General features: G+C 41.7%; 2 protein-coding genes across 3 annotated transcripts; one reads left to right on the top strand and one right to left on the bottom strand.

Annotated features, from left to right (window-relative positions):
- The first annotated feature begins 38,492 nt into the window (after positions 1–38,492).
- Positions 38,493–94,664, top strand: MYH15 (myosin heavy chain 15). Of its 2 annotated transcripts, none has more exons than XM_067546212.1 (42): positions 38,493–38,610; positions 40,618–40,721; positions 41,613–41,756; positions 42,987–43,143; positions 45,918–45,945; positions 46,922–47,015; positions 48,582–48,602; positions 49,154–49,246; positions 50,802–50,865; positions 50,968–51,066; positions 53,302–53,405; positions 53,888–54,026; positions 54,160–54,278; positions 56,041–56,190; positions 57,488–57,658; positions 58,200–58,379; positions 59,771–59,903; positions 61,494–61,561; positions 66,644–66,731; positions 66,954–67,071; positions 67,373–67,496; positions 68,645–68,781; positions 69,152–69,407; positions 69,972–70,214; positions 70,910–71,086; positions 71,575–71,720; positions 72,474–72,564; positions 74,088–74,477; positions 75,604–75,730; positions 76,962–77,080; positions 77,757–77,953; positions 78,234–78,583; positions 79,877–80,001; positions 82,487–82,602; positions 84,933–85,125; positions 85,955–86,158; positions 87,379–87,504; positions 89,412–89,582; positions 90,176–90,280; positions 91,050–91,145; positions 91,818–91,955; positions 94,517–94,664. In XM_067546212.1, the coding sequence occupies exons 1-42, from the start codon at positions 38,520–38,522 to the stop codon at positions 94,532–94,534; spliced, it is 5,814 nt and encodes a 1,937-aa protein (XP_067402313.1). In that variant the 5' UTR covers positions 38,493–38,519; the 3' UTR covers positions 94,535–94,664. The 2 variants fall into 2 exon arrangements, with proteins under 2 accessions (XP_067402313.1, XP_067402314.1); XM_067546213.1 differs by having other exon boundaries at positions 87,379–87,508; positions 89,416–89,582.
- Positions 94,665–101,358: 6,694 nt separating this feature from the next.
- HHLA2 (HHLA2 member of B7 family) lies at positions 101,359–119,188 on the bottom strand. The gene is made up of 9 exons (XM_067546429.1): positions 118,158–119,188; positions 117,600–117,687; positions 115,290–115,601; positions 114,544–114,804; positions 110,486–110,794; positions 109,688–109,690; positions 103,732–103,800; positions 103,057–103,199; positions 101,359–101,634 (listed from the first exon to the last, which is right to left on the bottom strand). Exons 2-9 carry the CDS (start codon positions 117,652–117,654, stop codon positions 101,359–101,361), a joined length of 1,428 nt encoding a protein of 475 aa, XP_067402530.1. The 5' UTR covers positions 117,655–117,687; positions 118,158–119,188.
- Positions 119,189–132,690: the final 13,502 nt, after the last annotated feature.

The following is a 132,690-nucleotide window of genomic DNA, read 5'->3' as shown; positions in this document are numbered from 1 at the left end:
CCAGATCATTTTGAATTTTAATCCTATCCTCCAGAGCACTTGCAGCCCTTCCCAGTTGGTATTGTCCACAAACTTCATAAGTGTACTTTCTATGCCGTTATCTAAATCACTGATGAAGATATTGAACAGAACTGGACCCAGAATTGACCCACTTGATATGCCCTTCCAATCTGACTGTGAACCACTGATGACTACTCTCTGGGAACAGTTTTCCGGCCAATTACACCCTCACCTTACACTAGCTCCATCTAGGTTGTATTTCCCTAGTTTGTTTATGACCATATCAAAAGCCTTACTAAAGTCAAGATATACCACATCTACTGCTGCTTTGGTTCCATTCCAGGTTCTGTAGGGGAGGGTGCTTTAAATGGGCAAAGGCCCTTCTTGTTCTCACGTTTACTCCCCCTGTCCCTTCCAACCTGTCTGACAGGTTCTCTCTTCCTCATGGTGGTTCTTCACTCCCATCTCCACTTCCTATCCCAGTCTTGTCTAAAAAGTCCTAGTCTTTCTCTTTGACTATACCAATCCCTTACTGGCTGTTCATCTGATCTGTCTCCCTTCTCTCCCCACTTTGGCCTCTATAGCTACTACCCCCAGTCCCAATGTCCTGGCCAGGGATTTCAGTGACCCCACTCCTTGACTCATTTGTCCCAATTTTCTGCTTCCTCAACTTCTCTCTTCCTTTTCAGCTCACCCGGTGGTTCCCAGTCTCCTACCCAACCAGTTCCAGTCTTCCCAGTTCCTCATCTAATCTCTCTGACCCTGTCAATCTCCCTTTTCCCGGTTCCCATTTGTGTGTGTGCTTCTCCCCTCCCCCCAGTTGATTGTCCCACTCTACTCTTCCCACAGCTTCAGGTCATCTTTGCTTAGCATTTGAACTGGGTAGCTTTCTCCTTCACAATGCCTGAGGCCTGGCAGAAAGGTTATTGAGAGCACAAACACAGGATAGAGAACTGGCTAGAGCATAGGGCTCAACGAGTAGTGATCAATGGCTCCATGTCTAGCTGGCAGCCAGTCACAAGTGGAGTGCCCCAGGGGTAGGTCCTGGGGCCAGTTTTGTTCAACATCTTCATTAATGATCTGGAAGATGGGGTAGATTGCACCCTCAGCAAGTTTGCGGATGACACTAAGCTGGGGGGAGTGGTAGATACGCTGGAAGGTAGGGATAGGATACAGAAGGACCTAAACAAACTGGAGGATTGGGCCAAAAGAAATCTCATGAGGTTCAACAAAGAAAAGTGCAGAGTCCTCCACTTAGGAAGGAAGAATCCCATGCACAGCTATAGACTGGGGACCGACGAGTTAGGCAGCAGTTCTGCAGAAAAGGACCTGGGGGTAACAGTGGATAAAAAGCTGGATATGAGTCAGCAGTGTGCCCTGCCTGTCAAGAAGGCTAATAGCATATTGGGCTGCATTAGGAGGAGCATTGCCAGCAGGTCACGGGAAGTGATTATTCCCCTCTATTCGGCATTGGTGAGGCCGCATTTAGAATATTGTGTCCAGTTTTGGGCCCCCCACTACAAAAAGGATGTGGACAAGTTGAAGAGAGTACAGTGGAGGGCAACAAAAATGATTAGGGGGCTGGAGCACAGGACTTCTGAGGAGAGGCTAAGGAAACTGGGCTTGTTTAGTCTACAGAAGAGAAGAATGAGGGGGGGATTTCATAGCAGCCTTTAACTACCTGAAAGGGGGTTCCAGGGAGGATGGGGCTAGGCTATTCTTGGTGGTGGCAGATGACAGAACTAGGAGCAATGGTCTCAAGTTGCAGTTGGGGAGGTCTAGGTTGGACATTAGGAAAAAGTTTTTCACTAGGAGGGTGGTGAAGCCCTGGAATGGGTTACCTAGGGAGGTGGTGGAATCTCCATCTTTAGAGGTTTTTAAGCTGAGGTTTGACAAAGCCCTGGCTGGGATTATTTAGCTGAGGTTAGTCCTGCTTTGAGCAGGGGGTTGGACTAAATGACCTCCTGAGGTCCCTTCCAACCCTAATATTCTATGATTCTACTCTCAGTTCATGGTCTGGGACCCAAATCCACTATGACCTAGAATCGAATTGCTGGGAAAGACATGCTCAGTCCTGGCTGCAGCAAGCCCAGAATCTTTTTGGGGATTTTTTTAGCTGAAATCTTAGAACTGAGCATATGCAAACTAATTTTTTCCAAAGGCTTTATAATTTAAGCAGATTTTACAGGGATGGCAAAAGTTACATCTCTCAACACAATGGCCAACCCTGCTAAATTTCAAGCCCTAGCTTCAAAGCATGGGGGAGCACAAATGCTTCCCAAAGAAAAGGTCACTAGAATCTTTTAACATGGGTCAAACTAAGTGTTTTTTCCTACCCTCGTTCTCAGAAACAGCGTAACTATTTTGGCTGAAATTTTTTCAAAAAAGAACTTGGCCTGAGGCGTGCACCCCAGCGTGGAAAACTCCAGCCCAAATGGTTAAGTTTAGTAAAACTGTAAGCAACTGAAACCAGGGTTTTTATAATGAGCAGTATTGGACAACTTTGTCGTGTGGTGGGATTGCTGGGATTTATGTTTGTAACAGATGTTAAACTCAGTGTGCTGGCTAATGATCTAGAGTTGTGGATAAGCAGATTGATTTGGGAAATGTCAAGAAAGGAAGATCTCAAGTTCTGTCAGATCAAAGAAGAGAATTGCAAAAGTTCACCTATAGCTTTCAGTAGTGCACAACCTTCGCCGTGCCATGCACTGGGTTAATGATGTGCCAGAAGCCTTAGGGCTGCATGTATTTTTTCATTTAAATTTTACCTGGGTTTTTAAGCTGAGATAAAACCATGTAGCTCTTAGAGAATGCTGGAACCGTGCATAGCACTCTACAAAACACTGGACAAAATAAAACTGTAAGTACTGTGGAATCACTGGAAACACTGCTTTCCAACTCTTTGGATGTACCAGACTAACATAGCTCTGGATGGGACCTAGAGTTTAATAGGTTAACGCCACTGAACGTGGTTGGTATCAATTTTAGCACCCTAAGTCAAGTCGTTGTAGTGAATCTTGAGCCTCTTGGTTCAGCTGCAATTGGGACTGCAAACAAATTGAACACCGATCAACGCTATAGACCAGTGTTTCTCAATTAAATTTGGCCACGGAACCCTTTTGAACTCCATAAATAATTGCGGAACCCCCCAAACTCTTAACAGTCTTCAAATGTCGAAATAAGCAAAGGTCAGCATTTCACAGAGAGCAGCTGCTCTCGGCAGCGCGGAACCCCAATTGAGAAACACTGCTATAGACTTTAGAAAGGGGACAAATTAATCTAGACGTGCTTTAGTACATCCAGCAGAATGTTCTGCTCTGTAGAAGACACAAATTTGGCTCTCACTTATGTCCTGAATGTGTGCTAAGTTAAAAATTGGGGAAGTCCATTCCACTGATCTTGTTCATGCAAAACTTTGCATTGTAAACAAATGAGTGGTGTTCTCTGTTCCCAGGCCAGTAGCAAAGAGAAGCCCCCTACTCCTTTGTTCCTTTGGAAGCTAAAACAGTGTCTTGCTGCCACCTAGAGAGAGAGTGAGTATTTTTAGGTACTTAAATATTTCACTGTTGAATCACGAAATGCGTATAGCTTTTCAGAGTTACTTACAGAATGACTTTTCCACACACTTCTGTGTCTCTCTCTTTCTGAAATCTTTAGGTTTGCTCAGCTTAACTTAACACAGAGGTGTTCCTCCCTGTCGACTTCCTCTCACCAGTATTTTCGTGTTACACAACATGCAGTTTCAGTAACACTGTGCATCACAGATAAGATTTCCTGGGGTTCTGAAATCCCATCTGGTGTATGCTGGATGACTTTCTTCAAAATCTGATGTTGATCTTACATGCATGTAATGCACACTTATTCATGCTCAAAATTAATATTCATTGAAATGTAACAGGATATTTACATCTCTCTGCAGCTTTCAAAGTACTCACCTAATAGGCAGGGGAAGGGACATGGCTATGCCTCAGAGTCTGAGGCCTGTGGTCTACACTGCCATCAACAGGAAATACACAAGCTAGCTTAGACGCAAGATAACCAAGCTATGTATGTACTTACATTCACATAGTGCAGTGTTTTCACAGTGCTGCATCAATGGGAGACGTCCTCCAGTCGACGTAGCCTTACTCCTTACAGAGGTGTGGATTACCAGTGTCAACGGGTGAGCCCATCTGGATTGGTCGCTGTGGAGCCGGCAGTGTAGATGTATCCTGAGTGGTGGGTCTGGAGTGCTCTGGTAAGTATGGGAAGAATGCTGCAAGTCACTAAGGAAGATGCCAATGTCAGAGAAGAAATATGGTCCAGGAACATGTTTTCCATTTTTTATCTCCAACTTCTGTTATATTCAGCTACAGTGGAGATAAGTACCCTCTTTTGCTTACTGATTGTGCATCACAGCATCCATACGTTAAGTCAATTGTTTTTATACTCCCATTCTGTGTAATCCTTCCAAAGAGAGATCCTCTACTCGGGACTGACTTCCCGCCTAATTCTCTGCTACTTGCTTCTTAATGTGGAATTCATGAATTCATGGTTTCAGTTAAATTGCTGTTAGGTTGAAAGTAGCTTTTCATTGTAAACTACTTTTATGAAGTTGATTTGTGATGGAATCATTAGGCTGTATAGAAGCTTTGTGTTAGAATTAGTATTTGACCTAGGTTTCTGTTAGTATGTATTAGAAGGATTGTATTAGAATGATTAGACTTCAGCCTTCACTAAAAAGGTAAATTGTGACCGGATACTTCACAATATTAACAACAAGGGGGGAAAGAATGCAAGCCAAAATAGGGAAAGCCTATTAAAGGTTAAAGACTATTTTAGATAGTCAGCAGAGCCTGATGGGATGCACCCTAGGATGCTTAAAGGAACCAGCTGAAACAGTCTCAGAACCATTTGAGTTTTCAAAGATAATCGCATAAAGGACAAATGAGGTCTCAGAGGATTGGAGAAGGCAAACATAGTGTCTATCTTTAAAAAGGGGAACAGAGAATCCATGGAATTGGAGGGCAATTGGCCTAACTGCAGTAGTTGAAACAAATGTATTAAACAATTTGTAAGCATCTAGAGGATAATGAGATAAGTAACAGCCAGCATCAATTTGTCAAGAACAAATCATGTCAAGCCAACCTAATTTCTTTCTTTAACAGGGTTACTGGCCTCCTTAGATAGTGAGGAAGCTGTAGACTGGATGCATCTTGATTTAAATAAAGCTTTGTGACAGTCCCACATGACATTCTCCTAAGCAAATTAGGGAAATGCAGTCTAGATGAAATTACTGTAAGGTGGGTGCACAACTGGTTAAAAGACAGCACTCAGAGTACTTATCAATGGTTCACTGTCAAACCGGAAAGGTGTAACTAATGGGCTCCCACAGGGATCTGACCTGGGTCTGGTACTATTCAGTAGCTTCATTTAATGACTTGGATAATAGAGTGGAGAGTATGCTTAGAAAATTTGCAGATGACACCAACCTGGGAGGGGTTGCAAGCTCTTGGGAGAATAAGATTAAAATTCAAAATGACTTTGACAAATGAAGAGAATTGGTCTGATATCAACCAGATGAAATTCTGTGAGGACAAGTGCAAAGTACTACATGTAGAAAGGAAAACTTGAATGCACAACAACAAAATGGGGAATAAGCAGCTAGGTGATGGTGGTACTAAAAAGATCAGGGGGTTATAATGGATCACAAACTGAATATGAATCAACAATGTGATGCAGTTGCGAAAAAGGCTAATATCATTCTGGGTTGTTTTAACAGGAGTGTCATATGTAAGACAGGTGGGTTAACTGGCCTGGTCTACCCAGCACTGGAGAGGTCTCTGCTGCAGTATGTCCAATTGTGAGTGCCACACTTTAAAAAAGATATGGACAAATTGGAGACATTTTAGAGGAGAGCAGCAAAAATGATACATATAAAATAAACCTGGCCTATGAGGAAAGGTTTTTAAAAAACGGGGCATGTTTAGTCTTGAGAGAAGAAGTCCCGGCTTGTGCGTGCAGCGCTGCCTGCCAGCAGCAGTGGAGAAGTAATCTTCTGCCTTCAGAGTTGTCCTCTGGGCAGCTGCCCCTGCCATGTGCCCATATAACTGTGCCCATGGAAACCCCTGTGATGGCAGAATAGAGGAGCCCAAGGTCTGTGGCAGCCACCTTTATTCAGTACAGAAAGATGGAATCAGAGACAGCACTGATACTCAGGGCTGAAAGTTGCTGTGAAAGCTTTTATTTCATCATCTCCTCCTTCCCCGCCCCAATACATATCCTTGCCCTGAAGCCAATAGTTTGAGTTATTGGACTTCAGAACTGTCCCTGGTCCTCTTCAGTTCTTGAGATTTAGCCAGCTGCAAGACAGAGTGGAGAAGTAAAGGTGGCAATACCACCATGCTACCCTTCTGTGCTGCTGCTGGTGGGGGCGCTTTCCTCAGAGCTAGGCACCCTAGCAAGCAGTGAATGCTCTCCATGCCCAGCTGTGAAGCTAATGCAGCCACTGCCAATCATCACATGGTGTTGCCAGGTGAGGCTTTTCTTCCTTTTGTGTTGGTGGGGCTTGTGCATAGTGTCCATAGAAGAAACAGTAGTTTGTGTGTGGTCATTTTTTGCTATAAAAGTCTCGGAAACGTCTGTGTAATTTTAACGAAGACCTCCAAAAACAGTTCTAGATTGGGGTTTTTTTTTGTTTTGTTTTGTTTTTTTAAAAAAGACTTCAACATTGGACAACAGCCAAGTTGTATGCGAGACATGGGGAGCACATTTCTCCACGCCCACAGTGGCCATAATGACGTTACCCGGCTCCTTCAAAGCAAGAAACACATATAATAAGTAAGAGTATATAATATAAGTAAGAGTTTCAGGATTTTTTCTGAGGCAAGACACAAAAGCTTAAAACCCTTTTGCCAGCGAAGGAGTGTTTGCTTACCACGCAGCATGGCACAGACACAGTTTCTGGTCTAAGTGACGGTACATCACAATTAATTAGGAAACTGTACCAACCTCAGGTTTTCATCTGCTCACACAAAATCTGAGGCAACCGCTTGCAATATCTTAGCCCCTCTATCCATTGAAGTGGTGCAGTTTGAGTTGGACAGTTTGGCTGACCCTGCCACTCAACTGTGGCTTCTCTTTGCCAGGAAACACAGTGCCACGTTCCAAAACATAACACAGATGATAGAGGAAAAAGGATTTGTCGGTGACAGAAGTTGTGCTGCAAATACTTTTGCTGTATGTTAACTTATCGGAGAGGCTTGGAAAAAGATTGGTCACAACCAAAGTGAAGAACCTACTGCAAACTCTTGTTGAGTGTGGGCAAATGGTGTGCCTGTCCTGCTTAAAGCACTGGAAACCTGCCTTTGAGTGCACTGAAAAGTTTGTATGGGCTCTGCAGGGTAATATGCCACAATGGGAGCAAATGCAAGACAGCCTCACTGCATGTCGCACCAGAATTCCCACCTTAAATATGTTGGATGATAAGTCTTTTTGACAAGTGGTCTAGTGCAAAATCAGTTGTCTCCCAGTGTCTTTTAGACTGGAACCATCAGAGAACAGCCATCACCGAAAGGTGGCAGAAGATTTTTCAAGAGAAGGACCATAATGCAGTACAATACATAAGGCTGTAGAATTTCTGCGATGACTGCCTGGTACTACAATGCCTGTTGAATGTGTCTCTTCGATTATGAATGATGTGTGGTCTCCTAAAAAATCACATTTGAATGTCTCCACCATTAAGGCTGTCTTGTGTATGCGAGTTAACTCATCTCTAGACTGTACTGCATTCTACAAGAAGTTGCTGAAAGATAAGCAAACCCTCAGAAAAATAGCATTAGCAGAGAAATACAACCGGTATCAAGCTGCTTCGCGCTCTAAAAACAGCAAGACAATGAACAATGCCAGTAACTACTGAATTTTGTAAAATCTATGGAATATATTAACATATATATGAAACGGCCTCATCTTTTTTGTGTCTGTAAGTAAACTGCTCTGAGCAATGACTCTTACTTCCTGGTGTCCCGTTTTCAGTTTAGGGAAATATGGTCACCCTACTGAGGGGGGGACCTGATAAGTCAAAGGGCCCTTATAAAAAGGATGGTGATCAATTGTTCTCTGTCCACTGATGGTAGGACAAGAAGTAATAGTCTTAGTCTGCAGCATGGGAGAATTAGTTAGATATTAGGAAACTCTAACTATATGGATAGATAAGGTAGGCGTTCAAGGGAGGTTGTGGAATCCCCGTCCTTTGATGTTTCTAAGAACAGGTTATGCAAACATCTGTCAGGGATGGTCTAGGTATACTTGGTCCTGCCTTATCAGAGGGGGCTGAACTAGATGACCTCTCAGGGTCCCTTTCAGCCTTGCATTTGTCTGATTCTGTGATTGGCTGACTAGATCTCAATAGAGGCTTAAATAGCCCAATATAGCACAAGGTAACCTTATATGCTCTTAAGAAGTTGGAAATAAGAAGTTGTAGGGTGTCTCCTCTTCCTCATCTCCTATGCCCCTTTTAACTGAAGTGTTAATATAAATACATTTAAGGCTTCAGAAACAAAAAGTCTCTAGTTAATTAAAAACTGGCCACTGGCTTCTACCAAATTATCCCCTTTTAGAATGATGGAGGAGGGAAAGTGATCCATGTCAAGGAAACTAGGGTTTTGGGAATACAGAGGTCATGTTATGGAATATATTGCTGTTCACAGTAATATAAGAACTAAATAATTGATATACTGGAATTCTGAGCTCTTCCCTAATCCAGACTCTTCAGGACTGTGCCAATTTGGAGCAAATACTGAACATAAGAACAGCCATACTGGGTCAGACAAATGGTCCAGGATCATTATCCTATCTTGCAACAGTGGCCAATGACAAATGCTTCAAAGGCAATGAACATAACAGAGCAATCCTCAAGTGATCTGTCCCCCTGTCGTCCCGTCCCAACATCTGGCAGTCAGAGGCTTAGGGACACCCAGAGCATGGGGCTGCATTCCTGACTATCTTAGCTAATAGCCATGGATGGACTTATTCTTCATGAACTTATCTAATTCTTTTTTTGAACCCTATTATAGTTTTGGCCTTCAATACATGCCCTGGCGGTGAGTTCCACATGTTGATTGTGCATTGTGAGAAAAAAGTATTTCCTTTTGTTTTAAACCTTGTGACCCCCTGGTTCTTGTGTAATGTGAAGGTGTAAATAACACTTCTTTATTAACTCCCTCCGCACCATTCATGATTTTGTAGAACTCTGTAATATCCTCCTTAGTCATCTCTCTTCAAAGCTGACTTGTCCCAGTCTTTTTAATCTCTTATCATATGGAAGCTGTTCCATACCCCTAATCATTTGTTGCCCTTCTCTGTAACTTTTCCATTTCTAATGTATCTTTGGATACATTAATGGAGTGACAAGAACTGCAAGAGGTATTCAAGGTATGGATGTGCCATGGATTTATATATATTTTTATATATATTTATAATTTCTGTTTTAGCTATTCCTTTCCTAATGGTTCCTAAGATCCTGTTAACTTTTTTGACTGCCACTAAACACTGAGCAGATGTTCTCAGAGAACTATCCACGACGACGTCACGATCTTTTTGAATGGTAACAGTTAATTTAGACCCCATCATTTTGTATGTATAATTGGCATTATGTTTTCCAATGTGCATTACTTTGCATTTATCAATATTGAATGTCATCTACCATTTTATTTCCCAATCACCTAGTTTTGTGAAATCCCTCTGTAACTCCTCACAGTCTGCTTTGGACTGAACTCTCTTGAGCAATTTTGCATCATCTGCAAACTTTGCCACCTCTCTGTTTACCCCTTTTTCCAGATCATTTATGAATATGTTGAACAGCATTGGTCCCAGTACAGATCCCTGGGGGACACCACTATTTATCTGTCTCCATTCTGAAAACACCATTTATTCCTAACTATCTTTCCTGTCTTTTCACCAGTTACTGATCCATGAGAGGATCTTTCTTCTTATTCCATGACTGCTTACTTTGCTTAAGAGCATTTGATGAGGGACTTTGTCAAAGGCTTTCTCAAAGTTCAAGTACGCTATATCCGCTGGCTCACCCTGGTTCACATGTTTATTGATTCCCTCAAAGAATTCTAGTAGATTAGTGGGGCATGGTTTCCCTTTACAAATGGTGTGTTGACTCTTCCTCAAAAAATCATGTTCATCTGTATGTCTCTGCACCAGCACTACTTAGCTTCACCTTTGAGGAGACTGACTGAGTGCTGCAAAACTTCTCTTGCGGTATGTGAATCTTCATGCTTACTAACAATGGGGTTTGTGAGTTGGGAAGAAAAAGGATGTTTGTATGGTTAGGGCCCTGGAATGGGACTGAGGAAATCTAGGTTCATATTCCAGCTCTGCTACCACAGACTACCTCTGTGATCTTGGGCAAGTCACTTTCATTTCTTGGCTCAGTTCCTTATTTGTAAAATGACAGTGCTGTGTGGACAAGCTCATTGCTATTACATGTGCTAAGAATTGTGATGGGAACCATATATGTATCCAGTTAGGTGAGAAGTGGGATGAGTTAATGTCTGAATCTTCACTCACCTGCAAAGAGGGAAGGTAAGGCAGATTTTTCACTTTTAGCATGGGGTGGGGTGATAGGCAATACTCTTTTTTTTTTTTTTTTTTTTTTTTTAAAGAGCATCCAGAAAAGTGCTAGGTTTTTCACAAAACCAGTAAAGCTCCAGCCCCAAAGAGTAAAACCAAAACCCAGGTGAGCGCCTTAACCACCAGGTTACTGGCTATTCTGGAGTGGGGCTGGGACACTCATTTTCTGAACAGAAATCCCATCTGGAACAGTGAATGAATGAATCTGCATTTTCTAAAGCAAAAATGTTTCATCATAAAGTTCCCAACGAGATCTTGGTAGCAGCACTTCTGTGACAATGGAGGGATTCAAAGTGGGGGAAGAAAAACTAAATGGGGAGAAAAGAGTCCTAGATTTCCTTGGATAAGGCTACATTAAATTAAACTAGCTATAGTATAATAACTGATAGCTGTGGATTTCTCTTAATGTGATTGTCTCCTAATCCCAATATGTGTAGCTGCCTTTCTTCTGACTCCATCCTATGGGTTGTCATTGAATACATGCAGATTACATTCTGCAGCTCCTTTCCCTCAAGCCGAAGCATATCGCTGGAAAAAGTTACCCAAACATGGAACACAGCATTGCTATAGGGCTTGGATCTCCCACATAGCAGAAATAGCGAGTCAGGAATTGTAATCCTCTTTCTTGATTTCTGCAAACATAAAATGAGTCTTTATACGAGAGGACAAATACCTCATGAAGGGCTAAAGTTCTTCTTCAAAGTAACTGTGAGTTTACAATGTGTTTTGGGGTCTCTCACTGTATTATGTTATTAAAAACTAATTTTGCTAGTAAGCAGCTGTTGTCGTGACTGGGTTTTACTTTACAATATTGTATCTGTGCGTACTGTTTGTTTATGTTGGTGTTCAAGTGTTGTGTTTCAACGGAGTTTTGCTGGACAGCCAAAAAGTCCTATGACCTTTGAAGAAAGTATAAAGCTGCTGTAATTTAAAAACCCAGAGGCTTATGATAAGCCCTGGAAAAATACAACACTTCTCAGTTACAATATATTTTTGTTTTATCTTAGAAAAAAGGTCAAGAGCCATTGCTGCTTGCTAATTTGCGTCACATCAAGTGCCTTAATTGTTTCTCTTTTTATCTCCTGAGGGTATAGCTTAGACACATCGTTGGTTTATTTTTATGCCATATCAATCTGAAATCTAGGTTACAAGGAAATATCTATGAATGTTCTTGCTTGTGTGGATTTGTCCTTTTTCTGAATATACATCTTTTGTTCTTGTGGCCTTGTAAGATAATAGGAACTCTCAATGAGAGATTGTATTCTTCACAGCTTTTCAGAAGCAAGACTGTATCGGTATGTAAAGAACAGTTTGCCTTTGACAGTGTTGGAGAAGTTACTTGGCCTAAGCTTCAGGTTAGCATACACGGGCTTCCTGGCATTCTAGGGAGGTTGTGGAAGCTCCTGCACTGGAGGTTTTCAAAAGGAGGCTGGGTAGCCACCTGTCTTGAATGGTTTAGACACAACAAATCCTGCATTTTGGCAGGGGTTAGATTAGATGCCCCTTACGTCCTCTTCTAACCCCCTGGCTCATTCTGTCAAGTTGATATAGCCCCTCACTATGTGTTGGGGAGACTAGAAAGCTGTTTACTTTTGAATGAAACCCTAGAGACTGAGGTGCTGTCAGCATGATTGGAAATCCAGTCTCTTTTCTCTTGTCCAATGTCTTTGGCTAAAGTGTCCAAGATGTGCTGTTTGGATTGGTTGCTGCACTCCATCTCACAGGTGACTGCTTTGTAGTGGAGCTATACTGTATATTACAGAGAGAAAGCTACATTTAAGAGAGAGACAGGCTGCAAAGTCAAACCCTTGGCAGTTAAGAAATGCCAGAAATAAGGTAGCTCTAGTCCCTTTATGCAGATGGATAATGAGTCAGGCTTTAATTACATGATCACGTACTATTTGTTCCACAGAACCCCAGCCGCCTCCAGTTCACAGGATGGATGGCGCTCAGTTAATGAGCGGCTATTCAGTACTTTGTTATCCATGTTCAGTGTGTGGTCCCAGCCCTGATCTACTGTACACTAGAGAAACACTGCTCTGAAGACGGAATTACTGGTTTCCTTGTGGGCTTTTCTATGGTGCTCATCATTATAGTATATGAGTACTTCTCAAACATTTAATTTATCTTCACCACAGCCTTGCAGGTGAGGGGCAGGGATGATATCCCCATTGTACAGATGGGAAGCTGAGGCACAGAAAACGAAGGGCAAAAGCGTCCACAAATTTTGGGTGCTCAGTTGAGATATCTAGAACCGGATTTTTTTGTTGAGTACTAATCATTATATAATGCTTGATACGTTCAAAGCACCCTTGACTTCAGTTGCAGCTGTGAGTGCTCAGCATCTCTGCAAGTCCAGCCTCAGGATATCAAGCTAGGCATCCAGAAAAAGAGGAGAACCCACAAAGTGACCACTTGTGAAAAGCTTGGTTTAAGTGACATGGGAACTCTGGCAGAAGGAGAGAGAGAATCCAGTTCTCCAGGGCAGCAGTCAGCTGCCTTAAATCCATAAGACAGTCCCTTCTTTTCCTACAGTGCTTTGCCTTGTTCATTATATACCTTCAACTTCTGCAACAAATGAAGCAAGAGTCTTACAGCCAAGAGCAACCTTCACCACACAACTCTGATTTATCCCTGGAGCAAGTCCATACTGTGCACTAAATGAGACGGGGCTCCTGGGGAAACAACAGGGATGCGATCATGTAATTAAAGACTATATCAATGCACATGCACAAGTGGGTGAATTAAGGTTGCACAGGCACCCTTAATTCTGGCATTTCCTTACTTTTGGGTGCTTGCCTTTTCAACCTTCATCTTCTTTTAATGCTGTTTTGTGTATAATTTCTTAGGTTTCTAAAAAGGCACAACTAAAAAAACAGAACTTACATTGTGGCATTATATTGATGCATACAATGGTCATCAGCGGGGTTGAAAACTTTACATCCACTGCACAGATCTCTGCCACTTGAGTTCATGGAGTAACTGCTAGCTGTATTGGGTTATCACTACCTGTATGCGGACCAGCAGTAGAGGAGGATGAGAGACACCCTTTGTCAGAGGGTTTCACAAATATTTGCTTAAAGTAGAGGAATGGTGAGACTCATGAATCTTGGGTTTCGTTCCCAGTTTTTGGGGGGAAGAGATTTCAGAATGGTCTCAGACCCTCCTGCCTGTTATGCCCTCCCTAGTTTGACCGCTTCTGCCCTGTCCCAATCCTATCTGTTCCCCATCATTCCTCCTCATCACAATCTCATTCTCCTTGCCTACCCAGTCGCAATCTCCACTCTTCAGGCTTCTCATTTGTCTCCTTGCTCAGCCAGTACTAGTTTCCCTCTCCAAGTTCCACATCCAAGCCCCAGTCTCTCCCCACTCCCATTCTCTGTGACCAGCCAATCCTAGTTCTCCCCCACATCTCAGATCCTTCTCAGATCTGTCTCCTCTCTCCTCTGCTCCACATCTGATCTCAGAGTTCTCCCACTCCATGAGCCAGGAGCAGCAATTACAGGAAGCATCCAGTTTTGCACATGTAGCTCTGGGCTTGAAGCATGCTCAGTCTGGTCAGCACTAGGAGCTCTGAGTCATTGGAACCTTTGGAGAATTTATCTGCTAAAACCTCTATCGTCTACTAAGCATGTGTGAAGTGGGATATCTCAAGTTGGCCAAAATTGGGTGGATAGTCACAGGAACAGCAAAAGACACATCAATAGCACAAAGGCCATCTCCTTCCAAATTTATGTCACGATCCAAAGCACAGAGGTGCTGTTGCTTCTCAAAGAAAAGGTGTCCAGAATTTTTTTCATATAGCGAAATAAAATGCTTTTCCTTATTCTAATTTTTGGAAAAGGCTAAACCATTTTGTCTGGAACTTTCCACACACAGAAAAAATTCTGCCTGAGGCAGTCACCCAGCATGGATAACTGCTGGTGCTAAAATTTAAGTTGGGCAAAATTATAAGCAACTGAAAGCAGAGTCTTACAATAGGAAGCAGTAGGCAACTTTAATAAGCGGTGCTACCTGCCCCACCTATAATAAATTTTTAAGTGTTTTGTTGTATTTCAGGATGGAAAAAATGCTGTGGAAATGTAAGATGCTAATTCTGAGCTCAACACAAAGAATGCTCCCCGAAACATTTTACCTTGACATCTGGTGGTGGTGCCATTATACCAACAGTAAAACGTTCAGAAACAAGTCACCTTAAATAGAACTAATAGTTCACAATAGCATTGGTTACTAAGTATTGGAGGTTTAAATAGGAATTACTTTTTTTAGACAAGTTGCTATGGAAATTACTATCCTGGTAGACTGAGAGGTGGCAAACTTCCACTCTCCACATTCATGGGTGTTTTTCTTTGCATTGGCAATAATATAGTTTTACCATTTAATAAAAGTGGAAGACAATGGACCTATTTGATACTGTGAATGATACTTGGATATTTCAGTGTATATCTGATTAGTAATAAACATGCTTTTCTTTGTGGGTCATACCACTTGCCACAGGATATAGGTATGGCCAGTGGCATAATGCCAACCCTGTACCGTTTATCAGCCCCTACAGTCACAAGACATTAAAGCACCACACCCGCCTGGAACTCCATCTACACTCTAGCATCAAAGTAGTTCTTCTTCTACCACATGCACTAAAATTCCAGTTCTGTCCCCCTACTTCATCATACTCCTTGCATGCTGCCTGGCTCGGGAGCTCCTGCAGCTTTTGCACTAGAGGTGGCTGATGAGAAAGAAGCCCGGGTTCTGAGGTGTGCTATAAAACCCACCTACTACAGCAGGGCCATGAAGAACCTGAATCAGTCCATAAAAGCAGAGCAATCGTCCATCCCAAGGGGGCTGCTTTTTAATAGTGCTGTATGGATACAGCTTAAATTACACTAGGATCTTCGAATAGAAGGCCTTTTGGGCTAAGATCAATTTTGGTACATAATATCTTCTCAGGAAAACTGTATCCTGCATTTGTAGGAAGTTGGATTCTCAATAGGTCTCTTGTCTCTTACTAATATGATCCTATGTAGACAAAATATTGTCATTCTACATAATAAATCAGACCCAGAGTACTGGGGGAAAGGAGATTTTTAAATGTAAATCTTCTGAATTCCTATAGAAACTTCTAATGTCTTTCAGACTGAAAATATATCTATAGCATGGCTAATGTGGACGTATAGTAGAACTGAATATCTCTTCTCTTACAGACTATCAAATGTCAGATCTCTTGCACAGTAAAATTATGGATTATTCCTACAATCTTCTGCTTCAAAAAATCTATGGTACAAACCCGTTTAACTGGTAAGACTGCAAGGAGTGGTGTTAATCTTTGGTAAGTATTTTCCATTCATTGTAGTGTTGAGAAGTGAGATAAAGTTTTAAATAAGGTAACTCAAGTGTCTGGTATTCATCTCTTACTGTTAAGTGGTAACATTTTCTTGGGTTTAACCCAGCCTCATGAAACACAAACAATGGCAGTCAACCTAATGCCCATAAATATGTTATGAAAATAGTCTTATTGAATTGAAATGTTAAATTAGTGGGCACTTAAACTAGAAACACTGAAATACAGAACTGATCTTTTGGGCTATATTATGTCCCAAGGATACTGCTCATATTAAGGGACAATATGTAGTTGTGCTACGCCAGAAACATCCTAGCAAAGGAATTGTGACTTCTAGGGGTATGTACACACTGACGCTGCCTTCAGATCGATCTATTCAGATCGATTGAGCGGTCAGTGAAGACACGCTCAATCAATCCGGAAGTAGATACAATTAAACCACCGCCTTAAAAGGTGCAGCATAATGGAGATGACACGCAGAAGAGGATTTAGCATGTCAACGCGAGTTGCGCAAGCTACTCTACATAGCTTGCGTAACTCCTGTCGACTGCCGCCGAATTTCCCGGTAAGTGTGTACTAAGCCTAGGTGTACTTACTGTTGGCCTAGCCTAGTAATTGCTACAGCTCCATTCTTCTGTGCTCACTCATCTGCACTGGCCATTCCGCTCACTCTTTTAGCCCCCACCTTGCTCTAGCCTACCCACACCAAGGTCTAGTAGTCCACACAGGGTTGTAGGGAAGGGAGGGTTTTCTTTCTCCTGCCCCTTATCTCCTAGCACGGGTATGTAGCCCAAATAACACGCTAGCTCTTTACATTTGTTTATAAACCCAACCTTTTAATATGCAGACAGCTCACCAAAGCAACTGCAAATCCTTTTGTGATAACCCTTGCTCTCCCCATTTGTGGTATTTTCATTATTCATGAGTCGGTACTAAGAAATTATGAGTGTTTGTGAGTATTAGGGTGTGTTTGTTGTTTTATTACACTTTGGAAATTATATAAATTAATAAAGCTTAAGGTTAGGCAGGAAGAGAGGTTCAGCTCCTAGACTTTCTATACAATTCCTGTATTTACTTGGATAAATCTTTCTGCTTCAATTTCCCTGTCTGAAATCGGCATAGTTCTCATAACTCACTCCTTAAACATTAGAAGCTTAAAAGCCTTTGGATGTGAGGTCCTATAGAAATGAGTATTGTTATATATAAATATTCATTCTAGAACTATTGTTTTCAGATGAAATGTCATTTGTGAAGTTTTTGATCTAAGGTTATAATATTTCTACAGTATATAGATTAGGAATTTTGTTTAGAGATTGATATTGCATTGTTAATAACCATATGTAGCAAGGAGAATATTGGCTGGTTTATATAGGTTCAAGTGTGTTGATAAGTGGATAATAGAGGCATGTGACATTCTGGAAAAACTACTTAGAGAGCAATAGACAAGGTCACTTCATGTCATTTAGGCAGAGTGTTGCAGGACTGTAAACCCAGTTCTCTCTCATGCTTACACTTCCAGTTGGGAAACTGAAGCTGCAATTCAGTCAGCTGTTTTCCACAAATTCTTAGTGTAAGTACGCGGACTTCTAAAGAGAGGTAAAACACAATGGCAGGAGGTTATTTCCTGTGGCTATCTACATTGTTCATACTCAACTGATAAATGCAGCTAATAAATCATTGTATACATTACATATATTTTGATATGATAAACCCATTGAAAGCTAGTTCAAGAAGTTCTGTCATGGGTAAAAATGTGATTTTTTTTTTTTTTTTTTTTTATCACAACAGGCAATATTTTCATAGAGTTAGTTCCTTTAAAACAGTTGGACTATTTTAACTAGCTTTTGTAGCTATATATGTAAAAAAAGAGGGGAAATCAAATCTGCTTCAGGATGCAAAATTGATTGCTGCCGGGGATAGAGAACTGGGAAACTTCAGATTTATTTTTAGGGAAGAATACATGTTACTCCATTTTCCCTCCACCCCACATTGTAGTTACCCACCAGGAAGAAGGGGTTAGTTTCTTTCTCTTCTTATAGTCACTTTTCTTTTCCAATGGGGAGATGTGACAGATGTGAGACCTCGGAAGCATAGAGACTTCAGACTATTTATATTGAGCTATGCCAGAAGCTACGGGCAAATGGAATGTTTATAGACTTCTGTATCAATAAGTGCTATACATATTTGTACTTCTGGTTCCTGTATGAAAAATCAAGAGTACATCCCCAAATTTACAGCACTTACTCTTTGACTATAGATTAAATTATCTGAGAATTTACAATTCCATTAATTAGTCTGTGTTCAAATTTATTCAAAAATGGGTCCTTTAAGAAATTTAGAATCTGTCGCTATTTTCTTTGTTCTGAATGGTAGTGGAATAACACAGACAATTCACACTTTCCATGGAGCTAAAACTAATTGCAATCTTGTGCATAGGGTATATTTGAAGAAATTAGTTTGTAATAAAGTTAAGTTATAAACGACTGTTGTATCTAATTGTTGCGATTATGTGGGCTACAGAAAGGCTCAAATAACTCTTAAGTGGGTCAACTATGATATCAGATGTAACTCAGTTAATCACCCCCTTCCTCTACATAAAACGTGCATGCTAGAATGCTATTGGCTGTAATGACTCAGTGGTGTGCGGGACACAGAGCCCAGGTGTCAAGAAGAGTTTTCACTGGTGGATTGACTGTCTCAACTGTCCCTACTCTTTGAAGGTTCTGTGGCCACATGCTGGCCATCAAAGCTGCCCATGGCATGGATGCACTGGCTGCATTGTCCATTGAGTGAGCTCTACTGGGGGAACTGAGGCAGGAGCCTATGGACACTCATAAAACTCAGAGCCACTGGAACTCAAGGACTGGGCGCTCTCTGCCCTCCCTTCATATAGCGTTGGCCTCACAAACACAGCCTTCCAAACCAATGTCAATTGCAAATAGAAGGACAGATTCACCTGCGCGCTTTGGCTGCTGTGCTCTACTCTAGGAACTCAAGGCAGCGATCAACTCAATTTAATGGGCCAGTAAGCTTGGGCTACTCTGTAGCTCCTGTGGTCTCCTGGTGAATCTGCCCTTAAAAGTCAATCAATAAATAAACACATTTTACAACATGCTCTCAGGTTGATTCTACATACCTTCAAGCCATTAGAAATATCACACCTCAGCATTCTCTGCATTTCTTGTTTAGTCTTTGTGTATGAATTTCTTTTAGTTTTAAAAAACTAGGGAACTACTAGTTTTTACTTCAAGTCAAAGTTGCAGGAACTATCTGAAGCCTGCATCTCAAGGAAAGGGGAAAAAATTCACAGGCAAGAGTTGTAGACCAAGTTGGATGAGTAAGCATTTCAGACAGGTGATTAAGAGAAAACAGAAAGGGATCAGCAAGGAAAGCTACCTCTTGGAGGTCAGAACATGTAGAGATAAAGTGAGAGAGGCCAAAAGCCAAGTAGAGCTGGACCTTGAAAAAGGAATTAAAACCAATAGTAAAAGGTTCTAAAGCCATATAAATAGCAAGAAAGAAAAAAAAGTGGGACCGCTAAGCACTGAGGATGGGGGGTGGAGGGTAAGGATAATCTAGGCATGGCCCAATATCTAAACAAATATTTTGCCTCTGTTTTTAATAAGGCTAATGATGAGCTTGGGGATATTTGTAGGGTGACTAATGGGAATGAGGATATGGAGGTAGAAATTACCACATCCGAGGTAGAAGCCAAACTCAAACAACTTAATGGGTCTATCCAGCCCTTCCAATTTAATCTCCATCCAAGAATATTAAAGGAACTAGCACATGAAATTACAAGCCCATTAGCAAGGATTTATATGAATCTGTGAACTCAGGGGTTGTACCATATGACTGGAGAATTGCTAACGTAGTTCACTTTTTCCCCCCTTTCTTCAAAATAGTATTTGTGTAACTACAGGCTTGTTAGTTTGACCTCAGTAGTATGCAAGGTCTTGGAAAAAAAATTGAAAGACAAAGTGGTTAAGGACATCGAGATTAACGGTAATTTGGGATAAAATACAACATGGCTTTACAAAAGGTAGATTGTGCCAGACCAACCTGATCTCCTTTTTGAGAAGATAACTGATTTTTTTTTTTTGTAGACAAAGGGAATGCAGTGGATCTAATTTACCTAGATTTCAGTAAGGCATTTGATACGGTTCCATATGGGGGGGAATTAGTTAAATTGGAAAAGATGGGGATTAATATGAAAATTGAAAGGTGGATGAGGAACTGGTTAAAGGAGAGACTACAATGGGTCATACTGAAAGGTGAACTGTCAGGCTGGAGGGAGGTTACTAGTGGAGTTGCTCAGGGATCGGTCTTGGGACCAATCCTATTTAAGCTTTTTATTACTGATCTTGGCACAAAAAGTGGGAATTTGCTAATAAAGTTTGCAGATGACACAAAGTTGGGAGATATTGTCTATACAGAGAAGGATCGGGATATTATACAGGAAGATCTGGATGACCTTGTGAACTGGAGTAATAGAAATAGGATGAAATTTAATAGTGGAAAGTGCAAGGTCATGCATTTAGGGACTAATAAGAATTTTTGTTATAAGCTGGGGGCGCATCAATTGGAAGTGACAGAGGAGGAGAAAGACCTGGGCGTAGTGATTGATGACAGGATGACTATGAGCCACCAATGTGATGTGGCCATGAAAAAAGCTAATGCAGTCCTAGGAGGCATCAGATGAAGAATTTCCAGTACAGAGAAGGAGGTGTTAATACCGTTTATACAAGGTGCTGTTGAGACCTCATCTGGAATACTGTGGGCAGTTCCCCCATGTTTAAGAAAGATTAATTCAAACTGGAACAGGTGCAGAGAAGGGTTAGTAGAATGATCGGAGGAATGGAAAGCCTGTCTTATGAGAGGAGACACAAAGAGCTTGGCTTGTTTAGCCTAACCAAAAGAAGGCTGAGGGGAGATACGATTGCTCTGTATAAATACATCGGAGGGATAAATACCAGGGAGGGAGAGGAGTTATTTAAGTTCAGCATCAATGTGGACACAAGAACGAATGGCTATAATCTGGCCACCTGGAAGTTTAGACTTGAAATTAGAAGGTTTCTAACCTTCAAAGGAGTGAAGTTCTGGAACAGCCTTCCAAGGGGAGCAGTGGGGGCAAGAAACCTCGCTGGTTTCAAGACTGAGCTTGATAAGTTTATGGAGGGGATGGTGTGATGGGACAGCCTAATTTGGCAATTGACTGATCTTTGACTTCTAGCGGTAAATCTGCCCAATGGCCTGTGATAGGATGTTAGGTGGGGTGGGTTCTGACTTACTGCAGAGAATTCTTTCTGGGTGTCAGCTGGTGAATCTTGCCCACATGTTCAGGGTTTAACTGATCGCCATATTTGGGGTTGGGAAGGAATTTCCCCCCAAGGGCAGATTGGCAAAGGCTCTGAGGGTTTTTCGCCTTCCTCTGTAGCATGGGGCATGGCTCACTTGCTGGTGGATGCTCTGTATCTTGAAGCCTTTAAACCATAATTTGAGGACTTTAATAACCCAGTCATAGAGTAGAGATTTATTACAGGAGTGGGTGGGTGAGGTTCTGTGGCCTGCATTGTGCAGGACGTCAGACTAGATGATCACATTGGTCCCTTCTGATCTTAGAGTCTATGAGTCTAAGTATAACATTATTTCTGAATTTTCTGGGTTTGTGATACTTAGCTTTAGGATAATTACAACATCCTTGTAATTTTTCCACTCTTAAGTTATGGATACATACTCTCAAATGTAACCCCTTCTTAATGTAGTTTTCCCTTATTAATATATATCTATATATTGTAGCACCACTCTGGAGTTACTTGGATCTATTTAGCAGAGACAATTTCGTGTAAATGGGGATGGTGGTTTAGCACTCTCTAGCCTGCACATTTCAATTTAACATGAGCACTGTTCTCCAATCTGTTTCTGCAGAATTTTAAGATTCGGATTCTACTTGAGAGGTGAGGTTCTTCATGGTTCTGAAGATAACTTACCATAATGATCAGATGCTGGCCTATTTTCTCACATCTGCACACAATCTGAAAAGTAGCTCTGGGAGGTGTGGACAAGTGTTAGTTCTGAAACCAAATGTTGACAAGTAAAACCTCAACTTATAAAGCTTTTTATTGAAATGATCAGCAGTGAAAACATCCAAGGTGATAAGTTCATTGTTTTCAAAAGCAGTGATTGGAAAAAAGGGAAGCAGTGTGAGGATGGAATCAGCTAATTTTTCTGCCATGTCTCTCTCTTTCCCTATATGTGTGGCTGTGTCTGTGGGTGTATATATGCATTACTATAAGCAGTGAATTCATGTTGTGCTCTCCTTTTGCTCTGCTAAGCAACCTCTGGGTTTCCCTGCCCCTTAAGGAAAGAAATGAGTTGCCACTTGGATAAATGAAATGATCTTGCTACTGAGAAACAGTTGCTACTGTGCGTCTCCATCTATTTCCTGAAGAAGAAGAAGCAGCAGCAGCGGAGCGAAGAGAAAAGTTTCCTCCCTGCACGTCAAATGGCTCTGAGGGTTGCTAAGCAGCAGCTGCATCTCTCTTACTGTACACCACTCTGAGCCATACCTGAGCTTATTCCTGCACTGTTGAAAAAGAAGAGTAGCAGAAGTCTTGTTTAAATTAGGGAAGTTACGCAAAAATGTCCTACCCTTGCTAACATCTTTTCAGTTCCAGCTGCAGGTAGCAATGCTGGATGTTCTAACATAGATGGGCAACTGGATTTTTCCCACAGTCTTTCTTTTTAAGAAATCCAAAAGGAAGTGTTGGGCGGAGTAGCCCATCCCCTTTGTTACCTCGTTCACCAATAGAGTTCATTTCCAACACATCAGTTTTGGTTCATTGATTTTTGGTCTCACGATGTTCTTGTTTACCAGGCATGATCTTAACACAATCCTTGAGTTATATCAGCAGGCCTTTTGTTTTGTACTAATTCAGTCTTTCTGTCTCCCTTTTGCAACTCTTCCTATCAATATTTAGTATTGTAGGTTGTTGTGACACTTTATGAATTTTCACTCTTTTTACTGTTGAGCTCACAATTAGAGTAAATTTGTAGGCCTATTTATCACAGCAGTTAGTGTCTATTTTTTTAGAGCAGCTGGAACAAGACAGTTTACAGTGCCCCAGGGTTTGAAAGGTTTTCAAAGTGGCGACTTTACAGATGGAAATAAGTGCAAGTTGCCACAATTTGCCAAAGGGCAAATCAAGTACATAAAGGAGATGTAAATGTTTTAGCTGAAAAGAAAAAGAATGGGGGAAAAAATGTTTGTTGTGAATTGTTGTCTGAAAAATGTACTGAGGCAATTCTAATGAAACAGTCTCTCTCAAACTAAGCAGAATGGATTATTGTTAAAGCAATGTGATAATCTGAACAAAATACATTAGCAGTAATATCAGAGTCACGGATCTCAACCTGCTGAAAACCCGGTGTGACACTCTGGCCATAACTATGTGTGACAAATGGACTTTAAAGTGTGGCCTATGACATGAAATAATAGGGTAGAGAGCTGGAGATATTATTTCCTCTACCCATGTGGAGCTCTTCTGAATCCTCACTTTCCAAATTTTTCCATATCGGGGAGTATGGACTAGTAGTTAGAGCAAGAGCCCATGTGTTGGATGCTTTGGCTTATGAACAGACAAATAACTCAGCAGAAGGAAGAAAGCATGTACTTGTAAGGTATTTTAAAAGGCATCAGAAAGCTTAAAGTCAGAATTTGAAACACTGCATCATTTCTGTCTGGAAGATTGGTTTGATAAAATGTTTTGTTTCACAGGCCATGCTCCCTTTCGCTCTTCGTTCTTCTCTAGTACCATGCCAGATCCTGAATCTGCTTCACATAATTGTCAAAGAGAGTTGTATGCATGAAATAACTACAGAATAGGGTCTTTTCCAGGTGCTAGAGGCTTTGTTAAACAGGTTTTCTGTGCTGATTATTTTCAGAGATTAAATCCACGCAGCTCCCTGCTGATCCTTCGCTGTTGCTTTTCAAGGTTGCAATAAGTTATAAAATGCTGTTTTGTAGCTCAATTCATTTTCTCTTTTCCTTCCCTCCCTTAGGGCATCCATACTTCCTGTAACATTGCTGCAGCTCCCATAAACAGTAATGGGATTTCCACGTGTATATAAATAAGAGAAGATGAAACCTTTTAAAAACCTAAGTGCCGGCTGGGGATATTTTTGATTACTTGTCCGCAGGCAGCTAAATCTTCAAATTTGGTTATCTGACGAAAAGTGACCCACATTTTCTGACTACATCTCATTCTTTCATGTACTTTGAGCTGAAACATAGTGGCTGCTACCATTATGGAAAGGCATGTCTCTGCATTTTTCTTGTTCTGCTTTTGGACTATATAGTGCCAAGTTTTTTAATTGTCTGACTCCCCTGATCTGACATGTTTTGTTTTATCCTTGCTTCAATGTGAATTAAAATAACATTGCAACCGCTAGTTTGAGAATCAGACATGAGACTACATAATAACCTTTTTGTTTCAAATTCAAGTAAAAATTGCAATAAATAATGGGTAATGTCCACCTGGCTAGAAATATAATGGTGATCTTGCAGACTTGTTTTCCTCTAAAGCTGCCTGCTGTTGAGTACTTGATGTGACTGTGTCCATTTTTGTTTGTTGTTCATGGTCCACCTACCTGATCTTGGGCAAGTCATGTAGGGTACATCTACACAGCCCATGGCACCGAACTTCCAAGCCAGGGTCGACAAACTCAGATTCATGCTATCACACTAAAAGTAGCTCTGTAGATGTTGTGGTTTGGGTTAGAGCTCAAGTTTTGAAGCCTACAGAGGAGTGTGTCTACACTGCTATTTTTAGCATGGTCATGTGAGCCTGAGTCTGTTGGCCCAGGCTAGGAGGCTCGCTGCTGTGGGCTGCCACTGACTGCAGAGGGGACGTGTGGGCGGTGTCACAGTCATGTGCCCCCTCCCCAATTTCTGCCAGGGTGAGCTGGACTAAGCGCAGCTGAAGGGAGATGTGACTGGGAAAGGCACCAGCACCTAGCGCTCCCACTGAGCCACACTGGAAAACACCCGGAGCAGAGAAGAGAGAGTGGACTGGCAGCATGGGGAAGCCTGCTGACTCCTGTTCCTTCCTCTCCCGTGGCCACAGTTACCACTGCTCAGCAGTAGGTGTGTGTTGGGCCCACTCTGGCGTCCCTGCAGCAGTAGCAGTGGAAGAAATAAGTGGGGAAGGAACTGTGCGTGGAGTGAGGGCAAAGGAGTGCAGGCTTGTAGCAGGTGTGAGAGGCATGGGGGAGCGGGAAAGGGCTCACATGTGACACGTGAGGTGGTCACGTGCCCCCCCAAAACCTTTACATTGTGCCCCCCTACACTACATGTTACATGTTGCCTCTGACGGATGGTGTAGTTGTATCCTGAGACATAGGCCTCAGTTGCCCATCTGTAAAACGAGGATAATAGCACTTCCCTACCTCACAGCAGTAGGCGCATTAAAAGATTGTGAGACCCTGACGTGCTACATTAATGGAGGCCATATAGTTACCTCAGATGGATAATGTTCTGGTGGGCTGGAAATCATTTCTGCTTGGGCTATGAACTCATATCCGAGGTTCTGATGTATGCGTGGCAGCATATGTGCAGGGAGGCTTGTTTTTTAATTTCATTATGGAAAAGACATAGTGTCCAACGGCAAAGCTAGAAGCAATAAGTGTTTCCATCAAGAGCAAAAGTTCCCGAAAGGCAGGTGGCTAGAGCTGGTTGGAAAATGTTTGGGTTTTGTCCAGGGAAATTTTTGACTAAAACAGTTTTCATCAAAGTTTTCATGGAATATTTTGTTTTTCAGCAGAAATCCTGATGCTGCCTCGTGGAAGATGGAGTTTACCCACCTCATGCTTTCCTTCTCTTGGAGAGGGGAGATGTAGTCCAGCTGGGGAGTGTGGCCCATAGAAGAGCATGAGGACATGAAGCACCCAAACTACAAGTGAACCACTGAGATAGCATTTCCAAATCAAAATATATTCATGTGGGGGCTGAAATATTTCAGGTTTTCCATGAAAAGGTTCAGCTTTCTACACAAAGCAGACACTTTTCCTGAACAAAATTGGTCTGTCAGAAACCCAGTTTTTCATCAAAAGAGTTTTAATGAAAAAGCTTTCAACCACCTCTCAGGTGCCCTTAGATTAAAGGCTTTGTTCTACATACTTGTGTGTATTGTTGGTTTGGGATGGGGTGGTATTTAAATGCAATTTTAGAGGCAATCACTGAATCAGACACTCTGTTTTCCATCCTCACTCAATGTGTGCCAAGTGGTCTAGCAGATGGCCACTGTATGTTACCACACAAGGACAAATTGTTTTTTGTAACCAGACCATTGTATGGAATCAAAGTACCTGACGCCCTCAGAATGTGATCTCTTTTCTCTGCGTATTTTTTTTCTCTCTAAAGATCCTTTTAATTTTTCAGTGATAAGAATACATTTAAAATCAAATCAAACTGTTCTGCTGCAGCAGCAGCTGCATGTGGAAAGTTTGTAAGGCTTTACAAGTTGCTGCACATCCTACTCTAGTGTGGTTGGAAAACTGAATTGTGCTTCCTTTTCTGCCAAAAGTAACTTGACTTTGAACTACCTGACTGTAGCTGTAATGTCCAATCACAGCAGATCTCTGATCCGAGCATTAACAGAAAAACCTTCAAAGTGGAACTCAGTCTCAGGCATGCACAGTACAACATGGGATTGCTTGTGTGTCTGCTGCCAGCTTAAACCCATTTCCAATACCCCGCAGTTTAGTTCTGTTGCTCTGCTCAGCCCCTGAACTTATGGTGTACTCCCTCAAGCAGTTTAGTTCTTTGCTCTGTTCTGCAGCCAAATTATGCTAGATCGGTGGACTTGTCGAGCAGTTTAATATGCTGGAGTTCAATTTATATGGCTTTCCTTTCTGAACCTTACCTTACCTAGCTTACCTCTCTTTTCTCCCTGGCTTTCAATACAAGAACCAACCTAGTCCCTGACTTGGCATATCCATGCGAGATTGAAAGGAAAGAAGGAAAATATAGACGCTCCATTCAGAAGAAGCTGATTCTGGAGATTCAGGACGGAATATTCTCTTTCAGTTTAGGACCTTTGTTGGTTATTGTGTTAACTAATATTTAGAGGTGCAACTTTTCACCTTTATTACTCATTGTATGGAAACAAGTGACGAGCATATTTGAGTGTGGCAGAAGTGGAGTTGAGCACTCCACTGAAGGTCAGCATACGGATTGACCTTCAGATCAGCTCAAACTCCTTACTCTTAGCTAGCAATTCTCAAATGTAAAAGGCCCATTGGCGCATAGATTATGGATCAGCGAATTCATGGTGTCTAGTCTTAATCTATAAACATTATATTTTGGGAGGGAATGTGCTTCATTGGTCAGAGCATTACATTCCCTGCTTTCCTTCCTGTTCATACCACTTGCTTTATTTATGATCGTTTTGATCTGTAAAAAGACCATAATGCCTCCCTCATGAAGTTTGTTGAGGTAATATGAGTAGAAACCCTTGTGAGATCTTGAGAATATCCTAGAAGTGCAGAGTTGTTCAAGCTCACAGTGAAAAGCAAAGTTTCTGGTAATTATAGACTGATTTGCTTTTGAGGAACTTTAATATCTGAGTTTCCTGACAAGGTGGACAGCTCTCTGCAGCTGTAGTTAAATAAAAATATATCTTCCCTTTACATCCATTTTCTATGTAAAGGGAAAATCATGTTTCTCTCTGCTTCCTGCCATTACTTCTTCTTGATGTCTAATGTCAACATAAGTAATGTAAGCCTTGTAATCTAAGTAATGGAAGCTTTGTTTTTCTGGCACTTGCAAAGGTATTCAGAATACCCAGATAGAGACATTATTTCACAGATAAAACTGTCACTGCTATTTTTTTTTCTAAACGTGTGGTACAATCTGATATTGGCTTCAGCCAGACACAGCTATCAACTCGTATGTAAAGTTGGCTGCTGGCAAGGTTGTTCTTTGACATGGCGTGGCTGAAGGGAATAAACCTGACAATGTTATGCTCAAAAGAACGAGGGGACCAGCGTGGACTATTCTTATTTCTGTCCCTATCTGAAGGGGATGACCTGATGTAAAAAACAAAGCCAAGTGGAATATGCCAAGGCAGATATTGGCACTGAGAGGAATGCAGCTGAACTATCTCTCATTTTTGAAGGCATAAGTGTATTTTAGGATGGTGCTCCTTATCACTGTATGTGTGAACCATTTCAGCAGAAAGAATGTCACAAGCAAGGGGATAGGTGGAGGTAGGGTAATGAGATGGTCTGTGTTCTGAAGTAGATCATAAAATGAAAACCTTCAAGTGTGTGGATGACATCACGTTATTGGCTAGCCAAGGCTAGAGAAGATGTTCAGGCTATGAGGAACTTTAGCAAGGCCTACAAATGCTGGTGAATGGGCCAGGTGCTAGCATTTGTCTCCATAAAATCTCATTTGCCAAATAATGAATAATGAAAAGAACAACCTGAACTACTTACACTCATGGATAGGTCTTTTCCATAGGTAGTCATAGTCAATTTAGAAACTATGCAGCGCAGTCGACAACTCAAGAAAAACACCCACTCATTATACAAAGGTGTTTTTTTTTAAAAAAAAAGATTGGATTAAGAAAAGTTTAAAGAATAATTCTAAAAATGTCCTATAAATTAATGTCTGGTCTCATGTGAGTAAAATTAACCTTCAGAGTAGGGTAATGAAAAGTATTGGAGCATGGAAAAGCTTTAATCTGAGGAGAGATTTAAAGGAGGAGGACAACTTTTGCTTTGAGAGAAGATGAAAAAGAGGGAATGTGATTAAGTCCTTTCTTTTGGGAAAGTGTGCAGAATTTAAAAAGCTGAGAACCATTTGTTTGGCTGGCGCCAGTTTTTGCTGCTTTCTCCTTTTTTTTCTCTAGTGGGTATAGAAGTCCATCACTGGAATCTCAGATGGATTCATCTATGTCAGTAATCACTATTAAGAGGCTTATGAACTCTGTCAGCCTCACTTCCTGAAACTGATTTATCCCGTTAAAGGCATGACCTATTTAGAAGTTCTTAAGATACTGTAATAATCAAATGTCAACAAGGGGGGAAGCACAATGACAGCTTTGAAATGTATATTAGCTTAGCCTGGGATGGAAAAGTGGCATATAGGGGACTTCAGTATGAAACGTAGCGCATTATTATGTGCCAGATACTGTGTCCTTCAGACTTGATGTTTGTGGCATGAAGTTGATATATTGTTAGATTATTTTACTTTGAGGTTTTATATTTTCATTTCATATTGTATTCTCTTAGGCCACGGTTGATTTTTGTAAGCTTGTTAAGATGGGAAAACACATTTTTGTTTGCAAATGCTATGCAAACTAACAACATTATAACTTCTTCTTTTTTAATGAAAAGTAACTATTTTAAAAACTGTCTCTTGTTTTTATATGGAAAAATCCTTTCTTAGACAGAATGTGTTCTTATGCAACTTACTGAAAGTTCACCCCATACAAAGACATAGCTTTCAGCTGCATCCATTAGAGATAGGGAAAAACTGAGATGGAGAGTCCCTGTAATGCCTTGAAAGTCAACTGTTTTGCAATTATAAATGGCTCTTGTGAGCTGTTTGGGAGTAACCAAGTGCAGGTGGTGGTTCTTGACAGTGATAGCTGTACGTAAACATTTTAGCAGGGCTGCTGTAATCTGCCTTAGCTGCACATGGTCATTCAGTGAAGGGAGCTGGTGCAGGTGAGCCTCGCTGACCAATCTGGCAACCACACCTGAGCACTGCTTCATATCTGCTTAGCGTTTGGAATCTAGCCTTTTCGTGTCTTGATTAACAGGAGCAGATGGGGAAGGTAATATTATCCCCAAGAAAGGATCTGGCTGTCCAGTATTGAGAACTGGGGGACTGTTTACCCAGTGGGTAGGCAAGAGCAGATATATTTCTTAGAGGTAGTTAGCTTGCTGTGCATCCAAGAACCGATCTAGCTAGCAGCAATATCGTACATGTTGGACATAATTTAAACTGATGACATTTTAAGTCTTCAGAAATAAGTATTGTGAAACTCATTTCTCTATAGTGGGCAGAAAGAACTGGTGCTTCTTGTCATTGCAACCATTTGACTCTGTGTTCTCCTAGAAAGCTGCCTGGAATGCCTGCTTCTTTCGGAGAAATACGGGGGGTGTGCAAAAAAAATCCCTTAGTGCTAATGATATGATCTAACAACCTTACACATTCCTAATATAACAATCATGTTTTGTAATTTAATTTTGTGTAATAATAATGTCAGCTTTGTTGTGCTTATTTTTACTAATGTAGCAGAGCTTCTGGACCCACTTAAAAAAAATACTTGCTGATTTTCTGCCCCTCTTCCCCCCCAGTGTTTAGCTCTTATTCTCCTTTTTGCATCAGTCTTAGCTCTAACCCCTCTTACTGTCCTTCCAAAAACTATCTTAAAGAGCACAAATCCTTAAAGAATTAAACCAAGATTCTTCACAACAGAAACAAGGCCCGGTCATACGTAATACCCAGGAATTTCCATCTCTATGTGGCTTAAACATTTTTCTCACCATGGAATGACTTCTATGCTGATAAGCTTTATATCTGAAGAAGCACACCAGACTGCTCTACTTTTATTTATTTCTTATTTGTCCCCTGTTGTAATAATTGAGTCTACAAATTTACCCCACTTGTGAGCCTAACTGTGGGAAAGTGGATAAAAGTTTATAAAGTGTCACAATAACCCGTGTTGATCGGGAAAGGTGCAAACAGGGAACAGACTGAATTAGTCCAAACAAGAAAGCCCTATTGATATAACTGAGGGACTGTGTTAGGACCATGTCTGGTAAGTAAGAGAAGAATGGGACTGGAAATCAATGAACCAAAACTCACTACCTCAATGGTGACTGACTGAAAAGGGGAAAAAAATGAGTTGTTTCATGAGGACTGTCGGCCCCATCTTCTCCAGGGACCCCAGCTGGGATCTATTGTAATGCTATTGGGCCTTCATTGTCCTGATCCTCAGAGATGTCATGACTAGGCTGGCCAAGAGAGGACCCAGATGACATCACCCTTCTCCACCGGCTCTGGCTAACTCCCAAACACCCCCTGGGATGTGAGACTTTATCATTCTCCTTACACCCCCCGTGTGTTTTTTACTTCCCCACTTTGTTTTGTTTCTTTCCTATCCCTCTCCTTTTGCCCTCTGTTTAAGAAGAGTCTGGCTTAGCCAGTTAAGACTTCATATTTTGCAGCATTACTGTGAACCTCGGGCCAGCAAGGCAGCTAAATGCAATGTCCTCAACAGCTTGGTGCTGGTACAAGTTTGCCACATTTCAGAATGGCTGATAAGATTGTGTGCTGTGTCTGTGTTTCTCCAGCATTGAGGTTGCAATTGAAAGTCAACAACAGAGACAGAAGCTGCATTTTCTGTATCTGATGTTCTTTTCTTTCCCCTCTTGTGTGTTTGTCTTTTCTTGTCTTCCAGGAAACGGGATCAGAGTTTAACAACAACAGCTCCAGCCCATCTCAACTAACTTCTTCTCTTCTGCCCAAAAGACAGTATTGCCATATTTAATACCATCTAAAAGACTGTCAGACTAAGGGATGTGGGGGTTTCTTCTAAAAATTCACTCCGGTGAAAGGGAATGAGGGATCTTAAAATGAAAGCTTTACTTAACACTTTACATTTCAAAGTCTTCACCTGTCTTCTCTCCTTTTTTCTGTATCTTTAATAAAAGGGTTAAAAGGATTTATAATGTGTTTGCCATGGTACTAAGGAGCTTGAGGTCTCTGTATACCAAACCTTGTTTATAACTGTTCCATGTTGGACTGTGACATGGTCATATAAGCATCTTTGACTCTTGGAGCTCGTATATTCCATCTAAATTAATGCAACACCCTTCACTTGTGAATGCACCAGCAGCAATGAGCAGTGACCTAGCTAGACCCTTGGGTAAATGATGGGCTCTAAATCTCCTCAGATACAGCTATGGTAGGTGCACCTCACTGAGGAATACCCTTTTTCAGCTTATTTTATGGCGTGATCCAAGGAGTCATTAATCAAAAGACAAATTCTCCAAATACCAATTTATTAGCAATAGCATCCCTCTAACATGCAGAGCTCTCTTGGGTAGTACAAGCTGTTTGATTTCCAAGGCATGCTATTAAAGAACAGACTGTATTATGCATGTCATGAGTTAAGGGATAGCCAGCCTTTGACAAGGTGCATTTTGTGTTTTCAAAAACAGTAAGGTGTCATAAATGGGCTATTACACAAACCAGATGACAACTTCTCTGAGTAAGACCATGGCATCCATGTTGACACTATCTGTGTCTAGAGAAGATAAATGTTATTGCATTCTTCTCCAGTGTGTAATGTTATTAAAAATAGGTTAGTCACAAGTGCACTTTATCAAAGTTCCTCCTTTTCCAAACCTAACCATCTACTAAAAAATAGTGAGCAGTATGAACCTTTCTAAATGTAGATTTGCAGGGGCTCATGCCCTTGTTTGTCATTGTTACCAAACTTAATCAAGCTGTCCATTCTAGGGGGTAGCGACACAAAAGAGAGAGAAGCCCAACAAGGCAAGAAGAACAAATGTGCAGTGACCCATCCTCTCAGCATTTGCAAAGAAAAGAGACTGATCACGCTGGGCCCAGTGCTCCCTACGCCACTTTCAAGTGACACACAACATGAAATGGCATCGGCATCAGCTGCTGAAATAGCCTTTTGTCTGTTCTGCATATGAACGCAGTTGTAAAGATGATGAATATATGCAGAACGGAAGATGTAAAAATAATAGCCTCTGTACAAGGCAGGTTTTTAATTTAAGAACCTGTTAGTGTTTAATTTTGTGTTTGGAAATATATTTACAGAGTATGAAAGAAGATGTGGGAAGAGAACGTGTGTATTGCGCCCCCAGCCATAAGTGATGTGTAATGCTATAGCATTCCCGGTCTTCAGTAGCATATTAAGAGTATCCCCATAAACATTAATGTGGGTGATGCATGCAATCTATCACGTTCTGCACTGCCCTATCAGGAGCATCCAATCAAGTTTTACAAGGTCATTCATTCATTCTTCATTTAAATAGTCTCAATCCAACTAAGCAAAACTGTTTGTTCTGAGCCAGATATTTAAAAAAAAAAAATCACAAAGTGCAGGGCCTTAGAACAAATCTTTGAGGGCTGAGCACAGGATAGCTGGAGTATAGGGTTGATCAGGGAAAAAAAAACTGTGTTAAACAATTGTACAGTGTCCTAGCTACAAGAGTGGGAGCCAGGAACAGCAGAGTTGTTCTTTCCGCTCTGCCACTGACTTCTTCTGTGGTGCTAGGCAAGTCTTTTATTCCCCCTAGCGTTGTGTGGATTATCATGTATCAGTGTTTTCATGTTGAAAAGGACTAAGTAGTTCTAGAGCAGTGGAGGGAGAGAGGGATTGAAATTAAACTGGTTTAATGGAAATGTGAAAAACGTCTGCCACAGCAGCTTGGACAATAGGGGACTTGGAGCACATCACTAGCTTTGTGTTCAAATCATGTTGCTTGTATGGGTGCATCCAAATTGAACAACATATTGAAAGTTTTGCCTTTACTCTTTTTAAATGACCATCTCTAGCTCCTTAACTCCTTTTAACCCAATTTCTAGCTAAGGAGTATTGCTTTTCTATCACTTGGTAACTTTTCCTGTGAGGGTTGATGTCCCTCCCTTCTTGGAACACTAAGCATATCCTGTCATTAAAGCACCCACACTCTCAAAACATAGCACATCAACATCTCCTCTATTAGCTTATCTATTCTGTGAACCTATCTCTTTTCACGAGCGCCCCTTGTCTTTGTAACCTGTCCTTGCCCATTCCATCAGGACAGCAGCTTAAAAAAAGCAGATTCAATTTGTAAGTTTTTTTTATTCCAGTCTGATGGCAAGCAAAAATAAGTGCCTGAGTGTAAATCTAGGAATATAACACTGGATGTTTGTTTAACTTTTTTAACTTTTGGAATTCAGTTTTCCAATTAACACTTATCGGAGCCCTATTATACTACTTGCCTTGCAATCAACCAGCATTGTCTGCAACTTCACATTCCACTACTACTGTACATTCAAATTACACTAGAACCCAAAGACACCCAAATAACTGGCTATCCTGGTGAACCGAATAAACCTTGATATCTCTATAGTTGTAGGGATTTTGGTTCATTTCTCTATTTTATGGGCTGAAACAAAGTGAGATGTGGACTTAGGGTATTTGCACTATCCAGGCATTGAGTTTACCACAAGAGGGCCGGATCCTGGACTATTTCCATTCCATATATGAATTTCTTGAAGCATTCACATTTAATTTCTATACTACCAAGGATGAGGCTGTTTAACCTTTCAGATAGGAACATTATAGTCTTCACCATCTTTGCTCTCTAGCCATTGCATACAATTGAGAGGCCCAAAATCCTGGGACTCGGTTTTGATGCTTCGGTGCCATGAAAGTAAGAGGAAGGATTGTTTTGGTGCTTACGGCACTGGAGATCGCAGGAGACCTGGAATCAGTTCCTACCTTTATTTGCGGACAGTGTTTATTTGGTCCATAGTCCCTAGAGGCACATAGAACCAAAAACACCTTTTGATCACTTATCTTTTGGGTAAGAAACCTGGGCAATTTATTTTCCAAAGTAATTACCTCTGAATGTTCTTATGTCTCTTTTTAGCCAACTGCAATGAGGTTCTCAGAAAAAAGGAACGCTTGCCATTGTTAAAATACAGGCAGTTTGGCAATGATGGGAGTTATTCCATGAAGTCATGTAGCAAGAATGGAGTGGATAGGGAAAGCAACTCAATAGCATGCCACTCCTCCCAGCATACCCTCACATGTACACTGCTGTAGCATTGCCTCCTCTTCCAGGACCCAGTAGACAAATATAGAAACAAAGGAAAAGTACTGATGATGCCTTTAAATCGTTATCACCATTGACCTTGAGGAAGGGGTATAAAAAGTCTGCATCGAGCAGAATCCTGATACTTTTCTTCTTTGCTTTACAGGGTAGGTACCTATCTCTTTTACTTCTAAACAGACTTACTTGTAGTCCACTGTGCTCATTTTATGCTGCTACCAGATTAAGGCTTTAGTAGTGCTGTCAGTAAATATACAGCACTCTACTAGTAACCTTGGGATACTGTCTTAATGGTAAAGTAGCCAACATGTCTTGCTCTTGAAATGTTCTCTACCTAATGTTTGCTTATTCATGTAGCCAACTGGAAGAGCCAAAACTGCAGAGTCCTCATTATTATGCAGCTGGACGACTGATCAGCTATTATACGCAAGTCATGTTTTCCATGTTCCCTAACAGCTGAGGGAGATTATGAATTATGCAGTTCAAACTTTCAAGCAGCTCAGCTACCCAAGGAATTCTTAAGCCTGAACTGAGATGCAATCCTTTGAGAATTGTTTGGGTACCATTTCAAATATATACTATGATTGCCTTCATTGTTCCTGCAGGTCAGACTTCACTGGCCCTGTAATCTAGTGGCGAAAGCAAAGGCAGGGAGTTGGTAAACTAGGGCTCTTAGTTTCTAATCTTGGCTCTGCCACTGAGTTACTGATGACATTGGATGAGTCACTTAACTGCTTTGTGTATAAGTTACTCCTAAAATGGATATATTATGGAATTCCATAGGGGTATTGTGAGGCATAACTAATATTAAGTCCCTCAAATGAAAGGCACCATACAAGTGTGTGAAGTATTATTATTTTATTACTGATTAGGATGGACTGAGAGCTAGGCTTCTCAGTGATAGATAACTTAAAAAAATATTTTTATAGATGCAATGGACTGAATAATAACTTCAGTTTCTTGTCTTTTGTAATGATTTTGTCTTGTTGCCTCCTAAAAGTTATTACATTCTACCTACCTGCTAAGGCCCAATTTTGCAAGACCTCCATTCATAGAACACCATTTAAAATAAATGGGATCTTTGCACACAGAGGTCTTACAGGATTTTGCACCCTAATTTTAGCAGCGCTGCTTTGTAATAGTGTAAAATGCTTTTCTTACATGCTTGCCCTGTATTAACTAAGAGTTGGCAGGGTGTAACGCAATAGTGCACCTAGGAACTAAGAAAGAAGCCTGGTAACAGCTGTCATAAGGAGCAAAAATATATATATTGTGAATGGTATAGAAGTAGCTGATTTTATATTTTAGACTTATAGAATCATATACTGGGCTAATATAAATGTGACCCCGCTTTTATTCAACATGGAATGACACACGCATACTCTTGTCACAATTCCGTTTCAGTACATGACTTGATGTGGTTGCGTAAGTTTCTTGTGGTATATATCTACACCGCAAATAAACACCTCTGGCTGGCTTGCGTCAGTTGACTCGGGCCCACCAGGCATAGGCTGCTGGTCTGTTAAATTGCTGTGTAGGCCTTCGGGCTCAGGATGGAGCCCAGTCTCGGGCATACTTCCTGCTTGCGGGTTCCAGAGCCCCATGAGCCCAAGTCAGCTGACCTGGGCCAACCACAGGTGTTTAATTGCAGTTTAGACCTACCTTTGGTGCCATGACAGGTCTTTTCCTGCCACCCTGATGCACCCCTCCCCAGTGAAATCACCGCAGGATTTTTCAGTCAGTTCAGACTGACACTGAAGCAATTGTCAGCAGTATCTTTAAAAGAGCCTGGGCTAGTTTCAGGAGAAAAAAATGAATTGCTGTATGGCAGTTAGACCAGGGAACTCTGGAGATGCAGCTGCCTTGTTGGTACTGTTGTGTTGTGCTAAAAACGATCAGTTGTTTTGGTGTTTAAGGATTTAAGCTCCATGAAGGGAATGTGTCCAGAGACTGATCCTTGCTTGGAGAGATTTTTTGGCTTCATCAGAATTCTGTAAAATAAACAAACAAAAATAATAAAACCTGAAAGATAGGTTGCTTTTTACTTAAGCCGCCTGCAAATTTTTCTTCAGCTGTTTTCCTTGGCATAATCAGCAAGGTTTTTGAAGTGACACTCTGTTGCAAGAATCAGCTATAGAGGCATAAAAAAGTATGTAATTATGGCAGCTTGATTAAAAGAAAATAGCAAGAAAAGATCTGTTAAATTTGACTGGAAAACCTTTGGGAGTAGGATTTCCTCTTATTGCCTGTCTATACAGTATACTGAACAAGAGTTCCCCAATCCTAGCTGGGCCTGCTACTGTACTAGAGCTGGATATTATATCATCTTTCTGAAAAGGTCAACCATAAATATATAGGAACAAATTAATTCCTGGTGTAACTCCATTGACCTTAGTGGAATTACACCAGGGATGAATTTGGTCCACGACTTTGAAAATACATTTTAAAATATTGTTTGAATGTGTTAATGCTGTTTTTACAGGGTAATGCGTGTGTGCTCTAATATGGAATGCTTAACAGGTTCCCGTTATATCAAATGCTTCTGACTTGAGGTGACTACACCTTAGCTTAGCAATACAAATGACAGAGGTATTATGGGCACTAGCTTCTAAGCGTCTTGCACTATTTTTTACATATTTGTGTTTTCCATTAGTTTCGTTGACACTAACATATTTCACATGCTGTCTTTTTTTTTTTTTTTTCAGCATTGGGGTCATTTCAATCCCCAGTAACTTTGCTTTTACCATTTAACTTCTTAATGCTTTTAACATAGGCTGAAAAAATACTCTCATGAAGAGTCTAACCCTGTAGCTCTTGGTCTATCAAAACCCTTGTTCAGCTCAGCTGGAATTTTGCCTGAGTGCCCACTACAGGATTTAGCTTGAGAATTTTAATGACAAATATTTAGCTAAGTAAAATGGGCAGGACATGAAAGTTTGTTTGGCGTCCCACATTTCAGATTTTTTTGGCACAGCACATCGGAGAAAACAAAAGTACATATTAAGCCTGACCACTTGTCTGCATCAAGAAAATGATTGTAAGACAATGTGCGTTGACACTAAAACATTTAAGCTGCATGTCAAAAAAACACACTTACATGGAACCTCTAGTAGTTAAGCAATCTTAGGAAGATGGAATGGAATTTTCAAAACAGCTCAGCAAACTTCCAGCGACTTCAGTAGGAGAAGAATTAGGCAATGCTGAGTGGTTTTGAAAATCTCCCCCTCAAATGGCACTTTATTATGAATGACTCTCAAGCAAGACTGAAGTACATCAGTTTTCACATGCAGGAGCTAAGATCTCCATTTGTCTACTGAACTTTGGTTTAAAGTTAGAGTTTACCATTTGTGCCAGGAAAAAAAATACTAGACCGAATTCTCCCAGGGAGAAAATTGTCATCCACCGCTATGGCACCATCAGAACTCCATTGACTTCAAAGAGTTTGCAAGGGAAGAGGTTAACTGAGGAATCAATGTGGCCCAAAATCTTTGGTTGCCTTGTCATGTTGGCATTTGAAATTTGTTGCCACTCTTATTACAGCTGCCTTTGACAGCTTTCATCCTGTCATTTTGTTCTGTATGTTTTGGATCATGTCTCAGATTTGTTCTGAAACAGAAGTATGTTCTATTTTGTAGACTAGATCCATTTCTTCTCTCTTTAGGTTGCATTCTCTAGAAAACTCACCAAGATGATGGACATGTCGGATTTCGGGGAGGCTGCGCCCTTCCTGAGGAAGAGTGATAAGGAGATAATGATATTACAAACTGTGGCATTTGAAGGTAAAACAAGAATATGTTTTCCTCTGCTGATGGGCTGTTGACCTGAAAGAGTTGGCAACTGAATATTTAATTGATTTACAAATTAGGAACATTGTGACTGTAAGTTTTTCTGGAGAGGGACTTTTTCATGTTTGTCTGTAAAAAAGTATAGCACACTGCTACTACTGTAATAAAAAAAATAATTACTTTGGTTTGACTATTTCATCTATATTTATGCAACCTGTACATTGTAGCTCCAGTGTTTACATATCCACCTGAAATCATGTGTGAACTTCACTTTTTAGTGATAGTATACGATTTGAGTTTAGTCTGCAGGCCTCACTTTGTAAGATTTGTTTCCCATAACTTATTTTTTCTTGCAATCCATTCATAGAGGATCTTGAGGTAGAGTAACAAGTGGGAATATAAATACATAGATAACTGGGAGGGATATATTGTGTATATCAATAAGTTATTTATACTATTTCATAGTAGAAAACAATCGTTTTTAGACATCTTGAAGCTAGTCCAGTTACTCCAAGCCCAGGTAAGGAAATACTTGTAGCTGGGACACATGTTATTACTATTAATGCTGGCAGGGCATACTGAGTAGGGTTCTGCAGGAACCAGTTCTGGGTCCAGTTCTGTTCAATATCTTCATTAGGGATTTAATAATAGCATAGAGAGTACACTTATGAAGTTTGCAGAAGATACCAAGCTGGAAAGGATTGCAAGTGCTTTGGAAGATAGGATTAAAATTCAAAGTGATCTGGACAAACTGGAGAAATGGTCTGAAGTAAATAGAATGAGATTCAAGCAGGACAAATGGAAAGTATTCCACTTAGGAAGGAACAATCAATTGCACACATACAAAATGGGAAATAACTCCCTTTGAAGGAGTATTGCAGGAAGGGATCTGGGGGTCATAGTGGATCACTAGCTAAATACAAGTCAACAGTGTAACACTTGCAAAAAAAAGCAACCATCATTTTAGCATGTATTAGCAGGAGTACTGTAAGCAAGGCATGAGAATGAATTCTTCCGCTCTACTCCATATTTATTAGGTCTCAATTGGAGTATTGTGCTACATTTCAGGAAAGATGTGGACAAATTAGAGAAAGTCCAAAGGCGAGCAATAAAAATTATTAAAGATCTAGAAAATCTTGACCTATGAGGGAAGACTGAAATAATTGGGTTTGCTTAATCTGGAGAAGAGAAAACTAATGGGGACATAGTTTTCAAGTACATAAAAAGTTGTTACAAGGAGGAGGAAGCAAAATGGTTCTCCTTAACCTCTGAGGATAGGACAAGAAGCAATGGGCTTAAATTGCAGCAAGGGTGGTTTAGGTTGCACATTAAGAAAAACTTCCTCATTGTCAGGGTAGTTAAGCACTGGAATAAATTGCCTAGGGTGGTTGAGGAATCTCTGTCATTGGATATTTTTAAGAGCAGGTTAGACAAACACCTGTCAGGGATGATCTAGTTAATACTTAGTCCTGCCTTGAGTGCAGGGGACTGGACTTGAAGACACTTCCTGTCCTACGATTCTATTATTTACATGATAAACAGTAGACATAAAATTAACAGAATGTTACAGTGTGGTTAAAGCACATAGCTGGGAAGCAAGGGGATCTATTCTTGGTTCTGACTGTGGTTTGCTGTATGATTCTGGAGAAGTTACTTAACATCTGTGCCATGGTTTTCCCCATCTGTAAGTTGGTGATGGTGCCTACCTATCTTCAGGGCTGTTGAGGCTTATTTAACATTTGCAAAATGTTTTGACATACTCTGATGAAAGGATCTATAGAAGGGCAAAGTTGAATTTGCAAAGGAGAAACATACACGTAATATTAAGAGACTTTATACCCTGCATCTACACATGCAGCTCCCTTGGCTATTGGTGGATGTTAAGCACTTGGTCTGAGAGTGTGATATGGCCTAAAGGGGTTCAATATGCTTGCGGTGTGAAAGTAATTTTAGCAATATTAATCAATAGCCATACAATGTGTTTTCTGTTTGATTCCATAGGGAAGAAGAAGTGTTGGATTCCTGATGAAAAGAAAGCTTATGTTGAAGCTGAGGTTAAAGAGAGTATTGGTGCCAAAGTCACTGTTGAGACTGTGGATGGAAGGGTATGGAACCTTTTTTTTAATTTGTCTATCAATGCATGATGGTTGGTGTAAACAGAATCAAGCCAGTTAATAACCACAGCTTCATATGCGATTTTTTTATTTTTTGTTTTGGTTTTTTTCTGCACATTTTCTCTTTTCTGGTACTGAAGAGCCAAAGTATGCAACCGACCAATCCTACCCCAGAAGAAAAAAATTAAACTGCTTTGTACTCAATGATTTCCAAGATCATACAACTTCATGTTTTTACCACCTCTGTCTTTCTTTCCCTGTTCCTTTGCCTTGTGCTCATCTGGCACCTGTTACCTATAACAATGAACAATATCGTGTATGTAAAAGAGGTTGATCTGAAGAATTATATCTTCTGCGGTCCCAAAGAATCAGAAATGTGTGTGGTCTGACAGAATCACTTGAAGTTTCAGTAAAAGAGCCTGCCAGGGAGGCGGTGTGGTGTAGTGTGCAGGATGTGCTGTACTGGGACTGAGACCTGTGTTTTATTCCTGGCTCTGCCACTGACTTCTTCAGTGACCTTTTGGGCAAGCCTTATCCACTCCCTGTGCCTTTGTCTCCCCTCCGATCCTATCCCCCGTCTGTCCTGTGTAGTTAGGACTTTTTGTCACCCTGTGTTTGTGCACACCCAGCGCAATGGGGCTGCAACTTCAGTTGCGGCTGCTGAGTGGTATCAGAATAGAAATAAATTAAAAATAGTAATGCTTAGTTTCTACTTGTTAAAAAATATGATAGTCAATCCACCCCCAAGTGGAATCCTTAATACATATGAGCGTCTCTTTAAAGGTATGTTGTCAGCTCACTTGTGGCTTTTTTAATATAGGTAGTGTGGAAAGACCAGATGATAGTGGTTACCAGCCATGTTATATTTCTCTGTCTTGGCAGACCATTACGGTAAAAGAAGATGATGTTCAGCAGATGAACCCCCCAAAGTTTGACATGATTGAGGACATGGCTATGTTGACCCACCTTAATGAGGCATCTGTGCTACACAATCTGAACAGGCGCTATAGCAACTGGATGATTTATGTAAGGGTCATTTGTGAAACGTACGTGTTTTGAAATGTATTACATAAATGCCGTGATGTGAACAGCTTTGCCTGTACTTGGTATTCTACTTCCAGCAATGATTGACCCCAAAAGTGGGGTTATCTCCCACATTGTCAGGAAGAAAATGTGTTAGGGGTCAATTTTGTGTCTGAACCTAAAGCTAAAGACAAAAGCAAATAAACAAAGACATTTTTTTTTTTTGCCTCAAGGGGGGAGGAGGGGCAGCGGAATGGACAATGGGATATTTTTCTCCTCAGCCAAACACTGGAGACCTGGTTCATTTAATACTGCTCTCAGTACTAACCAAGAGCCTCCAAACCACAGACATTCCTAGTTTCTTAGGCATTAGTGGCTCAAGCTTAAAATATATGTAACTGGGGATTTTTTGCAGGTGTGAGGGAAGGTGGTTTTCTGTTTACTCTCTGCAGCCTCACCCTCTATCTTGTTTGGCTCTCAACCCGTCCTTGGTACTTTCCCCAAAAAGAAAGATCAATGCCATTTATATCTGCGGCAAGGACAAGCTTCAACAGCAACTAACTTCACAGGCCCACATTTTGCCCTCATTCTGATGTATGCAATTCTGACTGAAGTCATTGGAAGCTGCTTGTGCATATTTCAAGGCAGAATTATCTCTGCTCTTTAGTTTCTCATATGTACGCTAGGGTTCATGCTTGTCTTCCTTTTGTAAAGCCCTTTAATATCAATGGACAAAGGACAGTGACTTTTGAGTGAGACTTAGGCTCCTACGGCTCTGTCTACACTGAAGTTAGACACCCTGGCTGACCATTGGTGGCTGGCTTGGGCTCTGCTAAGGGGCTGTTTAATTGTGGTGTAGACGTTCTGGCTGGGGCTGCAGCCTGAACTCTGGGACCCTCCCACCTCGCCGGGTCTTACAGCCCTGGCTCCTGTGTGAGCCCAGACATCTGCTCTGCAATGAAACAGCCCCACAGCCTGAGCCCCACAATCCCGAGGGGCTTTTAATTGCAGTGTAGACATATCCTACGTGCCTAACTCATTTCTGAAAATGGGACTTAGTCGTCTAAGTCATCTAGCCTTTTTAATGTTGAGCGGAGCTGTGCCTAAATATTTTTGAAAATCTGGGCCAAAATCACTATGTAAGACTGATATTAGAACTGACAACGGATGGATTTTTCTTAAATCTCATTCTATATAAAGGTCGTTTACTCTCCATCTTGGGTTCCTTTTTAGACCTATTCAGGTTTATTCTGTGTGACTATAAATCCCTACAAATGGCTTCCAGTCTACAAGCCGGAGGTGGTTAGTGCATACAAAGGCAAGAGGCGGTCAGAGGCTCCTCCTCACATCTTCTCCATTGCAGATAATGCATACAACGATATGCTGCGCAGTAAGTAGCATCCTTTGCTTTTCAGACTTGAATTGAATTTACTTTGCCTAGGTAACCGATACTGCCTCTTTTTCTTTTTTTAAACTGGATAGAATTTTAACAATGAAACCTATCAGCACAGAGAATCCAAGTACTCCACAAAGGGTACTGGATTGAGACCTTGAGAAGAAGGGGACTTGGGAGTCTGTACCCCAGGTTCTATTCTTGACGCTGCCACTGACTTGCTGTCTGACTTTGGGCCACTTAATTTTTTGTGCTTCACTGTCTCTGTCTGTAAAATGGGGATAATACCTGTATACCTGGGTATTTTGAGGGCTAAAATACATCATCGTTTGTAATAGAACTGGGTAATGCTGCCCAAAAGTCCCTGAATATTCACTCAAACTTAAAAATAAATTGGCTTTGGCTGTGCAGGAATTCTATCAGAATTGAGAAGGGACAAGTTCCTGTATCACAATATTTGTGGGATGAGACGTCTCTTGCATACATCTGACAATGCATGCGCATGCCTGAAAGCATAGCTTTGGCTTGCAGGTGGTCAGTATAGTCAAGAAAACTTAAGCTGCAAGGGCATACTAGTCCACTGCAACTATTATGATGTTTGCCCTCCTTTTGAGTTCCATTTTCCCTAACACTTGTGTGAATGAGTTACTCAAACACTCATTAACCAGATTTGAAGCCTGCTTATTCCAATATCTGCATAGACGTGTCATATTTATTTGAGACGGGACACTTTTTTTTGATGCTTCAATGGGACCCTGTTCCAAAATCCTTTGCGAGAACCTTGGCTCAGAAGCAATCCAGTAAGGCAGACAAGGATCCGACAGCCCCTTTTGCAACTGGGAATGCACACGCTCATGCAATTACCCTGTGTGCACGAGACAAGAAAATTAAACTTAAATTCTGCACCCAGTCAGATCTTACAATAGCGGGGTTTTTTCGTAGACTGTCTTATACAAGGCTTACGTGGCCCAAAAAGAAAGAGTTCAACAGTTCCTAAAATTCTCTGATCCTGTTTATAGCTCCCTCTATCAGAGAGTTACAAAGCCTTAGTGCTTGTTCAAGTCTTCTAAGAAGAAGAAGAAGCTTATCCAACCAAGGGTTAGAAAACAAATAAATTCCAGGCAATAAAACTGGATAAAATGAATTTGATCTCCTGTATTCTCTATGGTTCCACTCCCTAATAATGAACATTCCTTAAGAATGTCCTGTGCTGAGTGTGTGAAGAGCCGTCTCTGTGTAACCACTGGAGCTTTGAAATCTACAACTGCAGAAAATATGAGGGCCAAAAAAATAATCATGAGACCTTGAGGAAAAATACAAGGCATGTAAATACAAGGCATTCAGTTAAGTAGGAAATAAACCTCTTTAATCTTGCCACTTCCAGTTTCTCAGGAAAAAAAGTGTCCTACACTCTTGTTTAAGCATCTCAATGCTCAAAGAAATCAGTTACTCCAATGAGGTGCTAGAGGAGGAGGAAAAATAGGAGTTAAAATGGAAGTTAACTCTAGATTCATGGGCACCTTCATAATATGTTATGTTAAAATAAGTATCTGATTTTTGCTCTGATGAAGCTTGCCTGAAATCCTTGAATCAATGCTCGGAGCTGTCTGTCTTTTCATTGCTTCCTGAAGATTGTAATATTTCTGCTGTTGAGGAAATGCCAGTTCACTTTCAAACAATAGTTGGTTGCAGAGGACTTTAACAAAATGCAGGGAAACCAAACCAGAGCTAAAAATGACGGAAAGCAATAAATCCATGGCTGTTACTACACACATACCGAGGTTGCTGTCTAAATTACACATGAATCATCTATGCACCTATTCTACATTAATCGCTGTGAAATATGAACACCTAATCATGGGGAATGAACTCTGGATCTTCTGCACGAAGTCCACGCACTGCCTCTTGAATTAATGGAAAATCTGATTAGTAATTAGTAGTATTAGGCTTCATATCCACTAGAGACAATGCAATAAATATTTGTCAAGTCTGATTCCTTCCATTAGAGGGCAGTGATGATGCACACATGCCAGCTACTATGAGTAAATCTTACTACAGGGGGAAATGCAAAAGAGCAATTACTGGAGCATATGATTTTTAGCAGGCTTTTTTTTTTTTTTTTTTTTTTTTTAAGAAGATACAGATCCTGCTCTCAAAAAAGGACTAACAATTGGAAGAGAATTCTCTTCCAATCGTTAGTCCTTTTTAGTGGAGGACAGGGAGACGTTGACATAAACATGCCTATGAAGAGAAGTTGGTTTATCAGCTAATGGTACAAGTATGGTCAGAATGGGCCAAATAAATCCTGGGTGTAACTCACCGAAGTCAGTGGAATTATAACAAAGAGGAATTTGGGCTAAAGTTCTTTTTTTATAGTCTACAATGAAACTTGAGTTATTAATGTACTGTGGTCTCTAAGTGCACTTACAGTGATAAAAGAACCATTTCTGTGTAAACCTTGAGGAAGGAGAGGAGTTGGTTAGGGTGGTCCACTAAGGCACGAGCAGAAGGATCAGATGGAAGTGAGCAAAGCTATGCTTTGGATGAATAGGAGGAACCATTTTGCTTTTATCTTATGGTATAGTTTCCCAGGGGAGGTGGCAGAATGAACGTTACTTGACTTTTAAAACTGGATTGGACAAAGCACTGGAGCATTTAATGTAGTGCTATACCTTACACTGGCCTCTACAGATTGGATCTTTCCATTTGTTTCTTCTCACTGTCTAATACTTTTAATGACCTGCCTTTCTCCTCCTTTTCTTTTTCCTTAGATCGAGAGAACCAGTCTATGCTGATCACGTAAGTGTTTATTTTTCAACTGGTGTGGGAATCTGTTACTGGAAAAAGAAAAAAGTCCTCCTGAAACACAATATCTGTGAATGGATGGGAAGGAAACTCAGTTAACTCTTGAATGCAGAACAGTTTCCAGGGTAATGGCATCCCAAACCTCCAGTTCCAATGTGCTTAAGACTGGAGTACACAGCCTTTTACTTCTAGAGTGACTGTTTTAAATTTGACCTAAGTTAAGTGATTGGAAGTCGTTGCCATCTGATGGCTGTGATGTAGCCAGTGTGAAAGGACTTGAGTGACTGTGACCTATGCTCTAACCACCTAGATATGGCCCTTTCATGTCCAAGCAGCACAGAAGAAATTTGTGTTGTTGCTGCCCTTGCTCTATTTGTTCTGTGGGCAAAGAGAAGACCTCTTTTCCCAAAGTGTTTAATTTGGCAACTTTCACCAGCACAAAATGTATTTAAACTAAACATTTTGGTTAGGCAGACAGGTGTAGGGAGGGAGCTTACTAGGACAATTAAAGCAAGGAGCATGGTTTAGTGCCTAGAGCACATGATGGAGAGCCTGGTGCTCTGGATACTAGTCACAACCCAGCTATTTGCTGCGTAATGTTGGGCTAATAACTTTGTCTTTCTGGGTCTGTTACCCTACTGGATGTAACATTCACCTAACCTCAACCTGGACTTGACATTGTTAATGAAGCTTAATCTACTTAGACGGACATCGCTACACAGTGCAAATTATTAATACATTTCTGAGCCCAGTCAAGTGAATAATTCATTATTGCTACTGCAAACATTCATCCCTGTTCAGTCAGTCAGTTTGTTGTATGATTGCCACTCAAAAGTCCAAGCATGAGCAGTAGGAGCTCAATGAGGAGCTGAGACAAGCCTGTCTGGAATGAAGAGTTGGCAGGATTGGAGGATGAAAGGATTGACTACAGCTGTTTTTAGTAGTGTCATTATTATCCCTCTGCTCTTAGTGGAGAATCTGGTGCCGGCAAGACTGTGAATACAAAACGTGTCATTCAGTACTTTGCCACCGTAGCAGCACTCGGGGAACCTGGTAAAAGGAGTGTGAGTATGCAAGAGGCTATTTCATGACTGCCAAGATTTTCCTATTGTGCAAAACCAACCTTATGAGTCTGTGCCCATAACATCAGATCTCACACGCTAAGCAGCAGCGGGCATGATCACTACTTGGACAGGAGATCCAAAAGGAAAAGTCAGGGTGGTTGGGGAAAAGGTGTTAATGTCGTCTTCTGAGTCAGCACTAGTGTTCCCCCACATGGTGTTAGAGAAGTATCATTCTATTGAAGCTGCTGCCTTCCAAGTGATACAGTAAAACCAAAGCTTCTACCAGTTGTGATTATTAAAAACTGCATGGCATTTTTTACCAGAAACCATTAGCCTTGGTGTCCTGACTACATTCTGGAGCTGGTTAAAAAAATATCTTTTCTTTTCCATTAAATATTTTAGATGAAAAAACTTTTTGTTTTCAATTTTTCAATTTTTTTTTTTGCAGAATTTTTTGGGTGTTCATTGGAAAAAAATAACAACAAAAAACAAAACAAAACAAAAAACCACACCACAAAAACACCTAGAAATGTTTTTGGTTGTCAAAAACTTGGAAAATTTCTCACCAAAAGTTTTGTTTTGTTGAAAAGCATTTTATTGTTTGTTTTGGGGTTTTTTGTCAAAAAAAAAAAAATTTTCAACCAGCTCTCCTAAATTCCAATTGGGTAAGTTCTGCCTGAATGACTGCCTGGAATTCCATTTGAATATTGTATTCTTCACTTTGTTGCGTAGTGTTGTTGTGCACTGTTCAACAACTGACTCATTTTCCCTCTAAATTGAATACACTTTTGTGGTGGATTAAGTGAGTCCTTTATACTGCATATACAGGGCCCAATTGTCAGTCAGTCCCTGATTTTGTACATGTAACTGAGGATGACAGAAAACCATGCATGAATTCATTTTGTGCATGCAAAACTCGTATCAGGTGGCTGAGTGCCCCGTAGCTAGACTGGTATGCACAAACCAGATGGGTACCTGCTTTTGAGGGGTGGAGTCAGTTGAGCATACACAATGGATCATGCAAATTTGGAGACTGAAATTAGAAGTTTGGCCATAGTTTGATCAATGAGGTAACACTTTATCTCCATTGTCTTCATCACGATCAATAATAGATTTTACAGCTCCAGAAGTTCAAATGCCACAGGATCCACATTTCTAAAGCTGTTCTCAACCCTTCGTCTTTATTCTCTGATGCCATGTCCTGTCTCTGTGTCCTGTTTGTCTGTTGTTCTGTCATTCGGGGCAGCCAGTTTGGAAAAGGGATTGTGGGAACAAGTCAGGTTGGACCCACACTTTCCTATTCTAAGATGTGCCATGAGCAGGGGGTAACCGTAGCAGAGGGAGACCAGAGGTGCACACTGGGAGAGGAAGGGCTATCAGTGAGCCGCCACTTCCCACAAAATGTGTAAGATTCACACACTGCACGGGTTTAGAGCTTGCCGGCTCTGTGTTGACTAGATCTTTAATCCTTGCTAATCTTACAGTCTTTCATAAACTCCTTTACATTAGTAATCATAATGTCTCCCTTTTTCTTCTCTCTTTTTGTTGTTGTTGTTGCTTTGTTAGCAACCAGCCACTAAGACTGGGGTAAGTAGTTGACTTTACTATTTTGTCTTATATTTTCAATCTGAAAATGGTACGGAGTTTGCCAGGGAAGGTCATTCCATGCTATATTGTCTGTTATTCCCTTGGGCCTAGACTATTCAAATTAAATTCACTTCAGCACATAGTCATAAGCTAATTTAAATTAATGGGAGTTCTGCGGAGTTCTAAATGCTCTAGCTATGTTTGGAAAATTTCACCCATTAGGAATTTTAAGTGCCTTCAATCAATGCTAATATAACTGTTATTAGTCAATGCTTCTCACTGTATTCTGTAGTGTCACAGTTCCATGTGCACTTGTATTGTAGCACTTCAAAAACAGGGTTGGTTTACTTGTTCTCCGTTGCCATTAGGCATAAAATGTAAAAGAGAGCTGTTAGGGTTCACAGCGGGCTGAGTCTCCTGCTCTTGTGCTCCGTCCGTGCTATGCTAGCTACAGCTGTGAGCTAAGTCACTTACTGTAATTGAGTTAGATTTGTGTACTGTGTTTCTCTGCTGTTGGTTTCTTAATAGTGTTTCAACCATTTGATTTTTAGGGAAACTTGGAAGATCAAATCATCCAAGCAAATCCAGCCTTAGAAGCCTTTGGGAATGCCAAAACACTGAGAAATGACAACTCCTCACGTTTTGTAAGTCCAGATGGTCGTTCTCACGTCTTGTTAACCTACCCTTCTTTATAATATATGTAATAATAATGTGTAATGTAATAATCATAATGTATTCCTAAAAGGGAGTGCACAAAGGGGGACAAGCAGGGCACATCCTCCCTGCCCCAAATCTCTGTGTGTCCCTGCAGCCTGGGGAGGGAGGAAGCAGCAAGGCGGCTGGCTGCCGGCTGAGCTCCTCCTCCCCTCACCCCTAAGGCTGCTGCTTCTCCTTCTGTGTTGCTGGGGACCCATGCGTTGCCTCTGCCTCCACCCACTGACTCACCTCAGTGGGGCAGTCTGCAAAGCAGGCAGCAGCACTGGGACTCCAGCAGCAGGGAAGGAGAAGCAGCAGACTGCAGTTATACAGGTGGGGAGAGGAGGAATTCAGCCAGACACCCTGGTGTTTCCTCCCTCCCCAGGCTGCAGGGACACAGAGAGTGATGTTGCCAGGGGAAGCTGCTGCTTCCTCGCTGCTGGGTGTCCCTGCCAGAGGCATCCCAAGAAATCAGGGTGGGGGGAGGTGTCACACGAACCTTTCATTTGTATGTGTTTAAGGTGCCCCTCTAATAGTATTCAAATTTAAATTCCTGTGCACGCCCCTGTATCCATTCTATTTCTAAAACATCTCTCATTTCTTCCACTTGGATTGCTTCTTGATTTAAGTGTAAATAACAATGATCAAATCAAGAAAAAATACTGTTGACAATATAAAAAAAAATGCCGCAGCAAAGAACACAACTTAAAAAGAGAGAGAAGTGCACATGTACTAGCTCTTTGCCACACAGGGACTGAAAATGATTATATAGGGAATGCATCAACTGAAGTATAAATAATCTGGGTAAAATCTAATGAGATATTGAGCCCTTTTGTCCCGACACGTATCTGGGCAAATTCCAAGGGCAAGGGAGCATGAAAACAATAGCCCTGCTTTGAGAACCTAGTGGATAGAACAGATTGGGCGATGTGATGCAAGGTCAAGGCCAATAGTAACAATCCAACAGGGAAATGGAAAAAGAATGCTGGTTGTGAGAGAGCTACAACCGTTTGTGTCCTCACTGCTCCACCTGAGTGAGAGAGGCACACACACCAAGGAATATGGTAAAGATGAACCAGGCGGCTGAATATACACAGCCTTGCTATGTGCACCTGTTTGTACCTTAGTTTGTCAAATGTATATGATAGTACTTGCCTCCTCCCAGGAATCTTGTGTGTGTGTAATTTATAGATATATATAAACCCTACTAAATGTTAGCCTAGCTTACTTATATATTGTGCTTAACATTTTTCAAAGCCTAAACATACATGCATGTGCGTGCATGTGTTTAGGCTTTGAAAACTGTTAAGCACAATATCTAAGAAAATTAAGTACTATACTTAGTACATTCAGCATATCTTGTTGGAAAATTCCCTCTTCCCACACCAGAAAGCTAATAAAGCCCTAAGTAATCTGACTGTCATGCAGACATTGTATTTTGATATTTGTTGTACTTCTTTACAGTTTATTTGCACTAATAAAAATGTTCTTTTGCAAAATTAGGGTAAATTTATCAGAATCCATTTTGGAACCACAGGCAAGCTGTCGTCAGCCGATATCGAAATTTGTAAGCAATAATTGTTCTCCTTGTTATAGAATCACAAATTTGTGTTTGACACTTACTTAGAGAAGAAGCTTTCTCTTACTGAACTTTTTATTATCTAATCAGATTTATTGGAGAAATCCCGAGTGATTTTCCAGCAACCAGGTGAAAGAGACTACCATATCTTCTACCAAATCCTGTCAGGAAAGAAAGCAGAGCTACAAGGTAAGCTTAAGATAGCGAGAGGGTGGGTGGGCACTACCAGCTAGGCCTTACTTGATTGGGTAAATGTCCAAAGGGGGAAAAAAATACTGTTTATGTTCAAGAGGATCCTTATGCTTCCACTTGTCAAAAAAATTAAAATTAAGTCTGTCAGAATGAAACAGATCTTTCGTAAATCTTTTAAAAAGAGGTTGTTTTGATAGCAGCAACATGCAGAGTAATTTTCTTCTTGACATCCGATTCAGAATGTCTACTAATGTTAACATGTGTTATATGTTAGAACAGGAGAATGGAGTCCCAAGTTGGATTTTTTTAAATATTTTGTTTTCTCCTATATATTATAAACAATTATACTTAACATTTACATAGCCAGGGAATCACAAAGCATCTTAGAAACAATAAGCCTCAAAACACCATCTGAGGTAGTAAGGTTTTTGGTCTCCCCATTTAAATGTGGGGAAATTGAGGCACAAAAACGTTTAAAGGACTTTGCCCAAGCTCACTCAGGACATTCATAGTAAAGGCAGGAAGAGAACCCAGTTCCCTGCTGGTATCATTAGGCAAGACTCCTGCCCAAATGTATAATGTACACATTTGTTTCCGAGGATGCAAATTCCACAAACATTTGCAGAGCAAAGTACTTTCTATTATATGTATCTTCACTTTTTGTTTTTCATTATGGAAGAGAAGGAAGCAGTAGAGCATAAGCTTAGTAGCATTGTTATTCATTGACAACAGTGTGAAATATTTTTTCTACTGAGGATAGTGAGAAATCCCCTAAAACACAAGGCTTGCTAAGGACAGCTCAGCCCAAGGAATCCTAAAATTCATTGTTCTCTAAGTGTATCTTGGAAACATGGCAGAGCACAGAACACCCTTACTTGGGTGCTCTCCTTTTTTTATTGTCCAATGACCCTGTCTTGGATCATGCTGAGATATTTGCTCCTTCTTATGTGTATGGCTTCTATTATCTCTAAAGATATACAGTGAACACATGCCCGAGAACATATGCACATGCATGACAAATGACCTCTGCGTACTCCAAAACAGCCTTTATCAGTAATAGACGTGTATTTACAGACACTTTTTTATTCTCTTTCTTGCTCCAATGTTGGTCTCTGGTCTGAGAGAGGGAGTAGAATACAGTGGTTGAAGTGAGAACTGGGAGGGTAGATTCTTGGATTTGATTCCTGGCTCTGCCCCTGACTTAACTGTGAGATGGAGGGGAAGACACTTCATTTGTCTGTGCCGCCATTTCCCAATTGGTAAAATGGCATACTACTTCGGTGTGGTGTGCTGAGGCTTATATAATTAAGTGTTTTGAGATCATTGGATAGAATGGCCTATTATTTCCCATCAGCTTCTGATAGCATTTCTGTCTAACAATAAGAAACATTGTGAGTATTTAGTAATACATTTCTGGTGCTACTTCATGCACACAAATTAAAATGAAAAGAACAAAGACATAGTAACTTAAACAGAAGCTCTTCACCAGCTTGTTGGGTTTTTTTGGGGTTGTTTTTTTTTTTGGTGTACGGTATTTATAAGCTGTGCAATATGTCTTCTTTCCCATGGTCTCCACTTATGTGTGTTTGATATACATTTCTTTTAGTTAGCCACAAGCTAGTGTTTTCCTACAGTGTCCTGCAGCTGAACTCGGTGTTGGTTCAGCATCTGATTACCTCTGCCTTTGAGAGGAATCAAATCTTTCATGTGAGTTTACTGTCATTTGATACTGGAAGGAGCTAACAATGAGCTTGGGGCCAGACACTGTACAAACATCTAGTTAATGACAGGCCCTGCTGCCCCAAAGAGTTTAGAGTCTAAAAGACACGATGATAAAAAAAGTGGATGAAACAAGCAGGCAGGGGAGTGGATGAGAGGATGGGATAACCGAAGTAAGGTATTTTAGCCTAGCCTAGCCTCTCTGTCTTTGCAGTTAGTAGTTAATCCTGGATAATGAAAACAAAGTTTTTGCCTGGTGGAATTGGGGTTAGGAGAGTGTACCAGTGGATTACCTGTGTGTAGAAGATGCCACCAGGGTGTAACTTCTGAATGTTTTCAAGCCTTAGTTTCCCTTTTTAAAACAAAAACCGTCTCTTCAGGGGAAACATGCTCTAAGTGGGTGAGTATTTGTACAGAGGGAGATATGTCAAACAGTGCATTCTTTTTTTCATCTTGAATCAATTTTTGGAGTGTTTGGAGTGGCACTGCTTGACTATGTTGGTTCTTTTGCAGATATGTTGCTGGTATCTACCAACCCCTATGACTTCCACTTTTGTTCACAAGGTGTAGTGACTGTGGACAATTTGGATGATGGAGAAGAGCTGATGGCAACAGATGTAAGACCTCATTAATTTGGCATTTCTTTGATACTGTGTGCGTGCGTGCGTGGGAAGAGTACTGTCAGTGGTCCAATCCTACTCTCATTGGAATCACTGGGATTTTTACCATTGATTTAAATAGGAGCAGGAGTGGGGCCCAGGTATTAATTGTTTCATACCATGAAGTATGAGATTTCATAATCCTTATAGTTTGGGGCTTGAACAGCTACAAGTATTCTTCATGGGCACAGAATTCTAATCACTTTCATAGAAAATGCCCAAGGGGTGGAGGCACTGGAAAGAATGTGGATATCAAGTGAGACTGTCACACTCTCTGCAATGAGTGGTCTAAGGCTATTCCAATAGCTCCTGTTTCAGAAAGTATCTCCAGAACATCTTGTAAAGTGCCGGCCATTCGGAGATGCCTTAGAGAACTGTAAGATGCTGGTATTATTGAAGAGACAACTGACAAAATATCCTCTCGCATTTCCTTTTTATAGCAAGCCATGGACATCTTGGGATTTATTCCCGATGAAAAGTATGGCGCCTACAAGCTCACAGGTGCAATCATGCACTTTGGGAACATGAAATTTAAACAAAGACCCAGGGAGGAACAAGCAGAGGCTGATGGCACTGAAAGTAAGGCAAACCTAGAAATAATTCAGAAGCCATTATCCAGTTTCTCTGTTTAGAAATTGATGGACCTAATACTTGTTTCTGTGCAGGCATGTTTTCAAGTGTCAATTAAAATTAATTTGTTTCTCTTGACTAGATACTGATAAAGCTGCTTATCTGATGGGAATTAACTCCTCTGATTTGGTTAAGGGTTTATTGCACCCACGAGTGAAAGTTGGAAATGAGTATGTCACCAAAGGTCAAAGTGTCGAACAGGTGAGAAGAAGCTTTCAAAGCATTTGATCCAACAGACTGGACATCTGCCCTACAAGCTCACAGCTTTTTGCTGTACAACTTTACACAATGAGAAAAACAGCTAAAATGATTCATTTTAATGTCTCTATGCATTACACAAGTACTGGACTCTTGTAATTTAACTCTTTATAATCCAAAATTATATTTTATCTCAAAGTTTTTTTTTCCCCTGGAAAACAATTTTTTCCCCGAGTGCAGAGAGCCCATTGATTTGTGGAAATAATATCTCAATCATGTACTAAAACTTTTAAAATAATTGTATTGGTCATAGGTAGATGTAAAAATTAATTGGGCCCAGTTCTGTCAAAACTTTAGGCAATCCTAAAAAAGCTTTGCCACATTGTCCTTTCTCCACTATTTTTCCTGGCATACAATGGACTCTCTTGCCCAGTTGGACTCTTGTTTTTCATGTACTCCTGAGTCCTGGATCGCTTTCCCAAGTAAGGAGCTCAGCCCAGCAGTCTGCTTTGTGCTGCTCTGACACGTACTACTCTGCCTCTGGCTCCCCTGTTGTTGGTATCTGGGCCTCAGAATAGGTTCTTGCCATTAATAATTTTTGAAAAAGTGATAGAAGGTTGTGAGCCCCAGGGCAGTGCTAGAGGGAACAATGGACAGAGACTTTGAAGTAGCATTGTTTCCATTATGTAATAGTAGCAGCCACTCAAGGAAACCATTTGCATAAACCACACAAGTCAGTCTATCTAACTCTGGACCTGAATTAGTCACCAAGAAGAACTGAGTCGTGGATTATCATTATTTATTCATTGAGCACTTAGATTATTTTAGAATCCAAAGGCACCCATCTGGATCAGGGCACACATTAGCACCTCCTAATTTACCTAGTAAAAAAGACATTAAGTTAGTGCTGCTGCTTCTCTGAAAACTTATAGTGGTAGCGACATGGATGATGCTGAAGAGTTTAGGCCACAATGAAAATGGGTCTCTGAAGACAAAGTCCTGATGCAGGATTCGTAATCAGAGCATCATCAGATATAAACTGTCAGATATTACGTGCATCCTATCTTGTTGGCACAGTTGGCTGTTTGAGAGGATAATGAAGAGGCATTGCCTGGTGCTATTTAGTGTGTTTAATTGGGCTAGGTTGTTTTAATATTTTGAGTGTCCCTTCTATTCACCTAGTTAGCCATCACAGATACAAGTTTGAGGTCCTAGGCACCTTCCAAAAAGTAAGGAGCAGTTAACCAATAGTAAACTTTGGACCACTCAGACCCATTAAGATCCTCTGCATCCATGGAGGACCTCTCCTAGTCCCACCACATTCAGGGAGATAGGGGGTCTCTCTGACCTCATCACCATGGGCCTGGGATACAGAGCCCTCATGGGTAAGTAGAGGATGCATAGCCATCAGTGATGGTCTACCCACACTCCAGTGTTGCCATTTTATACCAAGTTACGAAGTGCTGCCCAGCTCTTTAGCAAGGAGTGGTGTAAGGCTGAGATTTGGCCCCAAATAAATAGATTTAATAAAACACATTATTGCTAGCACAACAAAAATAATGTGCAGCACAGCTCATGGGGAAAGCTTTCCTAATGTTGTTAAACATTCGTCACTCAAAGTCAGGATTACTGTGAAACTTCCTTCAAACTACAAGCAGAGGTTTACTAGCTAAAATGCCCTGAGATGAAAAGCATTTGTGTACTGTAAATGCATACTGTAATCCTGATTATTATCTGATAACTGTGTCTGAAACCTGTCTTTTAGGTTGTGTATGCTGTCGGGGCTTTATCCAAGGCAGTGTACGATCGAATGTTCAAGTGGCTGGTGATCCGTATTAACAAAACGTTGGACACTAAGCTGCCAAGACAGTTCTTCATTGGGGTCTTGGACATTGCTGGCTTTGAAATCTTTGATGTGAGTATTGATTGGTAAGGACTAAGCTGAAGGCCACCAAATGCTATTTAGCAATAGTTCTTGAGTTTCATATTTCTTTTAACGAGCAGTAGGTAAAGAACAAATGTGGTCGAAGAGAAAATCACAAACAAGACCCAGCAAGGTGAGTGGGCATTTGGGAGCACTCAACACCTTGCAAAATTGGACATACAGTTTGTGCTTGAATTGGGGATGTGTGGGACATTCGATAAAGATGGTCAGTGCCAAAGATTAGGTAGGACTTCTGTGTCTCATCTGCTCGACTTATGCATTTGAGGTTGAGTGGAATAAGATGTGCTTTAGGATATTTTCTTCCAAGGAGTTTTCATCCTAGAGAGGAAACATACTATGTTCTGTGATATCGCTCACATTTCATTGTAATGGCATTGTAAACTGAAGGGTGTGAGTAAAGTTCCTTGGTCAGTAAGGCCTCTTCCTCAAAGTGTATTCTTGAAGGTTAGAAGGCAGGCAGGGTTTACAAGAAGGAAATTCAATATAGGCCAACATAACTAGAAAATATACTGAAAGATTCCCCAGCTTGGAGTTCAGCCTAGTCCTAAGAACTCTGGTGTGGAGCCCAGCCTTCCCATTGGTATTCTTTCCTGCTTTGTCTTTTGTGGACACCTATACAAGGGTTGGGGGGAAGCTAAACTGGAGTTAATTCCTTGTTTGCTGCAGACCAGGTAATGGTCCTGTACCCTTTCACACTCAGAAACACCTGGTTGTAGGAAGTCTGCTTGAAATTAATTGAGACGGTGGATGGCAATAGTTCTTTGTTTACTTGTCATGTCAATGTAAACCACTCATTTCATCAGCCTGGTTTTTGTCAGTCCTTGCCCTGACTCTTTATGATGATGCTTCTTCTTGCCTTGCCACTGAAATCAAAGGAATGTTGGTGCACAGTTTTAGCAGCACTGGAGAGGCTAAATGTCTCTAGTGATCAAATCACCTGATCCAGGAAGTACATTGATTACCACAAGTGCCAGGAAGGACAGTTACTTACCATGCACAGCACTGCACGGCACACACAACTGCTGCCAGAGGAAGCATACTGAACTTGCTGGACTAGTGTTCTGAGCAAATCTGGAAATCCTGATGTTCCCGTGTACTGCACATTAGAAAGCAGTCAGCTTGACAGACTCCCCCATAGCCTCTCTGGCAGTTACCTGAAACATAGTTTTAGATTTAGGACCATTTCTTTCTGGCCTGACCTCTTCCACTGAACTCTGTTGATATTTAATTTTGTGTGAATGTTTCTCTTTCCCCCTCTACCCTACAGTATAACAGTTTTGAGCAACTTTGCATCAATTACACAAATGAAAAACTGCAACAGTTTTTCAATCACCACATGTTTGTCTTGGAGCAAGAAGAATACAAAAAGGAAGGCATCGAATGGGTGTTCATTGATTTTGGCTTGGACTTGCAGGCCTGCATTGACTTAATTGAAAAGGTATGTACAGAAGCACAAAGGCATGTATGTTCAGACCTGTTTTCATTCATAACGCTCTCCTAGGAGACTTTTATTTCCAATATTGAAGTAGGCTTAGTGGTGTGAGTAGCTGAACAAACAAAATAGCTATCCTTGCTTGGAAAAAAAACAATGGGCACAATGGAGCATACAGATGGCTCCCCCAATGGCGTAATAGTCTTTCCACTAGGTTCACTAGGAGTTGGACCAGACCTAGAATGACCAACTCTGAAATATCAGTCAAGTGCCTTGGAAGTTAATAGAGCAAAATCTGAAAGTCCATATGAAATGCTATCGGAAGTCGATGTAAAACCTCCCAAGGCAGAAGTTTCATAGTGAGCTGTCAAAAGTCTGCTAGCTGGTTTAACAGAATATATAGGAGTTGCCCAGTCAGTATGACCAGGAATCCTGTGAACAAGGAATTCGATCAAGTCAAGCGTAACTGTAACACAGCTACTAAAGCCTGCTAATTGTAAAACTGAATCCTAAAGATTTTCCTATTAAAATCTGTTTGGACCAATAGCCATTGGGCATCCTGTCTATCCTTGAAGAGGAGTGCATGTTCCCAAAGGCAACGGATATGACATTCAAAGCCAAACTCTACGACAACCATCTTGGCAAGTCACCCAACCTCCAGAAACCTAGGCTTGACAAGAAAAGGAAATATGAAGCTCACTTTGAACTTCTTCATTATGCTGGTGCGGTAAGTTTCCAGTATCATCAGAGATGGACGTTGTACTAGAGTTCCTCCAAATGGATTCATCCCATAGCCACCAAAAAAAAAAAAAGCTATACTTAAAAGAATCCAGTACCAGTCAGAAGTAAGGATAACTTCAGCCCCTGTGCCCTAGGTATTACAGCATATTAAGATGTAGGGAGCCAGGCGCATCAAAACATGGATATAACAGGCCAAGTTAAGGAGGGCATTTGGTGGGTTGGTGAAGATTTGCCAAGGGGTTTCTAGTCTTGTCTGTAAAATCACCCTAAGTTACCTACTTTCAGAATAGTGACCATATAAAAATGCTACCAACTTACTTGACATATTGGTTCCTTGTACGAATTCAGTCATACACGGCTACGTTGGCAACAAAACCAAGACTTCACTGCTTTTTACTCCTCTTAGTGCTGCAGAGCCAACACAGCTAAAAGTAAGATGAATTCTGTTCTCCCTCTTGCACAATCAACCAGAATGTTAATTAAGGTCTAACTACAGAATCTATCATGGACAGGTGGTGATACATGAGTGAGAATTAACCCAGTTTCTGAATCAAAATTGAGTTTTCAAGACTGGCAAAAGAAAAAACATCTTTTACTCAAATGGAGCAAATCTGATATGGAGTCATTGAGACAATGTAGACACCCCATGAGGCCATTTTTAGAATCACTATTCAGAGTGTCATTGAATTTTAATCTATTTGTATATGAAATAATAATAATAATTAAGAATATCCAGCTTTTATATAGCACTTTTCATCTGGAGAGCTCAAAGCACTTTACAAAGGAGGACAGTATCATTATCTCCATTTTACAGATGGGAAAACTGAAGCACAGAGTGGCAGTGAGTTGGTTAAGGTCACCCAGTAGGCCATTGGCAGAGCCAGGAATTATATCTTTTCAGTTAAGAGGTTTATATCAGAAAATCCAATAGGTCCTTTTCTATTCCAGAGTGCTCTATTGCTGTAGTAATGAATCGTAACTTGCAGTTCTCAAAATATAGTTCATAGACCACCCCCCCCCCCAGTGGCATTTGGGGCTCTTTCTAGTGGCCTGCAGGGCCACAGAACACATTGAGATGCAGGAAAGATGAGGGAATTGCAAGGTTGGAAAGGGATATAGAGGATTCAGATGGGAATTATTGGGAGTGGGAGCTAGGGATTAGGAAGCAAAGAATTGGAGATTAAAGGGCAGGTCTGGCTCATGAGATGATACCCTACAAAGTGGTTTACAGAATAAAGCTTGTGCAATTGATTTCAAGCTAAGCTGTAAAGAACTGTAGTTGCTTCTGAGGAAGGAAGCGTTAGACATGGTCTATTGGTGAAAGTATTTGACGTGGTTTATTTTTCTTAAATTTTGGACCACATGGTTTTTTCTTAGGTGCCCTATAACATCGTTGGCTGGCTTGAGAAAAACAAAGACCCCCTTAATGAAACTGTGGTGGGCACTTTTCAAAAATCTGCCAACAAACTGCTGGCAAGCCTGTTTGAAAACTATGTCAGTGCTGACTGTGGTAAGTAGAATGATCTTACAAGGCTTTTCCTTCACTTCCAGGGCACATGCTTGGAAATGAATTTAAAAAACAAAAGAATACTGCAAGCATTCATTGACTGACATTAAATCAGGCATTTTCTAATTAATTAAATGGGCACGGCATCTATACTAATGTGCCACATTATTTTAAAAGGGGCCTTATCTCAATTTGTCTGTATGCCTGCCATTTGTATGTATTATCCTTTGAGCAATTTTGGCACATTATTTTGTGTGCACAAATGCTGGAATATCCTATATGTGCATGCATATCCTAGATGTATATTGGCAGTCAGTTTGAGCATGCGTATGGGGATTTTAGTATGCAAAGTCTCACTTGTGTGTGCAAGTGATGCACACACATGCAAATGATTGCATATATATAAGACCAGGTCATATCTCCAAATTATGGCCCTCTCTCTAGCTGAATTACAAAGCTTCCAAACAGTGTCTAAACTAAAGAGAAACTTAAAATTTAGGAGAATGCACTTGTGTAATTAGAAAAGTTCTTATGATCAAAACGTGTTGTTGGATTCGTCATGGATAAGCTGAATGATATCTGTCTAGTGCGTCTATGAACCTCTCAAGTCTATAAAATTTGCATATATAAAAAGTCACAAGCTTCCATAAAATTGATGTTAAGGAAATAGGACTGGCATGCCTTACAGAGATGTAGCTGTTATGTCCTAAAGTCACAATCACTTACAGCCTATTTATTACAAATCTAATTTATGTAGATGTGGTTGTCATGAATCATAAGATCCTTTATGAAAGATGTAAACAGACTGCAGACTTCATAATGTGGGTTAGAAATGGAGCAGAATAAATATAACAAAAAGCCTGCCCCTAGTAAACTGTTGCAGGTAGCTAAGTGCCTATTTGCCAGTGGACATTCCTATCTGCCACATAGCCTCATTCCCAGGAGTGCTATCTTGTCTTGCACACAGTGCCAGTCAAAAGTCTTGGCACTGTCACTGTCAAGAGAGGTATGTATTTTTGAGAACAACATCAAACACATGGACCTTTTCACTTCCTTTGACATGGCCTACTGTTCACAGGTGACAAATGCCAGAACATGTACACTCTACTTTTCACATCCTATATATCCAGTTTGGTCATTTTTTTTAGTTTTACATTTTTCTGGATATATCTGATTCTATGAAATAAGAATAAATGAATCCCAAACTACTCCATATTTTGTCAGAAATTCCTTTTATGACCTTATTATGAGGGATGTATACAGAAATGAATAATTAACACCATATACAATGGTAGAGAAACTATCATGCAAATTTGCTAAGGTTTCTGATGAAAACCACAGAAATGGAGAGAGTGGGTAGCACATGTCGCCAAAAGCCTTGAACAAAATTAGAGCTTTTATAATACTTAGTGTGGGAATACTGGATTTTTTTTTGAGGATCAAAAAGACTCACATGGCTTTGATTTTACCTTGAATCCAAATATTAATTACACATTAATTAATTCCGCAAATGTTTTTCTATCTTTATCTCTTACCTGAATGATACATTTGATTTAGCTGTTCTTTATGTATTTCACTTATCCTTTTTTTTAGCTGATCACAGTGGAGAAAAGAAACGCAAGAAAGGAGCTTCCTTCCAAACAGTGTCATCGCTACACAAAGTAAATTTTTTTTTTTTTAAATGTGGCTTATAATTTTTCTGTTTAATTTCAACTATGAGGGTACATTGTAATCAAAAACAGGAACCACAAGTGCTTTATTAGACCAAATCAAACTGAAATCAAATGTTTGAATTTGGGTCTGGGTTTGCATATTAACTGGGGCTAAGTGAATAATTTATAACAAATTATTTAATTTCTCCTCTTCTGTTCTTTGAATGTTCATTGAACAAATTTGGATTTTTTTAAATTGTTTTGAACAGATTATTCAGTTTTTGGACTCTATTTTTGTTTATGCTATGGCTTGTTGTTTCATACCCATTTGAAAATAGAGATGGTCACATGATATTGTTTCTGTTTCGCGATTGGATGAGTGTACTGCTTATAATCAGACTCCATGGTTAGAATGATCATGGAAGCCCAATGTAAACTTTGCTTTACATGAGTATTGGAACTTAAAACTCATTTTCTGCAAGCATACATGCTACTAAAACTGAAGCATGTTGTTTGTGGAAAATGGACAGAAAGACCTTATCTTCATCAGCAAAAATAGGACCTGTTATTCACCACTGGAGCAATTCCAGCTGGGATAAAGATAGAGGAAGCTGTAATGTAGACAAGGTTCACATGGTTTTTACCCACCATGTCATCTAGTCTTGCTTAGAGCTACTGCCAGTAGAGCGAAATCAGTGGTAAACTGAGTCCTATTTTTGCCAGTGTAGGTAAAAGAAGGGTGAACATAGCTGAAGCAAATCTCCACTAGTTGCAGCTTGATAATGAATAGATAAAAAGGCACAAAGGACAGCTAAGTGCCCAACTTTCATGGACCTTTTATAGGAGTTAAGAACATAAGAACTGCTATACTGAGTGGGACCAATGGTCCATCTAGCTCAGTATCCTTCCTCCAACAGTGGCCAGTACCAGAGTTTCAGGAGGAATGTACAGAACAGAGCAGTTGGAGTGATCCACACCATCTTCGTCTCCTGGTTTCTGGCAGTCAGACGTTTAGGGTCACTCTGAGCATGGGATTGCATCCCTGACTATCTTGGCTAATAGCCACTGATGGGACCTATCCTCAATGAACTTATCCAGTTCTTTTTTTTTAACCCAGTTATACTTTGGCCATCACAACATCCCCTGGCAATGAGCTCCACAAGTTAAAAGTGAAAAAGTACTTCCTCCTATTTGTATTAAATCTGCTGCCTATTAATTTCATTGGGTGACCTCTGGTGGTTGTATTGTGGGAAAGGGTAAATGACACTTTCATTTTTTCTATAACATTCATGATTTTATAGCGCTCTACCATATACTCTCTTAGTCATCTCTTTTCTAAAATGAACAGCCCTTATCTTTTTGGTCCCTTCTCATATGGAAGCCATTCCATACCCTTGATCTTCTTTATTGCGCTTCTCTGAAACTTTTCTAGTTCCACTATAGTCTTTTTGAGATGGGGCGACCAGCACTAGACACAGTATTCAAGGTGTAGGCGCATCATAGATTTATACAGTGGTATTGTGATATTTTTTGTCTTATTTTCTATCCCTCTCCTAATCTGTTAGGCTTTTTAACTGCTGCTGCTCATTGAGCTGAAGTTTTCACAGAACTATCCATGGAGACTCCAAGATCCTTTTCTTGAGTGGTAACAGCTCATTTAGAACCCATCATTATGTATGTGTAGTTGGGATTCTTTTTTCCAATGTATGTTACCTTGTACTTACCAATGTTGAATTTTTTCTGTCACTTGTTGCCTAGTCACCCAGGTTAGTGAGATCCCTCTAATTCTCCGCAGTCAACTTTGGACTTACCTACCTTGATCAATTTTGTATCATCTACAAACTTTGCCACTTCACTGTTCATTCCCTTTTCCAGATCATTAATGAACATGTCAAACAGCACAGAACCTAAGGGGACACTGCTATTTACCTCTCTCCTTTGGGAAAACTGATAATTTATTCCTACCCTTTGTTTCCTATTTTTAACCAGTTACTGATCCGTAAGAGGGCCTTCCCTCTTAGCCCATGACTGCTTAAGAGCCTTTGGTGTGGGATCTTTTCAAAGGCTTTCTGAAAATACAAGTACACTATGTCAACTGGATCACTCTTATTCACGTGGTTGTTGTCTCCCTCGTAGAATTCTAATACATGGTGAGGCATGATTTCCCTTTACAAAAGCTATTTTGACTCTTCCCCAAGAAATCATGTTCATCTATGTGTTTGATAATTCTGTTCTTACTATAATTTCTACCAATTTGCCTGGTACTGAAGTTAGGTTTGCCAGCTTGTAATTGCCAATATCATCTCTGGAGCCCTTTATAAAAATTGGCATTACATTAGCTTACCTTCCAGTCATCTGGTACAAAGGCTTGTTTCATTGATAGATTATAACAATGATTAGTTCTACAATTTCATATTCTAATTCCTTCAGAACTCTTGGGTGACTTATTACTGTTTAATTTAACAGTTTGTTCTAAAACCTCTTCTATTGACACATCACTGTGGGACAGTATTTCGGACTTGTCACCCAAAAGGATAGCTCTGATGTGGGTATCTCTTCCACCCTCCCACCCCACATCCTCTGCAGTGAGGATAGATACAAAGAATTCACTTAGCCTCTCTGCAATGGCCTTGTCTTCCTTAGGGCTCCTTTAACACCTTTGTCATCTAGCGGCCCCACTGCCTGTTTGGCAGGCTTCTTGCTTCTGATGTACTAAAAATTCTAACTGTGAGTTTTTGTGTCTTTAGCAAGTTGCTTCTCAAATGCTTTCTTGGCCTGCCTTATTATACTTCTACACTTACCCTGCCAGCATTTGTGCATCTTCATCTTATCCTCACTAGGATTTGACTTCCAAATTTTAAAGGATGCCTTTTTGCCTCTAACGACCTCTATTACTTCACTCTTTAGCCACAATGGCATTTTTGGGGTCCTCTTATTGTCTTTTCTGCTGTGGGGTATACATTTAATCTGAGCCTGTGTTCTGGTGTTTTTAAATAATTCTCACCCTGCTTGCAGGCATTTAACCCTGGTGACAGTGCCTTTTAATTTCCATCTAACAAGCAGCCTCATTCTTGTGTAGTTCCCCTTGTTAAAGTTACATGTTACAGTGAGGAGTGTGGGGGTTGATATTATTCCAGCACCAGAATGTTAAATGTAATTACATTATGGCCATTATGACCAAAGCTCTTCAACTATAGTCACCTCTTGGATCATGCGCCACTTAGGACTAAATCAAGAATTGCCTTTCCCCTTGTAGGTTCAGGACTAGAAACAGTCATTTAAGGTGTCTAGAAATTTTATCTCTGCATCATGCTCTGAGGTGACATTTACCCAGTCAATATGAGGATAATTTAAATCACCCATGATTATTGCAATTTCTGCTTTTGTAGCTTGGCTAGCCTCTCTTAAGATTTCACAATCACTGTCACCGTCCAGGGCAGGTGGTTGATAGTATATTGCTACTGTTATACTATTTTTAATCAAGCATGAGATTTCTATCTATTTCTATGGTATGGTTTGTTTCATGTAAGATTTTTGCCTTATTTGCATCCATGCTTTCTTTAACATATAATGCCATTACCGTACCAACCCTACCTACTTCTACTCTATCATTCCTATGTATTTTATACCCTGGTATTACTGTGTCCCATTGATTATCTTCATTCCACCAACTTTCTGTGATGCCTATTTTATACCAATGCCCTCAATTAATGCCAAGCACTGTAGTTCACTCATCTTAGTATTCATACATTCTAGCATTTATATATAAGGTCTTGTACATTTTGTCAGTATTCAGTTGCTTGCCTTCATGTGTTATATTTAATTGGAAGTCTATTTCATTTGCCTATCTCCCATCTGTACTATACCAAGTTCTTTTCTATCCCCTTTATTAGGGTATAGCGTTCCCCCTTTAATAAATTCATCCTTAGGGATATTTCTGCCCAAACCATGTGCTCCTCCGCCCTTGTTGGCGTTCCTCCAGCCCTTAATTTAAAAAATCCTTTACAACCTTTTTAAGTTTATGTGCCAGCAGTCTTTTTCCAATTTGATTTAGGTGGAACCCATTCCTTCCTGCATAGTCCACTCCTTCCCCAATTCCTAATAAACTTAAACCCCTCCTCCCTGCTCTATCATCATCTCATCCGTGCATTGAGACCCAATTGTTCTGCCTGTCTAACTGGCCCTGCACATAGAACTGGAAGCATTTCAGAGAATGCTACCATGGAGGGTCCTGGACTTTAATCTCTCACCTAGCAGCCTAAATTTGACCTCTCTCTGCCTAATAACTGAGATATCTTGAGTGTGAGGGGATATCAGGACATCCTCTGGAAGGTGGGTCCCAACTATGTGATCATTTCCCTCTGCTCCAGCTGACTGCTTCCTCCCCTGAGACTTTCATCCTCCTTAACAGCACAGGGGCTATTGGTCAGGAGGTGGGACCACTCTACGATGTCCCTGAAAATCTCCTCATACACCTCTCTGTCTCCCTTAGCTCCCCCAGTTCAGCCACTCTGGTCTCCAGAGCCCATACTCTGTCTCCGAGAGCCATGGGTTGCTTGCATTGCATGCACACATATGCCACCTTCTCACGAGATGGATAATCAAACATATTGCACTCAGTGCAATAAACTGGGTAGCCCAAACCCTGGGCTTCTGCTTGCTTTTTTTTTTTTTTTTTTTTTTTAAACTCTTGTGGCTTTTTTATGTAGCCTAAGTTTAGGCTATGTTTGTGAGGTGTAGTGGGCTTTCTTTATTCTGTCATTTACTTTTCATGGGAACTTCTAATTGTTATCATCCCTCAGGCTCCTCCTCCTGCAGCCAGACTCTCTGTAGGTGGGCACCTAACTGCCATTTGTGTCTTCGAGAATGTCCCCCAATACAGTCATTATGAAGACATCTATTGTACTGACGTATGCAGAGTATTCACTCTGAATAGTCTGTAGGACTGGTGCTAATTTCCACCTGTAAATCTGCCTTATTTTCTGCTTATTAGACAATATGTATTTTATAGCATTGCTGCTCACACACACATGATGTACAATATTCAGTTTCTAATGATTTAGCTAATTTTGTTTATTATGCCTTTTTTAGGAAAATCTAAATAAACTGATGACTAACCTGAGATCTACAGCTCCTCACTTTGTGCGCTGTATCATCCCCAATGAAACTAAAACTCCAGGTATTGAAAATCCAGCAATCGGTTGTTCTGTCTGCATTTTAATCCTGTCATTTTATCCCAAAATCCATTTCTAAGTCATCAGCTCACACTTAAAAGCAATTTGATTGTTCACCTCCTCCTAGGCTAGCTGCCCTTTCAAGACATTACTCCCAACTTCTTCTCACCTACCGGGCAAAATGAAGATTAAGTCCTCATTTAATTAAGTTCTTGAATTTTTTTAAGGTGCAATGGATTCTTTCCTTGTCCTGCACCAGCTTCGCTGTAACGGTGTCCTAGAAGGAATCCGTATTTGCCGTAAGGGATTTCCAAACAGAGTGCTGTATGCTGACTTTAAACAAAGGTAAGAGAGACCAACCCCAAACAGGAGCCACATTTCTTCTCATGATCCTATTCCAACCAGAATCGTTGTAGTCTGCTCCATAAAAATGAGCCAAGGGCACTTCTTCCATTTTTGTTTCACTCAAGTTAATTTTCAGTTTAAATTGTCTGGAGTTAGAGGGCAATATTCTGCTCTCGAATTAAATCTGAAGCAGTTCCAGTGGCATCCCTGAGTTTACTCCAAATTTTTTACAGTTTAATGAGTGCAGAATCTGGCGCAGAATTCTGGCCCCCTTTACTCATTCTTCACCTCTTGTTAACAGGTACCGTATTCTGAATCCAGCTGCCATCCCAGAAGATAAGTTTGTGGACAGCAGAAAAGCCGCTGAAAAATTGCTGTGTTCTTTAGATATTGACCAAACCCAGTATCGTTTTGGACACACAAAGGTAACCAGAAAAGAGCATGAGATTCCTTTTTGAAAACAAAGATGGGGCTAAGCTGCAGGGTTCAGATCTAGATCTAAATGGTGCTGAAGTTAATGTTTTCTATAAAGATATGACCATACCAAAGTCCACATTTGAAAACAAAGAAAAAAACAAAGGCATTGCTTAATAAAATAGAAAACTCAGCTTTAAGGTCCTGCCATAAATATTGATGTTTCCATCAGGAAATTGTCTATATCTTGATACAAACATTTTAAACATTCTTTCTAATGGCAATAGATCTGCAGGGTAGGGCAGTTGGTCTGTGTTGGCATTTTGGGGACACATGTTATCCAGGAATTAGACTGCCACTAAAATCTCTTCTCATGTAAATCACCACACAGCTGTCAGTGGTGGTGACATATGATTACTAGGACCTGAGTGAGAATGAAACAAGAGACCTGGCAGCAAAAGTAATACTAATTTTAAGCTAATACAAAAAATAAACCAGAGAAGTTCTGCTTTATATGTCAAAAGAGGCAGCGCAAGTGCCGCACACTGTTCTCTACAGGAATAATGCTACCAACAACAGGTGTAGCTGAACCAATGCTGATAACACTTTAACTGCCAGTGTACAGCACCATGATCAGCACCATTTCAGCTGCTTTATTTACACAAAGCAAATCTTGACTGCAATTTGTGAAATGGTGCTAAATACAACAACTCTGCTCTGTCTCCATTTGCAGTGAAATTGATATTAGCATCAGTTCAGATACACCCATTGGCAATGGGTGGCCAATTTTCTAGCTTGAATAAGGCTTGTGAGATTAACAATGATACCTCAACAGATTTGTTCCTATTATATTGTGCCCAAATAAAGAGTTTAAAAACATTCCAGGCGTCTAACACAGATTAGTAACATGGTTATTGCATGAGTTTGAAATAGGCAGGATCAAACTATGATGTATACTGTGGTGGGGTCACTACAATGTTATAATACAATCCCCTGACACAGACATTTTTATTACCTAACCATCAGTCTGCTTGTGTGTTGTTACCCATCTTCCCTCAATAACTGCTGTTACAATAAAAATTGACTTACATTGGTCCATGCTTCATGAGGATGGAATTATTCTGCGCTTGTTCCTAAATGACATCTGCCTATATTTTAGGTATTCTTTAAGGCTGGTCTTCTGGGCCAGCTGGAAGAGATGAGGGATGAAAGACTAGCCAAGATCTTAACAATGATCCAAGCAAGAGCACGAGGCAAACTGATGCGTATTGAGTTCCAAAAAATAGTGGAGCGAAGGTACGGACAATCTTGGGTTATTCTCTTCAGTCTGGGGAATGAAACCACTACTATCTCACTTGATGAATAAATATGGCCCTTATAGTAGCACTGAAAACTCTAGCTAGACGTAAATTAAGGATTATGCAGAATAATTTTAATGTAGACTTACAACAACAGTAATTCCATATCGATCACCCACAATTTTGACTAAAATCAGTCAATTGTAGATGCTCAGTGTCTCTAGCAGTCAAGCAAATTTCTTGCCTGTGTCAGTAAAAGTTCCTAAAGCTGTTCAGAGCACAAAAGTACAACTGATCTGAGGACATGCTCAAAAAATGTATACATCTCTCTCAACTCAGGCTGGATTTACTTTTGTTTTTTAAACCAGAGATGCCCTCCTCGTGATCCAGTGGAACATTAGAGCTTTCATGGCTGTGAAGAACTGGCCCTGGATGAAGCTCTTCTTCAAGATCAAGCCCCTTCTTAAGTCCGCAGAAACCGAAAAGGAGATGGCCAATATGAAGGAGGAATTTTTGAAGCTGAAGGAGGCCTTGGAAAAATCTGAAGCCAGGAGGAAGGAACTGGAAGAAAAGCAAGTCTCTCTGGTTCAGGAGAAAAATGACTTGCTCCTTCAACTGCAGGCAGTGAGTGGGCAAAGCTATTTCTGGTTCATATTTTATTTAATGTTCTTTCGGACATGACATCTTGCAAACTAAACAGTCTAAGGGGCCTTAGCTTTAGATATTTAAACAAGCAGTTTTAAAATTATGTAGCTGCTCTGGCTAGGAAATTAGGTTAAATTTACAATGGCTATAAATTCTCATGTTTGAGAGCGCAAGCTGATGGCCTGCCAATGCAAAAATTCTGATGTTCAAGGTAATATCAATGTCCAAATTAGTTGTGAATTATATTTCACTAAATTGTATGCATGAGTGGACATGCCCAATGTTAAAGGCTCCATCCTGCTTCCACTGAATGTATTAGGAGTTTTGTCTTGGACATCAGAAGAAAGAAGGAGTCAATCCAGAGTTAGCATACAAAAAGCCCCTATTAACCTTAATTCCAGAGCTCTTCTGGTACACGCTTACGATCCGCTGTACTAATGTGTAGTGGTCTGGGCTCCATGAGAACTAAATGAATGTGGAATAAATGGAAAAGAATTAAGTTGGTAACTCCCAGCCATTGTCATCTTCTCTGTGCTATGTCAGGAGCAAGACACTCTGGCAGATGCAGAAGAACGATGTGACTTGCTGATTAAATCCAAGATCCAGATGGAGGCAAAGGTCAAAGAACTGACAGAGCGGGTGGAAGATGAAGAGGAGATGAACTCTGAGCTGACCTCCAAGAAGAGAAAACTGGAAGATGAGTGCTCTGAACTGAAGAAAGACATTGATGATCTTGAAATAACATTGGCAAAAGTAGAGAAAGAAAAACATGCTACTGAAAATAAGGTAACTTTAGAACTTGGCCATACATCTCCGTAGAGGATTTATGCATAGGGTGGGCTACTTTATGGCAGGAGATACTGGAGTTCTGCTAGCTGAAAGTCATATACAGTAAAGGCCACCCTGCAAGTTCAGCTTATGTACAGAGTTGACTGACTTTATGAAGGAAAACTCTATGAGGTTGAACCTGGGTCTCCAGTTTCCCAAGTGAGTTGTGTTACCACTAAATCAAAAAACTATTTCTGGTTTTACCCTAGTAAATAACTCAGTTGTAACTAACCTAGAGTTCTTTAAACTCTTCCTCTAGTAAAGTAATAACTTCTCTCTTTTTTTCCCAGAGAGAACAAAAAGCTGAGCCTGCCCCAGTTACAGTGAAGCAGGAAAAATAAAATAGTGCAGCTGGAAAGCAGATGTCCCCATAACAAAACCACTGCAAAAAATTGGCACTAATTACCAATTTCAGCTGAGAAGCCAAAATTAAAATGAATTTCCCCCTTCATTGTAGCATCCTAATAGCCAGGTAGCAGGTTAATTGCTTTCACAAAAATATCCATCTCCAACTGATTTAGTATAAGCTACTCTATAATTCTCCAGTAGGAGTACAGTCTAGGCAGTTGCCTCAGGCCAGGTTACAATAATCCTCTGCTGAAATTACTTACCAGCACATCTGCCACTGCTATTGCATTTCTTCTACCACCCAGGTCAAAAATCTGACAGAAGAAATGGCGTCTCTGGATGAGACCATCAGCAAACTTACTAAAGAGAAGAAATCTTTGCAAGAAGCTCACCAGCAAGCTCTGGATGACCTACAGGCAGAGGAAGACAAGGTCAACACACTGAGCAAAACCAAGCTGAAACTGGAACAGCAAGTAGATGATGTGAGTTTGTCCTTCTTGTCATTTACATAATGCTTATTTCTCCACTGCCTATGGCTTTCGGGAAGCTTGGAAACATTTTTTATTCTTTTGTAAATGAACTAGACTAAGTTGGATGTACAAGTGCAAACCACAAGAGAGGGTGCATAATAAAACCAGCGTTGTCATTTTTCCTCTACAGCTAAACTTTTGAAAGAAGTGCAACAATAACCAGAGGCAATCCATTTAGTTTGTATTTGCAGTGTAACTGACCTGTAGTCGAACAGAGCTCTCTTGGAGAGAAAGGACTGTAATGCCTGCCCAAACCTGAAGTGTAGAGAGGTCCTTGCATCATATTAATCCAGTTTGTGTTCTTGACATGGGCTGATGGCAGCTAGAAAGCAAAAATGGAAAACAGGACACTGGTACTTTAACTCTTCTGCTTCAACATTCATTAGGGCGAAGCACAAAAATTGCCCTTATATTTAATGACTGGTTTCTCATTGCCATAGCTTGAGGGCTCCCTAGAACAAGAGAAGAAAGTGAGAATGGACCTGGAAAGAGCCAAACGCAAACTGGAAGGAGATTTGAAGCTGACCCAGGAGAGTCTCATGGATTTGGAAAATGACAAGCTGCAGTTGGATGAAAAGTTGAAGAAGTAAGACGGTGTTTATATTGTACGGAATCATACAGGAACATGGGGTTTGCCATTCCAGATCCATCAAGCCAAGTATCCTACCTCTGACAGTGGCTGATACTGAATGCCATTTCAGAGGGAGTTGAGCCAAGAATATTGTGCAATGCTGAATAGGGAGAAGATAATTCCTTTCTGGCTCCTGCAATTTCTGCTGTGAAGCATGAGATTTGATTACCTCCATCTTAATAAGCATAAAATGGGTTTTTGTGAGACTTTTAGCTGACCAGAGGAAAAAGTTTACAGAAGTCTCAAAAACCTGCTAACAGTACAGTTGGATGACCTCAACCCTGTTAAATGTACTTTTTTCACAAGGTTTGAAAAGGAATTTTATTTCTGTGTGATCCTTTTACAAATAACCGAGGTAGAAAGCTCTCACCTATAGCTATTCATAATATCAGAAGTCCTGCCAGCACTGATATTGTATAAGGTAAGGAAGTTTTACATGTAATAGCATGATATATGAGTGCATGCAGGGTCTTAGCTTGGAAAATACTGCTCTGACAGAAGACTGTATTTTTTTCTGAACACAGTGGTGGTGAGATTGGAAGCTTTAGTTCTATTACAACAGGCACATTCTTCCCATTTCAGCTCTGACTGGGTCAGCACTTCTATTCCCTGGTCTTTATAAGGAGACTATAAAAATTTGCTTTAGAAAATCTTTGGTTGAACTGTTAGGGTGAATCTCCAATTGTAGAAATGTCTTTTCCTTGACAGGAAAGAATTTGAAATGAGTCAGCTGAACTCCAAGCTTGAGGATGAACAAACCATAGTGATACAACTCCAGAAGAAGATCAAGGAGCTTCAGGTCATTTTTTTTGTCTTCACTTCTTCTGTGTTTCTTAGTTATGATACTGTTGTGGTGCCCATGAGTTCCGGACTAGGTGCTGGCCTGCCAAACAGTTCTTGTGACTGACAGCTTCAAGTCATATTCCTATTTTGGATTCTGTGGACTCAGTTGTGCCCTCAGAAACATGTATGATTTAGTAGGAGAGGTGTCCATGTACCTAAAGTCAGAAATAAACCCTGACAGGGAATCGAGAAGCATGGAGAGTGAGGGAAGGAGAAGGGAAGTGGTGTGATCTCAGATGTTTCTCCCCTGGATACATGGCACAGAGAAGAAAAAGAGTGAGCTGGTTGGCCTGAAGCACAAATGCTGTGGCAACAGCTCTGATGCATGGACTGTAATAAATCTGAGGCCGATCCATCTGAGAAGAACTTATGTTCAGGAGTCCATCTCCAGGCCTGGAGCCAGGAGAGGGAGCCTGGGCTAGTTTGGCAAAGAAGAACTCATTTTGGGAGGCCATCCTCAAGCCCAGGGAACAGAGAAGCCCAGGCTTAACTAGAGGGGCCCAGGATTAACTAATGACATGGGGATTCAGGAAAGGCAATAAGGGGGGAGACTGAGAAGAAAATCTACACGAGAGTGGGTGCAGGAGAACGTAAAGGAGGAAATTGGGCACCAGAAGGCTCAAAGCCTGGATTCCACTGGTGCAAACTGAAGAATCAGATTGTGAATTTGGCTCACAGATCTTGAGTTACAGGCTGTCACAGCCCTATGTGTTTGTGAAATGACACGCCGTGTTATAAAGGAAAGGGAAGGTACAAACAGCTGCGATCTGTGATATAGCGAGAATTTGTCACTCATCATTCAGACGTAAAACCCAGAGTCCATTTCAGAATACATGCTGCTGATCCATGGACGCTCCATTACTCTCCTGGGTTCTCTGGCTGCCAGGGTTGTTGCCTGACCTTCTCTGGAGTGTGCAGGATGCTGCCCTAATTATGTATTGGCTCCTTCCCAGGGGCAAAATTTGTGACTGGATAGCTCTGATGGTCCCAGTTCAGAGGTGAGACAGGGAGTTGAAGAAAGAGGTCATGCAGTCTGCCAATCACCTATGCACTGCTCAGGCTCACACATCTCAGAGTCAGGTTGAAGAGCACTTGCAACACACTGGCTATTAAAATAAGGGGGAAAAGCCTCTTCCAGTTCTCTTGAACAGTAATCGGGAGGGGAGGAGATACTCCTCCATCCCACTTTCAAATAAACTGGTTTTCTCATATTCCTGGCCTACAGACCTTGGACTGAAGCTTGTAGAGAAAGCACTTAGTGGATACGACGCATAGGCCCTATTTCAGCTCCCAGCACTGGCTTGTTTATCACTGGGCAAGGTACTTCACTGCTGTGTCTTGGTTTCTCCATTTATAAATTGCAGTACATATTACATCGAGCTGTTGTGAAGGTTCATTATTTATGGAGCGCTTTGAGATCCTCGGGCAATTGCTATGGAGGCGAAGGGTGTTATGTGCGTGTGTGTCTTTGCCCGGTAGGCTCGTATAGAGGAGCTGGAAGAGGAGCTGGAAGCAGAAAGAGCTGCCCGAGCCAAGGTGGAAAAGCAGAGATCGGATCTGGCTCGAGAGCTGGAGGAGCTGAGTGAACGGCTAGAAGAGGCTGGAGGAGCCACGGCTGCGCAGCTGGAGATGAACAAGAAGCGGGAGGCGGAGTTCCTCAAGCTGCGGCGGGACCTCGAGGAGGCCACGCTGCACTATGAGGCGACAGCTGCCACCCTGAGGAAGAAGCACGCAGACAGCATTGCTGAGCTGGGGGAGCAAGTGGACAACCTGCAGCGTGTCAAGCAGAAACTAGAGAAAGAGAAGAGCGAGCTGAAGCTGGAGGTGGACGACCTGTCATCCAACATGGAGCAGATGGTCAAGGGAAAAGTAGGGTTTCCGAGACGTCTTACACAAACATACAAATGAGGTTGTTTTAAAGCTTTCAGGGAGGCAAAGGGGAGGGTTGGATGATTCAAGACAGCAGCAGAAAGGGTCTGGTGGCTTTCACATCTAGGTTATCTGTTTCACTCCATCCCAGGCTGGTGACGACCTTCTGATGGATATGGGGGTGACTTATCTGAAATGAGTTTGGTCCTGTAGCCCAGTCCTTACCAGTCAGATGCCCTTATCTCAGAAAGCACTGTTGTGACAAGGGGCCCCTCTTAGCACTCTCAGAAGAGCATCCATGTGCAGGATGGAGACTGGAGTATTCCTCCACCTCACAAAGAAGTCCCTCTGGATCACTGGTTTGAGGCACATTACAGGGTGGCGGTATCTTACACAGCTACTGCCTGTGATGTTACTTTGGATAAATATATTGTGGGTTTAGTCTCCTTGGTGGTTAATCCCATCCAGCAATTCAAAAGAAGTTATAAAAAAAATTATGCCTAGGTATCACGTGCACAGGCATGTGATACCCTTTGAAATCATTTCAGGATCTTTCTACCACAATGTTTCAATTCAGAATCCAAGGCTATCATTAAAGAAAAGAATTATTTCTCTGTCCTCTTGCATCACCACTTTACACTAACTTTATTTTTTTTAAAACAGCGGGAGTCCTGTGGCACTTAAAATCTAACAAATTTATTTGGGCATAAGCTTTCGTGGGCAGAAACCCACTTCGTCGGATTTTTAAAAAATCTATGGGGATTCATTTCTTCAGGGTCATCTTAAAAGCTGAGCCAAATCCTAAGGTCCTTAGTCAAGTTTCAATCAGACAAACTCCTATTGAAAGAATGCAGAGGCATAATGTATAACTCTGGCAAACAGCAGAAAAATCTTCCTTAAAAATCCTCCTTCCTTATAAGTATTATAATAGCAAAATGCAATGCAATTGTTCTCACTCCAAAGCTCATTGAACAGAAACTTTAACTTCCAAAATTCTATGTGTCTGGGGTGAAAATAGCATTAGTGTTTTTATTGTGAATCCTCATATTATAGGGTAGACCAGATGATTATGAACCTGGGCTGGGAAGTTTGCAGCTTTGTGTGTCTTTTCTCCCAATTCCGTTAGTCGAATGCAGAAAAACTTTGTCGCACATATGAAGACCACCTCAATGAGACAAAGACGAAACTGGATGAGACGACTCGCCTAATGCATGACCTCACCACCCAGAAAGGAAAGCTGCAAACTGAGAACGGTAGGTATGTGCAGCATCAGTGAGCTTCTCTGAGTTCATCGTAGAACGTACTAGACCTTGCAGGAAATTAGAATTCTGTTGCATACATCTCAGTGGTGGCTGGGGTAGATAGTAAGTAGTTAGATACTACAGAGACTGGTGCCATGATGGCATGGAGATCACCCCGGTGTGCTGCCTTTCAGTCAGGTTTACCAGGTGAGCCTTGCCTCACTTCCCTTCACCCATGTTATAAACAAGTCCAGATAGACCTTTTTTAATCAGAGCTACCCCTCCGCCCTTCATAGGTCTCATTTATTAGTGAGATCCATGAGTACAAGTAGCTTTAAAAAACAAAAAAAAGCTTACCAGCAGCCTACCCTTGTGCCATGCTGCCATCAGATCTCCTCCGCTAACCCAGGTGAAGCTGGGCAAGGTTCATTTGTGAAGACCCTGACAAGGAACACCTAACTTAGGTGCTACAGGAGGTGATGTTGAACATACAATAAGTAGCATTATGGTTGGTGAGCGTGCTATACCCTGTCACAGTGCCAGGGCATTGTGCTTCTGGAGAGGCATTCTTTGCAATGAGACACGAAGCCAGCGTCTTAATAGCAATAATTCAAGGTCCTGTGGCACTTTTTGCAAGAGTCGGAATGTTAATCCCTGCATCTTGACCAAACTCCAACTCTGATCACTATTTTGCTAACCTAAGTTCCTATGCATTGGAGCATTATGCTTCTCATTTCCTGTCCTAAACTATTGTGTAGCATTGTTGTGCACTGTTAAATGGCTGTATTCACATGGTGGCTAAAGGGTTCCCATGTATTCCCCTGCCCTGCCTCATTGGAGTTGTAAGGTTGGTTTTTCTAAAGTGCTTTGCAATGTTGGGGAAAAGGTCTGTATAAGTGCAAGGTACGGTAATAAAAAGTATGACGGAACAAACCAGTAATTCCACATGGAAGCTAGTGTATGTCTATTTCAATGAATTATGCAAGAGTCCAACAAAAATTAATGCACAACTGTACATGTCATGTGCAAATAACCTAAAAGAAACATTTTGTTGGGTTTGACCATTACATATCTCTGAGGAGGGTGACTCAGATGCTCTACTTAACAAGAGATCACCCTTATTCAGTGAGGGGGGAGGTTCTCTTCAGTGGGGTTGGGCAGGTGTATCTAAACCCTGAACTTGGCCTAGTGGGAAAGCAAGCAGCTCATGTTCCAATATTGTTTGGTTAAAATCCCTTGGCAGGTGAATTTGCAAGACAGCTAGAAGAGAAAGAGTCACTGATAAGTCAGCTTTCCAGAGGGAAGATGTCATTCACTCAGCAGATTGAAGAACTTAGACGACTGCTGGAAGAAGAGGCCAAAGTAATGCTTTGGCTATTTCACCCCATTTGCTTATCTGTCAGCATTGGACAAGGATACATTTTACTAGCTGTATAAAAAAAGAAATTGAGATGGCTGGCATGCTCGTTGATCGAAATGAATGGGAAGGGATCTGTTTACTTTTAACAAACTAAAATCAGACATTTGAGCCTACACATTCTGATACTAGCACTAACAGGAATTTTCTGCATCTGATGAGGACAACTCAGAGAGAGAGAGAGAGAGAGGAAGAGGAGTTTCAAAAAATGAGTTTCTCTCTCTCTCACACACACTCACGCTCACGGGCTCCAAGCAGTAAAAAGTGTTTGCTAAATCTTAGAACTTCCATTTGAATGTTTGGGTGCTTATGCAAATGAATTAGAACCTCTTTGGTCTGGACATTGGGCTAGACGTGTCATGGGAACAGGCATTCTCATGGCACTTAGGGTATTTCTTATCTCCATTTGGACCAGAAATACCATGAGAATGTCCTTCCTTGTATATGTCCCTTCCCCTCAGCTGTGGACAGACACTTGGAGGCAAAGAGAAGTAGTAACTGAACTTTTTGTAACCTAGAAAGGCTTGGTTTGGATCATTGGGGACCTGTTGGTTGGGGCATATTGTATCCAGACTGGTTTGCCGTCCTTGAATATAATGGTGTAACCTTTCAATCCTGCAGTCTAAGAATGCCCTTGCTCATGCACTGCAAGCTGCCAGGCACGACTGCGATTTGCTGCGGGAGCAGTTTGAGGAGGAACAAGAAGCCAAGGCAGAGCTGCAGCGGGCTCTGTCCAAGGGAAATGCTGAAGTAGCACAGTGGAGGACTAAATATGAAACTGATGCCATTCAAAGAACCGAGGAGTTGGAAGAAGCCAAGTGAGTGGTTTATATTAGCATTGTCTTCGTCCTCTACCTACACTCCATAGCATTTTGTAACCACCCTGGAATATACAGAGTAAGAGGACAACAGTATTAGTGGATCCACGCTGTCAGCTGAATGTGTGCTCTGTCTGTGTGGTGTATGCAGTCTCCAAAGGGTTAAGAAAGAAAACAATCATTAGAATGGTTAGTCAGAAATGACACTTACTTGATAACTCGCTTGGGAACTTTTGCTCAGGGTTGTCTTACCGCTCTGCCCCATTTTCCCCCACGTTAGAAAAAAGCTAGCGGCTCGTCTACAGGAAGCTGAGGAAGCAATTGAAGCAGCCAATGCCAAGTGCTCGTCCCTGGAAAAGACAAAGCACAGGCTGCAGAACGAGCTGGAGGACATCATGATCGACTTGGAAAAGGCCAACTCGGCAGCAGCAGCCCTGGACAAGAAGCAACGCAATTTTGACAAGCTCATCAGTGACTGGAAGCAGAAGTACGAGGAGTCGCAGGCAGAGCTTGACGCTTCCCAGAAGGAAGCCCGTGGCCTCAGCACAGAACTGTTTAAACTAAAGAATGCCTATGAAGAGACTCTGGACAATCTGGAGACTGTGAAAAGGGAAAATAAGAACCTCCAAGGTAGGACATGCATAACATGCTCAGCAGTAGTTAAGTGAGAACCTGGTCTTCCTGAGATGTGGAGCCCAACGGGCAACGTCATGGACGTGTAGAAGTTGGAAGAAATTAGTCTAGCTGATGCACTCAAGCAGTGAGAGGTGGATGTTCCTTCTATCACTGAAATTTGTTTTATTTTCCTTCTCTAAATCCAGTTCTTAAATGAATTTGGTGCTGATGAAAGATGCTGAATTCACAGCATTTATCCACAGGAACAGGAGCAGCATATGGGCATTTAGTGCATACTTTTCTACACTGACCTGCCAAAGTACCCTGTAGACAGGCCTATCTGCATGGGATAAAGAAGAAATTAAACACTTTTTCCATCACTGTCCCACAGCTGAGCCTGCCGACAAAGGACTTAACCAATACCAGTTGTGATGCTTTTTGTAACACGCAACACTTCTCCGCTAGTGTACGAGAGACAAATAGTTTCACTTTGGCCACGGAACAGACATTTAATGTTAGATTTTTGGCCACTGTCCCTTAGCCAGAATTCTAAAATATCCAGGCCCATGTAAATTGAAGATTTTTAACAGAACTGTACTAAGTTCTTCAACTTTATTGGCTAATTTAATTTTGTTTTGATCTGTACCATCTACATGACAATTACTGACCAGAATTAAAGTTTAAAATAGTAGGTCCTACTTCAAAAGATTATAGAGTCATAAAGGAACTCTCAGGTGTTTGTTACCCCCAGGAAATGCAACCAGTTCTTCACATAGGCCAAGAGGAGTCCACATCATAAAATAACCCCAATCATAACCGGTGCCCTTTTTGGCAGTCACTTCTGTAAGCACAAGTATTGAACGGGGATGGATAGTTAACATACCCTGTCATTGTTTAGAGGTGCTCTTTGGAATAGGAGTGAGGAATGTAGATTAAATTAGTATGTAGTATGTAAGGAATGTAGTAGTATGTAGGAGTAAGTAGTTTGTAAGGAATGCAGTTTCGTGGACAGAGGTCTTACAGAAAACAGCAAACTGCTTTTTGGTTGTAAATTACCGATGCAAGATAAACTGCTATAACCAGTTTAAAACTGATTATAGGAAAGTCCCCACACAAAAGATGCACTAGTTTAATTAAACAGATTTAAGTGAAATCAGTGCAACTTCTGTGTATAGACAAACCTTTAGCAAGTTATTTGGGAGGTGATTTTTGTGGTCACTCTCTGTGCCAGATGGTAAAATGATAATGTTACACTTGTATGCAGTATGTTTCTGGAACTTCCTGACACCTACATTCTTGTCATTTCAGAGGAGATTTCTGATCTGACTGATCAAATTAGTGAAGGAAACAAGAGCCTTCATGAGATAGAAAAGGTCAAGAAACAGGTTGAACAAGAAAAGTCAGAAGTTCAGTTAGCCCTGGAAGAAGCTGAGGTAAGAGGAAGTTGTGAAGGAAGAGAAGGAGGTTTGTTTGTTGCTACATCTCTTTCTCAGTCACACAGCAAAGACCAAACATTTACTGCCTTTTTTAGGAGATATCTTTCTCTGCTCCTCTGTACTTACACGCCAATCATGCTGGCCTAAATTTTCAAAAGTGACATGATTTTGGCAGCTTTGATTTTTGGGTGCCCAAACTGAGACACCCTGCAGGACACCCTTCCTCTGAAAATCAGGCCTCTTCAAAGCATCTCAACTTGGGACATCCAAGTTCCCTGTCACTTTATAAAATGCAAGCTGCTTACAGTGGTTTTGTTCATTTAATTTAACACCTTACTGAGTAAGCCAAATATCTGGTATTCATCAGCAAATTAACTCTCATCTTCCCCTTTAAGAATTAAAAGTAAAACTTTTTGACGTTTTAGTCTAAAAAATGCAGTGATTGTCTGCTAAGCAAGGGTAGCAGACTCATAAACCCAAATTAAAACAGGCCATTTAGAAAATCTTTAAATCCCAAAGGAGTTTGGTAAAAATCACTGAACATCATTTCAGTAATTTTCTTCAGTGACAGGCATGCATACATGAAAGGAGGAGCCACCTCCATTTCTGGAGATGAACCAGCAATACAAAATTCATTACAGTCCACATGGAAATCTGCTCCTGATTATTCATTTAAAAGCCAGTTTATAGATTTCTTGAGGATATTCTTGAGGTGCATTGCAGAGCTAGGTTGATATATCAGCGAATCATAGCTAGTATAGCATGTGGCAGGGGATTTTTCATTAAAGTCAAGTGTTGAATTTTTTGTGTTTTATTTGCCCTCCTTTAACCAATGTTTGCAAAAACTAAATTAATCAAATAACTGTAAAATGTTAATACATTAAATATGTGTAACCTTCTTTTTTGTCTGTTGCAGGATGTTTTATACTTGGCTGGGATTTCACGGCCATGTAGACAGGTGTTAAGATCAGAGCAGAGGAAATAGCATCTTTTTCCATAGCTCTGGGGTGCTGAGAGTGATAATATGTGACAAATACATATTTATCTCATTAGAGAGAATACATCAGTTCTTGGGGATTTAATGAACACACCTGACTTTCATGAATTATGTGAAATACTTCCCGCACCCATGCAATAGCTCAGCAGTATTTCAAGTCTGTCAGCAGATCATAGTAATGAGTGAAAGTAAAGCCTGTGTTACACCCCAAAATGATGATGTATCTTATTTAAAAGTCAGTTGTGGAGTGTAACTTTTTAGTATGACTTTTTTCTTATGAATCTGGGTTGCTGGCTGTTGCTTTAATATGCAGAACTTTTGTTTGTTGTTGCCATTGGTGGCTTATTGGTGTGGCATGTTTGTTAAAATGAAAATAGATGGTGCATGATGACCAGAAATAAGGGATAATTTGCTTATCCGTGTCTTCTGTTATGTCATTATTCTATTGAAAGCATCTCTTGAGACAAAGATAGATCAGTGAATGACTCTGTCCCCTTCACAAGTGCCCAGTCCTTACCCTGCTAATCTGCTTGCTTAAGTCAGAGGAAGTGAGGAATGAGTCCAAATGCCCACTGATCTCAATGGGAGTTCTGCTTAACTAAAACCTGCACGTCAGGGGTCGTAGTATTTAACCATAAGCTATTGTGTAAAGTCTCTTGATAGCCATTTACGGGAGGAAAAACAAAATAGAAAGGTCATAGGATTTGAAAAGAGGTTGCCATATAGTCTCCTGTTTCTCTGTATTTTAATAGAAAAGGAGAAGATCTTGATAGTTATACATTTTGTCATGAAAATCTGATACTTTTCATCATTCCCTTCATTTTGGTTTCAAAGGTTAGAGATTCATGTACACAGATCCCATTGATATCAATAGCAGTCATGCATGCTTTTGGAGCAAGATATGGCAAGGAGTGCATTATAGATGTCTTTCACTGATGACCTTGTGCATGAGGACAGTTAATCTCAACAAACACATGTACCTATTGATGTAAGGCTGATGTGGTTAAAAAAAAAAAAAAAGATTTAGAGAGGTTTTGCAGACAAACCTGGGACTGGGTTCTGTTCCCCCTGAGTCTTTGGGAATTTTGCCACTCACTTCAGTGGGAGTAGGATGGTGCCCTCTTACCTTTACTGTGTAAAGCTTGTCTACACACAGTTTTTGGTTTTGTACAAAAACTGTGTAGACCAGGCCTAAGACATCAGTTCTCAAATTGTGTTCCGTTTGACCACGTGTAGTCTGAAGACGTGACTGTTCATGTTTCCTGCTGTCAAATTGCATTAAAAGACAGGTAAATACCTTAGGAAAGCAAAGTTACTTTTCTCCAAAAGCAACTGTAGTTGCCACAGGTAGGTGGTGATGGGTGAGGAGAAAGTCAGGAATGAGAAGGTGTCCAGGGTCAATCTCGATGTTGTGGTACACACTTGGAAAAAGTTTAAGGACCTCTGGCCTAAGAGGCTTTTTCAGTTGTGTGCATTTTATTTCAGGGAGCCCTGGAGCATGAAGAAAGCAAAAGTCTTCGTTTTCAACTTGAAATTTCTCAGATTAGAGCAGAGTTTGAAAGAAAACTGGCAGAAAAGGATGAGGAAATGGAAAACATAAGGTACTGTACAGTGAGAACATGGTTTGTAATGGGTGAACCTCAGAAGTTCTGATGCTTCTTCAAGGCTTCTGTCAGCATTTCTGATCTTCCTGGAAATCTGGCTGGAATAAAGTTTCTTGCGAGCTTTGGGTATTTTCACTTCTGGCCAAAGGAAAAAGCACAGAAATGTTCAAAATTAAAAACCAACAGTTGAATGTGGTGTTCTTCTGTTAAATAATGACATAAGGGTCTGAATGTGTTGCTGAGTTGGATGAACTAACAGGAAAAAAGGGAGCAGGGAGCAACTAAAGGACACCAAATCAAGGAACATGGCTAGCCAATATAGACAGAAAACAAAATGAGTTGATGTGTAATAAAAAGAAGCTACCACTAGGCAGTGCGGCCTAGTGGATAGTGCACCACACTGGACCTCAAAAAACCTGGGTTCTGTATCCGGATCTGCCATTGGACTGTTTTACCTTTGTGAGCCTCAGTCTCCCTAGGAGTAAAATGGGGATAATGACACTGCCGTTTGTGAGGTGCTTTGAGATCTACTGATGAAAAGAGCTATAGAAGAGCTAGGGGCCCTGGAGTGAGGACTGATCAATAATACATATTCAATGGGCTGGAGCAACCTGGAAAGCAGTAATAGTGGAAGAAACCTAGGAGTGTGGCTGTGGCTATGAGTCAGTTGTGTGATATGGAAGATGGAGCCCAGTGTGATTTTTTTGGGGGCTGGATACACAGAGGCGTCATGCCACAGAGTAGGAAGATGACAATTCCTCTGTCAGTGGTTAAACAGATTGAAAAAGGAGTGGGAACTGTAACCATAGCAGCCAGGGAGAGCACTGGAGGGGGAGTTCTCCCTCTGCCTGTAGCAGGAAGGGAAGCTGCACTCATCCCACTCTCCCTTACTGTAGCCCGTGTTTTCCATGATGACCGCACCTGCAATACTGCATTTAGTTCTGGGCAGCCCATGGCCAGCAAAATGTAAATAAATGTGCCATGAGTTTATACAAAAGCAATCAAAATGCTGAATTGACTTGGGAGGGAAAATGAAGAGCTACCAGCAGTTTGGCATAGCTGAGACAGAACTGGGAAGATTTAAAGGGAGAGTTTATCAAGGAGGACAAGGGGATTATCTGAGAACTGAGGGGGATGTAATAGGAAGCAACAAGATGAAAGGATTTTTTTTGTTCCTCAAGTCATTTTTTTTCCTTTGAGTGAGCCCTAGTAGGCTGAGGAATTATTTTTCTTCAAAACTAGATTTGGCAAATTTCTAGAAAATGTACTGTTGGGAAGATAGGTGCTTTCCATCCCTGTTATGTCTGAATAATGGTTTGTTTTTTTGATTATGTGAGACTTGAACAGTTCCCAAACATGCTGGGCTGATCCTGAGAACTCAGGGTGAAGGGTAAACTCTGTTATGGGTGATATGAATTTCAGCATTTGTTTTGTACAACAAGGGACAGGAAACAGACCAAGTAAGGGTCAATTTATGCACTGTTGGAAGCCCTTTAAAAAGTCCTGCATACAAAAATATCAGAGACTTACAACTCCCATCAGATGAGGTATAGTCTTTGCCTTGAATCATTTCCTGGCAGAGACGGGGGATTATGAAGAACCTGCTAAAACCTCACACCATGTGGCTCAGAATCAGGAATTCCTGCGTTCCAACGCCTCAGTGTATGGAAGATAGCAAATTACATACCTTTCTGTATCAGTTTCCCCATATGTAAAATAGGAATAATACTTGCCTACCTCGCAGAGGTGTTGAGTATTGATAGATGGTTAATGCCTGTACAAAATGGTCCAGATGTAAAGAACTAAATTAGTGCTAAGAATTAAGTATTGTTTGTTAGGTTCAAACATAGAAGAAAGAATTTGCGACCCTCCCAGTGTAATAGCGTCAAAAATGCTATTTGGACAGTTAAGGAGGAAGAAGAGGGGAATAATGTGCTTTGCTGTGTGCCACATAATAGTCTAGCCTCCTCTGGGCTTTAATAGTTTTGGTCTAATTTCGATTGTTGGGTTCAATGTGCGGGTGCTGGGTGGCGTTGGTGGCCTGTGAGATATAGAAGGTCAGACTAGATGATCAGGGTGGTCCCTTCTGGCCTTGAACTCTAACTATGTCTATGATCAGGATCTTATTGACCACATACCTCATAGTCACAATGGACCATTATGTACTACCGCTGTCTACACTCATCCATATGGAAATATGATGCCATTCCTGAAAATGTGACTCTTTCAGGACATAAAATATGACTGGAAGTAATTAAAAACTCTGTGGAGGGAATGGGGAAAATTCCCTTTCCCATAACATCTTTTGAATGTTACTCCAAAATTAGGAGAAACCAGCAGCGTACCATAGACACTCTGCAGTCCACCCTTGATTCTGAAGCCAAGAGCAGAAATGAGGCCATCCGGCTGAAGAAGAAGATGGAAGGGGACCTCAACGAGATGGAAATCCAGCTCAGCCATGCTAACCGGCATGCCTCAGAAGCAACAAAGTCTGCCCGTATCCTGCAGGCACAAATAAAGGTACCCCACAGAGCTGCCAGTCCGAACCATCCAATCACAAGCAAGGGCTGGGATTTATTAATATGCAATAATTGAAACAACAGAAAACTCTCTCTCACACACTCACACTGAGCAAGCGCTTATACAGCAATGACTATTTGTACAAACTGAGACTCCGTTCCAAAAGACAAGGTGCAGTTCAAGTGCCACACAGAGCATGGCCAGTCCTCAGTGCATGTTTGCTGCAAAATACTTCTTAGCCTGTAACATCTTCAAAGAGCTGGATAAAAATTGAACCAGATTCTGCCTTAGGGTCACAGGGCCCCGGTGGATAGACAGCCCTCTGTGAGGGAAAGGCAGCAGTGCAGAGAACTTCCCCTCCCCAGGTTGATGGGTCCTTTAAAATAGCAGCCTTTTGACAGGGAGACTGGCCAGAGCATATGTGTAGCTTCCGCTGATTGTCCAGCAACCTCTGCCAACTTGTCTCCTATTAAGCCCTGACACCAGTTTAAAGTAGGCTTGCCTGGAGAGACTCCTTAACCTGTCACCTGCGCTCCTCCGAGGATGAATCCACAAAATACCTGCCACCTGAAGCCACCACTGGCTTGGAAGGTTCAATTCATGCCCCTTGCTCAGCCGGGGTGAATTAAACCTGCTATTTTTCACAACATGCAGGGTGGAGGTAGGAAGGAGGCCTTTTCCCGTGCTCTTGCAAGCAGGAGCTAAAACAGTTTTGAGACCTCCTGGGCTCGCCCCGCTCCACATTGTTCCATCAGGTTTCCAGAGGATTTGCATTTGAGATCATGTCACATGCTGCCGGTGTGTGAGAATACTGCTGTTTCTGCTTCAGGAACTGCAGGTGCAGCTGGACGATTCAGCACACCTGAATGAAGACCTGAAGGAGCAGCTGGCAGTCACCGACAGGCGGAACAGTCTTCTCCAGTCCGAGCTTGATGAGCTGAGGGCTCTGCTAGACCAGACTGAACGTGGGCGTAAACTGGCAGAGCAAGAGCTGCTGGAAGCCACTGAACGTGTGAACCTTCTCCACACCCAGGTTGGCTTTCACTTGTGGGGGGAGCGGGAGGCGGGGTTTCTACACTGTGTGCGCACTAGTCTCAACAAGCAGCAGTGGTGGCTATTGGGGAAACCTGAAGGACATGAATTCCGTAGCCACTGGCCATCGTTTGTCAGAGATGTTTCATTCATTCCACAAAAGGAAATGAGTCTCTCTCTACATATTGCTTCATTCCCATCATGTTATCCATGCAGAAATGATCTGGCCTGCTCTAATGAGCGCTTCCAAGAAAGGATAAAGAAGGACATAAGCAGAGAATTGGGTCTTTATGTTCTTCACAGGGTGTCGTAGAACTTCAGACATTGGATAGCTAGTGTTCCCAACCTAATGTACATGTGGCAATGTTAAAACGTAGTTGGGTTCGTGGCTTGTATGGATGCTATTTTGACGGGGGAGGGCCAGGGGAAGCAGTATATGTGATCGTTTTATGCAAGCTGCTTAGAGAAGCCTTCAATAAAACATGCAAAGTCCATTCATTATTGTGCAAGACTGTGCATTGTAACTGGCAGCAAGAGGCTCTGTACTGCATCAAAGGTCTTCATCAACATAGGGCCATCAAATGGAAGCATAATGAGGGCAGGGGGGGGAGAGCAGATAAAATAAATCATTTGCCCTTGTTGCTTGTTAGCTCCTTTAGTACAAGTGGGGACTCTACCAGGCTCTATGAGGGCATGTCTTCACAAACTAGGATTTCCACTCAAAACCTCATTGAGCCAATCTCCAAATAATTAATGACCAGCAGGCTCAGAAAGTTTGTCATGGACTAGCAAAGCTTGTGCTGCTAACACATTATGTGATGCCTCTTGAATTGCTTCTATAATATTGGATTTCCACTTTAATCACCTTTTAGAATAGCTGACTATGGGACCTCCATTAACCAGAGATGAAAACGCTGCACTAGTCCGTCTATTTCAGTGTTTGGCTGAACTATTTTAGTTAGTAGTTTAGTTCCCTTTTGACTGTTAAATATGAATATTCATAACTCTGAAAACTTTTTAAAAAAGGATAAAATACACACAATCTAAAGATAATCTAAAATATAAAGTCAGACCCCTACTGTACTAATAGAGATCCTCTTCCAACTATCACACTGTGAAACCTAGGGAGCTGCAATAACAGAAGAGCCTGGTCAAAATTTTGCTATAGGTATGTCTCTAATAATGTTTCCTCTCCTTTTAAAAAAAAAAAAAAAAAAAAAGAACACAAGCCTTATAAGTCAGAAGAAGAAGCTGGAGACTGACATCTCTCAGATGCAGAATGAAGTGGAGGAGGCCATACAGGAGTGCAGGAGTGCTGAAGAAAAAGCCAAGAAAGCTATCACCGATGTAAGTAGACTGGTTGTTTGTTCCTTTTCTGAGGCATAGCACCATGTTCTGACAACACACTTAGTGCCCCCTGAATTACCATTTCTGTGGCTATGAGGGAAGAAACTTTGCTTATTGAGTGAGCTCCACAGCTGGCTGAAAGAAGTCAGGTCTGCCATGGTGCAGAAAAGGTTGGAGGGAGGAAAAGAGAAACGTTTTATCCCTAGTCAATTTCTCTTTTCCAAGAAGAGGTACGTCTGCTGATCCTGAAACTCTGGGTCAGATCGGGTCATGTCACCTCCAAATAGAACTTTGCATCTGGACAAGCTGAGCCAGTTGGGAGCCCACTCATCAACTTCCCACTTGGCAGCAGCACAGATCACAAGAAAGGCTCTGATGGGAGAGGCAACATTCTAGATTCTCAAAAGAGTAACTTTTAAAGTCAGATGCCAGCCAGAGATAACGCTACTCTCAGCACAAGACTTATGGTCAAGAGAAGAGAGATCAAAGATATCTCTTGGAGATGAAAGCAGTCAAGCTAACGTTGTAATCAATGTCAACAGCATGGCATATATCAGCAAACACTGAAATCCAGAGACATCAGGTTCTCTAGTGTTATGAGTCCCCAGGAGTTATACACCCAGAATTCCTGGAGGAAGCTCCTCCTGTATCTTTTTCCCTGCTGTTCCTCAGCTGCCACTGGGCTATCGCCTCCATGTCTGAATAGGTGGGAGACCAGTAATGTCACCAGTTTAACTCCAGCCCAGTTGGTAGAGAGTAAATATTATTACCTTCTGATGGTGGTTCAGTGATCTATCCAAAATATGTAGCTGGACCTTGGTGTTATCAACACCTGTAAGTTCAGAAATAGACTCATTGCACCATCACTAGCAATGTCAGCAGAAAGACCAAGAACACAATAGGATCTGGCCTTTGAACTCTTCGCCCCTAGATGTGGTTCCTCCCAGTCACTGCTGGCACAGACTGGGGAAGCTCCCCAGACATTGCCCTGACTCTATCTGTTCTATGAATAAATAGAGAATTGGTCTTTCAGGCCTATTAGCACAGCAACTTTCCCAAGTATCGCATTCACACTGTTATTTAGTATAGTGGTTCCCAACCTTTTTGGCTTGAGGTCCACAGTTATCATTTTTAGAACCCTGAGGGCCACCTGCAGCCCCCAGCCTCCTCCCCTACTGCAGTCAGATGGAAGGCGTCCTCGCTGATCTCCCGTCCCCCTCGCTGCAGCAGGGAAACCGCACGTGTCCTGTAGCCCCATGTGCTCCACCTGGGTCCCTAAGCTGTGGCTTTCTTCTGCAGCCAGGGGGATGGGAGATCAGTGCTCCCCCCCCCCTCGGGCTCCAGCAGGGACCCCAGTGCCTAGGGACCCATGTGGAGCACTTTGCCGTGCTCCCTGCTACAGCCAGTGAGAAGGGAGCACTGATCTCCCGTCCCCTTGGCTGCAGTAAGGAGCCTGCACCGGTCTTGTAGCCCCGCAACAACACGCTTCACCTGGGTCCTTAGGCAGCAGTTCCCTTCTGCAGCCAGTGGGAGGGAAGCGGTGGGCCACTTTTGGCCCCCAGGCCACAGGTTGGGAACCACTGAGTTAGTACATCCTGCGTAAAGGGTATGTAACAATTGGCACAGTTTTACTCAACAGGCCTTATCTGTAAAGCCACACACAGATATTGAAGTAGGAAGCTGGATCTCAAATTACAGAATTAGAAAACAGAGATGGAAAAGACCTATTGGGTCACATTTTCTGTCCATCAAATCTGCCTGTGCAGGACAAATCTCTACAGAATACTCCCCAGTACTTTGTTCAGGCTAGTGTTAAATGACAAAAGCAGTGGGGCTGCCTTCACTTCTCTTAAGAGCCTCTTCCACAGTCCAACAGACCTCACTGTGATGTTTTTCTTGTATTTTAGGCAGCAATGATGGCTGAGGAGCTTAAAAAGGAGCAAGATACTAGTGCCCACTTGGAGAGAATGAAAAAGAACATGGAACAGACTATTAAAGATCTACAGAAAAGACTGGATGAAGCAGAACAAATAGCATTGAAAGGTGGCAAGAAGCAGATCCAAAAGCTGGAATCCAGGGTAGGTTTTTTCTCCTGACTATAGGCCACCGTCTCCTGCTTCCAGAAACTTCATAAAACTCAGACAAAATGGTTGCTCTGGATACAGTCACTTCTGTCCTCGGCTCAGGGTCCATTTATAAAGTACAAAGAACTCTTTAGAGATCATATTAAGAGTAAACTCTTTCCGGAGTTACACTGAGACCGAGTGAGATCCACATGGCCCCATCTTTCCCTCTTATCACCTGACTTGGTTGGCGTAGCAATGAAGTTGTTGTAGCTAACACCAAGTAGATGATGAAGCCCATGCTTAAAATAAAGTATCAAGTCTGAAAATGACAAAAGCCTCTACACTTCCTGCTTAGCTTGTGAACTCTTTGGAGTTATTGTAGGTTTGTACCACCTCCAGTGTGGTGAGGGTCCATCCTGTTGGAACCCACTAGTGCAATAGAAACATTCTGTAATAAAAATGCATAAAATTTTGGGCTACTGTCGAAGCACATACCTGGAGATATGTTATGAAGGGTCCTGCAAAAATGAATATCACTTGAACTGTAAATTAAACTACTTGCTACTTTAAACCTGGAGAATAACGTAGTGTTTCTTCTCCTGCAGGTACGTGAGCTGGAAAATGATCTCGAGAATGAACTCCGTCGCAATACAGAAGCCCAGAAAGGAGTCCGCAAATATGAGAGACGCATAAAGGAGCTGACTTATCAGGTACTGTAGCAAAACCAGTCCTTCTAAGTATCCTACTGAACGTTGGGTTCCTGAGAGAAATGTTTTCATCACAATACAGTCTTGAGCTGTATCCTTCTCTCAGTGGAAGTCCGCGTTGCCTAAAGCTTGGTCTATGCTAGAGAATTTTCGAAAAACACTTTCCAGTGCTTCCCTTGATTAACTTAAACGATTGTTAGCACTGGTATGAAGTCTAGTGTAGTTGGAGCTTTGGCATTTTTAACACACCGCTATTTAAACCTGCTGAGGAGCAGCCGTAGGTACCATTTTTCTTGATGCATGAGGAAGAGAATCCAGCTCTCTCACTCAGGGGTTGACTCCGCTAACAGGAATGAAATGGATTAAATTTACTTTTGCCACTAGAATCAAAGGATATGCTTCCACATGTACAGGGAGCTGATAATTAATGGAGTACCATTTTTACTTTATAGAATAGAAACACCCTTAATTATCTCTGCATTATCCATTAGGGAATCTGTATCACTGTACTTGATGCTTTCTGAATATATTTCCTGATAGTTCTTTCCACTGTCTCAGTGTTGCTTATTCTGTTCAAACAATACATACCTTTTGGTCAATCCACTAGAATATCTAGTGATATCTAGCGATGCTAGTTTCTGTTTTATTTCAAAGCCCTAAATTTCCCACGTGACATAAATAATTGCCTCACAAAACTTATTCAGTTTGTGACATACTCAAACTTTCTGCCTGTATATCCCATTAATGCATTTTTTCTGTTCGAGTGGTGTAGGCAGAGGAAGATAAGAAGAATCTGACCAGGATGCAGGATCTGATTGACAAGCTGCAATTGAAAGTGAAAAGCTATAAGCATCAAGCTGAGGAAACTGTAAGTGACAGTTGTAACATGGAATTCTTTTTTTAAAAATGTGTCAAGTCATGCCCCCATTGACTGTGTCCTTGGTCATTTGAGTCCATATCCTCAAAGGTATTAATATTTAAGCACCTCCCATTGAAACCAATGAGAGTTAGGCACTTAAATACCTTTGAAGATCTGGTGTAGGGGCTTTTAATACACTAAATATCTTTTAGCAGCTTTATTAAATATATTCATTTTAGCTGAAGATCTACATAGTACTGATTTACACTGTACACTCCCTACATGTTCCATCTTACGCAGCTTGCACTTTGTGTTGTATATGGATATATTTTTCAGAGGCTGTCTTCTTTGCTTCCTGGACAAGGGGTCTGAATCAACCAGAGTGAAACTTTTCAGGCCAGTCTGTTAACCAGCTAAGTCAGTGATCGCTGAAAAATGCCTATAAATTAGTTCAACTTTACAAGGGTTTTTTTCTGGCCTGAGAGTTTCCCCATATTTAAAATGGGTGGTACTGCTAGAACCAGTAAAACGACATTGACCAATGTTTGCATTGCAAAGGTTGGTTAAGCCCCACAGACATCTGCCGCTTAGTCACACATACCTGAACCTTTCCTGACATTGAAGATCACTGTTTTCAAACACCTATCGGGGAAAACTGTGTCTAATCCTTTTTCTTACCAGGAAGCACAAGCCAATCAGTATCTTGCAAAGTACAGGAAGCAGCAACATGAGCTGGATGATGCTGAAGAAAGGGCTGAAATAGCCGAATCCCAAGTTAATAAACTGAGGACTAAGTCGAGAGATATTGGGATAAAAAAGGTATGGTGGTTTTCTGCAGAATAAGTGAGCTTAGATACTGACACGCGTGCACAAATACTCACAGAGGAAGGAGAACTGATCAGCACAGCTCTAAAAATAGGGGAGGGGAAAATTATTCTATACTGTAAACTTGAACCAGACCGAAATACTAGCTTTCAGTACAGCCTTCTATTTTTTTACATTATGGAAGATCTTTGGGAGGGTGCCCGGAAGCTTATGACCTGCCAAAGAAACATGTTCTTCATGTATCCCAATACAAATTTTGTTGCTTAAGCAGCTGTAGCCCAAAGAGGCTTCTGCCCATACGTAATCAGAATACTATACTCTGATAGTGGGTATTCAAAAGCCCCATCCCTCTCACTAGAACATGGATTTCTACCTGTGCTATAGGGTCTCCTCCACAATAAACTGTAGCCTGAAGATTATGGCACTGGCAGCTTGCTTGGTTACACACGCTTGCACCTTCATCTTGAAACTGCACTTTCAGTGTGGGGGGCGGTAATAGTTTTGGACTTGGGTGGAACGTTTGTGATTGGGGGTGTAAGTGACTGGTTGTACAGGCACTCTGTCATTCATATTTTTTTATTATTTGGGTTTGCATTTGGAGTAAAGGGAACTCACCACCAAGCTGTTGAGTGAAGGCTCCAAATTACTTACTTTTGGGGATGTGGTGTAACCGGGGGTTGAAATAGAGAGACAGCCTTAAAAACCTTTGATTGCCCAAATGGTAAGTATGATCCTCATCCAGATATAGAGCGTTGAACAAGGAGTTGGAGTGATCTTTAGTTTGTTGTCCATTTGACGTGGAAGCATCATCTAAACTCTTTGCCATGGGTGACCAATCCCAGATGTGAAGGGCCAAAGAAAACCTCTCTCTCTCTAGCTAGAGATTAAAAAGGCGACTTTATCCACTCACACCCTCTCCTTTCTGTTATGATTTCCATTGTGTGACAAGATTTTTCCTATTTCCTTTGCCTGAGAATGAGTGAAGGATAAATAAAGCATACCAGGCCAGATCCTCCGCTGGTATCAATTGATATAGCTCCTTTCTAGATCCTGGAGCCGCACTGACTTACACCAACTGAAGATCTGGCTTCCTCTACTTGTCGGCCGCATGCTGGTACTGGAACTATTGGTGAAAATGTGGCTTTCTGGATGTTTTGCAGCTTTTTTACAAAACTAAACTTTAGTATTTTATATAGTCATTCACTAGCTTCTGGAAGCATATTTTTCTGGTGAATGTCCAAGTGCTTCCCTTCCCATCAACTCATGTTACACACAAAGCCAAGCTGTTGAACAGATTTAAGATACATCTTGTATTTAATTTAATCTTATATGTTACTATAATTTATACTATTACACATAATTATCTTAAATTAAAATACAATTTAACTGAGTCATTGTACTAATTATTAATAGCATCATCCATTCTTGCATTCATCATCCACTGACAAATACCTTGTTCCTGCCCTAAAAGGTTCACAATCTAAGAAGAAGTAAACAGAGGTTTGGGAGAATGGGGATCACAGTTTTTGTTGTCAGCTAGTTCACAATAAGCAATCCACCGGCAAATGTGGATCTTCAAGAGGCACTTATGTTGCGAGGGTAAGGGCCTTATAGATAAGCTCAGTAAATCTGTGCCATGCAGAAAGGCAGTGTGGAAAAAGGCATGGAAGTGTTGATATGAGAAGTTGACAGATGGGTGGCTGAGGGTGGGAACACTAGCAGAAGGGAGGCAGCGGCTGCTTCCATTGCACATGCTTCTCTCCCTCAGGAAAGGATGAGCGAAACGTGTGACAGATACTAGTCACGTTGCTTACTGAACTACTGGTAGGTGCTCAGAAGCTACAGTGATGAGTGCAACGTAAGAACCTACGTAGAATAGGAAGGCAATGTGCAGAAAGACAAGCTCAGATAAGTAGGACAGGGCAGAGTTAGGTGGAACATGATGCTGCTAAGCTTGAATTAAATGCAGACGCGCACAGAGGGATTCGAAGAGGGGACTCGGGAGGGACATGATTGAAATGACTGTTGTCCCTTGACGTGCACTAAAATTCCCCAGTGCACTTTGATCTGCTTCCATTTCACAGTGGGAAAGATTAACAAGCATTAGGAAACTTTTAGTACGTGGCAGCAAGGTCTACAGGAAGGTAGTGAAGGATGGATATACCACCGCCCCCCTCTGACCTATTGCAAACCAAATGTTCGTCTAGACAAGCCCTTCGTGAGAACAGAATGGGCTACATTACACATGGTACAGAACAGTGTTGTGCCTCATAATAGTGCTGCATGAAAATCATAAGCTGTTAATAACAGACAATAATATCAGGACAAGAAATTGATCCATATTCTGAGCTGGTGGGAATCAGTATAGCACCAGTGATTTCAAGAAAGCTAAATCAGACTATGCCCAGTGAGAATTTGTTAATACAATAGGGGTATAGGTGAAAGGAAATAGAAGCTTTTGTCCGATAATTGAGAATTTACTTTTTAAGAAGCTATGTAAAATTTTTCCATTCTTAATTGAATTATACCACCTTTCTCACAAAATTGCATTTCAGGTTCATGAAGAGGAGTAAGCACACTGTGTTTGGAGTACCTGTTTGATCGAACAGTGTTTGATTCTTCATACTAATTAATGAGCTACACAGTTGAAAGCAGAAGTAGAATAGGCACCTTAAGAAATAAAAATGAGATTGAAACCCAAAACAGATTTTGCAGTGTTTTTCTTCCACTTCCCAGGGCTTGGTCTAAGAGCTTAAAAAAAAAAATCTTGCTGACTGCTCTGCTCATTATCTTGGAACAAACCATAATTATCAGCAATGCAACTAAATAAACACACACACACACACAACACCAGAACAAATCTATTCACATTTCCAAAGTTAACATTCTCCCTACAGAGAGTTTCAAAGTGCCAAAGACTACCCATGGCGGGGGGGCAACGTTTCACATTTATGGCCCTATGCCACTTACCCACTTATTCCATCCTGCCAGCCAGAGTCCCATACCAGTTTCATGTCATAGCAGAGACTGACAAATTCCTTATTCTCCCTTTCCTTTTCTCCTCTTGAAAAGTTGAGTTTCAGCTCACCATCTTGATTCCCTGTATTCACATATATTCCTGTATTCATATATATATACACCAGCGGCTGTGGCTCATTACAGCTGTGACAGGAGATCATCACCACTATGAGTCTGAGTGCAGACAGTAGGTAATAGAGGTAGGGAAGCATCCATGGGTATGCAGAGATGGAGGGATATGGGCAGAGGTGAGGAGGGACCCACATGGGCTGGTTCACCTATGGCTCTAAAACCAGAATTGGTCTGCGTTTTTTTTTTTTAAACTAGCATTGTCTACAGTCAAAGGAGAAGGGGGGGGGGGGGAAACGTGACTCCTTAGCGGGGCTTTAATTTTTTTTTTTTTAAATTGTTTTTAAAGGAAGAATGAGAGAGGAGTTTTTTGGTGTCATTTTTTGCATTGAAAATCAGTTGGTGGTCTGACAGAAAAACCTAAAATTCAAAACTGGGTTTTAATTCCTCAGTTGGGGTAATATACCAACGTTACCTGTGGCTTTAAAAAAATGGTTTAGACTTCAAACAAGTTCTAGGTTTCCATTAGCGTTTTCCTCTACAAGGTTATAATTTACTTTGGCTTCCCATATTCACTCTGGCAGTCCTGCATGTCAGAAAACTTCCCTTTGTGTGTGTGTGTGCTGAAGCAGCTCGGACAATGCTCAGAGTAGGTTTTTCATTTAAAGACTAACAGGGTTTATAAAGCCTTTCAGGAAAGGTATTCTGGGTTAAACCTGATGTTGTATTGTTCAGTACGCACCAGGCATGCTACCTCTGACTTCTTCCTGACAAGATATGATCAGCAGTATTAGGTACAAATGAGTTTCTACTACTGGTAAAGTCTCAAGAAATTAAATCATCTTACTGAAAGAAGCCTAGCCTCCAGCTCTACGAACCGTACCTTATCAAACACGCAAAAGGTCGTTCCTTCCAGCCTCTCCTGTCTCTAGATTTGTGCAGAATTACATTCCCCCCACATCAATTACAAAATGCTAATGTATTAAAAATGGCATTATGGAGCCTTTACTAGCATCTACAACTGATTTAAAAATTTGAGCTAGCTTAATTTCAAGACAATAGTCTCCCATTCTGTGTCCCATGCCTCACAAACGGAATGGTGACAAGGAACCCACCTGTACACACTTGGAAGCCATCTTAAGTATTAATAATTCAGCATACAGATAAGGGTGAATAAGGCGATACCTTACTACTTTTCAGGAAGATAAGATCAGATAATTTGTCTCCCCCCTCACCTGTTTGGGCTTGTTTAAGCCAGCAATAGATAAGGTATAACTATGTGGCTTGGTCTGGTGGTTCTCCATAAAAGTAATGGTAATTTAACTTACGCAAAAAATTCTCAGACCTAAACTGTACAATTGTAGACATCTTCAGAACAATCAGTCCCGGCACATTTCATTAGCCCTAATTATTAACTATATTTAAAAAGTGTTTACCATATCTAATTAAATAAAGTGCTTAGTTAATGTCACTATTTACAAATATATAATGCACCATGACACTGAGCTGTCTCTCCTCCTTTTGCTGCAAGGACAAACATTTTTCCTTAGAACTGTGCCATTTTTGAGTACACTTACTGCATTCAAATTTTCTGCATGTGATGAGTCTGTATGAAAACACTCACAAGTTACTTATCTCTTTTCATCCACCTTTTTATGTTTTGTTCTGTTGCTAATAGTTCAATGCAGCTAAAGCACTTCCTTGTTTTCGTTCCTAGGGCAACTGTAAACATTATACGTAAAAGAGAATTCAAAGAATTCTCAGTTTGAAGTTTCTATTTACTTGCAACCTCAGACAATTATTCTGCCGCTGCTGAGCAAGTTTGCTGCGCACTGACTTCCAAGAGACTATTTCCTTGATTATGTGTGTCCTGGACGTCCAAACAAATGCAAAGCTTACTACACCTAGTGATATATAAAATGAGTCGGTTGGCACCAGATGGGAACAAAAAAAATGTCTCTGGAGAAGCAAGAATTTTACACTGTTAATATTAACCAAGTACAATAAAATCACAGATGACAAGGATGAAGAAACACTCTTGGGTCTTCTAGTCTACCTATCTCCCCATTAGCCCTTGCACTCAATCCGTCTGTCTTATTTATTTTACTCATCGACAAAATGGAATAATTTACGACAGTAAATTCAAGATATAATCAATGTTACTTGTTTAAAAATGCTCCTAAAGTCTATAGTAAATTTGGCTCTTTCTAATGTTAGTCTATTACTCCCTTTTGATCACCTTATAAACCACCTTAATTACTTTTCCTATTATCTGTAATCTCAAGTATTTCATACACTGTCTTCAGATTCTGTCTTTGTTTCCTATTCTCTAAACTGTACATATTAAATTCCATTAATCTCTTACAACACCTAATTCTTTTATCATTCAAGTTGCCTTCTTTGTATTCTCTAATTACATAACACCAAAGGATATGCCAGTTAATTGGAGCCCATATTATCAGCTAGTATTGTGGGTTATCCAGGGATAACAGTACAGTAGAGGACCAGTAATGGAGTGCAATTATAATAGAATGTTGTGCTAGAGGGTGTTGGTTTCTAGCAGCAAGCGTGTCATTGAGCAATAACAGACCTTGTTGAAGCTGACGGGTATGCTTCCCACCTTAAAAATGAGGGAACAATTAAATGCCCCTTGGTTTAGAGAGAGTTGTAACAATAAAAGCCACCTCCTAAGGCACTGGATGGCATGGGAAAGCCTGAGAAAAAAGTAACTCAGAGAGAACAAGAGGGGTTTCCCTGAGACTGATTACAAAAAACAGGGGAAGGGAGTAGACACTGTGTGGTGGAGCTGGCAGTGTGTCTCTGTGTGTGTCATAAGCACATTGAACCAGAAAGCCAAGAGAAAGCGAGAGAAGCAATGAATGTGACCCTGGAAGAAAGCTAAGGAAGAGACCATCTTTTGGGCACAGGACCGGCAGGGATATATAAAGGACTGTGTTGGAATTGCAAGCTATCAGTTTAAGAGTTGGGGAGATGGGAAGGGGCTGGGTGGTTCCTGCTTACAGGCTAAGGGGCTCTGTAGCAAAGTGTGGCAGCCTCTCAGAGACAGTCTGGAAAGCACCATCTTAAAACAAGGTAGGGTGAGTTGTGCCTCTCTGCTTGAGGACAGGTCTACACTACAGAATTACTTCAGTATAACTACATTTCTCAGGGGTGTGAACAATCCAGGCATGCTCCCCCTCCCCCCACCCAAGTGACGTAGTTGTACCAACCTATGTACCGGTGTAGACAGTGTTATGTCAGCAGGAAAGCCTCTCTCCACAACATAGCTCTGTCCCGTCAGCATAGAGTGTCTTTACTAAAGCGCTACAGCGGCACAGCTGCAGCAGTGTTTTAAGTGTAGACCTGCCCTCAGCGAGCAGCCTGTTTTCTTTCTTTCTCTGGGCTAGGTCTACACTACAAGCTAGGGGGCTGATTCCCCTGCTCACATACGCATCCTTGCAGTAGCTCGAAGGAAGCTATGTATAAATAGCTGTGGTAGACAGGCAGCAGCAGGAGCACAGTTGAGCAGTACCTAGAGTGTACCCTTCAGTTTCACCAGTGTTTGTACTGGGTGTGACAGTGCTGCCGCAGCTACACTGTTATTTCTACTAGTGTTGGTTTTTAGTTTATGGTACCGTTCTGAATTCTAAGAAATAAAGTAGTGTGGCCGAAGGCCTTGTTTCCCTGAATATAGTAGGAGCAAACAACAGCAGACTGTTTTCTTGTTCAGAAATCCAAGCCTGCTTTCTGTTATGCTCACAGCATGCGCACAGAGAAGTAGATAAAAACACACAGATATGCTGTTGCTGAAAGGTTGCCACGTAACAGTACTTGATTTTGTAGAAATCTGAACGATAACACAAAAATCCAAAGACCAAGAGGAAGAAAGTAGGGAGCCCAACTCTTCCCACTTTGCTTTAAGCTGGCTCTTTTCAAAACGAGTCCAAGCAAACCTCATGCTTTACTATAGAGTCCCCTGAGCCTGCAAGCAGGACAAGAGAATCACCCTCACCCTACTCTTAAAGCAATAGCTTGTAATTCCAACACAGTCCTGAATACATCACACTCCTTCCCTGTCAATGCCTTAATTAATATATCCAATCATAAAAACCAAATTAAAGTTTAATCTTACAGCAGGTCTGTGATTTTGCTGTGGCCAGAGGTACCTGCCAGGGAAAGGAGGGGACATCCAAACTTTGTCCTGTTGTTCATGTATACTGTTAGGGTCATGCAGGAGCACTCTTCCATTCTTGGCCTCCATCTTCTAGCACCACTTCCTCCTCCTCCGGCCAACAAAAACCCAAACCATCTTTTCTTGCTTCAGGGGCCACATTCTGTAATCATACTGCATTTTATCTGGTAATAGTTAATCAATGTACCTCTTCGTTATCTTTATCTAATGTCTCATTAGTTCCAATATCTTCTGTACCACACCTTTTTCCCCACTCCAAACCTCCCCTGTAATTTTGTACCAACACTGCCCTAGGCAGAAAAACCTGGGAAGTTTATGTTGTCAGCTTTCCCGTTTGCTTTTCCACAGGCTCCTCCATAGCATATGGCACAGGTCTAGGCTCCAGGAGTTTAAGGCTGGTTGTGTCTGACCAGGCCCACTGTTATGCCTTTTTCTGAACCCACATGTATAATACAGCTTTGTATTTTTCAATTCCCCCACTTTGTCCAGCCTGTGGTGTTTCACACTCCAACCCAGTTAGAATGAATAGAGCCAGTTAGTGCCATCTGTGGGGTCCCATTTCCTTCACTAAGAATTAAAATCTAATGGTGATCAGAGACCTTTATAAATTACAGTAATGAGAGACTGCGTAACTCTCCTATCTGCCGCTAACTGTAATACTGTCAAAGCACATTCGTTTCTCTTGATCTTGCCCCAGGAAATTATATATGTAACTCCCGAGATCACGGACATGTCTGTTACTGTATCTACTTCCGTTGTCAATATTACAGCATTTACCTTTACAGTAACATAATACAGGGGATGATATGTCTGTCCATTTCCCACCGCACGCAGTCCTGTGACCGGGTACAGCTCATGCATCCTTTCATCTGGGGCAACCTGCTTCCGAGCCTGACTCCTCCATAGTCACGTAACTAGGATGGTGGCTCCTACTTGAAGGCACTGATGGCTTCCTTTTGGCGTATCCTTTGCTGTACCCTGGTGCACCGTGGCAAGCCCACTGGCATGGCCCCTTTTAAAGCACTTCTTGCGCTGCAGCTTATTAAGGATCCACTGCTCCTGCCAGTGTGATGTCTCTAAACACGGAAAGAGGGCCCTTTCTGTTCTGTTTGGATCCTGTGAGAGGCACCAGCCAGTGGTGGTGTTTCTTTCACCCACTACTGCTGAGGCCTTTCTTTCCAGCCTGGCATGATGAGGCCAATTAATTTTCAAATTTTGGTGCAATTTTCTTTATGAATTCAAACAGAGCAGTTGCCACAACTTTATCCAGTGGCAGTTCCTTGTCTCACACAACATCCAACAGCCTCTCTCCTAATTCAAATTGAGCTGAGATCTCCTTCAGAAAATTACCAAAACAATGAGTAGCAGTTTTTTCAGGGTTGCCAAAAATTCAGAGATGCTTTCTCTTTTTATCTGGTTTCTTATATGAAACTTACATCGTTCTGTTAAAAAAATTAGCGGTAGGCACAAAATGCTTCTTTAGAATCTGTTTTATGTCCTTATATTCCAGCTCATCAGTTTTTTGCGGAAAAAGTTTAAGCACTGCAAAGGTGGTTTTACACACCAGTGTTAGGAAACAGTCATCTGTACCTTCCACAGCATTTGCATGAAAATACAGCTCAAGTCGCTGAGCATATGTTGTAAAATCGTCTCATTTTTCATTAAATTGTAAACTGTCCATATGCAGCCATTTTATCTTTGCTCTCTCTTTATTTTTCTAATATGGCCCCATGAGGAGGATGTGGCCCATCGCTACCTGGTAGTATCGGAGAGAGGCCATGCCCTCTTGCTGTCACACCTATGTGGGCAAACTTGATATAGGGGATTAGGTCTTCAGCGTCTGTAGCCCATGCCCTCAAGCAGCGTGGGGCAAGCAGTCTATAGCCCACCGAGGCTTTACAGACAGGATGAGGCAACCATTGTAGGGGTGGTGAGGTAAGGTGGAGAGGGGGACACAGGCCCACCTGACTCCACTGCGTCCCAGCCCAGGGCCCTACCAGTGGCAGAGTATTCTGTCACTGGGTCAGTGGGGTCCAGCCGAAACACACTGACAAAAGGCTCGAGTGCGAGCCCAACCGAACCCAAGTTGGCTACCCCTGGGCTATTTTCTCCTCCCTTTTATCCATGCACCTGTGGCCCAGGGTGGTCATCAGCTTCCCTGCGGTAGCGTGACAGCTGTAGTTCCACCAAGTTATTACTGTCTGGTTTATCCACTGGCTCAGGCAGGTCAGGTGAGTCCTTAGGGTAACCAGGTTCTTCTCCAGCTCCTCTCTCAGCATCCGGCTCCATCAGCGGCTCTTCTGGGCTGGAGGTCCTGGCCTGTCCCGTACTTCCGGTACCTGTCTGGGCTCTCTCTCTTGCCGCTGTGGTGGGCGTTCTCTGTTGCCTTTTTTTCTATGTTACAGGATACACACAGAGAAATTAGATTAAAAACATAAATAATCTTGCTGGAAGGTTGCAACATAACACTACTTTATTTCACAGAATTCAAAATAATATACAAAAGAACCCAAAACAGAGAGGAAGAAAACCAGACTGCTCCCTGAGGCAGGGAGGCACACATCACCCCTTCTTGCTTTAAACTGGCTCTTTTCAAACTGACTCCAATCACATGCTTTGTTACAGAGCCTCCCTAGCCTGCAAGTAGGCTTGAAGTGCTTGCTTACAATTCCAACGCAGTCCTCCATACACCAGTTGTGCCATGGAGGAGATGCTGGTTGATTGTTTTAGACAAGATTTATAAAGGAATTAAGGTAGTAAGAAGCTATCTTTTCCTCCTTGGCCAGCAGAAGTCCACATTAAATAGGAATTTGGTCTAGGTTTGAGTTAGGGACTAAAGCACACAGGTTTCCTTATTGCACTAAGCACATGGAAAGGAATAAAGCAATACAAAGAGCAAGGCCTAGTCTATCCCTAAAGCTTAAGTCGACCTAGTTAAATCGCTCAGCACAGTGAAAAATTTTGCATCCTGTGACGCAGTTAGGTCAACCTAATCCCCTCTGTAGATGCAGCTAGGATGATGGAAGAATTCTTCCATATCCCAGCTACTGCCTCCCATGGAGATGGATTACCTGCAATGACAGAAAACCCTCTTCCATCTGCATGGGCATGTCTACACTACAGCAGCAGCACTGTAGCTGTACACCACTGTATCTGTTGTAGGATAGACACACCCTGAGAGTGGGCAGAGGAGTGGCCTTTAACCTCAGATGGCTTGGGATCTGCAGCAAACCAGACCCAATCCCTGTGCCTCCCTAAAAGCTTTGGATCTGTGGGTCAGGAAAGGATTGAAAGAGTTTGGGGGAAGAGAAGCTCACTACAGGTGTATGTAAGCAGTTGTGTTTTCATTTCAATAACACAGATTGGATGTATCTAGCTTAGTTTTTGCCAGATTTAAGGCTAGATATGCTTGCCTGCAGCTTCTCTTTTAATTGGATTACCCCCCTCCCCAATTTAGAGACTATTTTGGGGATCGTTTTTTAGATCTGCTTGGTGCAGTGTGCTCTTGAAGAGAAAAACAACTTCCTAACTTCACCTTAGGTATATGGGGTGCAAACCAGACCTATACTGGATCAGTCAGCCAATGCAACAACATCTAAAACAGAGCAACGCAGACACTGCTTGTAGTCCATAGGGACCTTGGGGTTGCTTATTAACCACAAGGAATAGGGGAATATTAATTACAACCTGTATGATTTTATATTTTCAGTCTTTTGCCAGCTTCTTAACTAAACTAAATCAAATATGCTTTTGTCGAGCAGCCAAAGTCTGACCTTATTATTTCTAGTTGTATTTTTATACAACTGTTGTTCTAACGTTTTGTGGAAGGGATTTTACAACAGAAACTAAAGCAATGCATACCTTCACAGCCCACCATACGGCAATGGCAATGGCAATGATGACGATGACAATCAGCAGCACGATAGCTATCCAGTAGTAATGTGATGATTCTTCTGAAACTACATAGTTCATATTAATTCCAAATAAACAGAAGTTGTTAACATTTCTCAAGTGTCTCCAAAGGTTTAAAACCTATGTGCTCCATCTAAGTGAAATACAGAGCTGTGCAAGCTTGACCTATGACTCACAGCAGTCCATAATGAGCATCAGTCCATCGCTCCTTTCCCCTTTACAATTCATGAAGTTGTAACTGAGGGGGGAACGTATCTGTTCTTTCCATTTACAGGATTGTAATTTTAACACTGAATTGAAATTTAACTTTTAATAAAAGCTTTAAGGTCCTGCAATCTTAAGAAAATATAAGCTTTCAATTGATAAATACATTTTAAACCCAAAGAGCTGAAGCCGTGCTCCTTTACTTATTGCCACAGTCTCGAGTCAGAGTTGTGTGTGTCATCTTATGCGGAGGGTTGGTGACTTCCAGGACAGTCTAATAAAAAGCAAGATCAACTGGCCCCAACTTGTAAACACTGCCTTCAGCATTAGTGCTCACTACCCCTTCCCTTCCCCCCAGCCTTTCAGTGGGGTCACTCAACACTATATCTGGTAGTACAGCTGGCTGGGAAAAGGAAATCCCTTCCTGTGAAAAATCTTGCATTTCTGTAAAAAGAATTTAGTCTCAGAACAGGATGAAACATCAAAACATGATTGATGGATTCATTGATTTTTGTAGGCAGGGTTTTAAACAAAAAAATTGTTTCAGGAGATCCAAAAACAGAATTATTGGCTTCCTGACTGACTGCCTGAAAGGACAGGGAGCTGTTCATTGGGCCATTGGCTATATTCATTAATGTGTTATGGCCTTTTAAGGAAGTTGGGCCCATCTGCATCCTTCAACCATAGCCCCCTGCTCCTCTGGAGTGAGACAGCTTCCTTAGAGCTCTCTCCTGTTTGCCCCACTCTCTGTATATTTTTGGAACACACCTGCTTTTGGTCTAATCATGGATTATTGTAAAAACTGCCTGTTTGGGAGGGGGAGGGGGGCATTCCAAAGTGTCCAAGGGTCAAACTTGCCCAACCTCAGCCAAATGATGATGCCCTGCTGAGTTGTTCAGAAAACCTCTAGGGAGGTGTCATAAGGTAGAGTAAGCTAGAACTGCAACCGTGAAAGTTATGTTAAATGTGGAAGACTGACTGTTCTTCGATCTTCACAACACCAACAAAGACTTATAGCCCTGCTTTCCAAGGCTGGTCCTACAGAAACAGGAGACTAAGATAGCCACAGGCTACACCAGGCTGACCAGCCAAGCTGCCCCTGCTGGTGAGAGGTGCTGACCAGAGATGACATCATCTGGTCCCTTGAGCTGCATTCCTGACTCTGAAGACCAGGCGAGCAACCAGTGAATCTTTGTTTTTCCTTAAACAACTTTTTCTTTTTTTCCTGTTTTGTTATTGTGACTGAGGAACCACAGGGACAAATTTCAATGAGTAGCATTGTAATCTGGCATCCAGGGTTGCAGTACCACTGATTGGGGGCACTCTCTGCCCGTTTTGTCCCCCCTTCTGGGTGGCCCTGATGCCAGGTAGTGAAAGAGGTCTACAAAACCACTCTGCTGTATAAAAAGGAAGTAAGAGCTGCTGTGGTATCAAAGTAGGGCAATCAGACCAGCGAAGAGTCAACAATAACCTACTAAGCCTATAGGAACGTTGGGAAGAAACCCTAAGTAATATTTAGCATGTCTACACTGCAGACTGAAGTCGATTTATTTTAAATTTTAAATTGACTTTCACCCACCAAATTGCATCCCCACTCACCACGCTTGGGTTGAGCAGTGCACCATGGGTAGTTATCCCACAGTGCAACTAGCTGCAGAGGCTTTTGGGGAGCTTGTCATCCTCCCATGATGCAACGTGCTCCCTCCCCCTTCCTTCTTGTCCCAAACAAACTGCAAACGCTTTTTTGCACCATTTTTCTATGCTGCGCACACGCCGTTGCCAGAGACATGGAGCCCGCTCAGCTCTGCACTATCATTGTGAGCATCAAAAACGCCTCACAGCTTATCCTGCAGTATTTTCAAAGGCGAGAGAGGAGCTGCAGCATGGAAAACAACGATGTTACTGAGGCCGCCCTGCTACAAGCCATAGAGCGGAACAATTCCTATTTGCTGCAGGCTGTCACACATCATCTTCAGTCTATGGAGTGCCAGTTCTGGTCCCAGGGAAAGAAGCACAGACTGGTGGGATCGCATCGTTATCAAGGTGTGGGATGATGAGCAGTAGCTGCAGAACTTCCATATGTGAAATGCCACTTCCTTTGAACTTTGCACGGAGCTGTCCCAAGCCCTGAAGCACGTGAATACTCGCTTGAGACCAGCTCTGACAGTGGAGAAGCGAGTGGCCATCGTTCTATGGAAGCTGGCAACCCCAAACTGCTACCGGTCAGTTTGGAATCAATTCGGAGTCAGTAAATCCACCACTGGCGCTGCTGTGATGCAAGTGTGCAGGGCCAACCATAGGCTTCTGCTAAGAAGGGCAGTGACTTTGGGAAATGTGCAGGACATACTGGACGGGTTTGCTGTAATGGGGTTCCCAAACTGGAAGGAGGGCAATAGATGGCATGAATATCCTTATCCTAGCACCTGACCACCTTGCCACAGAGTATTCTCTATACTGTATTTATACTCTATGGCTCCCCTGTAACATGCCAAAGACTGGTTTGGGAGGAGGTGGGCAGAACAGATTAGAGGACACTGCGGGGTGAATTGTAGCGGCAGAAAACATAGGGCAACCAGTGTCCTGACCCATAATGCCCATTGCAACAGTACTAGAACTAGGAATAGTCTTGGGGAGGTGCCCAGGGACCCCATCCAGGGCAGAGGAATAAAATGGAGTGACTGTATTGGTTGGGTACTTTAAACTTGCGCCATCTTCCCTAAATGACTGTGTGATATCAGTCTCCTGAGGGTAACGCAGGTGGAAAGGGAAGATTTTCTGCAAGCATCGGGGTACAGGCCTGACCCATATGCTGGTATGCTGTGTTCCAAGATGATGCCTGCTCATTTAATAGCAGAGTGGTGGGGAAAAGTATCCTACTGTGGTGGAAGAAATAAGGCTGCCCTCCCCAGAAAACTTCTGCAAAGGTTAACAGATTACCTGCATGAAAGTTTCCTTGAGATATCCACAGAGGATTCTCGGAGCATACCTCTGCACATAAATAATCTGTTCCGGGAGTAACCCTCCACTGAAGTTTGCCACCACCCAGTAAGACCCTCTCCTCAAAAACACAAACTCCTTTTAAGAAGCTGGACTGGGGACATAAACACCAAAAAAAAGATTTGCCCCACACACGCACCAGATGTGCCTTCCCCTGCATCTCGATCACTCCCACTGTCTTTGTGTGTGGCTAGACTGCTCTGGTGTAATGAATAGGTCCTGGCTCTCAGGGAGAATGGGATACCCCACTCTCCTGCACCCTGCTCTCCTCAGCCTCATCCTCCTCATCCACAGAGTCCTTCTCATTCATCCTGGACTGGGATTCTTCAGAGGTATCAATGCTGCATGGTGGCACAGTGGTGGGATCAACGCCAAGAACTGCATGCAGCTTCTCGTAAAAGCAGCATGTTTTGGGCCAGGAGCCAGAACCGCTGTTAGCTTCTCTAGTTTTCCAATAAGCCTGCCTCAGCTCTTTGATCTTAACGTGGCACTGCTGTGCATCCCTGTTGTGCCTCTTCTCCAACATGCTGTGAGATATCTTCTTGTATATATCTAAATTTCTTTTGCTGGCTCGGAGGTGAGCCAGCACAGACTCTTCGCCCCACAGACTGATGAGATCCAAGACCTCTGGTCGACTCCAAGCTGGAGTGCGTCTGGGCTGTGCAGTTGCCGTGAGCAGTTCAGCTACAAAGCTCTCGCCACACTGTCTAAACCGGAAATAGAAATTCAAAATTTCCCAGGGCTTGAGGGGAGGAGCTATTTCCTGTGTATGTGGCCACGTTATAACAGAACGTGAATGTCTAGAGTGGTCACAACGGGGCATAATGGGATACCTCCCAGAGGCCAATGGTGTGGATTTACATTGCGCTCTGCCTACACTGATGCAAATTCAACCCATAGAATTCGAATTCAGAGCTATGCCACTTGCAGAGGTGGTTTTATTAGGTCAACTTTTACCATGCTTTAAATCGACGGAACTTATGTTCCAGTGGAGATACTTTAGGGGGTTGACGTAAGCGGCGTTACGTCAACCTCCATTGCCAGTGTAGACCAGGCCTTAGTGTGCCAAGAAGCAAACAAGCTTGATTCTCACTCTAAGATGTATTATAGTTGCCAGGAGCAAGTTCCTGCAATTGTGGTTTACAGCTAAACAAACAACTGCCTTCTTTAGTCTCCAGTTTGTAAGAGCTGACCATGTCCTGTTAACTCTATCAGTCTGATTACTCAATTAGTTGGTGAGTCAATTCAATAAATTCCTTGATTTATTGACTCAGTTCCAACTGTGACTTTGATTTGATAGTTGGACTGTCTCATTCATTTAGGGTAGTAAAAGTTTATAGCATTAGCCTTAGCAGTAAGTTTTTCATTTTAAGTTTGCTTATTTATTCATTTGTAATAAAAGCCATTCCAAGTATACAAAGAGAGTTTTTCAAATACGCAACAGAGTAAGAAATCTCGAGAATGAAGGAAATTTAGCTGAGGTATTTGAGAGCCACTTTCATGAATTCCAAGGCCAGAAAGGGCCATTGTGATCATCTAGTCTAAGCTCCTGTATAACACAGGCCATAGAATAACTTGATCCTGTTCGTAAATTAAAATCTCTTCTCCTTATACAGGGTATGCTGCCTGATAAACAAAGGTGAAGCTAGAACTCACATTGTGTGGAATCCTGACTGTATTCTTTAACACAGCGGTTCTCAACCGGTACTTACTGGACGGCTGGGTGGTACGCGCGTCGCTGAATCCGCCGCCGGCGGAAGGGTATTTGCGAAACCCTGCCACTGAAAATGGGGAAACGGCGGAAGGGTTTCAGCGGCGGGTATTGTTTCGACCGCGAAACCCCACCGCCCGTCTTTCCCCGCCGCCGTGAAACCCCGCCGCAAATCCCTCCCGCCGCCGCCGCGAAACCCCGCCGCATTGTGTTTTTTTTCCCGAGAATCCAGTCGGGTCAAGTGGTACTTGACCTGATGTCTTGGTACTCGGGGAAAAAAAGATTGAGAACCGCTGCTTTAACACATACCTCCTGTTTTCTTTGCTCTATAATGTTTAAATGTTCACAGACACATACAATGACTCCAGTTGAAGCAACGTTATCTGTTTTCAGATCAGCACCAAGCTTGGAGAAGGTAGGGCACAGTTTAAATTTGCTGCTTCTTCCTCCATCCCCTTTCTGCCCAGCTTTATCTCTTCCCTCTTCCCTCTCCACTCAGCTACTGAGGTGCTTGAAAGTTCTCCTTTTACTTAAGACTGAACTGGGAGCCCTAAACCAGCTCTGTTCTAAGTAATTGCATTTAACAGCTCATGCTACTCAAATGCTGTTAAGAGGTTTTGTTTGTTTGTTTGTTTTTGCTTTGAAGTATTGACTGGGGAAAAAACCCCAAACAACAAATTGTGTTCCCTGACAATGTATTTACATTATAAATTCTGAATACTAGATTTAACTTAATATTTAACCTTCACTGAGAGAGAACTGGAAATATATGGATGAAGTATTCATTGAGTCCCCAGGAAAATGCAGGGACTATGATGATAAATAGAGCCAAGAGTTTTTACAGTTGAAAATCCACTGAAGCTCTCATAAAATTTCGCCATGCATATAAAAAAAATTCACTTTCATAAGACTGAATAAAGGTTTTCTATTTCGCATGAAATTAAAAAATTGTACAAAATAACTGTGTTGACCTAAAATGAATTTTCTTCATCAGCAGGCATTGTGTAGAGAACTTTTTCCAACAGTGTTATTCTGTGAGTTTACCATATGTGTAAAGACAGTTGGTGTTGAGATGTCTACATCAAGAGACAGCATTTAGGGCCTGATCCCGCAAGTTGCTGAGTGCTCTCAGTTCCAGCTGAAGTCAGCGGAAGCTGACGATGCTCAGCACCTCACAAGGTTGTGTCCAAAATCAGCTATTGATAGAAGAAAAAAATCTCCAAATCTCTCAGGTAAATAAATCCCATATTCAGAGACATATAAACTTGCTATTTTCTCATCTAGCTCAATATTTCTCTAATAAAATACCACAACATTCTTCTACCTCTGGAGGAATGTAGGCCCATATTACATTTGGGTGAACCATGGTTTTAAACTGAGTTGGGATATTAGCATGAACAATAGGCTGAAAGCATGGAACCAAAAAGAATGAAATCATAAGAAAGAAGATTAATTGTCAGGGCTGGGTTTAAGGGGAGGTGACCTAGGCAACCTCCTAAGGGGCCGGGCTTGGGGGATGCCAGGTTCAGGGCACTGTTTTTGTTGTTAGCAACAAAAGGGACAATAGAATGCTTGCAGTAAAATGGTTCAGGTATTCCGTATGTAGATTAGTTTTTCACTAACCGCCTAGAATGTTCTGGATAATAAAATACAGATCTACAGATCCTAGCACGCAAATGTATCATCTTATATCACAGGGATAAATCATGCATGCAAACCGTGCATCAAAATTATGAAATGGGCTACACATGCATTAGAAAACAAGGTCTTCAAAAATTTAACAAATGTGGGAGAGGCGCCGAAGATGCTCCTCAGGTTGCCATTTGATATAGGGCTGAACCTGGTAATTGTGTTACACTTGTAGCAACCTGCAAAATACCAGTGTTATCTTATTTAAGGTTTGGGCTAAAATAACAGAAATAGAACAGAGTTAATTTGGTACCAGGTGCAGTAAAGATTTACTTATATAAGAAACTGCTTCACCAGCCCTTAGCTAAGGGCGAATAATTGATAATGACATCATTTGTTTGTTCAAGGGTATAAAAACGTAAACTTTTAAAGGGTTCATTGTTAGTACCTGCCTGACCAAGCTGGAGCCAACCAATATGGGTCTAAGCACCCCTGGGTTTAACCCATTTGTAACTATCTTGAACAAATGCCTATAAATGTTTTGTTACTGTTTGGATGTAGTGAGCTGCTTTTAGGCATTTTTATAGCAATTGTATAAATACCAATAGGCCTTTGTGTTTAATAAAGGAATTTATGGTTAAATTAGTGTCGTGGTAATACCCTGCATAAATAACAATAATTCTAACAACCTGTGTCTCTCTGAGGACTTGAGGTAATTTTTCCTGACATTTTGCAGACTTTAATTGACCTATTTCTCCCCTGATCTCCAATGTAGAAATTGCAGCAACTTACCAACTTGCAAAATTCTTACAGTGAGCTGTGTATAGTGTCGTGTTGAAATATTACACACGTATTCTCCACTGTCTGCCAGAGTAAGATTCCTTAAGATTACTAAGAACTGTTTGGTGGTTTCTTCCCAAGAGAGTCGTGTTTCAAACTGTTTAGAGAGTTGTAATGTCTTATTGAAGGATGCCAGAACCAAGGTAGATGCATCTTTGATTATTGTCCAAGTAACGATGAAGTCTTCAATATATGGAGATCCTTCAGCTGTAAGTTCACATGGAATTGAAATAGCATCTCCTTCCTTTTTAACAAACTGATCTGCAATATACAATTAAGAAAGCAACAATTAATGGAAAGCAATGGTTTGAGCAAGCTACTCTGAAGGATGCTCAGACTTTCAGACATTTTCACCTGATAAGCTTTTGTGCAGTATTTTTAAGCAATCTTTTGATATCATTGTACTGATACTTCACTATAAGCTTCACAAGATATCCAACTGCATAAGCCACCTCTTCAAAGAGTCATTTCAGACACTGTAGTTCAGCCTCAATAGTTGGTTTAAACAAACAAACAAAAAGGGGTGAGGGTGTGGAGAGGTGGCAATTGCTTTATATTAAATGAATTTTTGTTTATACTTATGCAAAAAAGGGGTTTTTTTAGATCTGAACATTCCCTGCTGAGTTACCCCTTCTCAATCTTGCAATCTTGTGTAAGCTTTGCTTTCTGGCTCTCATGCAAACAAAAGACGTGGTTTCTTTTTACTGTCTTAGCTGCATGAAGTTCAAAAAGTAAAGAACAAAAAAGGGACAAAATTAATTAGACTCCATTTATTTTTGATTAAAGAGCGAAGGTTTCTAGAACACAGGTAAATATTTCTAAATCAAATTCATTAGTAATGTACTAGTTTAAATATGAAATTAAATTTAGACATAACTTTCAATTTTTCACCTTTAAAGGAGGAAAATATTTCCACACAACTGTTCTGTGCCTAACATTTTAGCTTAGTCAATTCCCTAAAATAAAATCTGGTACTACCACACAACTCCTAAAGTAAACAACAGTGGTGGAACTGAGTCCTCACCTGTAAGGATTAGGAGAGGGAAACAATATTAACATTCAGAGTGTGTTACTGGTTTTTGTTTTCTTGTTTAATAGCTTTCCTAAAGGACACTTACAGATTAGTGATCAAAGGAAGGTCAGTGGGACAGAAATCGTTCCATACTTGCACAAATTCATAGTGCCTGGGGATGAAATCTTGCAATCACAGTGCCAGGTGTAGAGCTTACAACTGTGAGTAGTCCACTGGTGTTAATAGTGCTACTCACAGCAGTCAGCGCTATGCCAAGTAGTAAAGTGTTTGCAGGATTGGGACTCTAAATTATCACATTGAGATTTCTTTTAGAGGTTCCAACGTTGAGAGGAGAAAATGTATGTTGTACTTCCCATCCACACAGCCGGTCCACTGATGGATCTTCTGATGTAGGTAAGACCTTAGACACCTCTGGCATCACATCAATTGCACATATGTCTTCTCTATGAAAATCTGCTGTAGCAGCCCATCACAAAATATGGAAGACCTGCACCTCCTGCAGATCGCATCCCCAATCCTTGCAAAAACACCTACAGCCACATGGCAACACGGGATAGGGTAACTCACCTCAATAGGCACAAATGTACGGACAAAGATGGTTGGCAGCTTGTATTGGGGGCAGGGAGCTAAAACATTTCAACACTGCATTAGTATGCATGGTGTGTGTGTGGGGCTAGGTCTACACTATGAGCTAGGGGTGTGAATCCCAGCTCTTGTGACCACTTTCATACTAGCATGCTAAAAATAGTAGCGTGGCCATGGTAGCACGGGCTGCAGTGACGCAGGCTTGCTGACCGGAGTGCAAACCCACCTGATCTCTGGGCACGTACTTTGGGCAGCTAACCCATGCCACCACTGCCCATGCTACTGTGGCCACGCTACTATTTATAGAGTGCAAGCTCAGATGAGGGGTAGTAGGAGGATGTCTTCATGAGCTGGGAATTGCACCCCCAGCTCAGAGTTTAGATGTAGCTGATGTGAGGTGATGGAGGGGAACTCTGAAGGCCAATAGGAGAAAAACCTGCACCCCACATTGCCTCTTGCCTGGTTAGCAGAAGGCAGCAGGATCTCAAAAGGTTCAGGTAAGCAGCCAGGCATCTGGATTCTTCTCCAGACCCAACCCTTTTGAATTTCACTTGCTGTTAGAAAGGACATGTTCTAGCCAGTGAGGACATTTATAACATTCAGCACCATGTGACCTTTAAGGTGTGGGATTCTATTAATGAGCTACGTTAACAGGCTACCGTACACACAAAAGAACAAAATTCTGCTCGGCAGTGCAGAGTGGATTGAGAACTCTAAGAATTCCGTGTATGTACCATAGGGAGCGCAGAGTAGTGGAACTGAGGCTAATCACACAGCTCTGACAGGAAAACTTTGCTCTTTCATTGCTATTGCTCCAATTAAGAGATATCTCTTAAGAAAAAGGACCTTGAGGAAAGCAGTGGTTATTTGCTTAAATGGATTTCTAGTGAACGCAAAGAAGCCTGGAGCAGCAGGAGTAAATAGACCATAGGCGAGAGCTAAACTTCTGTGTCCCTGTTTTTCCTTATGAAGTGATACCATCTGTTTTCTACCCAAGTGTACTTTGTTGTTTGAATCTGGATAATCTGTCAGGCTGCTGCTCCTGCCTCTGCACCCCTCAGCCCTCTGGGTTTGGTTAGAGGAGATAAGATCGGGGAGAGGGGGGAAGTAAGGGAGAGAAGACAAATAGTAGTGAATAGACTCAGGTAAGCAACAGGGAATAGACTGAGCAAGGACAGCTTAGTAACTAGAAGATGGGGAATAAATTCCCCCATCTCCCTGCTGCTACTTGTGCAGAGCAGGCAGGGTGAAATGAGAGTGATTTAGGTCAGCCACAGGTAATGTCTGGCTGGGTCACCTGGACAGTGAGAGACTCACAGACTTTCAGGTCAGAAGGGACCATCATGATCATCTAGTCTCACCTCCTGCACATTGCAACCCACAAAACCTCACCCACTCCTGAAATAGATTCCTAACTTCTGGCTGAATTACTGAAGTCCTCAAATCATGGCTTAAAGACTTCAAGTTACAGAGAATTCACCATTTACACGAGTTTAAACCTACAAATGAGCTGTGTCCCATGCTGCAGAGAAAGGCGAAAAACCCCCAGGGTCTCAGCCAATCTGATCTGGGGGGAAATTCCTTCCCGACCCCAAATATGGTGATCAGTTAGACCCTGAGCATGTAGGCAAGACCCACCAGGCAGAGGTGGGGGATGGATTTGGACAATTAATTTTTTTTAAAAAAGCAGTAACCAAAATGACAAAATCTTACGTTGTATGTCTAGGCATGACACATGAACAATATTTACATTGTAAGTTCTTCAGGGCAGGGAGCATCTCTTACTATGTGATCTTCACAGTACCATGTATAATGGGTCCCAAATCCAGACAGATGCTACTGAGCTATACTGTAATATAAAATTAATAAGTGTACTAAACAAGGTTAGCTATGGGTACAAGCTACAAGGCGAGTCACAGCCAACTATAGTTGGCTAAAGGCAAGTCTTACTATTGGGTGGTGTTGTGTGATAGGTTTGCAATGACACTCCAAACCACATTATGGTTGTGTTACAAACTCCAGCCAGGCTCATAAGGTTCACAAACCTATTGAGGAAACTGTTCTGAATTTGAAAAAGCGCTAAATTCATTGTTGTGCAATTTGGGAGGTGCAAAACCCACATGGTCAAGACATAACCATGAAGCTGCCACATGCAGAATAAATGCATTTCACACTTTTGAAACCTGGGGGCCAATGTTGAGGGGCTTTTATTGATTTCAGGCTACCTGGTAATCCTGGTTTTATAATTAGCTGAGTTCTAGAGAAGGTGCTGCAACCTTAACTATTGTCTCTCTACCAATCTAGATGCATTGCATTCATTATGGCTCAGCCCTCTCGTGATCTGTCCCGGATTTTACATATGTTTAAGGGATGGAGAATACTTCAGTCCTACCTTCCATTTTCCATTCAGCAGTCCAATTTTGGTTGCGAAGTTGAATGTGGCACTGGTAAGAAGAAACTATATCTGTAATGCTCTGCTCACTTCTAACTGAATAGAGAGGGCCATCCTGGGTTACCTTCGTTTTTGTTTTTTGCATAGATGTGCTGTTATATGTCCATGTTATGTTTGGCTCAGGAAAAATATGAAAGGCAAAACATTTCAACAGTCTCTCTGTGTCATGTTTTTCATATTCCATTGCATAAGAGGGGAAAACTGTAAAGACAAAAAAAAAAGTTTGGTTCTTTCAACATTCTTTTTAACTTAGTGTGATTGGTTTTCTGCAATAATATAGGAGAGAATCTGCAGAATACAGAAGCCAAATCCAATTACTTGTGTTTATTTCAGACTACAGTGTTCACTTTGCCCTATTATTAATCATCAGCCTCCCAGCTTCTCTCAGATCCACCCTCCCCATTTACTATTTAAATTCATCCACTACCCAATTGCATCCTGCAGACCTGCAGTGATTTAACCTCAAATGACTGCACTGTAGGCTTTTATCCTCTGCTAGAACTAGGCTATTTCTTTTACAGCTGAAATGCAATAGTGAAGTATAGAGCTTTATCTTTATCTGTAATGCTGACAGGCTGGAATGATATTGGTGCTATTACTGGTTTGAGGTTTTTAATTTCAGGTGACCACTAACAGAATACGATTTGCTAGTTGTGCAGCTCAGAAATTTTAAATATCCTCCTGACCTGTTACACTCAGCCTCACTTCTACTTCTGTTTTATCTTGAATTGTCCCCACGTAGCAGCTGTAGGAGCCCTCATCGCTCAGGCTCAGGTTACTCAGTTTTAAAGAGGCATTTCCATTGGGAATTTCCTCATGAAAAAGGGATGTTCTCCCTTCGTAGGCAGAGTCTTGAAGTTCAAGATGATTCTCCTTCTTGTAGTAGCTGTGCACATTTTTGTTCCCTTTCTTCCAGTAAATTACTTCACCTTCAGCACGTGGAAAAGAGCAAGGTAGGATACAATCTTCGGAAAATCGCCCAATTATTACTTCAGGACCTTGAAAACACAATGCACATAATATAAGTGCATGAATATTTCTGAATGGGTTAATGAAAATAAATTAGGTGAGTCCATGTACTTCCTTCCCCCTCACCCTCAAATAAGATTACAAATGTGGTCCAGCTTCTGGCCCTAACAGGTACAGAGCTTCCACCATTTGTTTGTTTATTTGTTTAGACATATGCTCAAATGTTGTAATTTCATGTCACCATCATACATCCCTGAAGCAGGGAGGGGCAGGATGACAGTTACATAATCCTTACTCCAGTACACCAGTGTTCTAATGCACAACACTCATGTTCAGACATACTTGAGTCTGCATCACTGAAATTTTAGACTGCAGCCTTCTAGTGCCTAAACTAATCATTGGGATTTATATAGTGCTTCACAGTTCCAGTGCACTATACCAGCATTAGCTATTTAGTCCTTTATATTGTTCTAACATTTATCAGCTAAACATAGCATTAATGGAGATTCTCCTTTATGTAGATGTTAGGGAGCCTGTTGATGTGAAGTTAAAGTTCCTGGGTGCTCTTTCTGCTGTTGCCCTTTAGTCCTGGGAAGCAACATTGGGTGGAATAGCTGAAAACTGATGCTGTCAGTATAACCACAGAATTGTTACAAATTGCTGCCTGATTGATTGATGTATTTGGAATTAGGACCAACTTTGCCTTTCACTAGGGCAACTGTGTGTTAACCACTGCTATTGAATTGGAATGTGACACCTGCTCAAAGGTGTGTGTTCATCATGTTGTACTCCTGAGGGCTATAGCCTACAGAGAATAATATACCTGCTACAGATAATGAAGATTCTCCAGTGGGGAGGGGCTGGTGCTTTTGGACAGAAAGTTCCAGCATGCTAAGACCTACCTAAGAAACCCTGTTGTTCTTAGACTGTTGCTTTCTTGTTTTCAAGCAGCCTTTATATATCAAAGCAAAAAAGGGCATGGCCAAGTTTGTGTTTTCCTTTGCTGGTCCACTTAAGCAAGTGAGATTCAATGGCTTGATAAGTAATTTAACAAAAGTGAATAGCCTTGCTGTATAAGCACGTGAGTTTGAGACTCAGATCAGTGCATTCATCATGTGAAGAATGCCTGATGTCTAAGTCTAGCACAGCTTCTGAATCATTACAGCTCCCAATATGGGAAAGAGAGTGACCTAAGTCTCAAATATGGCAGCACAGTGCACTCGTTAGGTTGCTTATCTAGTCTTTAAACCCCATTTCCTTATAGGTGACCTGCAAAGGAAAGTATACACAAGATTGGTGCCCTTTTTGCTGCTTTGTGATATAACAAGAAGGCCTGAAAGCATATATTTCAAAAAAGCTTCATCAGTTTACTCTTCGCTTGTTTTACATTTGAAATCCAGGTCTTGCCTATCTGTGTTTTCTGGATTATCAGGGAAAATTATTAAACAAGATTATCAGGGAAACCGGATGACTGTGAAACCTGATTAACTGAAAAGAAAATGATTTGTACTTAGTTTAAAAAAGAAAGAAATATGTTTCTGAAAATGTATCCTAAAGTAACAAAAGTAGGCACAAACCTTTAAACAAGGTGAACTCTCTAAACATTGCTGATATTCAAAGTTGTGCAACAATATAACTAAAATTGATTTAATGAGTGCAAAATCCCTGTGTGAAAACTCTCTTAAAATTATTTAAAACTGACTTATCAATTTAGCTTAAATTGATTCCTTAGACCTTGTCTACACACACACACAAGTTGCACCATTTTACTTCAGGCTTTGTCAACATGAGACAATTATACCAGTTTGAAATAGATCTGTTTAAAAACTGATATTAACTGGAAAAAATATCAGTGCAATTCATTTATGTGGACTGCCTTATTTTGCTTTGAGTGCCTTGTATCAATTTAACTTAAATTGATTCTTTACCATGATTTTTATCTTAACAACATCCCTTTTAATTCACTACTTGAAGAAAAAAACCTTTAATTTCTTTATCATTTTCATGAACACACAGCTAAACCTTACCTGAAATTACAGCATGCAAATGAAACAGAAAGATGAATATTCTCTGCACCTTCATGTCCTCTTTGATTCACAGTAGTTTCATTTCTAACTAATAATACAGAGGAGGGAAAAAAACAGTTTAAGGCCTGTAAAATGTTTATCCTATTTTTCTGTATCAACCTTTATTATAATGTTATTTATATAGCTTCAAATGTGCTAGGGTCTTTCTAGATATAATGCAGGTCTGTTATCAAAAGTTTACAATACTGATCCTTCAAGTGGGTAAACTCTTAAATCAACATGGAGCCCCACTGACTTTAACAGGGCTCCAAACTAAAGTTCACATCTATCAGCTGTATGATCATAGACCTAGATGAGAAATGTACAAACAACACTACTGCTAATCACAAGCATTCAAAAATCAGGAGTCAGGCCCCCAAAATCATAAGTGACTTAAAAATCATGATTTATGAGGGAAAATGATTTAGCTGAGGTTAGTCCTGCTTTGAGCAGGGGGTTGGACTAGATGACCTCCTGAGGTCCCTTCCAACTCTAATATTCTATGATTCTATGACCTACCTTATCAGTGTAGACCAGGTCTCTATGTATGAGAGGCAGAAAGCAGGAGAAACAGGTGTGAGTATGTCCCAGGGAGAAAGCCAAAAGACAGAGCTTCTATTGGGCTGGAAGCGTAGACTTGGATTTCTCAGCATGGAAACTACCCACTGTTGGATTCTACAATGTTCAAGGAAACAGGACTTTGTGTACATTCTATGTGAATAAACAGGATTGTGCCAAAGAAATACCTGACCTTTCTAATCAATTTCTCCTAAGAGAAACAACCCAGCAGGACTCCAAGTATTGGCTAACAAAGGGGTAACAGCCATAATAGTAGTGATAATGGAGGATGATTTTCCTTTGGCTCAAGTGGTAGAGGTCTGCGTTTCTGAAAACAGGAGGCTCTAGCTTCTATATCTTCCCTCCACCTCCACTTCTGGTATGGGCACAGTTTAATTGACAACCTTGATTTCTGCATACATGTGACCATAAATTTATTTCACAGTTATCCCTCTATAATCAAAAACAACAAGAGTCCTGTAGCACTTTAAAGACTAACACATTTAATTTCTGCAGGCATAAGCTTTCGGGGGCTGTAACCCACTTTGTCAGATTCTCGGTGATGACCCCACCACTGTACCACCATGTAGCGTAGATACCTCAGGGGAACATGAAGCGAGGATGAATGAGGATGAGTCTGTGGATGAAGAGAACAGGGGGCAGGCGAATGGGGCGTCCCTTCTCTCTGAAAGCCAGGAGCTGTTTGCTACACAGGAGCAGCCCACCAGAGGCAGGAAAGCGTGACTGACTGAGATGCCAGGGAAGGCACATCTGGTGAGTATTCACTGCAAATCTAATTTCTGTGCTTATATCCCCAGTGCAGTTTCGTGTAACAGCGAAAAATATAGTGTGTGTGGTGGGGGGGGATGAGCTTCCATGTAGTTGGTGCACTTAAGCATAGGGTTCACGCCAGAAAAGATTATTTATAAGCACAGGGATGCTCCAAGAATCCTCCATGGATATCTCCAGGAAGCTTTCATGCAGGTACTCTGCAATCCTTTGCAGAAGGTTTCTGGGGAGGGCAGCCTTATTTCTTACATCACGATAGGACACTTTCTCCCCACCACTGTGTTATTAATCGTGCAGGCATCATCGCGGAACACAGCAAAGCAGCATAAGGGTCAGGCCTGTACCTAGATGCTTGCAGCAAATCCTCCCTTTTCACCTGCGTGACCCTCAGCAGACTAATATCATTCATGGTCACCTAGGGAAGATGGTGCACATTTACAGTACCGGCACAATATACTTTTTTTAAAGTGTCTTTTATTCCATGGTCATTCCTGGACAGCAACTTGTTGCTATGGGTCTCAGGGATCCACAAATGAGTGCCCATATTTTTTCCTCAGGGACACTTTACCCCTACTCGTTCCACACCCTTTGGATCACCGCTTCAAAAATGTTTTTGGGAGGACTAGGGGAGCCCCACAATCCTTCTGTATGGGGAGCCATGCACTTGTGCTGTACGTGCAACAGAGATTTTCCTACAGTAGATGCACCAGTCCCTTACTTACCATGGCTGGAACAGCACTCCGACCCGTGCAATAGTTAGAGACTGTTATGCAGGTCTACCATTCCCTTGGGAATATAAAGGGTAGTTTTTTTTACATTGTAACATTGCTTTTCATCCATGGGACCAGCTAACAATGGATACCTTGTGCTTTGCTTGCCTTTCAGTGGACAGTGTAGCTTTTAATGAGGCCTCTACTACCCCTGATGAGCGCCTGTTGCAGATAAGAAGGCAAAAAACAAAAATCAGGATGACATGTTCAATGAGATGATGAATGTGTCTGCGGTTGCTGACACAGAGTTAAAAGCATGGAGGATTTCATTATCAGACAAACTGAACATGGAGATGGACAACAGGGAGGCATCCCAGGAGTATGAGCATACAACACAGGATGAGATGCTGCGTATAATAAGGGATCACTCAGACATGCATCTGGTTGAGCTTCAGGAATCTCAGTGGTAGGAGAGACTCCCTCAGTAGCCCCTGCAAAACTTTGAACTAATGCACTCTCCTAGCCCCCATCCCCAAGCAGTGTCGGAGGAGGTTGAGCAGGGTGCAGTATGTGCTCCACTCATCGCCGGTTGAGGGAAGCAGAAAGAGGCAACCACCTCTTTAAGGACTGGCAATGTGTGTTTTTTGCTGTTTGCACAGTCAGACTTGGTTCTGTTTGCCCTTTCAGTTCTCTGACAATGCATGCGAAATGTTAAATTATCTTCCTTCCCCTCCACTGTTAAGGATCAACAATAAAAAAGTCCTACTTTATAATTCATCAGTCTTTATTTCTTGAGAGCAAGGGGATGAGCGAGGGGAAAAGGCCAGGGGGATGGCACGGAACTGGATGGGTGGGGGATGGGAAGGGAAAGCACAGCACCGATATGTTGCACACATTACTGTGTCTCATTGCAAATATGGGTTTTCAATGCTTCCCTGAGGCGCAGTGCTCCATGGTTGGCTCTCAGTGTTGCAGTGGCATCTGGCTGCTCAAAATTTGCGGCTAGCCTATCTGCCTCCAATGGGAACTTCTCCCCCTTTGTCCCACAGACATTATGGAGCACACAGCAGGCAGAGATAACTATTGGTATTGTTCTTTCACTGAGGTCTAACCTAGTGAGCAAACTGCACCAGCGTGCCTTTAAATGTCCAAATGCACCATTCTGCACTTGCAGAGCCTATTATTGAAATGCTTCTTCTCACTGTCCAGGTGCCCAGTATAGGGCTTCATTAGCCAGGGAAGCAAGGGGTAGGCAGGATCCCCCAGGATCACTACTGGCATTTCAACATCTCCAATAGTTATTTTTTGCTCTGGAAAGAAAATATTTTTGAACAGACCTGAATTCCTAAAGATGCACACATCATGCACCTTTCCAGATGTTAGGCCTGAAGCAGTTTTCTGCTAGGCCAAAACCCACATAGCTAACAGGCAAGCATACCAGAGGCCCAAGGACAATGACAAATGTAAATACCCGATAACTCAGAAGGCCAGATGTCCATTCAGTGATTCTGCCTCACGAGAACAGCACATTCTTTACAAGCCCTCTGGCACATTCCCTCCTATCTGTAAGGATCCTCCCTCTCCACCCTAACTCCCCCTCCTGCCCAACTGTAGTGACAGATCCTTTGATGTAATTAGAGTGTCTCTGAACGTATGTTCTCTATCTGTCATTATCACACCTGTTCTTTCTGGGTGGAACAATGTCTGTATTTGCAAGTGAATAGATAGAAGAAATGTAAATGGATTGTTTAAGTAATAAAAAAACCCACATATAAGTGCCTCTTGTAACACCATGAATTCAAAGCTGTTTACTAGTCTTCCTGGTGCCGTGAATAAGCCCCTTCAGTATTATCTTGTGCTGCCTGATTCTTGGGGAAAGAATCCTTCTTGCGTCACAATTTGGCGCAGCAAGCAGGGTGCCATCAGGTACCTCAGAGGGCTTCCCACGACCAAGAACAGAAGTGAGTACCCTTTTAACTTACCACCTCTAGCAGGAACCTTGGTCTGGGACTCCTCGAGATACCCCTTCACACCACTTTTTACACGAACCACATATAAGCCACACAGATAAGACAACTGAACAGGAATTGAGTTTTTAGACTTTGAGAATTCAGTTTTGGTCACGTTTCCGGGTTGCAGGTGAAGGTTGCAACGCCAAGTACTGAGCACCAGAGTGTGCTTCAGTAGTGTTTTTGGGTTACAGGGACCGTGACAGGTGGAGGCTGTAATGCCAGGGTTTCTGGGTTGCAGGGATCACTGTGGGCGAAAGCTGCAACATCAAGTACTGAGCACCAGTGTGCGCTTTAGTAGTGCTGAGCACAAGGGTGTACTTGACTGGTTCCTCTGAAACGCCATCTAAGTGGGTTTCAGGAAGCTGGGTCACAATGTCACACAACTTGCCCCAGGGCTCCTCGATGATGCCCTCAACGGGAGAGAGAATCACAGAGTTTCTAAAAGGAAAGAATGAGAAAGTTCAGAAGGCTATGATAAAAGATGGAGGGAATGGTAGTGTAAGTGTAAAAGACAGCTTGTTGTGGTGGTCTGGTCAGACGAAAGGAAGATTAGAGAAAAGAGTTGTAATACTTTACTGTGAGTATGAGAAAAAGATAAAAGAGTTAGAGGAACTTCAGAAGGCTCTTACATCAGAACTGACTCAAAAGGCAAGTGAGCTCCAAGAGGAGAACAATGCCCTAAAAGTTCAAGTAAAAGAATGCAACTCCTCCGCACGCCATATTGCTGCTATCATACAGCAAAGGGATGATTCTATCAATTCTGGTTCAGAGAATGATACTGGTTACAACAAAAATAAAATTAATTGGAAACAACTTATAAAACAAATCCAAAAGTGAAAATTGGCACACACGGAGGGAAGTCAAGATAGTTGGCCTCCCTCCCCCCGCCCTTCTCCTCCTCCCTTTAATCCAGAATCTAGAGAAGCGCTCCCCTGGCCCTGCTCCAAGTAACTACACGATGGACAGGACAGGGAGATAGCAGAGCAGCTCAATATATCTTTAAGTACATTCCTCTTAGCACAGAGGAAATGAGGGGTTTATTAAAAGTCTCCTGGATATAAAGCCCAAGGATCCAAACTTGATATTTTGGAAGAGGATAAATCAAATGTTCACAACTTCCACGCTGCATCCCGGGATCTCCATATCCTAACTAAAGCCAAAAGCCTCAACGGGCCAAGATCCCCTTAGAAGAACATGGAAATGGCACTTGGGCCTCTGTTAAATTTGAATCAGAAATTGACATGACATTGATCCGCGCCTGCACTGACTTTAAAGAAGCCCTTCAAGAAGCTCTGGGTAATGGAGCTGGTAACTGGGGGACTGATATTGCGATGCGTGCAAGGCAAAGATGAGCCTGCTGCCAAGTATTGTGAATGAAAGTGGGAAGTGTATTCAAGTAACGCAGGCATTGCAGATACTAAAAAGACTGACCAGGCATTCCTAAAAATGTTAAAAGAAGGCTTCAACTCCCACCTGCAAACCACCCTTAATTTGGGAGTGAACCCAGGCTCCAATTATGAATCTATCTGTATGTGGGCTTCTGAATGCAAAGCAAGACAAGCTAAAGATTAAAAAGACAAGTCTGCTCGCATTTCTGCAGTAACAGCGAAAATTGACTTCATAGGTCCCTTGCCACCTATAAAAGGGAAGAAATATTGCCTGGTCATATTGATCATTTTACCCAGCGGATTGAAGCTTTTTCCATCTCAAAAAATGATGCCAGTACAGTGGCCTGAATACTGGCTAATGAATTTTGCCCCCGATGGGGCTTACCATGTTCAGTGGACTCAGACCAGGGAACCCATTTTACAGGACGAATATGAAGGAGGTTTGCTCTGCCTTGAGCATAAAACAAAAGTTTCACTGCCCATATCACCCTGAAAGCTCTGGGTTAGTAGAACAAGCCAACCAGACACTAAAAAAGAAGATCACAAAAGCCTTGCTATTGCAAAGGACTAATTGGGTAGTGCACCTGCAGCACTCCTTTCTATGAGAGCAACTTCTAACGCTACCACCGGAGTTTCACCTTTCGAACTCATGACTTGAATGACCATGTCTTTGGGGGAACGATGTGTAATTCCGGCTCCCCTCCCTCTGGTTTCTGATACTGCGTGGGAATATACATCAAATGTTTAAATGAAGTTTTGCAGCCTTTAAGACTAACTGTCAAAGACAGACTTGAAATTCAGGACTACCCAGAATTCTCCTCCTTGGTGGATGTACAGGAGGGAGATCAGGTCATGGTAAAAACATACAATCCTGGTACTCCAACCAAAATACTCAGGTTCACATATGGTATTGGCCCATATGGATACATCCGTGAAGGTACAAGGAATCCCAATATGGGTCCACAACACCAGAATTAAGCTGTATAAATAAGTCTATCTAATATGTGTTCTGTGCACTAATTTTGTCTTTCAAGGTGAAAATGTGGGTCCTCCTAACGATCTTTCTCCTGGGCTTCAATGCCGCATACTCCTGGAACCCACCAGTAATCCAAATCATGGAAGACACCTGTCTCAAGGCTGGCCAATACATGCAACTTCCCAAAGGGGGAGACAGCGAGTGGGAAAGGAAACCAAATGTGTGGCTTACTGCATCGTAATTCCTGGAACTATCCACCTCCCAGCTTATAACACTGCCTCACTCCTTCTGACCACCCCTGGAAGCAGAATACGACTGCCTGCATGTAAACATGCCAGATACAAATGTACCTGGAACTTCAACCCCAAGGACTGTCCACCCATCCACATTATAGGGTATCCACCCGGCCCAGCCAAATGGGTTCCATTTTTGGAACGTAACACAAGGGAACAACACTTCAAGGCCCTGCCCCTCGAGAAGACCAATCTCACTTTCTCTGTAGCCTTCGACGATACCATTGATGTCCAGAATATTTACAGCTGCTCCACCGGTCTGGAAAACTATACATGTACCTGCAGCTACAGGCTTGAACACAGTATACAACTTCTTTTTGGGGGAAAAAAAAAATTCTAGGAGCAGGATGGACAGAACTTTCACCTTTGCTATGGGAATCTGGAATGGAGGGATGGTATTGCCAAGCACATTGTTCAAACCCAGTGAGACATCTGGGATGCTTGGACATAAGATGCCATGACTTAACTACCTGTGGTTATACCCCTTCTACCTACACTCCACTCCATCCCTCCTGATTGTATTATCCATTTGGGATCTAATAAGACGTTTTGCATGATGTAATCATGGTTTCTGTTAAGGTTAAATATGATTTGTCTAATTTTACTGCACCCTTACAAAATGTGTGTTTTGACCACCCTAATTCTGTACAATGCTTACAAGAACAGTTAAAGTTATTAATGCACCAATATGCTGTCCATGCCCATCCAGTAAAAAGAAAAAAGAGAGGTATCCTAGGTGATGTTGGGAGACTATTTGGAAGTACAAACTCCATGATAAACTTGCTTAATGCCAAAACAGATAGGTCATATGATGCCTGGGTCAAAAGCCAGACTACTCAGGCTCTAAACCACACCAATGCTGGCTTATTATATGCCTTCACTGCTATTGATGCAGCCATGGATGGGCTCTATGCAGTAATTAAAGAGTCCTCCCCTATTATTGTTAATATGACCAAATCCCAATCTAAAGGACATGCTTGAGATATGTTATCTTCTTTTAATACATTAAATAAATCACAGGCTATGTTAGATGTCTGCCTTGGGTTCCCCCCTTCCCACACCCTCTCCTCTCCCACCCTTGCCCATCTTGCAAATGTTTTCACTCAACTGATACTGGCCTCTCTGCTTCCTCCAGACTCCCCTTTTTCTTTTAATTTTCTTCTTGTATACCCTCTTGTTATCCCTGCCCATGTTTGCCCTTCTTTTTATTTTAAATCTGTTGGCTATGTGTCTAACACTACTGTTTATCAAGTAGGAACTGCTGGTTATATGTCTCCTTCCCCTAGTGGCAGCATGCTTATGACAACTTCAGATTGTTGTACAGAGACTGCTCATTATATTATCTGCTCTTGTTCCACTCTTCACCCTATGAACATTTCTTCTCCTGGGGTTATTACCATCCTTCCCCTGCCGGATGTCCAGACTGCTGTCCAGGTGTCTGCCACTCAGTGGTGCTTCAGCAACACATTACAACTACGACTCACTACGGTGTCCTGCCAATGCTTCCGTGTGCCTGCAAATCACAGACTCTTTCACCCTGGGTGACATCCGTCTGCCCGACCATGTCTTCGATGGAATGGCAACGCTTCCTTGGTGGTATGGCAATCTATATCTGGACAATACTCCCATCCAACTAGCAGAGGAGCTGCTGGCTAAAGCAGTCCTTGCTGTTGCCTCTGTGTCTGCCGCTGTCCATAAGAACATTGTTAAAGGCCGCGTGGAAGTTCAGCTCTCTTCAGCACATCATAACCCGGTTGGAAGATTCAACTTTCACTCCATCTTACAACCCAATCTCCCCACTGCCCAACTGCAGTGACAGATCCTTTGATGTAATTAGAGTGTCTCTGCACATATGTTCTCTATCTGTCATTATCACTACTGTTCTTTCTGGGTGGAACAATGTCTGTATTTGTAAGCAAATAGATAGAAGAAATGTAAATAGATTAAGTGATAAAAAACCGTATATAAGTGTTTCTTGTAACACCATGAATTTGAAGCTGTTTACCAGTCTTCCCGGTGCCATGAATAAACCCCTTCAGTATTATCTTGTGCTGCCTGATTCTTGGGGAAAGAACCCTTCTTGCGTCACACAGACCACCCCACATTGATATCGGTGAAGCATCCCCTGTAATTCACAAGGGCCTGCAACACCATCCAGCAGTATCCCTTTTCCTTATGTATTCTGTGGCAAGGTGGTCCGGTACTAAGATAGGGATATGCATGCCATCTATTTCACCCCCCCCTCCTCCCCCAGTTTAGGAACCCCATTGCAGAAAAGGCTTCCACTATGTCTTGCACGTTTCCCTAATTCACTACCCTTCACAAACCTTCATAATGATGCGATCCCACCAGTCTCTGCTTGTTTCACAGGACCAGAAGCAGCACTCCACCGATTGCAGATGGTGTGTGACAGCCTGCAGCAAACAGGAATTGTTTCATTCTATGGTTTGCAGCAAGGCAGCTTCAGTAACTTTGCAATTTTCAGCACTGCGGCTCCTATCTCGGCCCTGAAAATACTGCAGAATAAGTCATGAGGTGTTTGTGATGCTCACAATGCTAGTGCAGAGCTGAGCACTCCATTCCTCTCAGGCAATGGCGTGCATGCAGCAAAGACTGAGGGTTTCAAAAAATGGCACGAAAAGGTGTTCGTCTGTTTGTTTGGGACAAGAAGGGAAGAGAGGAGGGAGGATGTTGCATCACGGGAGGACGATAACCTTCCCAAACGCCCCTACGGTTAGTTGCACTGTGGGATAGCTACCTCGGGTGCATTGCTTTGTCGACACAAGTGCGGATGGTGGGGACACAATCCTTCGACGCAGTGAGTGGTGTGATCACACTCCTCCAACTTCTGCAGCTTGGCAGGTGAAAGTCGATTTAAATTAAATCGACTTCACTCCGCAGTGTAGACATAGTCATAGTAACTAATGGCCTGTCTACATGAACACTTAGTTGGCAGCAAATTGAAGTGTAAATCTGTCCTGCACTAGTTTGCAGAGCCTTAGCTGTCTGTGTGGACCATGCTGCCACACACAAAGTTTCTTTATATGGTTTGATCTATCCCTGTAGATCAAATGTTCCTGTAGACAAGCCTTAAGTAATTTCTCTACATTTTCTAAATTCTGTCTATAGAATCGTTTTGTTCAACTGCCATGGGCAATAACGTAATTCAAATAGCACAGAAACCTAATTAGCATTAGTAAGGATTTGTATTTTAAGTATTCATAGTTCTGTGCTGATACCAAAATTTCACCCACCCGGAGCAGCATACAATTAAGAAAGTTGTCCTATGTAATAGCATGGTGATAAGACCTTGAATTGATTGATATTATTTTTCAATAAACAATAATATCCCATATGGAATTCATTCATTTAAAGCTTGTAAACACCCTCATTTAATCATCTTTACTTTTGCTTCCTGTAATTTTATTTGCTTTAAATCCTATTTTGCTAATAAAACATTTACAATTTTCCATTCTGTACTTTAATCAAGTAATAGAAATCCTCTGTATAAGTAACTCATTAAATAAAACTACTTAACCAACCAACCAATGTATTTTATAACGTTTCCCATATCAGGAAAGCAAGGAACTCAGCTAAGCCAAATTGAAACTTATCAATGTTTAGCTCTCTTTACAAACTTTGATCTCCATTTCACAAAGTTAATCTGGTGTTACGTCATTAATTTTAGTGGAGTAACTCTATATTTTTACCAGTGAAAGTAAGAGTAGATTTTGACCTATCAACCTTGTATGATTTTACAACAATGATAAGAATTTATTCAATCCTCAGCATAAAGCATTTCAGCTGATCTTTACTCTCCCTCTTTATGATTGTAGTCTGGCAACAGCTGAATTAAAATATGCATAAATGCTTAGAGAATTAGAAGCATTAAGAGCTTTACAAATAAGGAAGTAAAGCAAACTTGGAAAGATGCAGGTATCCAAAGCAGCATAAAATGCACAAGACTAAGGTCTATAGATTTTTAAAACCCTGCACTAGCTTCAAGGAGACCAAACCCCAGATCTTTTCCATGTTTGATTTCAATAGACCAAATCCAATGTCTATTTTACAGGTTAGATAGAAGCCCCTTATCATCACGTATGATGGCTCTATTTTACAAACCAGTGTTGAAAGGGGGCAGCATGATCCAATTGTGTGTTCCAGAACTCAGCAATTTCATTTTATGCTGGTGGATCCTCAATTTCTGAAGTGACCAATAATCAGAAACCAGCATGTTTGTAGCAACTGAACAGCAGTAGCCAAAAGCTGAGAACCCTTCTTGGATTCTGTGGTATGTTCACTTTGTGTTATTTCTTCTGATGCCATTCCTCTTGGGGTCACTTTGCTTAACTGGGAACTGATTTTTTTTTTCAGAAAGAAGCATATGCCAACATTGCAATGTTTTTTCTATAATAAAAAGGCAGAAGTGGCCTAAAATTCAGAATGAGTCCAGATCTGTACCAGAAATTTTTGTCATGATAGTGCACGTGGTATAACCTGTATCTACACTTAGAAGGGTTTTGCCAACATAGCAGCAAAACTGAAGTGTCAACTAGATCTTACAACCTGGGACTCACATCCAGGACTCATATGATATGGATTAGAATTAATAATCATATACACAATTGCATGACCCTCAATACCCCTATTGCAGGGGCTTTCTGCTTTCCCTCATTTCCACCTTCAAGTTCATTGTCCCATTCCACACCATGGCAGAGTCTGTGGGGTCTCGCCTCCCCTGCCTACACTACTGTCTCTCCTTCCCCTCATGTCAAGGGCTCTGAGTGCACCTTCTTCTTCTCTTCACCATTCTCTCCCTCCATTCCTATTTCTTGTTGGCTCAGTTTGGTGAATTGCTGCAGCTGATGGCCGACCTGGTCAGGCAATATGCAGCATGCACTGGTCTGGTTATTAATCCAGACAAAACTAAATGACTGGCTATTACCCTCAAGTAGCCCGCAGCTCGAGATTACCACCAGTGCAGTATTAACCTGTACAGAGTACTGAGCAGGTGGCACCTGTCAAATATTTGCAACAGACTGCTGGAGGATGCTCAAAAGATGAAGGTGCTGTAGCAGAAGCAGAAGCTGCCAGGCGCATCAGGCCCTTCAGCAGCAACTGTAGAGACATCGAGCTACGAAGCTGCGGCTCTATAGAACCATGGTTATACCAAGTGTATTGTGAGCAGTGAAGGAGGGTGATGAGTAGCAGAGTGACATTTCTGATTCTCATTGTCTTTGCCAGCTTCTCCATATTAAGTGCCAGGCCAAGATCAGCCATGAGGGTATTCATAGCTGAACCCCCTAACTTTCTCCATCAGCACTAGTTCAATTTCAGTGGCTTTTTTGGTATGGACATATTGTTAGGAAAGAAGATGAACAATTACAGAGTGCATTAACTAAGGAATGCCACTAAATGGTCGGTGGTCAGCAAAAGCCTTGGTGGCGCAATAAGTTCGCCAATGACAGAATCTCACTGAACATCCAACCAGACTGTCTTAAAGACCTCGCTAGAGATCAATGGGGGTGGTATTCAGTCTGCAAGGACGCTACACCCCTTTGGGATTTGCCATGATGACTGATGCTGGGTAGCTATCACCCCTCAGAGAGGCTCGCATAGACTGGTTCAACCTGGACTCCAAGGACCAACAGAAAAAGGATTTTTTGGATAAATAGCCTGAGTTTAAATTGACTGAAGGCCTTCTACCTGATCCAGCAAACAGACAGCATCTCCAAGGGCTTTGGTCTACTGAGGCCTCCTAAGAGTGAGCATGCTAGTTCTGAGTTGAAGCTGTGATGGTCTTCTGACCACAGGAAAGACCCCTGTGTGGGGTTTGACCGACTAATCAACAACCAGAGCCCTTGTTAGAGTGATGTGGTCATCCCTAACAAGTTTATTAACATGTGTGTATATTCTGTTGTTTTTAATATGTTTTCTCTGTAATGCTTTCACTTCACCTTAAGAATAAATGTATTTGCTTATAAAGCGCTGTGTGGTAACTTAACTGTGGCAATTACACTGTGGACATCTCTGAAGAGAGACATGAAGACGGCCTGCTTAGGCAGTCTGTCTGATGCTAGGGAGGTCGCAGGAAGCTATTCAGCATGGAAATATCCCCATCAGAAAGGAGAAAGATGCATATCTCCACCCAACAGAAGCAGCAGCTGAGGAGCCAGAAGCCTTGTGTGGGTGCCCTTACTGGACCTCAGAGAGGGAATACAGGTGCAGATGCCTTGAACTATGCTAGTTAACACACAAGAGGCTGTTTCCATACTCAGAAATCCAAGCCTGCCTTTCCAGTGAGTACTGTGCCCAAAAGCTTCCTCCCTCTCTCTCAAACACACAAATGCAACCGATCAAACCCGCAGCCTCTGCTTTTGCAGTCAGTCCCCAGGTAAACTCCTCCAATTTCATGGTTTAGCTTCTGATTGGCCTTGCCATGTGACACCTTGCCTTGTGTGCTAGCTTTCTCTTGCTTCAGCTATCACTATACAAAGGGGCACTTAACTGCTCCTTCCATTTAGCCCAAATGAAAGGTGGCTAGAATACCCACTGATTGTTACCATGCTTGATAGGAGCCATTAAAACCTTCTAGCACAATACTATTCAAGTTATTACAGCTTCTAAACATTTTGTTGTGCCTATATTCTTAATGGAGAGATGAGGTGGGTGAGGTAATATCTTTTATTGGATTCACCCACTTTGTGTCTCTAGTATCTTTGGACCTACATAGGTACAATTACACTGCATACAACAATGGAAGATATCAAATTTAGCCATCTGAAATGAAAACAAAAAACAACAGAAGCTGGTCCAATAAAAGATATTTACCTCACCCATCTTCTCTCTCCATTAATAATATATATTCAGAATAAGACTGACATGGCTGCAAATATATGATTCTTAATAACTGTCTGATATTTGAATTTGCATTAGTTTTGAAAAGTTGCTAGCACGTAAAACAGTGGTAGTAAATAAAAAATCAGATTCACTGTTGAAATTTAGACAGAGAAAGAACTATGAGCCTGAGTTCAGGCAACAAATTAAGTAGTAAGAAATCTATAGACAAACATATTAAAGAAATCAATATGACAATAAGGTAACTATGATATTCTAGTTTGAAAGTACCTTTTAAAAAGTCAAGCTTAGTTAAATTACTGATCAAACAAATCCATTCTTAAAATAACACAACTCAAATATCACCATCTTTAACAGCAGTTAATCCTATTTCTATTTTTATTTATTTTTGTTAAGCATTTGGTCTAAATCGCAAAAATGGTACTCACAGTAAATCAGTGCTGCCACTTGAAGCACTCAGTCAGCTATGTAAAACTGAACTATAAGAAGGGGGAAGTCATTCCTTGGAGGTCAAAGTCTATTTATTGAGCAATGCCTTAAGTCCTCAGAACTAAAACCTACTCTTGAAAATTACCTAGTGACGTTACTGCAGCTGAAAGATATTGGGGATGGGAGAAATCTATGCTCCCAGTGTGTATTTGGTAGTACCCTGGTATGCAGTTGGGTTTGTCTTCCGCAGCAGATAAATTTCATCGTGTAAAAGTGATGTGCTGCCAAGCTGACGTGAAATGGACAGATTCAGGCTACATTTTCCTCAGGAGCAAGTAGAAACCAACCCTTCACAAATCACTTAACTTACCCTACAAAAACAGGCGTGGAGCCTTCACGTGTCTTGTTCTTATCTTACCTTAAAACTCCGACCAACTTAAAACACAGAAACCCAGAGAGAGACAGGGTGGGTGAGAAAATAGTTTATGGGACCAACTTCTGTGGGTGAGAGAGAAGCTTTCAAACCTACACAAATCTCTGTTTGCTCTGGGAAAAAGTGTCACAGAGCCAGACAGAAAGAGAGCAAGCTGCCCTTCCAACCTGCCCAGCCAGCAACTTTTCAAGGACATAGCTAGGGCTTTATCACCGAAATTCACCTTTAGCCTGAAACCAAAGCGACAGCCCTGGTGCAAGGCAGGGTGCATAAGGAACCCCCTGCCCGCTTCCCTCATGTGTGGGCGGTCTCCTGCCTGCTCCCCCCGTGTGTGGGTATTGGGAGATTTACGGGGGGGGTCTCTTACATACTCTACCATGTACAGGCAGGGAGGGGCTGTATGGGAAGGGCTCCCCCCTGCGCGTGTGGGGTCTCTTGCCCACTCCCCCGTTTAGGGCTCTCGCACTGGCTGCCTCCCCCCGCGCCCGGGAGGGGCCGGTGGCCAAGGAGACGAGAAGGTGGCGTCGCTCCAGCCCTTCCTCCAATCGCCTCGAGGCAGGAGTCGCCTCCTCACGCTCAGACCATCTGCGGGCGGAGGGGTAGGAC

This window comes from Emydura macquarii, unplaced genomic scaffold, assembly GCF_026122565.2.
Source record: "Emydura macquarii macquarii isolate MOO-44397 ecotype Brisbane River unplaced genomic scaffold, CSIRO-AGI_Emac_v2 contig_1119, whole genome shotgun sequence".
In the NCBI taxonomy this organism is placed as follows: Eukaryota; Metazoa; Chordata; order Testudines; family Chelidae; genus Emydura; species Emydura macquarii.
Note: the sequence above shows the minus strand (reverse complement) of the source record. Positions and strands in the feature narration are given on the sequence as shown.

Excerpts from the sequence above, each read along its gene's own strand:
- MYH15 (XM_067546212.1), top strand. The coding sequence starts at position 38,520 with ATGATGGACATGTCGGATTTCGGGGAGGCTGCGCCCTTCCTGAGGAAG. Across the intron at positions 38,611-40,617 it reads ACAAACTGTGGCATTTGAAG|GGAAGAAGAAGTGTTGGATT; the intron begins GTAAAACAAGAA and ends TTGATTCCATAG. Across the intron at positions 85,126-85,954 it reads TCCTGCAGGCACAAATAAAG|GAACTGCAGGTGCAGCTGGA; the intron begins GTACCCCACAGA and ends TTTCTGCTTCAG.
- HHLA2 (XM_067546429.1), bottom strand. The coding sequence starts at position 117,654 with ATGAAGGTGCAGAGAATATTCATCTTTCTGTTTCATTTGCATGCTGTA. Across the intron at positions 115,602-117,599 it reads TTTGCATGCTGTAATTTCAG|GTCCTGAAGTAATAATTGGG; the intron begins GTAAGGTTTAGC and ends TGTGTTTTCAAG. Across the intron at positions 103,200-103,731 it reads ACTACCAGATATAGTGTTGA|TTTCAGAAGAATCATCACAT; the intron begins GTGACCCCACTG and ends TGAACTATGTAG.